Here is a 109,201-nt window from a genome sequence, read left to right on the forward strand (position 1 = left end):
GCCAATGTTGTCCAGAAAGGCCCAATAACTTTCTCTTTGGCACATGTAGTCTTCATAAACCTATAGAAGCAGGACATTTATTATTTTTTAACATTGATGTGTTTGGTAATAACAAAATTAAAGATGTAACATCTATATACCGGTAATATTATTTATATGTCCAACCCACTCCAATAAAATATGGTGTTTTCTACTCATTTCAAAGTGGGCCTTTCTGGACTAGGCCTTTCCGATTCGGGCCTTTCTGGTACTGGGCCTTTTTGATCCTTGGAGATCATCGCGCATAGGGGTGTGCAGAATTCAACTTTGTATTTTTTAACTTTAGACGGCCAAATTATATATACATGCTTGAACCAATAATATTATACATACTAAATTTTAAAATACAAATGTTTACAATGTAAACTATAATTAGGAAATACAAAATTTAATATTCGTTAAAGTACATGATGAACATTGTATGCATGATTGGCATCATGTTACGCCTGTCAGTGGCATTATGTCAGTAAAATTAAAGTTGTAAAACTTTTCGTGAAATTAAATTACAACTTTTCACAAACTGTTTTCCATTCCTTAGAGTCAGCAGATTTACGAATCGATTGATAAACTTTCTAAATCGTTCAGTTAATGGGATAAATTTTAGCCTTTAAAACATGCGGTCGGCCAGCTATAGAGCTTTAAAAGTCGTCTGTACTTGTCGACTGACTGCCATTTTGGGGTCATTGTCATGTTCAAAACATATTTCTTGTAAATTTAAGTTATCCAAATTCTTTTTTAATTTCCTTTATCAATTAAAGTCTCACTTAAAAAGATACTAGAAATAACACGCTCACTGTGAAACTCCTCTTCTGGAAGCGGTTTTTGGTATCTTGTTCACTGGTATATACTAACCGTAATGTTTCAACATTTGTAAATCAAGGGTCGTCCTAAAATAGAATAATTAGAGTTGTTATTTTTTAAAGACGGAATGAGAGAAAATAATACAAAAAGGGTAAATATTTAACATGATCATTTGCTGATAAAGCCTTCTAAGATATCAAGGATGAACATACAAAATTAAAGTCTTGATATACATTTGAAATACACTGTGGGTTGCGTTGAGGCCCACAACGCGTTAACGTCAGTAAGTCTCATTATCCCTTATATGTTATCAATTACATAATTAGTATTTTATTATCATCTTAACTGTATGTCACTTCCTCGATTTAAATCGATAACATTTTACTGTTTTAATTGCTTTCATGACAGATGTAAATATTTGTGTGGTTCAAGTAGCAGGGAACATGACTCTGGTCGATTCCAGTCGGCAGCTTATGCCAGGAGTGCCCATTGTGAGCTTCGATGAATATGGTTTTCCAAAAACCGTTTAATATATATATATATATATATATATATATATATATATATATATATATATATATATATATATATATAAATGACCCCGCCGTAAATTGTCTTACTCGTGTTTTACTTATTGAAGGTTCAGGAATTTTTCATTAATGCTGTTTTCTTACTCTTTTGTCGTCGTGTTGCACCCCATCGTTGTTTATTGTTAAGTTTGTTTTACTCAAATTAGTTTATAGTTCAGTATATGCTAATAGTTGTTTTGGTGCCCATCGTAAAGCATCATTTATAATGCACCCAGAGAATTCAGTGGGTGATTTTCCGTGTCGATGAAGTTTTTCCCCATTCATATTTAATATACTGGCGTTCTGTCAACGTTTCTTGAGCGGTCGTCGTCATGACGCTTGTCATGACATGTTACATTTGTAATGGTCCGCTGTATGCGGTGGATGTGCGTTCATAATTACATTCCGTTATAAACGGAAGAACATTCATACAGGATGTAAACTTGGTTGGTAATACGCAAATTAGCAAAGCCCGGGCTATGTGAGAATAGAGAAGTTAGTGTATATAAAGACCAGTGGACCCCTTCAGGGTCGAGCATGCTTTTCCCTGAAGGGATCTGTCGGTGTTTGTTTCATTGGCTCGCACGTTGCACATTTAAATATACGGGAATCTTTATCAAGTTTTGCTCTGTCAGTATCTTATTTATGTGCATACGTCATTAGCCAAAAAAATATTGACTTGACTTGGCCATCTCAGTGAACTTTCGCCCGCCCCCCCCCCCTCCCACCCCCCACACACCCTAGACCCCACACCCCTTACTAAATAGTACACCAAACTGTCAAAATAAACCATGATATTACGACGGTGCGCGAGAATAGGAGGGAAAAAAGAGAAGAAAAGAATTGATAGACATGCAATAGGCAAAGATCATGTGTATGCCATAGATAAAAGGGAGAGACACCGAAAAGAAAATTCTGCAGTGATACCCCGTTCAGATTGAAAGATTAGCCTCTCCGACTTGTGTGGTGCTGCCAGGGATGAGTCCCAACCGGCACAGTTCAAGACTCTTGGGAAAACTACAATCGTAGAAGACCCCCATTTAAGGGCGTTTGGAGGTTTCATACAAGCCAATGGCTTTCTCCCAGATTCTATACATCATATATGTATGTTGTAAATGTGTATTTGTTATAAAAGGTAGATATTATTTTTAATCAAAGGGCGCTGGGTGGAGAGCTCCCTCTTGAAAAGTAACAACGTGGGAGCCTTAGCCACTGTGGCTGATAGTCCAGTCCCTTTCATTGTAATCTGGGACTGAAATATGATTCGGTGTAGAAATAACTATGGTACCTATAATCTGTTGTGACAAATATTTTATTTACGATGTACCAAGGACCTATAACGGGTTTGTAGGTCCATGGATGTACTCCAGATAAAATTAAATTTAATAATCCTGTTATTTCCTTTTTTCTTGCCTCCAGTTTCCAGTCTACTCAGTGTTAATGAGTTGCCTGATTTTAATATTTCAAGCGTCTGGTTACGGGCATTTCCGGGAAGTTTGAAAATGTTATTTTGAAAATAACTTTTTTATTATTTTAGTTAAAATGCGTAATCAAATCGTTTTTCTCATAGATACTGACATTGATGAATGTTTTGGTAACAGTATTACAAAGCTGTCAAATTCAATATGCTTAACTTGTTTGAGGCTTCTTCATTTTCTGTCATCGCAAAATGAAAAGAAAGGCACAGTAAAAAAGTCGAAGTTACAACATACCCCCATTAAATGGTCATACAAGTTCTTTAACTCAAAGACATGCGCAACAAAGTTGGAATCACATAAACTGTATGACTTAAAACTTAAATATTTTGAAGAATTTGAGAATGAGGTCCAGAGGAGATACGAATCGAGTGGCACTGGCAAGGTGCAGAGTTCGGCAATCAAACCTAGTGATAGTATTCATCTAGCGTTAATGCAGTTGCTAGCTGATTTTCAATGGGAATCTCCGGACCTAACATCGCCTTTGAAAGGAAGGAAGAACAAAAAAGAAGCTCAACTTTCCTATAAATATGCTGTACTTTTCACAAGGTGTCCTAAAACAGCTTCTGAGTTGAAAAGGTTTACTGGGAAGCAAGTACCAGATGCAGATGTTTTCCTGGACACCCTGTTGCCAGGCAGCCTTTACGAGCAATTTTGCAAAGTCAACAAGATTAGCCTTTATTTTGTTGATACTCATCATAAAAATCATATTGTAAGAATTAGTGTTTATCATTGAATAGTAACAATAAAAAATCTTGTAATTAGAACAAATTAAAATTGTTTGAAGAAATCCATATTATACAGAAAATGAGAATTGATTTAAAAGAAATCCTAATATACATGTGCAAATAAATTTTGGTTGCATAGTAGCTAATGTTTCTGATAGGACTGTGCGCTAGTTTTTCATTTAAATAACTTCAATTTACTTCTCGGTTAAATTGCAGCTGTCAGTGGTACAGTGGTCAAAATCAGTACAGGCCCTGCACTGTTGAATTGTTTATCGGATTTGGTCAAAATATAAATTTTACATACCCAATTTTGTAAACATTTAAATAGCCAAGTAATATTGTAACTATTCAAACAAAGTTTTATAATTCTAATTTCGATCACTCGTTACATTTTTTAAAACATTCTTTTGATTTGCTACAATACAATGTGCAATAGATTAAAACATCCAATCCATTTGCTTGGAAATAGTTGCTGCAAACTTAACACTGCATACTCCGGCTTTTCTTAGGAAATCACATATAAATTTATTTCAATTTCAGAATGAAGGGGACTTGAGATCTGTATGCATTATTGAAGATGCCATATCAAAGGCAGGCGGAAATGTTTTACCACTTGATGCCATAGTTCAACATGGTAGTTACAACTTCTGTAGTATTTCAATGCTGCTGGATGACTGTGAAAAGGATGAAGAGGTTGTTATTCTTTCTTTTCATTATGATTACATGTTCTTGATCATTGCTTTTTGACTACAATTCAATTGTTGTAATCATATTCAATATCAAAAGTAGGATAGGATAATATTTACTGATGGCCATGGCAATATCATGTGTGTCTTTAGTGCACTTATATATCGAATGTAGTTAAACAATATTGGTGCATATCATTTTCAATAACAATTCATAGATCTATGTGCATATATGTTCAAATAATACTTCTGGTCAGAAAATCTGGAGATTCATTTTAAATGTTGTTGTTTTTCAACATTTATTTAACTTTGCTTTATTTTTTCCTTTACCATGTTATGCACATGTAACTTCTTGAACAAGGAAACAATATTTTCCAGGAAGAGGTAGCCCAGTTGATGCAGACTTCTGAGACCAGCTGTGTGAGTCTGCTGCCAACCACCTCATTATTGAGTTCATGGATAAACTCTGGGCAAAACAAGAATCTAGTTACTCAAACATCCAACATTGTTCTCATTGATACTGGTATGAATGGAGTTTGCATTGTGCACATTCATGTTCTACATTGTATTTTCGGATGTTTTATTTTATATTTTAAAAAACCTTCTATAGAACTGCACAAAGTCTTTTAGGTGAAATAAAATTGTACCTTATATGCAATATTTCAGGCAACACAGTCATACAGACAGTTACATCATCAATAGAAAGAAGAGATTCAGTCCAAACAGATCACAGGTACTCTAGATTTCTAGAATTATTGAACTAGATGTGACATCAGTTTTTTTTTCTTATATAGTCCTTAGTTCATGTATATTTCTGTGTAATAACATTACATTATAAATCGCTTCATGACTTTAATTTTGATATTTAAAGATCACTTTAATTTTGATATTTAAAGATCATTATATATGATTTTTATAATACAATAATTAATTTGTGTATAATTTACAAAGTTTTATTTGCATAAACATCCAGATGGCCATGGCCTACATGTATGTGGACATATATTATATCCAGTAGTTACAGGTGAACTCATAAACAAAAACAATATTATCAATATTAACTGTCAGTACATCAACAGCAAAAACATCAAGCAATAAAGCAAAATATTTAAAGTAAGTTTGCAATTTTTACTTTCTTTTTACAGTTTTCATACTGACAGGTAATTTAAAAGTTGTGTTTGTTTTTTATCTAATCAAAAGTGAATGAATTTCAGGGCAACTGACCTGTCAGAAGTTGACACATTGTTGGCTGAAACCATTTCTAATTTCAACAGCTCAAACACATTTAAGGTATAAAAGTTTTATTATTTTGTATGAGAGTTGTTGAATATTACACTGTTGCACAAGTAGGTACATGTACGCTGGTGTCGACACTAATGGGATCCCGGATCCCAAATATCAAGGAGGGAACCCTACTTTGCCAAGTCAGTATTCCAGCGCGATCCTTGTTTTTGGGTGTAACTGTTACTTATAATTGATCAAAATACATGATGAAAAATAAAAATATCATTAAAAGTTTAAAAAACAAATGAAAATAAAGTCAACCATCCCAGCCCTCAGCCCTAAAGGCTAAGACAGCAGAGGAAAGATTGTCAACTCTTAGAGAGTATGAGAAGTCAAAAAGAAAGAGTTCCAAGAATCGTGGAAAAAAGACTTTATGTGGCTGGTATACCAGGAATTTGATGAACACATGACTTGCAGAATCTGTATCAAATATGAGCAAACAGAATCTTTTGTAATTGGGTGCTCCAATATGAAGGTTCAAGCCATAAAAAAACATGTTGAATTGGAGGGGCATATGAAAAATACCCTTCAATTTAAGTTTAAAACAAAACCACAAGAAAGTGAGGGATCAAAATCGATCATGATTAAAAACAAAGCTGCGATAAACAAACTGAAATTGATCTTCAGTAATGCTCATTATTTTGCCAAATTTTGGGAGGGATACCTGTTTAAGGGAGGGACCCCAAAAATCAAAAGGAGGAGTCCCTGCGGGATCCCTTCAAAAAAGTTAGTTTAGACCCCTGGTACGTGTATGCTTTAATATGTTGTAGTGAGGAGTGTTTAATAAAGTCAATTTGATTGCCAAATGTATCTTGTCTCTACAATTCCCTGGACTGATATCAACTTGTTTCCCAGGTGTATGGTCTGCTGGAGCATCAAATAGCTGGCTTGTTCCCCCATCAGGGCATCAGTATGTGCCTCACCGCTGCCCCAACCCCCAGCCAGGCACGGGCCCAACCAACTACGGACGGCAAGCTGGAGGCCATTATACATCAGCTAGCCATCAGACAGTGCTCTTTAGTGTGTACCCTCAATATATGATTTTTTCAAATATAAAGTTAAGAAATTATTTAACATTTGCAACACTTCCTTGTTGCTTGAGTTGCTGTGAGGTTGAACTTCTGTGAATTATTTTGATGATATAAAAATTGTGCTGAAAGTTTTCACTCCTACCCAATACCTTATATTCTAAGCATTAACATTATGTTTGAGGTCTTTAAGCAAACTACAATCCTTTGATTTCTCCTTTTGGTAATTTTAACTTCTTATATTGCCACTTTTTGAGATTTTAATATGAAACACATTTCTAAGCTGTATTGTAAATTAAAATAATGCTTTTATTTCAAGATGCATGTGTTATTACAGGTACAGTCACGTTTGTTAAGTTATTAAATTGGTTTTGATCTTAGGTATTAGTGAGCCCCGAGTCAGGTCAGCTGGCCGTCCTAGAGCCTCTCACTGTCCAAACTGCCTGCCTGAGTCTGGTGCCCCAGGGGAGTGCACTGGCCCTAGAGAAACAACTTCTTTCTCAGAGGCTGGCAGTTGTCTCCCCTGACATTGAGCCACATGAAACCAGTGACAGTCTCATTCAGAGGCTTGTAAGCAAAGTGCCAAAAATCATCTCTGGTGAGCAGAACTTTAAACGTAAGATACATATGTGACAATATCTTAAGTATTAATTAGTGTAGTGCAATGGTGAGATATTTGATTCCAAATCAAAGTTTCTTGAAGCAAGTTTATTTCAACTTACTGTAACAGTAAAATTAAGTAGAACCAGTCCTACTTCTCAATATACATGAAAAGTTGACATCACATACATATAACTTATTCATGTGCATGTTTTAGCTCCCGTTGAGTCCCTCCCGGAGACAGGTCGATTTGATGGCAGGCTGCTGGACAGGTGGCAGGTCCCTGGCCCCTCCAAACCCCTCCAATCTCTCATCAACAAACTCAACCAAAGGTGTGCTGAAAAAATTGTGCTACAGTATAAAATATATACTATTTATAGTCAGAAATAACTGTTTCTCAGTGTTTTGGTAAAAATATAAACGCTATGATAATCTATACTTTTAATTTTTTTTAAATCGTTCTGTTGTTGGTCATATGAAAGACTGAAATCAATTGATGTCCTGCAGGCTGTCAGGCCTTGATTTCCTGTCCACAGAGGAGGCTGGGGTGTTGAAGCAGCTGCAGAAACAGTACAAGTTGGAGAAGAGGCCGCCAGCCATGCGGGAAACCCCTGTACCTGCAGATAATGGTAACTTTACACATCTGTCAGGAAGTTGTGTATTAGCATTTTATAAAATATGTATGTTATTAAATAAATACATCTTTCATGCTTTACGATGAAATATGGGGTTTTAACAGTGAAATAACAACAGTGAAAATATCAATTTGATATTTTCACTGCAAAATAAGGAGTGAAAATATCAATTTTCAGAACTACTTTTAAATTCCTTTGTTGTAACATGTACTTGCCTTGGTCAAAACAGAACACTGGACTTCAGTAAATTATGTCAAAAAAGGTTAAAGAAAATAAAGAAATATTTTATAAATTTAAATAAATATATAATTGGAAATTAACAACTTACCGTTTATTACCGGTTATCCCGTTTATCAAACATTTTACTGATCTTTGAAGCTGAATGTTCGAACATTTGCTTTCATTCCAAACAAATTACAGACAAAAACAACTGTTCGAACATAAATAAAATTTTATAGCATCGATCAAATGTATTTTAAACTGTTAACCGTTGTAGTACGTAAAATGAGCTTCCTGGAGAATTCACACAACAATTTACAGATAGATCCGATATTTTTTACCCCACCCACATCTCAAAATGTGTCAACAAACTAGCGTGGCATTTACTCTTCTGGAAAACAAACATTTTAAAGCGAAACAGACTGGTCTCTGACAGTAAGATGACTGTATATTAACTTACTAAAAAACATGCGTATATGCAGTCTTAAACTAAGAAGAATGGTTAAAATCCAATGAGTATCCACATTTGTTTTGCTAACACATTTGACCTTCCAAATTTTCATTCTATAAATAGCGGCGTAGTAATTTGGTTAAAATAAAAAGTGTTTTCATTATTTTTTGGAACATTTGTGCACTAATAATACCTCATTTTTACTGTTCATAAAGCTTTGCAATAAAAAACGAGCGAATATTAAGCTATAAGAATGAATAGCAGAGAACTATTTCTCAGCAAACCGAAAGTAAAAAAGTTGACAGCTATAATTATGCATGAGGGGCGCGCCACGGGTAGCGGCGTAAAGCCCACCCTTTTCAAAAAAGGGGGTAATTCAGAAATAAATAAAAAAAAACAAATAAAACTCCGAAAATAAGCATAAAAGAAACAGAAAATTTGTTTATTTCAGTGTAAGATCGTATTTAATTTCACTCGTGATCATAAAAAAACTACATTTTCACTCGTGGCTTCGCCACTCGTGAAAATATGTTTTTCTATGACACTCGTGAAATAAAATACGATCTTACACTGAAATAAACAAATATCCTCTATTTCTTAAATCTTATCAGAATCATTATGTAAACCTAATCAGCTTACATGTTCATGTATGAAAATTTGATCAGATGCTGTTCATGAGTACCTTGTAAAATGAGTTCAGTCGAAGCAGCAGTGTTGACTCCTTCAAGGTTTGATGTCTTATGTAATAAGCTCAATATACATTTAGGAAGTAATAATTTGTTTCTAGATTCCACTCAGACAGATGTGGACAAATTTGAGCTCCCGTACAAGGGTAAGGCATCTCGAGCGTCACTGAGCCGAGCGGAGATGATTTTGAGCAAGAGTAAAGCAGTGGTGAAGGGACGGGACCAAGAGAGGGCGGAGATGGAGGCAGAGCGCAGGGACAAGCATGAGAGGAAACCGCAACAGGGTCCATGCCCTCTAGCTGGTAAGTATGGATATGGTATTTTATTATTAGTGATTAATATTGATCATCCTGTGTAGCTGTGATTTTTTCTATGAATTTTTTTTCTGCAAACCATTTTCTACAATATAATTCAGAGCCAAAAGTTTAAAATAACAAAAAATATTTTCATGTATGGATGTTCGAAAATCAGTAACTTTGAATTGTGTTGTTATTGTTTGCAGACTTCAGCAGTGTGGAGGAGCTGCAGACCTATCTGACCTCCATGTGTGAGAGAGTCTCGTCAGCAGAGAGCAGCACTATTGACAGCACTGTGCAGACCCTCGTCACAGTCACACTACATTACTTCAAGCAGAATGAACCAGACAATGCTGAGGTCAGTTTATATATTCTTTTGAAAACTTATTATTCCTTGCAGTTTATTTGTTGCGAACCAAAGTAATAATTACTTTAATTAGAAATCTTGATAAGACCATGACTTATTGACATGTGCAATCTTTAATGTTTACTTGCAGGCAAAGTGTAGATCACTGCTAGAAAAGTCATTGCTCCAGTCTGGAACCCAGCTGAGGGAAAAATACAGCGCCAACAACGAACTCTCACAGCAACAGAAATTGGCAGAGTAGGTCCACAAAAAAATATCCCAGAGTATTCTTCAATGCTTAACTGGTATCAGTATATGTAGCATAGTGTAATTTTGAACCATTTCATATTGTGCAATGATAACAATAATTACATGTTGTGCAATTATAAAAGTATGGAAAATCCAAATAGCCAATAATATTGATTAGAGGTTAGAAAATATCCTGTTTGTTAAAACTATCATCGGAATTGGTTTGACGCAGTCTCTGTAAAATGCTGTAACCACACCAATATCAGGTGCTGTCTGCTTGCATAAACCCTAGACATTAAGCAATCAGATCACATCAGGCTTGTTAGGTGATTACATCAGAGATTCAATGACAGAATAATATGAAATGAACAAAGGGGCTGCAAAAGTGTTAAATTAATCTGCTGCCTTTAATTTGTTAGGTTGAATACGGGGCAGACAAACTTTATTGCTTGTGGTAAATGGCTGTTAGAGCTGTAAAAAAGTGCTATGCTTGCCACGAAATTGCTATTGTCTATATTAATGACTCCATTCATAGTTTGATGGATTCATGTATTTGCATTTAAATTCTTGCAATTTCCTACAATAGATATACTTTTTTGTTCCAGGTACAGTGTACAAGTGATGTTGCGGATGGAGATGATGTCCACACTGGAAGGCCAGGACCAGCAGGAGGGAGAGGAGGAGGCCAACGAGGAGGTACAAGAAATTTAGAATACAGGGGGAGTGGTACATAAATACAGGGGTAATGTTAGGTGGAGAAATCATGTCAACACTGGTAGTCAAGGACCGGCAGAAAGAGCGGAGGAGGCACTGGAATACAGTGGTATGGGATGTTGGGGAGATACATGAATAAAGATGGTTGTTGAGGGCAGTGACCATGTCCACACTGGGATTCCAGGACCAGCAGCAGGGGAGGAGTTACTGGAATACAGTGGGATGGGATGTTGAGGAGGTACACGAATACATGGGGTTGTTGGGGGGGGGGAGATCATGTCCACTGGCAGTCCAGGACCAGCTGAAGTGGAGCGGTACATGAATACAGGGGGTTGTTAGGGGAAGAGATCATGTCCACACTGGGAGTCCAGGACCAGCAGAAGTGGAGATGGAAGTTCTAGAATACAGTGGTATGGGATGTTGGGGAGGTACATGAATACAGGAGGTTGTTAGGGGCAGAGATCATGTCCACAATGGGAGTCCAGGATCAGCCGGGTGGGAGAATGTGGTACTGGAATACAGTTGGTTGGGATGCCAGGGAGGTACATGAATACATGGTTGTTGGGGGCAGAGATCATATCCACACTTAAATGCTAGGAGCAGCAGTAGTGAAGGAGGAGGTCAATGAGGAGATAACAATTATACAGAGACTGAGGGAAGGGATGGTGGGATGGTACGAGATAAAGGGGTGGCGGGGAGAATGATAATATCCGCACTTGGAGGCGATGACACGCTGGAGGTGGAGAGGGATGGGAATAAAGGGACAGTGGAGATGTTGAAGAGGTATGTGGTATTGGGGGGAAAGATGATCTACTTTAGGAGGCAAGGACAAGCGGGAGGTAGAGGAAGAGACCAATAAACTGGTAACGGAATACAAGGGGAGGGGATGTTTGGGAGAGACAGGATATTGTGGGCCCCTGTACTGCTGAGGCTACAGGAAAACAATTGAGAGGGCTTTGTTTTAGGAAATTGGTAGGCTTTATAGACATGTTAACCTATGTACAATATAACTATATATATTGCACATTTCTAAGAAAACCAACTTTAAAAATATATAAATATAAAATAATACTAAATAAAATGGTCTTACCCACATAAATAGATTGTTTTTTTATACATATACATGTAATTCTGCTGTATTTCAGGTTGTTGGTCTTCTAAGAACTCTGTCCTTCATGTCTGGGCCAGGCTTTCTGAACAAGTTCATGGAGACAAACCTTGTCAGCAAGTAGGAAAATTTGTATTGTATTTCTGTACATATTGATAACATAAGAAACAATTAAATCTTTAATGAAACCAACAACACAAAACAATTATAATTATGTTAACATTTGACAAAATCAATTTTAATCATGTCATTTGAGGAAAGGTAATTCTATAATTGTATATATTATAATGATGCATTTCAAAGCATCTTTAGTTCAGTTTAATGAATGACATTAAGGCCTTATTGTAATCAGTCTATAGAAGACAGAATAGTAGCCTTTAAGATTGGTTATAACTGGTTTAAAATATTTTATCCTCAGTGATATTCCTATGTTCCAGCTATGTACACAGTCTACCACAGACTCTGGCCAACATTTACGATGAGCTGATGCAGCCCCTGCCTGAAACCCTGGCTGAGGTCCTGTCCCCAGGTGCCAGCAGTGGTGAGGACAGATCAATTCTGGATGCTTCACTGGTCAGTGTGGAGGGAGAGATATCCGGCCCCCCATCCACCAGGCTCCGATCACAGGGCTCTGTTGGCCCACCCTCCAGTCAGCCGGGCAGTAACAGGTCCGGAAATTTTGATGTGTCTGCATTCAGGAACAGGTAATTAGGTCTTAAATTTTGACTAGCTTAAGATGCAAGATTTAGGCTAGGCTTGTGGCATACTTCCTTCTAAACTGTAATAAGTTAATACAATGTATAAATGTGAGACAATACTGTCCTGAATTAATAGGCCTTTTATTCAAGACTTCAATTATTTATAATTTCTATTGCAAAAATACATATATGATGGGTTTATAATGTGTTTAGAGGTGGCAGGAAGCTAGTGCACCACCCCAGTCTGGCAGACTTTGGAGCCAAGAGGCAGATTGTAGTGGAGAAGATGCCGAAACAAAACCATGAAAAGGTAACAATTCTGTGCCATCAAAAACTGTTTATGGTAAACCACAGTTGAACACCGCTATTCCGAACACCGTTTATCCGAAATTATCGCTATTTCGAAATTATTTTTCGGTCCCGATTCTACTCCTTCTTTGTTTAACTAAATTTTTAATCTTTAATCCGAAATCGCTAGTCCGAAATATTGCTAGTCAGAAGTAACATTACGGTCCCAATTAGGTATTTCACACCTATTTATCAATTCTTATTTTGAACTCCATCATGTCATAGTTTTTCATACCATACTCTGAATGAACTCGGGCATCAGCATGAGGTGACAATAGAGCACAATTAGCGCTTGTTAAAGAATGACATTTAGCATGCGTATGTTACAAACATTGATGTCTGAAAATGAGCGATTCATTTGGATGATAAAGTGTGTATATAATTGGAGGTTAACACAACCAGAACATCATTCAAACATGTCTATCTCATCAGATTTGATTGCCGCATTGCTCACAAAACCCGCTACCGAACCATCCTTGCTATGTTCCGAATGTATACATGTGCTGTCAATGTGTGTTAAATATATTACGTTATTTTAATTAAGAAGTATAATAAAGAATTATTTGTCATTTATTTAACACTAAATCAACAAATATTTTTGTATATGAATGATCACTCAAACCAGATGTATCGTATTGCTAACGTGTAACCTATATTGCAAGTTCCACGACTTAGTATACCACATCATCTATAATTTGCGAACGCTGTCATTTTCTGAAAATTGGTAATCCGAAACATCGCTTTTCCGCAATTATTTGGTCCCTACGATTTTGGATTAACGTTGTTCAACTGTATTTGTTTTACATCAAGTTACATTATGGAAGGTAGTACTGCACATGTAGCATTGTCACTAAGATACATAAGTGAACCACACCAGGTGATTTCTAACAGAAAAATTAATCACTTTTTTATCTAAAGTACCTTTTGTTACTTTGTGTATTATTGAATGTTTTTTATTTTGTTTTCTTATAGAGCAGCAAAAGTGCTAAGAGGCAGAAAGATGCCAACAAGAGGTCCCGAGATAAAGGTACCCCTGGTGCCAACAGATCCAGAGATAAAGGTACCATTACCAACAAGCATTTCATTGCTTCATACTGAATTAACTTATTTGTTTTTAAATGTTGTTTATTTCATCCAGAATTCTAATGGACAGAAGTAAAAATGAAAATGTGCTGGTTACATTTATACACTGTACACTGACATCATTGTTGTCCATTTTAAAGTTTTATAGAGAGGATGTTGTACACAATATAGTCAAACAAACTCCAAATAGAATGTATCATATTGTCATAGTAGATTGTTGTCCAAGTCTAGAAATAGCCATTTAAGTTTGTTTTTTATGCCCCCGAAGGTGGGCATATTAAAATCGCACCGTCCGTCCGTCCGTCTGTCCGGCTCTGTAACTTTCCCTTGTATGGACATAGATTAAAATAACTTGCCACATGTGTTCCACATACCAAGACGACGTGTGGCGTGCAAGACTCGTGTCCCTACCTCAAAGGTCAAGGTCACACTTAGTGTTTATTCACAATGGAGTGCTGCATATAAGGACATAGAGTATAGGTTGTCGTGTCCGGGCTGTAACTTTCTCTTGTATGGACAGATTTTAAAATAACTTGCCACATGTGTACCACATACCAAGACGACGTGTCGCGTGCAAGACCCGTGTCCCTACCTCAAAGGTCAAGGTCACACTTAGTGTTTATTCACAATGGAGTGCTGCATACAAGGACATAGGGTATAGGTTGTCGTGTCCGGGCTGTAACTTTCTCTTGTATGGACAGATTTTAAAATAACTTGCCACATGTGTTCCACATACCAAGACGACGTGTCGCCTGCAAGACCCATGTCCCTACCTCAAAGGTCAAGGTCACACTTAGTGTTTATTCACAATGGAGTGCTGCATATAAGGACATAGAGTATAGGTTGTCGTGTCCGGGCTGTAACTTTCCCTTGTATGGACAGATTTAAAATAACTTGCCACAATTGTTCCACATACCAAGACGACTTGTCGCGTGCAAGACCCGTGTCCCTACCTCAAAGGTCAAGGTCACACTTAGTGTTTATTTACAATGGAGTGCTGCATATAAGGACATAGAGTATAGGTTGTCAAGTCCGGGCTGTAACTTTCTCTTGTATGGACAGATTTTAAAATAACTTGCCACATGTGTTCCACATACCAAGACGACGTGTCGCATGCAAGACCCGTGTCCCTACCTCAAAGGTCAAGGTCACACTTAGTGTTTATTCACAATGGAGTGCTGCATACAAGGACATAGGGTATAGGTTGTCGTGTCCGGGCTGTAACTTTCTCTTGTATGGACAGATTTTAAAATAACTTGCTACATGTGTTCCACATACGAAGACGACGTGTTGTGTGCAAGACCCATGTCCCTACCTCTAAGGTGAAAGATACACTATACAAGTGTTTATTCACAAGGGAATTCTGAATATAAGGACATAACAGTGTAGGTTGTCAAGTATGGGTGGTATTTTTTTATGTTCAGAAGCAATTTAAAATAACTTGCCATATGTATTTGACACGTAAAGGCAAGATCAACTTTTCATGTACTGACCTTGTTCGTAGGTCAATGTCACATTCGAGGGCATTCGTCACATACTGTGACAGCTCTTGTTTTTCTACTGTCAGAAGCAAACTTTATATTCCATTTTACAGTTTCCAAAGCGTTGTTTGACAAACCTAAAGGAAGCACAAAACTGGAGAGAAGGCAGTCTGTCGCGGTTATGCAGATAACATGTAAAACTCCAAAGAAAACCCCCAAGAAAACACCAAGAAAGGGACTCAAGAGCCCAAGATGTGTGTTTTCTAAGCTTGCTTTTTTCTCTTTTTTTTCAATTAATGTTCTTAATGAAAATAGTTACTTTGTAACATTGTTGTTTTTATGAACAACTTTAAGTGGACTCAAACGCAAACTACCACTTTTCATCATTCAATAAAATCTTTATTGTAATTTTACATAAACTTTTATGTTGAATAACTTCTTTGAATTGAGTTAACTATTCCCCAATTGTGTTACCCTCTTGTGTATGTTTACAGACCATCAGTCACCACGGCGTAAGCTTGTAGCTGAAACCCCGAACCACAAGCAGGTGTCAAGTGTGTCATTACGTGCCGGAGGACGACAACGCCATGGTAGCAGTACCACTGTGGTCGAGGAATCGCCAGAGAAAGCTTGTGGTAGGTTCTGCATCCACCGCATTGTACTTACATGTATATCTGAAGGTGAAAAATAAGCACAGTTTCATCACTGTAGTGTTATCTGGCCTGTTTTATTATTTGCTTTATTTGTGAATAAAACAGAATATAGAGTATATACTTAACTGAAGGATTTATTAATTTTCAATGAGAATATCATCCCAGTGGGGAAGGCATGCAAATTTCATTTTTTATATGGATGTGTATTGTATTTGATTTTACAGAAACCACATTGAGAGATACTCCAACAAAAAAGAAGAGGGCTAAAGCTCTCCTACGCAGGTCCTTCTACTCTGCCGGACCAGTAAAGAGAACAAAGAATCTCAGTCAGTACTTCCAGCTGGCTGACAAGATAGCTGGCAGACAGAGGCAGAAGTCTGGGCCTCAGTCACTAGCCACAAACAAGCTAAGCAAACTTCTTAGTTTTGACTCTTCGGTAGAATTCAAGTCCCCAGACAAGAACTCTTCCTTCTTGCTATCTCAATTGGTAGCCAGCCCATCCCCGGCTAAAGCCACACCGAGGAAAGTGTTGACTGCCACCCCAAGCAAGCTTCTGTTAGAATCACCTGCTCGTAACACCAGGTCCAGGGGGGCATCACCAGTAGTCAATCTTTTCAAGAGTCCATCCACTAGAACTAGGCATTCATCACCAGAAGGTAGGAGTGAACTCTCCAATCCTGAATGGAAGCAAAGAATTGCAAATTCTGCAACAAATCATCTGCGCAGTCCCAGACGACAGTCACCAAGAGTTCTTGTGCCTGACTCTGACACAAAAGCAGTATCAAAATCTCCACAGAGCACCCCAGTGAAGAGTCCAGCATGTGGTGTTATTATGTTTGGACTTGACTCTCCCAGTCAGAACACCCGACAGAAGTCCTCTCAGACCCCAACAAGGCATTCTGTGCGAGCAGCCCTATTCTCTAGAAGTCCTGCAGTGAACAGAACTCAGTCACCTCATAGGTCAGCTGCCAGCCCCCGGGTCCTGTTTGACAAGACAGAATCTCCCACTAAAATAGCTAGCTGCAATATCAGTTGCCTGCAGAAAGGTTTTGAATCACAAAATTTGTTCAATGTGGTTAAGAAAGGATCTGAAAATTTGATTTCCTCGGGAAACAAAAATAATAAAAGCATGAATTTGCAGAAAACACCCTCTCCAAAGGTTAAAAAGATTACTAAAACCCCGGACTCATTTGACAAGTGGCACAGACGAAAACCACGGTCCACTCAGTGTTCACCTGCTGTTCAAAAATCAAAGCCTGTGTCAATGACAGTTCTGAGCCAGCAAGATCATGGTAAAAACATACTTAGTGAAACTATTTCCCAGAAGGAAATCAAACATGAAACAAGGAAGAAAAGGGCATTAATTGATTCTCCAAGCAAACTTATTCCCTCACCAAGCAAGAATTTAAAAGGGTGTGAAAACATAGAACCCTCATTAGAGGTTATCACACGTAACAAAAGAAGTCTGATGATGTCCCCTGGGAAGTCTACAGAGTCTCCAAGTAAGAGACGTAGGCTTACAACTGATGTACAGAGACTGATCAGAAATGATACCCTGGACTCTCTGGGAAGGGGGAGCCAAGGTTTTGACACATGTGAGAATAATCTTTCCCAGGTGAGCAATACAAGCATGGATTACTTTTCAGCATCAAATGATGAAGTTTTCTTGTCTCAGTCCAGTTCTGCTGGGCTCTCTCCAAATAAGAAAATATCTGCCAAAAGTTATGACAATAATCGAAGTACCAGGTTATTCAGCAAGAACAGTTCTCTCTTGTCAGCATCTCAAGGGATGCCATCTCCAAGAAATAAAGAGCTTCAGAGGCTCTTCAGCGAAGGGACTCTGTACTCTGATGTCTCTGACAATGAACGCTCTGAGTCACCAATCTTCTCAGTTCGTTCAAGGAATAAATCTGGAGGGAAGGCCCTTGTGTCACATGACAGTGATGGTTTTAACACAAATGACATAGTCTGCTCACCGAAAAAAGTAAACATGTCGCCCGGTGCTAAGAAATACTCTCCAAATGTTTCTGCCAAGAGTTTAATGCACCTGATCCAGTCCCCTTTACTGAGGTCAGGGGGAGGAGAGAAAGACAAAGCCAATGGCAGCGGTAATAAAGGGAATGTTGCATTCAAATCACGAAGGTCACTGAAACTGAACAATTGATCATTCGCACAATTATTAAATTTGTTAAAAATTTACAAATCGGTTGTCTTTTTATGTTATATGATACTGATATGTACCATAGCCATAGGCTTTTTCAATGAATAGTGTGATTGTATTCAATTAGTCTTGGGCCAATCCTTTAGAACTCTTAACGTTTAGTTTTGTAACGGCATCATTGTTAATTTTTAAAGGTTGACTAGAGTATACGATGTGCACCTAAATTTAAATAAAACAAGAAAAACTGAGGCAATTGTTCAAATCGTTTTTGAAAACTCATGTGTGTGCCAATGAAGCTTTCTAGGAAGAAAAGAATTAAAAGTGAACAACAATGGTGTTAACAATGTTGTAAAATTGAATGAAGTACTGATCGATTAGCCCGATGTTACATAATTATAATGTTAGTTACGACCTTCTTGAATAGAATTGTTTTAACCTAATTTGTTCAGTCCGAAAGCAGTTTTCTATTTGATGTACATACATGTCCTTACAAAAACAAACTGCAACAACAAAACATTAATTTTCTCATATATATTTTTTATTATGCAATTAATTTATTACTGTGTTGCTGTGCTGTACGATTTTGCAATTATAGATATTTTAAGTTATTGTCTTAAATTTTATTTCTATTTTGAATCAGTTTGTGTTAGAAATATATGTATGCATATTTGTATTGGATGGATAATGTTGAAATTACTATAATAACTCAAATTATGTTTACAACCTCTGAAAGAACATTTTATAAAGTCAAGGTTTGTATATAATGTAATGTTGATGTCTTTATGAAAATAATATTAATTATAATAAAAAAGTTAAACTTATGTTCATGACTTGGGCTGTGTTAGATTGAAACCAAATAAAAGCACGTCAAGTTTTTATGGATTTGAGTACCCCATGTGGCCTCGATTTTACTGTCCTAGAAAAACTTAAAAAGAAGAAAAGAATAAACTACATGTACATTTAAGCTCTTCACACATTGGCTCAAGTTTAGCGTCAATATAAAAACATTTATTGTTTGGCGAGTTTAAGCAAAATGCCAGTAACCACTTCATGTATTGGATTGATACTAAAAACAAGGCTTCCCAGTCATCACATCTAAAGTAATCAAGTTAGACAACTCTAGGTTAAATATATTGCAAATTATTACCTTTGTTTTAGTAATTCTGGTTGTGCGTAAATAGGACAAGTCAGTGCATATCTCGGTAACCACATTGTGTACAGCATTGATACTTTATAACAAGCTTCCCAGCCATCAAAAAGTAATACACAACGATATGTCATAAAATGCAAATTATGGCGGCCCTTCTTTGTCTTAGTAATGAGGTGAATGCGTTCTAGTAAGCTATTTTCACCACGATACTATGTGTTTAATTGAAACTTTAAACTTCACAGTCAAGACACCTACTAATATGGCAATTTTGGTAACTCCTGCATGATTTTATGTAAATTGTGGCCCCTTTTCGACTTGTATGTTCTGGTTAAAGTTTTGCGTGTTTTTTTGTTAAGTCCTGCGTGCAAGCTCACCAACAACTGAACGTTTTTATATTGACATAAAACAAAGCTTCACTTTAAATCTATGTGCTTAAGTAAGCAAGTTTGGTTACTCTATGATTATTTTATGTAAATTATGACCTTGTGTGACTTAGAAATTCTGGTTAAAGTAGTGCTTTCAAGTACCACTAAGTTTATATGTTACGAACTACTTAATGTGTTTTATTGAAATATTAAACAACACTTCGTAGTCGACAGACCTACTAAATTAGGTAAGCTACATAACTGCTTAATTAATGAATGCAAATGGTGACCCTTTTTCAAATGTTTTCGTCGTGCCTATCTTACAAACCGTCGCATGTTATAGTCGAGCAAGTTTCCTCACGGACAGCCCTTGTTAAACTATGATCAACAAGTGGACAGTGAATGGTTTGCGTGATTTGTTATGGTTTATTTTGACAATGCACCCTGAATGCAGTTCTGTATTTGGAACTGTAATTGATTGTGATTTAACCTTGTAATACATAAACAGCTACAGGTTCATACCTCTGTGAGCTTTCTATCTTGTAATTTTCTAAACGATTTCACTAATTTGTCACATTGAAGTTGTTATCTTGCAATCGTTTTGTATTGAAACAATACGGCTTTGTTACGTCTGTAACTAAATGACAAGCATTGTTAAGTATAAAGCTAGCTTCGTTCTTACCAAATACTCTTTTGTGGCATAGCAAAAAAATATTTTTATTCAATTGATAAGCCATGAACTAAACTTGCCCTTGAAAATCTCTTATTTAGTATGGTTTTGAAATTATAATGGATCTTGAACCAAATAATGGTATAATTTTCAATTACAGCATGATAATATTTAAGATCGCATATCTGTTTTGAAGTTCATTAAAATACCTTATTTTAATTTTGCCAGCTTATTTTGGTATCGATTTCACTGTTAATTGTATTTCTACAATGGAATTAAATTAGCCGGCTAAGACGATCGGTTTTCTAATAATGTGTGTTTGCCAAGTAGATTAACATCTAAGCCGCGCACACCAACCGATCTCGTACGCGTAAGGTTGGGAATAGTATCTTGTCAGTATATGTTTCAATTTATCAAACTGGTAAATGGTCATCACTCCATGGTGTCACCATTTTAAGAAATTGAGCGGAAATCGAATAAAGCTAGAACAAAGTCCAGTTACGTTTAGAACGTTGGTGAGCGTTGTGTAGTTGTGGGATTGGTTTTACCAAGGATTACACCACACCGGCACCATTCCGACCACGGGGACACCGGAACATCTCCTGGCGTACAAGTCGAAACTCTCCGATGACCAGTTTGCATCGCTTTTAAAGGTACGTGCACATATGGTTCTTTTTCCGTTATACGGAAACAAAGTATAGCTATAATTTTTGGCGCTATATTATTTTATATTTTGGCTGGTGTTTTCTGATTGTTTTTCAAATAGCTTTCTTCACTTAATAAACTAAAACACAAAATAATCAACCCGTATGTGTACTATAGTGCATTCCAATGTGTTGATTGTTGTAAAAGAACATTTTAACTTGTTAATGTAACAAGTATATTGACAATTCAGTGGAACCGCTCCATTTATTTTCAGTTGTACATGTATTTCTTTCAGTAAAACTGTTTATCATTGTATTTCCTCATTTAAGGCGTACCGTCGTGCTTATGAGGGGCATGTCGGGAAGGGACTCCATGGCGCACACGGGATGATTACATCACAGGAGCCTTCCCCAAGCCCGCCGCATCTGCAGGGGCCCCTGCCAGCCATGCAGCCGCGCAACCGAAATCGTCCCTCCTACGTCCAGAGATGGAAGGTGCTGCGCGACCGGAACAAAAACTTGCCGAAGCTGGACTTCGCTGCAAAGGCGACCGGGGTGACGAAGGTGGGCACCCTTAACTTTCTGTCAAACTGCATGCCATATGCAATATATTTTAGACCTGAGTTATGTTTAGTATTCTCAAAAATATGTTGAACCGTTTCATATATTTATATAAATCGGCTAGGTTGGACAATTATTACGTCAAATACAATAAGACTGCAATATTTGAAGAAAAAAAAAGATCAACAACGGCTCAAGTTCATGATAACTTATGTTCAAATTTAATGTTTTTAAGTCGGTCTACGTGTCAAAATGTATATCATTGTAGCCTTTAGATATTATAGTATTAGCACGATTGTGATATAACAAAATGAAAACTAAGGTGCCTGACCGTTTAACCTGTTAAGTAGTCCAAGTTTAGATCAATTGAAAACAGCATTTATTTTAGACCGTCAGAATATTTGCTTACTGTAACTGCGTTCGATTGGGATTAGCCTTGTTACGCCGTGTTTTGGTAGCGACTAGTGTGGTGGTCACACCCATAACACGTAACACGCTACACATTACAAAGGGTGTGTTGAAATAACACAACACCAGTAATAAAAAAAACTCACACATCATCATCATCATCATCATCGTGCTAACTGATCTTCATCATAATGATGATGATAAAAATAATAACGTTTTCAAAACTACCAAAATATGTTCCATTGCACAATCAATAGTAAATATGTAACCAAAACTCGTCGCTACAATAATACAGAAAAGTTGTCTTAATCAAACCTATATCATATTTGGTAGAAAGGTAGACAACGCGAATAAAATGTCAATGAAACGCTATATTGTAAAAAAACGGTCGTGCCATTGGCGATAATATTTATTGCATTAGCTGAATGAGTATTGCTTGTTGATTACTACTCCGTAAAATAAATTTAAAATGATACATATAAGTTAATGCTGATTGTATTTTTGTTTCTTAATATAAACTGAGATTGGATGTGAAATGGTCTTTCGAGTCACATAAAACTTGTTTGTAATATTTTTTTATTGTTGGTATCATTTTAACATGTCCTTGCTCTACACATTTACGATATCAAATGATACCAAAAAAATATTGGGTCAAAAGTCATCCAAAGTATCGGATGCCTTTAAAAGCAGTTAAGATTCTAAGTCATGGGACCCCAATACTTGAGCGAGTCGGTGTTAAACTCTCCAATATCATTCATATGCCACTTGAAAAATAATCGCAACCTTCTTTAGACTTGCGGTTTGCAACTTATAAATATATTGTACAATATTCAAAATTTAAGTCCTACCAATTCGAAATCACATTTATACCCTACCCACAGAAGATTCAGGGAATGGATCAGCTAGGTCGGTCTTTGACATATGACTCAATGAAGCTGCCGTCCATCTCCACGTGCAGTGTCGTCACTGGCGTCTCCGGCAAGTCTGTACACTCGGATGGCTACCGCAAGCCCAGTGACAGCTGGGACAAAAAATCAACTTTCATGGTAAGGCCTGGGACATGTTCCACCTTTTTAAGTATTTTATTTATGCCTCCACATTCCTTTTTCGCAAAACTGGAATACGGTGGTTTGTTATATACGGCTTGTGCTTAAAAAATACGAAGAAATGGACTTGTCTAGCAGCCTTTTGTAATGTACACAAGTATATAGTCAGACCTTTGTTGCTATCAAAGCTACTTTACGGATAATTGAAATAATTCAATTTATTTCAGAACTCGCATATAGTTTCTATTAAAATTGATACATAGAATGGTAATTGTTACCAAATTAAGGTAACTCGCTGCTCAGAAATCTAGCCGTTTAAGGGGTGTTGAAATCTTGATATGCATAAAAAATAGTATTGTTTTTTTTCTGGATAAAGTGTACTTTCAGAAAAAGCAATATAATTCACTTACCTATGCTTCTGTTTTAGACTATATTATAACAATTAACCAGTAATGAAACAATGCCCCTGTTATGGGGCTCGACTCTACGAACGGCAGTTCATTAGCAGGCTGCTTTACCAACTGAGCTTACATATCAATTCGTTACTCTTACCTTTAACGACAACTGCTGTGTTGTTGTTGTTTTCTGGCCAATTTTGGACCCAACATTGAAGAAAAAAAGGAAAAATAAATATTTTTAGGAATTAAACCCAAGTATATATTATAAGTCTTGTGCGGATGGATCCATGTTTTGTGAGGAAGGATCAGTGATTTTATAAGTATAATATTGAAGAAAAAAATGTTTATTTACTTTCTCAGTCTTATTTATTTCATTGTAGTCAATTTCTACGAAATATCGACAAATTAAGTCAAAACTATGCTTCTTTTCATCCCGATGATTTAAATTGCAATGTTCAACCATTGAAGACTGCAATGATACTAGGTATTTGACACGTGTAATTAGCTCATTTGGTAACATATCTAAGGTTTAGAGTTCGAGCCCCATATCAGGCGCATTTGTTAACAGATTTACTGTTAAAACATGAAAGCTTAGTTGTATTTTGATGAGCTACTCCAACAATTAATCAAAAACTGTGACACTGGAAAGTGAATAATACTGCTTTCAGAGAAAGGCACAGCATATGTCATGAGGAATTATTTAGAATATCATGAACTCTTTTTCAGATGTATGTATTTTTTCGTAAGCAAATATATTTTTGAGAACTATATTTGATTGATGTATACTTTCTTCGAAAATATACCAAATATGATAAAACTTCAAGTAGAATTCTAATATTGAGTAGTAATACCATATTAAGTGCAAATAGTTGTACGCATTATTGAATATGCGATTTTTGGAACACAATCAAGGGAAACCAATCTGTCAAAAACTAAAACTATTTTCCCGCATTAAAAATCATCAATATTTATGATTGTACACAACTATTTGCGCAACTATTAAGAAAAAACAACAACATTTTTTTCTATATTTTGTTGGCTGCTACATAATATAACATGTATATGAAAACTCCCTTACCATGTATATGATCAGATGTTTTGCAGGTGAAAATATATTGTTTTCACTAATTATTTTGTTCTGTATTTACATATTCTGGAAAACACGGGTATTTCACTTCCCTTAAACACGAACATATTGAAATAAAAGCCTTGCAAAACGTTTTTATGACCATCACAGATCAACCACTCTTCCGCAACTAAATTGTTTATTAGCGCATAAGATCTACCTGAAGTTCATAAAAAAATAAAATTGAATATCATTTAGCTCAGCTATGTCTAAAATACTATAATAACAATTTGTGATATAAGAATCAGATGTAAACAGACTTATTATGTTATTATATTTTTCCGGTCGTTCATAGAGACATATCAGTGAAATCAATTTGATATTTTTCACTGTTTTAAATTAAAAACTTTTAATATTTAAGGCCGCTCTCGGTTCCAAATGAAACGTCCGCGCGTTCAGGGTTGGGATACAATTTCAGCGACGTCTTTTCCGAAATGGAAATGACGTTACGTGCGCATAATTGGTGCGTTTTTTCTAAGAAAGTGTAATTAAATTACTAAAGTCTAAGATGGCAATATATTTTACCCCGTGAACACCAAAAGTGAATATTTCACATTTATTCTCCATTTATTTACTCGTTTGTAAACATAGTTGGCCACGTTCGGTAATTATTTTTTCGTCACAGGTTTCCCTGCATTTTGAAAGATGGAGATATAATAGCTCCCATCAGGTAGATATGCCCACCGTGCATGTTGTTTAGTACAGATGGCGTCATGATATACATTATTAAAGTATTTAGTGTATTGCTTACAAAAGTGTTGAGTGCCAAGAGATATGTTTCTAACTTTCTAGCATAAATATAATGAACTACAAAAAGTATGAAAGCGATTTGAATACTTATGTCGTTTTACGCACGGACAATCTGGACTATAATCTAATCAAGCATGTGCCGTGTAGTAAGAATGATATCTGTCTTTTTTATCGACCCTGTCGTAGGAATGAGACCTGTCGTTGTCGAAAGAATGAGACCTGACGTAAACATAAGCCATGTCGTTGTCGTAAGAATGAGACCTGGCGTAAACATAAACGTTAGCATAGACCCTGTCGTAAGAATGCGACCTTTCTTTATCGTAAGAATCAGACCTGTCGTTAACATGAGCACTGTCGTAAGAATAAGACCTGTCGTTAACATGAGCCATGTCGTTGTCGCAAGAATAAGACCTGACGTAGGCATGGGCCCTGTCTTAAGAAAGCGTCCTGTCGTTATCGACGTCAGCATGGACACTCTCGTTAGAATGAGTAGCATGGGGACTGTCGTAAGGATGAGACCTGACGTTAGCATGGGCTGTCGTAAGAATGCGACCTTTCTTTATCGTAAGAATAAGACCTGTCGTTAATATGAGCACTGTCGTAAGAATAAGACCTGACGTGAGCATAGACCCTGTCGTAAGAATGCCACCTTTCTTTATCGTAAGAATAAGACCAGTCGTTAACATGTGCCATGTTGTTGTCGCAAGAATGAGACCTGACGTTAGCATGGGCCCTGTCTCAAGAAAGCGACCTGACGTTATCGTAAGAATTAGACCTGACGTCAGCATGGGTACTGTCGTAAGAATGAGAACTGACGTTAGCATGGGCACTGTCGCATGAATGAGACCTGACGTTAGTATAGACACTGTCGTAAGAATGAGACCTAACGTTAGCATGGGCACTGTCGTAAGAATGATACCTGACGTTAGAATGGGCACTGTCGTAAGAATGAGACCTGACGTTAGCATGGACACTGTCGAACGAATGAGACATGACGTCAGCATGGGCACTGTCGCATGAATGAGACCTGTCGTTAGCATGGGAACTGTCGTCAGCATGGGTACTGTCGTACGAATGAGACCTGACGTTAGAATGGGCACTGTCGTAAGAATGAGACCTGACGTTAGCATGGACACTGTTGCATGAATGAGACCTGTCGTTAGCATGGGAACTGTCGTAAGAATGAGACCTGACGTAAGCATGGTCACTGTCGCATGAATGAGACCTGACGTTAGCATGGGAACTGTCGTACGAATGAGACCTGACGTTAGCATGGGCACTGTCGCATGAATGAGACCTGTCGTTAGCATGGGGGCTGTCATAAGAATGAGACATGACGTTAGTATGGACACTGTCGAAAGAATGAGACCTGACATCAGCATGGGCAATGTCGTAAGAATGAGACCTGACGTTAGCACGGACACTGTCGTAAGAATGAGACCTGACGTTAGCATGGGTACTGTCGTAAGAATGAGACCTGACGTTAGAATGGGCATTGTCGTACGAATGAGACCTGACGTTAGAATGTGCACTGTCGTAAGAATGAGACCTGACGTTAGCATGGGCACTGTCGTAAGAATAAGACCTGACGTCAGCATGGACACTGTCGTACGAATTAGACCGGACGTTACCACGGACACTGTCGTTAGAATGATACCTGACGTTAGCACGGACACTGTCGTAAGAATGAGACATGACGTTAGCATGGACACTGTCGTACGAATGAGACCTGACGTAAGCATGGACACTGTCATATGATTGAGACCTGACGTTAGCATGGACACTGTCGTAAGAATGAGACTTGACGTTAGCATTGACACTGTCGTACGAATGAGACCTGACGTTAGCATGGGCACTGTCGTGAGAATAAGACCACACGTTAGCTTGGGAACTGTCGTACGAACGAGACCTGGCGTCAGCATTGACACTGTCGTACGGATGAGACCTAACGTTAGCATTGACACTGTCGTACGAATGAGACCTGACGTTAGCATAGACCCTGTCGTACGAATAAGACCTGACGTTAGCATGGACACTGTCGTAAGAATGAGACCTGACGTCAGCATGGACACTGTCGTAAGAATGAGACCTGACGTCAGCATGGACACTGCCGTATGAATGAGACCTGACGTTAGCATGGATACTGTCGTACGAATGAGACCTGACGTTAGCATAGACCCTGTCGTACGAATAAGACCTGACGTTAGCATGGACACTGTCGTAAGAATGAGACCTGACGTCAGCATGGACACTGCCGTATGAATGAGACCTGACGTTAGCATGGGCACTGTCGTACGAATGATACCTGACGTAAGCATGGACACTATCGTAAGAATGAGACCTTTCTTTATCGTAAGAATAAGACCTGTCGTTAATATGAGCACTGTCGTAAGAATAAGACCTGACGTGAGCATAGACCCTGTCGTAAGAATGCCACCTTTCTTTATCGTAAGAATAAGACCAGTCGTTAACATGTGCCATGTTGTTGTCGCAAGAATGAGACCTGACGTTAGCATGGGCCCTGTCTCAAGAAAGCGACCTGACGTTATCGTAAGAATTAGACCTGACGTCAGCATGGGTACTGTCGTAAGAATGAGAACTGACGTTAGCATGGGCACTGTCGCATGAATGAGACCTGACGTTAGTATAGACACTGTCGTAAGAATGAGACCTAACGTTAGCATGGGCACTGTCGTAAGAATGATACCTGACGTTAGAATGGGCACTGTCGTAAGAATGAGACCTGACGTTAGCATGGACACTGTCGAACGAATGAGACATGACGTCAGCATGGGCACTGTCGCATGAATGAGACCTGTCGTTAGCATGGGAACTGTCGTCAGCATGGGTACTGTCGTACGAATGAGACCTGACGTTAGAATGGGCACTGTCGTAAGAATGAGACCTGACGTTAGCATGGACACTGTTGCATGAATGAGACCTGTCGTTAGCATGGGAACTGTCGTAAGAATGAGACCTGACGTAAGCATGGTCACTGTCGCATGAATGAGACCTGACGTTAGCATGGGAACTGTCGTACGAATGAGACCTGACGTTAGCATGGGCACTGTCGCATGAATGAGACCTGTCGTTAGCATGGGGGCTGTCATAAGAATGAGACATGACGTTAGTATGGACACTGTCGAAAGAATGAGACCTGACATCAGCATGGGCAATGTCGTAAGAATGAGACCTGACGTTAGCACGGACACTGTCGTAAGAATGAGACCTGACGTTAGCATGGGTACTGTCGTAAGAATGAGACCTGACGTTAGAATGGGCATTGTCGTACGAATGAGACCTGACGTTAGAATGTGCACTGTCGTAAGAATGAGACCTGACGTTAGCATGGGCACTGTCGTAAGAATAAGACCTGACGTCAGCATGGACACTGTCGTACGAATTAGACCGGACGTTACCACGGACACTGTCGTTAGAATGATACCTGACGTTAGCACGGACACTGTCGTAAGAATGAGACATGACGTTAGCATGGACACTGTCGTACGAATGAGACCTGACGTAAGCATGGACACTGTCATATGATTGAGACCTGACGTTAGCATGGACACTGTCGTAAGAATGAGACTTGACGTTAGCATTGACACTGTCGTACGAATGAGACCTTACTTTAGCATGGGCACTGTCGTGAGAATAAGACCACACGTTAGCTTGGGAACTGTCGTACGAACGAGACCTGGCGTCAGCATTGACACTGTCGTACGGATGAGACCTAACGTTAGCATTGACACTGTCGTACGAATGAGACCTGACGTTAGCATAGACCCTGTCGTACGAATAAGACCTGACGTTAGCATGGACACTGTCGTAAGAATGAGACCTGACGTCAGCATGGACACTGTCGTAAGAATGAGACCTGACGTCAGCATGGACACTGCCGTATGAATGAGACCTGACGTTAGCATGGATACTGTCGTACGAATAAGACCTGACGTTAGCATGGACACTGTCGTAAGAATGAGACCTGACGTTAGCATGGACACTGTCGTAAGAATGAGACCTGACGTCAGCATGGACACTGCCGTATGAATGAGACCTGACGTTAGCATGGGCACTGTCGTACGAATGATACCTGACGTAAGCATGGACACTATCGTAAGAATGAGACCTGGCGTTAGCATGTTAAATGAAATCCTTGATCCTACAAAATTTTGATATCATGCCCCATTATTGAATCTGAATATGCAAAATGAAAGTGCATCTTTGAAGCATGAGTCATGCTAGCTAGCAGAAAGAGAACTTATCTATATAAGTATGTGTAAAAAGAAATATCATGGCGCTGTCAAAGTCCAAAAGGTAGATGTATCAGCGGTGCTGGGTTTTGTTGAAATAATAGTACATGTACATGTTTGTAGTAAAAACTTCATACCATATACATGTATAATAACTTACACTATAAGCTATTATTAAGTGTAAATTATTATATATCTAGCGTCCATCTCATCTCCAGTAATTTTAACGTTTCAAAAGTAATACAAGTGTATTCGACTGTTTGTTGTGTATAAAAATTACTGCATAAAGTCATGACCCTACCCCGATCAGTTAGTCGTAGTCTTCGCATTATATGTAACCTCTATCCTATCTTTAACTTATGACTTTTGGGACTACTTTTTAGCTCGACTTTTCGAAGAATAGGTGGGCTATACTACTCGCCCCAGCGTCAGCGTCAGCGTCCTGTTAAAGTTTTAGGGCAAGCTGGGATTTTCACTTATAAGTCCAATACCCTACATTCAACTGACTTAATACTTCACGCTGTTGTTCAGGGCCATCACATGATGAGGTTAGATAACTCCATATTATTCTTTACATAGATGATGGCCCCTGATTGACTATGGAACTTAGGTTAAAGTTTTAGGGCAATTTGGAATATTTATTAATAACTTCTATATCCTTTGTTCAATTGACTTAATACTTCACCCAGTTGTTCAGGACCATCACACAATGAGGTTACATAACTCCATATTATCCTAAATACAAGTTATGGCCCCTGATTGACTTAGGTTAAAGTTTTAGGGCAAGTTGGGATTTTCACTTAAAACTCCAATACCATTCATTTAATTGACTAAATACTTCACACAGATGTTCAGAGCCATCATATGATGAGGTTAGATAACTCCATATTATCTTTTATACAAATTATGGCCCCTGATTGACTATGGAACTTAGGTTAAAGTTTTAGGACAGGTTGGGATATTGTTTAATAACTTCTATACCCTTCATTCAATTGACTTAATACTTCACACAATTGTTCAGGACCATCACCCAATGAGGTTACATAACTCCGTATCCTTAATACAAGTTATGACCCCTGATTGACTTAGGTTAAAGTTTTAGGCAAGTAAAAGGTAAGGGCAAGTTGGGATTTTAATAAAAAAAACTTCTATACCGCTCATTAAATGCACTAAATAAAATTCAAAATTATTTACGACCATCTTACAACAAGAAACATAACTCCGTTTTAAGCCTAAATACAAATTATGGCCCTTGATTTTTTTTCTTTAATTTCCTTTGAAAGGCATATTTGTATATTCTTAACCACATTTTCATAATGGGAAATCAAGTTATTTGTATGACTTGCGTCATTGTTTTGGCAGGCTGGTGGCAGGGCGCATCAAAGTCACCTTATGTATCGAATAATTTTAGTTAGGTTTGACATAAAGAGACCAAACTTGGTATTATTACATCGTTATTGTATTCTAAGTCAAAGCGGCGTAGTCGAGCGCGCTGTCTTACGACGGCTCTTGTAGGGAGTATTTAGCACACTGCATTATCACTTTGTTTTGGTGTTATAGAAGTTCTGCATGTTTTGATTTTAAGAGTAAAAAACTAGAAATTATAACTTACGCCTAAAATGATTGCAAGGAATGCGCGGTGATGGAACTTGGTAAAATCACTCGAACAATGAGATGGAATGCGCAGACATGGAACTTGGTAACATCACACAAACAATGAGCTGGAACGCACGGTAATGAAACTTTATAAAATCACACGAACAATAAGCTGGAATGCACGATGATGGAACTTGGTAATATCACATGAACAAGAAGAATAACATTTTCGGAGGCTTGCAAGAGAAGTCGTATCGATGTAAATTTTAAATATACAAGTCTTAACAATGTGAAATAAAAGTATGTGTAGAAACAGTTTGTCATTTTTAGGAATGTACATAGTTAATTATGACAAATATTTGCACTTTTACATGTCAATGATTTTGCAGTTCAAGGTTTTTTTGTAATAAAATGAGATGTCTTTGGAGTATTACAATTTTGAGATATTTTACTACAACTGTTAATAGCTTAACATGATAAATTCACAATAATACTATACATGTAAGAAGAGTAATATTAATAATCAAGTAATGGAAAGTAGATGTATGCATGAAATGATTTCAGGACTTGGCCAGCGGCTCGTACCCGGATCTGACGTCACGTTCTGAACTTCCTGAACTCATTAATACTTCAAAAGAAGCGCAGACGGAGGCGAGCGTTACAGCCGATGAGAAAAAAACTGACACACATGCACACAGATATGAGAACATTACGTACAAGAAACAGTTGTTAATGCGTCGACGGACGAAATTCTCTGAGAACGATGTTCAGAAACGCAAGGAGAAAGCAATACTTGCTCAGGCCGAGGACCACTTAAAACAGACTATTGAGAAGGAACTTTCCTTTGTGAAAAACAAACAAGCGTTAGTTAAACGACAACTCAGGAGAAAAGAACATAAAAGTGAGTTTCAATTATTACAGCAATCTGGCATATACCAGATAGACCTCAGTAATGTCCGGAACGAGATACCTCCGGTAACTCACGTGCCACACCCTCCGCGCGGGCAGAGCACGAGCGCGCGTAGCTACCGCGGCAAGCAACATGAACTTCTTGCTAGGGAGAGTGGGCTGAGGGACAGCGCTTCCGGTAACATAAAGGGACGGGTGTCACGGCAAAAATGGCGCGATAACTGCGACTGTCTGCGTTGTAGCATGATTCGCAGACAGTATCACGAAGGGGATTTGGATGCGTACAAAAACTGGGGCACCTATCCGTGTATGAAATTAGGAAAATTTAGGCCTGAAAGTGACTATGATAGTGACTAGGTTTTTTCCTAGTGTTTTAGAGCATTTCATCTTTCGATATCCCTGAATGGTGCTATTCACAGCGTTTGGCGTTGTTTACGTGTTACGTGTTTACAACCAATGTCTTTTATATTCGGCACGCATTGCTGAAATTCTGGAAATCAATAAGCCATGCAGTTGTTCAGCTTTGGTCTAAAGAGTCAAGACTTGAAATGTTTAACTTGCTATAAACTCTCGTACAATCCTACCGTTCTGATAAGACTAATAAGGGCATTAAATGAGTATGTCTTTATCTTTTTTTTGCAAATTCCACGAGTTTTAATTTATCGTCCTTTTCGACGCTGGTTTCTTATGTTAGCTTAGCTGTTCAGTAACTACCATGCGGATAAATTAAAACTCTGTTCACTTATACCACACGTTAGTTATTGAACGTTGTCCTTGACAACAGGGTACAAAACCGTCACCCATTACCCTCGTGATTGAAATGAAAGCGCTCGTGTATAATTTTAATAAATCGGATAGTGTGAGCGTGACTATTACTTATATGCATACGTTCGAACTCGTTAGACGTACTGTTTCTATGCTTTCATCTTCAATTTGGTAACACGAAAAAATAGATCATGTGCGCGCAAAATAAGACTTAAACTCATATGGAAATATTGTAGACCGCACCGTTGGAAGTACATTGTGAATGACTTTATTGAGATGAGTATCATATTTGGTGTATTTTCAGCGCATGCTGACGGCATCCCCAAGTCCCCGTCATCCTCCACTGTTGTCACGGACACCGTCACGTGCACGCCTGATGACGTCACTCTGTCGTCCCCGCGCACGCTCTCCAAATCTTCTCCCTCGCACGTGGAATCTAACCTGCCCTCTGTTACATCGGAACTAGCTATCACCATTTAACCATTGACATAATTATACGCTAACAAGTTATTAACTGTTGAACCTTTAACATGTGTGAATGTGACACCTTAACAATGAATCTGTGAATAAAATAGCATGCAGACTATTTTCCTTCTTTTCGACTATATACATTTTTCTGAAGGAGAATGTAATGAATTTCAGTGCAGTTACTCTTATGGAATGTCATCAATACATTTACATATTAATTTATATCCGTTAAATTTTCATATATAACAAGGGCTTTTTTAAAAAAACTACTACTATATATTTCTTGTGTTAAATTTGCTAGTAATATGTTAATTATTTATCATCTTATTTATATTATAAGTGCTTTATCATAAGAGCTTTTATTTTATATTATAAGAGCTTTTATTCAACATTGATACCTCTTGCATTACATTTCCTAGCATTATGTTATTTCTCATTATCGTATTACACAATAAACGTTTTCACCATGAACGTCTTGCCAGTTCTTGTATCAATGCATATAAAAACAACTCAAGCCTATGGTGCCAGTTTCCTGCGGGCGTTCTCAATGTTGTCGCGAAGTTTCTGGTTCTGCGCCTCCCGTTGCACATTCTTTTGCCGGACTTCTGCCACCTGCTTCCGGAGACGGGTCAGCTGAGCGCAGTTTCGCTTCTGACATAGGACAATAAAGAGTTTAGAGTTTATTTCAGAATATAATAGGCAATACGCCCGTGCGTACACAGTCAATAAAATACGTTTATGTTTATAACATAGATAAATAAATGGTCAATAGTAACGTTACGTTCTCTCGTACCTTTGAGTTACAACAGCAGTAAAAAGTGAAGTAGAATACTTCTTGTTGTACGTTGACTTGACTAAACGTACTACATAAGTTGTGTATTGTTGTTTTATGTTGAATGCTGATATCAACGTCTTAAATTAAATGAAGCTTAATTATCTGCTTATTAATTGAACTTTAGAAGCAAATCCTGTTACCTCCAATACTTTCATCGTCTGGGCTGCCTGCTTCTGTTTGTTTTTCTCCTCCGAAATCTATATGAAAAATAAACTAAATACTAAGCACCCGTCTTATCACGGAATGTATCGTGCGATCACCAGAGGACATGAACGCTTGTTGCTCAAGGAGCATAACTCAAAAGGTATTATAGCCAGAGCGATGTTTTGAGGGTTGCCAACTTTATATACTGTCTACGCATTATCGTCCCAGGTAACTGTCAACACATTTTTGGACGCCAACGGCCACGACAACGCCACATATGCCGACTGCCACACCAAGCCTTCGACAATACAAAGTATTTGATTGAATGAAGTGATCTTAACGGCTCAACGGGTTACCGTTGTTTTTCCACTCATGAACACAAAATTACTATTTAGATAAAGTTATTTGCATGCATTATGAGTAACAATAAATGTGGACAAAGAAATTGAGCTACACTCTGCAGAAAGTGGTTGGTCTCGGTGCCGGTGTCCCGCAGCTGGTGTTTTAGTGTTTCCGTCTCTGCGCGTAGCTCCATGGCGACTGCGCTTGACATCACTCGCTCCGTCTCCTCCGCGTCGTTCTCAAGACTCGTCTCTGTGTAATATTGATCGTAAAATGGTTGCAAACCCTAGTCCTCAGTAAAAGGGAAATACAGAGGCATCTTCAAATACCCATACAGTAAACAATCTACCTTCCTTGAGAGTAAGGGTTGTTGCAAACTACAATTAAAACGTACTTTGTGCTCTCAACTCTTCTATGGTTTTCTTGACTTCTTGCAGCTCCTTGTGGTCTTCGGAGGTGGTTTTCTCGAACTCCTCCACGTGACGCGCGTGCTCCTCCATCTGCTCGCACCGATCCCGCAACCGCCTAACGGGATAACGAATAGACAAGTAATTTTGAATCATTAATACATTAACCATGTAGGTGCCAATAATCAAAGCTAGTCATTTTACAAAAAATGGCAGCTTAGTCTGACTTCTTTAATACACCGTACCTTATTTCCGAGTCTGAGAGCGCGTCGGCAATCGTTATATTCAGTTGTTGCTGCGCCTTCTCCTCAACTAGCTTCCGGATTTCTGAAATGCATGATGACATCGCCTGCATGGACCCTGTGCCTTCTTAATTGAAGCATATATCAATAAACATTATAAACATTGTATTGCCTGATACATATGAAGGCAGGGAAGCAAAATTATAATTTACCCATGCCATAAATAAACTTTGTAAAACGAAAGGAGCAAATGAACTTTGGTGAATATTGCATAACCTTGAGACAGAATGCATAAAGCAACTTAACATTAAGTCGATCAGAAGACTACCTTCGTCCAGCTGTTTCACTCTCTTCGCCGTGTCTTTTATCCATTCCTCTTTCATGAATATTTTGTTCCTGGCACAGGCAACATCGAATTCCAAATCGGCATTGCGACTTTCCACTGTCGAATGTTTGTACATATTTTTTGTGGAGTTTGTGCACACAATTATGATACTTCAGAGTAGCCCGTAAACATTCAAAGTAGCCAATGTTCATATATTATTAGTATTCATAATATTTAGTATTCATAGTAAATATATTAAAGTGGTGTCTTTTGTTGAGACAAAACACATTAAAAACATAAACGTGCAATCAAACAAACAAAATGCACAAACTTAACATGCATTGAAGAAAGGTTTAAGGCCTTACCTTCTGCTATCTTACTCTGTATGGTATAGATATATATTGAATAAACTTAAAGAAATGAACTGACCAATTGACTGCTACAGCAATCTAAATTATAAACTAGATTCATTGTAATTACATGTAATTATGAAGAGAATGTAACACTGTTAAAAAAATCACCCACCTTCATTGCTTCAAAGAACGCCCTCTGACGGCCAATCTCGTCACTTTGGAGACGCTGCATAGAGAAGACTTCGGAGAAGACGCCTGGCAAATCACTCACCGCCTGCTCTGCCAACCGAGACTCCATTTGCAGCACGCCGACCATATCTGCACATGTGGAGTGGGAAGGTGAAATCCCAAGTATTGACTTTGTTAATGTCAGAACTGTTCAATTTTGAGTTTTCATCCATTTGCTTACGAAACAATAAAATTAAGTAACTAAAATTATCCTTTGGAAAGTGGGTATACAGAACTTAACTTGCCATATAAGCACTGTTCGTTAAAATTATAGATCTTTAAGGTATATAAAATAACACCTTACCAGCGGTACGAATATGAGCATTGGTCTGTTGCTTTTGTTCTTGAGGTGGAATTGGCAAAGCCTGGCGCTTTGGACGCGGAGGACTGAACGTAAGGTGTAATTAATAATATAAAGCTCGCCAATTTACTAAAGTGACTATATTAACTTTCTAGTCTATTAAGAGTTACTCTTTCATTTTTGTGACAAATTGAAACAAAAAAATAAATTCATACGAATACAATTGAACCCCAAGTATAATGTCGTACCCAGCGTTACTGTAGCCTGCACTTAGTAAGAAATGGATACGCTCTTACATTACTTAATAAATGTTTCAAAGAACTGCAGTCTTAATGGATGATAATTAATTGTCGACTCAAAATATAACTTATTCCTGGTCCTAAATCCGGCCACTTTTTAACGTTTTTCCTTTAATTTCTTTCTTTATTTACTACTGATTGCAGGAACGATGACGGCTTCATGGTGCCTTACTTATATCCAGATCCAAAGAAAAAACTACTAAAACACACTAAAAACACATTAAGAAGCCTGGTAATTTAAAGCACCTTTTCTTTCCACAGTACCAGAGGACTGAGCACTTAAAAAATGTGTATTTAAAAAAAACAAAGGAGTAAAAAAAAGAATTAAAAACCATACAGGTTGTAATTCTATCATAATAATAAAAAATTAAGCTATCCAGTCTCCGCAAGTCCGCATAGACAAAATCAGTTTAAGGTGTTTGTTCTGATACCAAACACTGATTTAATGAAAAGTGTATGAATACCTTCGATTGCAACCCTTTAGACGGCACCCCAAATTTCGGAATCATGTATTATTAGTTTAATTAGTTCATCGAATAATTCTATTTTCTGACAAGTTGTTATTGTAATGAATTCATTTAGATATTTTTTTAATTCAAATATTACCTTCTTTGCCTGTCCAGATAGTGTAATTGAGGCTTGCAAAAATGAGCCGGTGGTAGTAAAGACAATTCCTAGATACGCATTTTATTTATAATATCTATAACAATGTTGTCATAGTAAATGTAACTGTCTAAAATTCTGCCATCTCGAAATATGAATACCTTAGTTTTACCTTTATTTCAGCTTAGTTTCCATCTATTGCAGTATTCATATCGCCAGCGTACATCAGTCAGAAGAAATTAAATAATGGTGTATCAATCCCTTTAGGGTCTTGAATTGTATTGTATTGAACTTACTTGTATTGAACACATTTTAAGTCATTGATGTACATTCAAAGAAGAAAAGGCGATAGGCATTAACCTTGACGTACGCATAAACCGCACAAAATAAGTTTGTTTGTTTTTAATTATAGTAATATGATTAATCCACCCATGCAAGGCAAAGATATACAGTACGCATTTTGTTGGCTCTCAGAAATCCTGCTTGCGATTCCATTAAACGGGGTTTATGTTTAAACTTTTGGGCTACTGAGCTTGTTCCTGTAGTTGTTCACAAAAGTTTGTATATATATGTATGTGATAGTACACTGCCCATTGTAAGAGACTTTTATTAATTAAACTTGTAAAATAATTACCTAAAACGCTTGAAAATGTTATTCCCCTGATATTGATAACTTCGTTAACAATCCCTTTTTTGTATTCTGTAAAGTTAATTTCTTTCTTCCGAACAAATTTCTTAAAATAAAAGTTTCCCTTCGCGTGAATATCTATCGTTTCTTGCATTTAAAGTTTCATTAAGAGCTCGTCTGAATAAATGCATACATACAGTACCAGTACCTATTATATTTTCTAATTCAGAAGAAAATGTATTCAAACTGTTTCCACTATCATCACTACATCTACAATTGTCAATATCGTTTTTACAGCATCCATTTGTTTATGCAAGACAAGTTTTTCTGTCTTATCCATGATGGAGTTTTAATAATAGAAATAAGGATGTTGAAGAGGTCTTAAAAGGATGGCCGGAATTGAGTTATCAGCGGGTTTCAGGACGAGGTACAAGTATCGACCATTAAGACTCCATTTCAGTACGATGGCTTCAAATGACGACCCTTTTATACTGATTTGTGTCAAGATCGACTCATTTCTGAGTGAGATAAAATGGAATATCAGGAGTCTAATCAAATATAATTACATAATTACTATAACTACTTGCGTTTCCTATCACATTATGCCTAAGTACGAAAACAATGCATTATGGGTTTTAGTTAAAGTATAAAGATAATGCATCCGAATCGTGTCTTCCGGTTTACTATTCACAGTTATGTATTCATACTGTTAGTTTCAGAGGCATATATTAATTGACTATGTGTAAAATTTATACATCATAAACACAAATATTCTTATATGAAGCACTTTACAAATAATTCCTTAATTTAAAATGCTTCAAACCACGGAACCTTTGAATAGCCAAATCCATCGTCTGATTAGGTAGCACTCAACAATGTTTAACTATACTCACAGTATAGATCTACATCATATGGTTGGTAATCGCATTGGTAAGTTGGGGGAAACTCACACGTAAGAGCTATCAATGGATGTGATAAATTCCCCAACACGCCGGGAGTTGTGTATGTTCCTTAATTGAATTTCCTATGTCTGTGAGAAGGCATCATTTTAGTTAAAGATTTTAAGTTCGACTTCACATATAAATATTATTATAAAGGACTTTATATGATGTTATATCTGTGAAATAAGGCGTGAAATTTTCTTTTTTTAGTTTTTATAGGATAGCAAGTTTTGATTGAGTTGACTGTTAGGTTGACTGATGCTGTACTAATAGCAGAACACCGATGGGTCATATATTGACTATTTAGTATAACATTCAATAGTATTTGTTCAATCAGTGCAAGGATAGTGAAGAGTAAAATACAATACAAAAAAACATGTGGAGTTTTTGAGAGAAGGGACACATAATCAAAAGGCTATAGCTCTAAAAAACACTATACACAAAATAATGTTTCTCATGCAAAGCACTTCTTCACAACACAGTTATGTATTAATACAACAAAATCACACGGAGTTATTGAAAGAAGAAAAAAAAGGTAAAAGAATAATCGAAGGGAAATTACTCTAAAAATACCATAGATTAAATAGTGTTCTCCTTGAACAGCACTTCACCTCAACACACTTAATATGTGTATGATTTTTGAAGACAATACCTCAAAATCATATGGAGTTAATTTAAGGAGAAAAGTAGGCTTGTCCCAATGTCCTTTGAAAGATGAACGGACGGGGCAAGGTACTTCCTATATATATAGCAAATCATTTTGTCATATGAAATACGTACTAAATTATAAACTATATTGCGTGAAACACAAACATTCATTCAATGGTTGACGATAAATGAACAAAACCAACGTTTGTTCGACAAGTCTTTAAATATTCAAACTATTTGAAATAAATAACATTGAGGAAAGACAATATTTCAACTGTATAATAAAACATTCCCGAGAATCGAAACGCATTTACTACAACTGAAATGCAATGAGATCACTATTCAGAATCCGTCCATCTTCCGTCGCTTGTCGTAGTGCAGGTACTGATACGTAGGAGCAGCTTTAGGCCCCTGTGACTCGATGACAGGCTTCATGTCGTCTCTGAAGTCCGCCGACCTCGCCACTCCACCTGCTGACCCTGGCTTAGGTTTCCCACTCGCCGCATGATGGCTATCTTCTCGGGAGACCTCGAGGTTGTCATAGTGGCCACCGACCTGAATAAAGGTTATTAAAGAAGTTTTACCACTTACATGTACTATTTATGTACGTGAGTTACTTTTAGAGATTTTGATTTTAGCGATGTAAACATTTTTTCTTTAAATAACACCAATCCATGGAAGCCGAATTCTTAAAAAGGTGTTAACAAAACTCTTGACAAATTGTTATTCATTTTTTGGGTATGTTGTTTTTATCTGATATTTATATAATTAAGTTACGTTTTAATTTCTTACATCGATTTGTTGTTTTTGTGCCTATAAGTACTTGAACAAACCTTGAGCAGATCCTTGTAGTCGTACTCGCGGACGTCCGGAATAAGAAGAATGGCGGCGGTGATGTTGACCGTGATGGCGAACACTGTTAGGCCGAACGACCAGCTCGGGTAGTGGTACTGTGGTACTTGGGTAACCCATACCGCCATACCGTTGACACCAAAGGTCGCTAAAACGGGGTACACTTATTAATAAATATGACATGCAGAGGCCGTAAGGCCGAAAGGCCAGCTCGGGTAATGTGGCTCATATATAACCCATAACACCGTCTCGGACATGCCAAGGACCGCTGGCTGAAACAAGGTACATTTGACAGGTTATACTCGTGTCGTATATTATATTTTCCAAAGTAGATAAGAAATACGACAATCTTTAGTCCGAACGTCAGGATCGGGTAATAACTCAAGTCGCCATCCCGGGGATACCAAGGGCCGATTGATCAGGGTATATTACTATCGTAATACGCAAGCTTCAATTAACTTGATTTCTTAAAGAAAGTTTATCAGCACATTAGTATATACAAAATATATAAATATGAACGAGTACCTGCGAGGAAGAGCATGGACATGACAGCGATGGCCATTCCCCGAGTGCGGGACCGGATTGAGCCCACGTAGAAAATCAGACACACCATACACACGAGTATCATGATCAGCACGAGAGACTCGAACACGCGAACAACCGTTACTTTAGCTGGACAAATATAATAATGACATATCATCCTTTCGTGACCACTGTGGGCGGAGTTTCGTAAGAAAGACTGGAGTCATGCGTATAAAGCACGAATTACCCCCCACACCCCCACCCCGACGATAATTTTCTTGATAAACGCGAAAATTATAAGAAAGAAATCATGCTTTACCACATAAAATAAAGTAATGAATAAGGCAAATGAAATTATAAAGATTGATTCTTATCTTTCGTGCATTCATGTAGTATGAAAAGATGCATAACTCCATTTAAATCATATCTGCATAATCTCGCTATTTCATTTACACGGGACTAACCGTCCCTGGTAGCGTTGAGTATAAAAGACTCGACACCTGGACGATGAAAATGATTCCCCATGAAGTCAAGTCTATGTGCCTTGATACAGGAGTGTGCTTTGCCGTGGACAACATGCGAACAAAATTTCATTTCAGGCACCATCATGTATGACACAATACCTAGACGATTTTTTTTATTTGATTTAAGCAATGAAATCCATAAAAAATATACAACTTAAGTGAATCTTATGAACATACATCATTGACTTCATTCACTCTATTGGTCAGTTATTAATAACAAGTAATCCAGTTAGCTACATCGTTCTTAGATCCAACGAAGACCAACATTGAATACCAGCCCAGACCTTAAAATGCTATAATTTGTTTCAATACGTTTGTGACATTTGGTCCAATCTCACACAAATCACCAAATTACTTACTGTTGTTGTAAGTAGAGGGAAAGTCTGAGTCTGAGCACGGGTAATTGTGTCCACCTGAACAGTTCGTCATCTTCCACAGACCGATGCCAAAGTTCAGTTTGTCCCTAACTGTGTACCTGTTACATATATACGTATGTGAGATGGGAATTTGTCTCATTTAACATAAACGATTTAAGCTGACATTGCCAGTTGATGACATCCTGCTGGATACGAGCAAATGTAAACTACATACGAGATATCGTTAACAACGCGGCAATATTAATAAGTGATATATACTTATACCAAGAAACATGTAAGCTTCCTTCTCTGCGATTTTACTAGCAATCAAAGTAGCCATACAAGTAAAACATCGCGTAGGCGTACCTAGCCATCCAGTAGTTGGTGCCATATCCGCTGGCGTGAAGCCCCATAGACGCCACGACCATCACAGCCGCCACTTTCGCCCACGTGGACGCTAAACCGCAAAATGGCATCTTAAACCCAAGCCACTAGTTTTGGCGATATCCGACTAACAAATGGTTTAATGTTAACGAAGTACAAAACACATACATTGACTTACTAAGTCAAAGACCCGCTCCTATTTAAGTAGTGCGCTCTCATTTTGTGAATTCAATTTCAAATCGGTCCAACACTTCATTGGTTTCCATTGTCTTTCAAAGAACCGAACAATGTATATTATCTTCGCATTTCAATAAAATAAATCTATACTAAATGTGCCAGGTTACTGAACCCGCGATATCGCTTATTCTCGTGTTCGATGAGAATGAAGGCTTGCACTACATGCAAATATTTGTATAATAACTAATAAAACGTTCTAAACAGGTAAATGTATTAGAATATTTTAATTTAAATGACTGACATATAAAAAGATGCATATTTTTGAAATCTCATAAATCACGCGGAGATTTTTAAAATTATTTAATTCAGTGTAACATATATATGAACATTCTCATTTTATGATAATAAAATATATTATGAACGCTAAATATATTGTCATTGTTACAAACTTGATGTTTTAGCAGTTCTATAGATCCCGTCCACTGTTGAATACCAACGGCTGACCTGTAACTCTCCATTTGTCACTGAGTTAATGTTATGGCTCAGTCGTGGATGGACGCTGGATCGAATCTATGCAACTTGCAGTATTGGTAGTGTGGACATTGATGATATTATCACATTGTCACATAATTCTACCCTGAAATTCACACAAACACGCACACACCCACGCACAGACACACAATCTAGATCAGATGGCGATTGACTTTCATTGCTGAGCAAAGCATTTTCGCAATTTCGTCCTAAAACGATCACTATCTTCATAGCAAAGCTTTTCGCAAGTTTGTAACTCAAGCGGATTCAACTTAGGATCGAATTCCGGTAACCAGATCGGGATGATATTCTCGGAGTTCAAGAGTCCTAGGCTGTTGCATAAGGCCATATGTACGCACATTTCCCACCATTTGCTCGTGATGGCTTCATTTGACAACAACACAAACACGACTCTGCTCATCTTAATACCCTCTGTTGCGCATGCCAGAAAGGTTTTCCCTGGATGCGACTCGTACATCGAAAATTTGTCAGAAGTTAAGCGATTGATGATCTCTCGGGCATACCGGGCATCATTTTCATCATCTTCGTGGTATATGATATGGAAATCAACCGACATGCTTTCCTGTCAAAAGGAACAAGAAAACGTTTTAAATGCTTTTATCTTTTGATAGTTTGTGTTTTACAAATACATTTTATTTTCATGCTTCCGCGTTCACGATTGCAATTACATGATCGACGCCGTGGCCATCCTTTTTACATACATGTACTCCAAAATTCTCATGATAAAATAGTATGGCCTTCAAATGACATTTGCAAAACACCAGCCATCGACATACATACTAATTTACTAAAGCCTCTTCACGAACCATGAATGATAGAAAATATACTGAAATTTGCAGTTGCATGCATATTCATTTTAAAATTAGTTCTTCATTATTAAATTATCTTGTTTTATATACATGAACAGGTTTCATTAAAAACAGGAATAAAAACCCATTTTAGTATATTATTTATTTATTTTTAAGTTTTAGAAATAACATGATTCTTAAATAATTTGAAAGAAAGTCGTTTTGTTTAAGTTCTGGAACATCCTTATTTGGTATGTAAAGGCAAATTTCTCTGATCTGGGATCTTTGGTAAATTAAGGTTAAAATTTAAAGTTAACTTAAACTAAAACTTCACCAATGCAAGAACATTTCTTAAATTTTTAATTTTATTTATTTTTTCTGTAACCCTTTAATTGTTGGATTATTCTTAGTGATGGGGGATTTAAATAGTGCTTATAAAGATTATTCGGAGTGTTGTATGATTTCATGTGGATTAAATCCTTTTGGACATTATTCTTTATTCCATGCTTTTAAATGTTCATAGAACCTTTATAAAACTGTTAGTAAATACAGTTCAGTACTGTACAGTGTATGAAAGAAGAAGAAGAAATAAAATGTATTGTTGTTTTAATTTGTTGCTGGTTCTTTGTTCTTTGTTGTGTTTGTTCATTGTGCAGCGGTCCTACATAGGTTCATCTTTCATTGATGTGATAGTGACTGTGAGTGCGAGTAGTTTTTTCACATGTTTCACTGTGCTTATTTCATTATGACACAATAATTAACTTCATCTGAAATCAACTAATATCGTTTGTAAAGTCCAAATACAAAATATACATTGCTTTTAATCAATTATGCATATGCATGTTGTTATTTTATAAACAGACTAGCCTTAGTTGATCAGAAAGTAAAACCGAAAGTAGAAACACGACATTACAGTTTTGGTTTTGCCACTGACATACAAAAAGCATACTGTATAGGTCCGTGGTTTTGTACTTTTCCCACCAAGCTAATATTTTTTATCCGAAATGAAACCTTCATTTATTTCTAGAAATAACTATAATACTAAGATTACAAATAGTTTTACCTGACAATCGCTTTATTCTCTGTTCACGACACAACTGTCTTCTTTCCGTTAATTTATCTTTTTGGTAAATTGTAGTCCGGGTGTGATAGACGCTAGCCATTAATAGCGTCCGCTGAGATGATTGAAATTTCGGAAGAAAATGTTAAACTTATTCAAAAATATTTAAATGGCATTGTACAGTTTTTGTATATCAATAGATGGATTTTAGATGCATACGTTTCGGTAATCAGCTTATTTAAAATAATAATAAGACACCGTAGAAAAATCATATGTAATGTATTTTCGCGAGATGAAGGAATTGCGATATCCAGGTTACAGATCACTATTCATTATCTAGTGAATTGACCGATTTGTACAATAAAGATCACTCATTTCTAGTATTTCACGACTCCCAAAACGATATATGCTGTGAAAGTTTCACTTGTTAACTGAACATTATACAACTCGGCCTAAAAGCGTATTAGGGGGTAGTCTAAAATAGACGTGTTATACGGGATTCTTTCAATCCCTAACTTCTAAACGAGTTTGTGCAAAAAACAGGGGTGTTTTGAAAAATATTGAAATTGTATTAAGCTAAGGCCTAAAAAAAAAAAAACATTTAGTTCGGGTTACCCGACCCTACCTACGGAATAGGCACCGACCCTACCGTTTTTATAGTCAGTTTGAAAAAAAAATGAAAAATGAAAAAAAAAAAAAAAAAAAAAATCTCGTTTTTTTTAAATTGCTTTTTAATATTAAGTTTAAACCTTAAATGCTTATACAGAAGATAGCTTTAACACCATTCTCCAATGATGAAAATTATTTTCTTATATAAAACCTTATAAAAAAAATAAATAAAAAAAATAAAAAGCCTACCTACCCTACCTATTTTTTTTAAGGATGTAACCCTAACCAAACAATTTTTTTTTTTAGGCCTTAGATATATATGGTTTTAAGGTTTATATTCATATTTTACCATGTAATTGAGAAGTTATTTTGAACAAAACAAGCATTTAATGCATTAAAACACATTATTTACCTTTCCAATAAAACGAAAGTTGACTGACACAGACAACAATTATGCCAAGTGGAACAACTGGACCCAATCGTAATAACTCGGCCGCCTCCGACAAGTTTCGAGATAGACCTCGTTAATACAAACGTAACAACTCGGCCATGGCTGAAATGTTCAAATTATTTTAAAACTGTGCCCTGAAGCCTTGCAGGTGCCCTTCATGTATATATCGATATGTTTTGACAGCAAGAACTGAAAAAAACACGTCAAACTCATAATTATTTGTAGGATATGACATTTTTTTTTATGGGACTGATATAAAATAACGTAATCTGGTAATATTTCTTGTTTTTATGATATTTTTTAGATGCTAAATGCTTTAACCCGGAATCCTGATCAGAATAACTACCTACTTTTGATACTAAACAATTTGTACGTGAAGGATTTGCCATATCAAAAATCGTAAAAAAAATCCGTAAACATACAATTATTTGGACTAATTAGGGGGTAGTCCACCTAAATGGCCGTCAACGAGTATTTTGAGGATTTTTTTACTATGGCAGACTTGTCACATCCACCATCCCAGCAGAAAGAAGCCAATGGTCCTTGCGCAGAGAATTCTCGCGGCCACGATTTTGAAATTATCTCCTTTATAAATTCAAATTTCTACGAAAATATTATTGCCTACTATTAAACACATATTTATTTATGTCATTATGCCAAAAAACATGTTCATATATCATAAACAGTTACATGTGTCACTTGTTTATCAAGTATCCCGATATCTGTAAATCTGGGACAAATCTGACAGGTTGTGTACATGTATAAAAGGGTATGCATGACCCAGAATATATTTATGTGAAAATAACGACTCTAATGACAAATTCAATCCAGTTTAAATCACTGTTGGGTATATATAGAACAATTTTGTCATTATTATTCAACATAGATGCATAATATTACTTTATATTCTTTTGCCAGGTGATAAATGGTAGAGAGTTGTAGCGTTATAGGGATACATAAGAAATGTCAAAATAATAAAAAAAGTATCCCTGATCGCTCATTATTGTAGCTAAATTGGGGGAGGAGTATAGTGTGTGTGCTAGAACCAGCTGCCCGGTTAGCCCAGTTGGTCAGAGCTCCGTGTAAGTGTTACAGCGGTCGCGGGTTCGAGCCACACAACGGGCGCACTTTTAAAGTTAACTTTAATAAGAAGAATAAAATTGGTTAAATGTAGCCAATATGCAATCGATAAAATTACGCAAGTTGTGTAAAACAATGGGGTGAAAATGTGAAATAAAAAAGTAGATTGAGTAGATGATACTAGATTCACGGCTTGGAAACTTTCCTCTATGTCTATATAGATTATTTTGAATGAATGTGAGAGGCGAGATTTTATCTGATATCCGATTAAACTGGAAATTAACCGAGATCACTGATTATCTCCCCCCCCCCCCCCCCCACAACAACATGATGTACAGACTGCTCTAATTGCTATGTTCATGTGGGTATTAAAACAATGACCCCTTGTATTGCAACAAAACTAATACACACTCAACCTTGTTGGTCCTGGTGGCATTTTATAACCCTTTATTATTATTGATATTTCATTGATTCAATATATATATCATAAAATATAAAGCTTTTATTTTCTTTCAGGACTTTTACTTTAAAAATCATTGGGATAGACTACCAAGCCAATGGCAACAGTCACTGGAAATTTTGGAACCTGAGGAATTAGCAGAGCTGTTGACTGCAGGACCAATATGTAGAAGGTAAATTTTACAATATTGTCTGTTTTCCCTCCCGACATATGAATGTTTTTCAATTGTCATGACACCAAACCACCTTGATATAAATATTCAAAACTGATAAAACAATGCCAAGATGTACTAGTCATGTATGACCCTGGACAAACTAATTCACCCTGACTTTATTTCAATATATATTAAACAAATAGTATTGGCTATGTAGTTAACATCTGTGCAGTTAAAAAATACCGGTACTTTTTTAATACTGCTAATGGCTAATAAAAAGTTGTTGTCAAACTTAAGGTATTTTCTAATGAACAGCATCATGGTTCTAACTTTCCCCTTTTTGTGGATGATTAAAAATGCTTTTTAGAAAAATATGAAGAAATGAGTTTGAAGCTATTTCAACCTTGAGTAAAAAAAGTTGGTGAAATATTATTTAGGTGATGAAGTTGTGCACCTAGGGTTTGTTTCCTGCTGCACTTAGTAAAACCAGAGTTATAGTTGTTAAATTAGCAAAAATTGGCATTTCTGGATTTCCGTCGATCAAAACTCCAAAGCTATTTCACATAGTCATGCAACGTGGGGGAATGTTGTTCAGGTGATGAAGTTGTGCACCCGAGTTTTTTCTGCTGCACATAGTACAACCAGAGGTATGGCCCTTGAATTAGCAAAAATTGTTTTTAATTTTCTATTTCTGTATTATGTTTCAGACAGACACTGCCCTTGTCACTGTTGTGTTTTAGAGCCTGTTGTCAAAACTTTGCATTGAACAGAAATGTCCAAGATACTAAAAGTGTTTGTCAACAAATCAGAGGTATTTGTATTTTGCTTTGGAAGCAATTAATTCACATTATGCCATGCATAAACGCAGTGTAATCATGCTCAGAAGGAAACTTACAAATCCTTTAATGTCAAACTCTAGCCGGTTTCCATCTCAGGGTGGAAAGCAAGGGTGGTAACATAAATGATGGATGCCATAAACATTGTTTCACTCTCCTAAAAGTTGCTAGGGGCAAAGAGGCAGTCCATCTTGACTAAGTATTTCTTTATCGCCGCTAACGATTAGCCATGCATGTGAAAGCTTTCTGCCTTTATTAATTTCATCATTATTCTACATTTAAATTTAGTATGACATTTACCATGGTAATGATTTATTTGTCATTTGCTTCAAATATGTCAACTTAAAGACCTATATGTTTAAAATAACTTTCAGGAAAATATTCACCTCTCAGAGAAGATGAGCTCACACCAAGTGCTGTGCTACATCCAACAGGTAAGCATGTATAGTTTAATCTTTATATACAAAAATATAATTCTAGACATTGTTTACAATTTGCAAGGACTTTTTTAGCGAATTTTGTAATTTGGTGAATTGTGCAAGGATTTGAAACTTAGGGCAATCATGACTATCTAAATGTTTGCAAACATTTGGAGTGATTCATTTTCAATTTTGCATAAGCGCATCACTTGGGACTCTCATATTTCGCAACCATGGGTCCTGAGCAAAAATATAAGAGTCCCAAGTGTTATTTAGTTACATATTACTTTACAAAATGTCACAAGGATGGACTTATTTGTTAATAATCGGTCCTCAGGATGCCCAGAACAATGAATCACTGCATTAGTAAATTAATAAATCTATTAAGCTAGGTTTTAGATTTGGGACCTGATAGATTAGCAATCTGCAGTAACTGATTAAAACAATGTAGATATTAGGACACTGCAATACAAGCTGAATATACATGTAGATACAATGAATCTAATGTGAAACTTAATGCTTATGTAAAATAAGCCAACATAAGACATGCAAAACCATTAACACAGGCAATACCTGTACTTTGCTCTTGTTTCAGATTTTTTTTCATTGAAATATACATATGCATATATATAATATACATGATGTCTTTGTGAGTCAAATTGGAAATTAAATATTTTGAAGCATAAGGAATTTTAAAGCATAACATATTCTAGTTGTTTACTTTTGTTTCAGAGAGTGGCGGCCAGTTGCATGCCTACTTCAGGAAGCATGTGAAACCAAAGAAACAGCATGAAATAACTAATCTTGGCAAGGTGAGGCTTGACAATATTTCAAATTCCTAGCCATCATTGTTTCCTCTTTATTACCTGCCAGAAGTGTCAGAGTTATACTTGAGACCTCGGCCATTAAGTCAAAGCCCAGTGTTATGCAGTATTGTGCGTAGAAAATATTGCTGTCCTGTTCAATTCCTTAAAGTTAAATCCAAACCCATAAAAAACAATTTAATTAAAAATTGAAAGTTTAAACCATGATTTTGTAAGAATCAATAAAGATGTAAATAAAATTATATGTTATATTGCATGTTGTACATGTAATGTATAAATGCTATTTCACATTCAATTGTAGGTAATTTATGAATTGTCGCGAGAGATCGGGTGTGACCATGTGGTTGATGTGGGCTCAGGGCTGGGACATCTCGCCCGACTGCTGGCATTTGGGTTCGGGCTCAATGTCACGTCAGTGGAGGCTGCGGACACTCATGCACCAAAGGCCACCAAATATGACCGGTTTGTATGTTACATAAGTTTGGTACAATATGAAACTAGTTGTTACATCTGTATTCATCTGACAGAATACTTCATGAAATGGACCCATTTTATTTGAAATGTCATGATATTAGATGCATGTTATGTCTTCAGGGAAATTGATAGGGAGATGAAGAAAAAGATGGAGGTAATGTATACTCTGGAAACTCTTTAAATTTAAATATAATTTACTGGGAAAATGAAATAAAGTCTTGAAAAGAAATTGTTGATCTATTTAAATTGCCACTTTTAATTAGTACCTATAATTATCTACCATTCAACTGTGCATTCACTTTAATCGATTATCTTCTTATTGTTTGCTAATTGTATCACAGCTAACAGGCAGTGTTGCTCCTATGCCTCACCATGTGACCAGCATGATCTACCCCCATATGGGCACTCAACAGTTCATGCAAGTCTTGGCTGGGCCTAGCAAGGAGTGGAACCAAAGCACTATTACAAGCCTCACAGGGTCAATTCTTGAAAGTACATGTAACTCAGCAGAGAAATCATCAACATTCATGCAAGGGGTTCAAGCTGAATCAGATAAGACAGAAAAACAATGTGTTCAAAATAGTGATACTGATAGGATGATGGGTAAATCAGGAGATCAAGCTAACAAAAGACACAGTGGTGAAGACTTTGAGTGTGAGATAAATACCAAAACTTTGAAATCAAAACACCAAGTGATATGTTATCCAGAAATATCAACTCAAAATCAAAACATTGACCAAATATGCTCATATGAACATTCACACAACAGAAGCTCAGAGCAAATGTCAAAGGAAGCAGATGAGAATTCTGACTGTAAAGATGAGGAAAATGTCATTATAAATCAAAATGAGAAATCAAGCGTCAAAGACTGTGAGCAGCAGGCCCAGTCATCACTCGGAAACAATGGAGAGAAAGCAAGGTTTATCCTGACTGGCCTTCATGCATGTGGGGATCTCACAGCCACATTTCTCAGGTTCTATGTCAATTGTGAAGCTGCTGTGGGACTCGCCTCTGTTGGATGCTGCTACATGAAACTCTCTGACAGCAGGTATTCAACAAATACAATGCACATTAAAATGATTTATTTAATTTCCTGATTGATCAATTGTTTTCATTCACGTATGAACCACAACTCTGAAATCTTGATTGTAGTGTTTATATTTACATTCATTTTTTTGCAAATTTTGTCAGCAATAATCCTATTACAATGCTGAAAGATAAAGTTTCCATGACAATTGAATGAAGCATCAAATTTGTTATTTTGGATCAAGTTAAATATTCACAATGTGCAGATGCTGTCCAACTTCCCAATGTGGTTCTATGGACTTGGATGTTTTAAAACTTGGGATGTCATTGAATATCTGGATAATAATTTTGGATAAAAATTGCAGTATCTTGATTAAAAGAAAGTTGATGTATAGATTTTTGTGCTGACTGTTTCAGCACCAGAGCCAATGATCTGGGTTATCCAATGAGTGAGTATGTGGCTAGTCTACCTGACCACCAGCAGTCCTATGCTTCCAGGGAATTGGCCTGCCATTTTGCAGACACCTACTACAATAGACTGAAAGGTATTCCCTAATAAACATAACTTATGAATTTGTTGCGTTTCAAAAGGATTGAAAATTAATGTAGCAAAATATAAAGAAACTAGGGATGCAAACGAATATTCGAATATTCGAATATTCGATCGAACGTTTAATATTCGAATGTCAAAATTGGTATTCGAATATTCGATGCTTTTTGTTTGGTAAATATAATAATAAACCTTTTTCCTACATCTGTGCTGTTGTATATATTAGCATGTCTTGTTTTTACAACGATTGGCCTCTAATTGCCAGAGGCGTGACGTGATGACACTATACCGGTACACGCGTCATATGTTAATTAGGGACACATAGTTGTAGACTATAAACAGTACCCGTAATTTTACAAAAACTGGCTATAAGACAAGTGGCATCAAACAACTTTCAATCATTTCGGTAAATTCTAATGACCATTATTGGATAATAAACGGAATCGGCAACCAAAGTGGTGTCATTGCTGTCAATTAAGCTGTGCAGTATTGCTCAAATCGCCGTAATGATATGGATGACATGTGCTAGTTATATGCTGTTTTCCATGTTTCGATATAACATTCGTGCTTTGAAATGTAACTGTATAGAATAGCAATTTAGGTCATTGTTATACAATAGATGGGTCAATATTCAGGGTTATTTTCGTTTTATTATTTATCTGATTTCCGAGTAGGTTTGGTGTTTTCATAGTTATATTTAGTAGATGTCAATCCCAGAACGAGGCCGCTCGTCCTACAGAACGACCCGTTGGTGCATCATGACATTCAACCAGGCATTTACGATCTTCGCCTTTTTCAGTGGCTATTGCTTTTGTTCGATATTTTTGTAAATGGGGAATTTCATTGCCAATGTTTGGAAAAATCCGGGTCCTTCGCGGATACCGGCTACAACGAAGAAGGGTTAAAATGCCCCGGCTATTACTAAAGCAAACAATAAAAGTTGTTTAATACAATTCTTATACATTCATATTGGTAATCGAATATTCGAATATTCGATCGAAAGAATTAACGAATATTCGAATATCAATTTTGCCATTCGTTTGCATCCCTAAAAGAAACAGATTGGATAATTGGCTATACATGTTTAAACTTCTTTGAAGGAATAGTGAAATGTTTCTGAAAGCCTTATGCATTTTGGGTGTTTTCATCTGTACTTCAGAGTGTAATTGTTATAAGATTTGAAATAATGTTCAACATTTTTATTTTAGTGGTTTAAAGTGAAACTTGTCCGACAGTGAATATTTGTTCTTACATTTAGCCAACTCCCCACACCTGATGATCCACAGTTACCGTGCAGCTCTAGAGTGGCTGGCCAATCAACTGAGTCCCGGCTTCCTAAGGACTGCTGTACAGATACCAGCAAAGAAAACTAACAACATGGACTTTAACAGGTGAACTTTACATTATACCTGAAAAAAGTTAACTGTGCCTGATTAGAAATTGTCCTCAATGATCCACATTGCAGAAAATCATTGGAGCCACAATTTATGCATTGAAAATTCGCAAATGGGTCTTCATTATGGTGCCAATGAGTTGAAAATGGAGGTAAACAGTGAGTATGTTCCGCGGGTTTTTCCTTTTCAGATGCTTTTATGCCTTTTTGTGATTCTTCTGCATAGTTTTTTAGATTTTTTTCTAATGTTTTGCTGGGCTTCGGTTTTTTACTGTGAACTATATTTGGTGTAAAATTTCCAAATAAACTTAGTTTGGAAGATATTTTACAATTTGTTATAAGGGCTATTCCAGTTAAACATATGTCCCACCCCAGGACGGCAAAATAAAGAAATTCTGTAGGGGGTAGGTCTTTTTCTTAATTTGCTACTGTAGGGGGTGGTGATAAGTCCAATTTCGCTTCTATAGGGGGGCGTCATTTTCTTTTTTGCTTCTGACCGTATCTGCTCATTTATATTCACTGCCCGATGGTGAAATACCGGTTTTTTTATCCATATAACAAATTTTACCGAACGTCGTGTACAGAATTGGTTTGGATACAAATTTTCGCGATATTACGAGTCGGTTCCGCGGTACCGGAAATCAGAAGAAGTTGCGTCCCTTGACAACAAGATGGCGGAGGCGCCAGAATTTGTAAAGTCGTGGTCGAAGACCAACCTACAAAATTGGCTAGAAACCAATAGTTGCGCCGCATGTGTGGATACGTTTCGTGGTAAGTATACCAAATTGCAGTGTTCGACACTAACGGGGTCCCGGGATCCCGAGGACACCAGTTTTTCAGGAGGGACACCTGAACTTCAAAGTCCGGTATTCCGTCAGGACACTTAAAGTTCTGACTGATAAACGCTAAATATCAATAAATAAGTAGCATTTAATTAATTTATTACCTAAATTCGGGCTCCCTAAATTTCTTGACAGCACATGTCAAAACAATATTATTAATTATCATTATCGGACTCATCAAAGCGAAAGTATAGCTGACTATTTGACTATAGTTACGTCATGAATCTATAAATAAACAGGTCATTTCACAGGCGCATGCAGGTTAACGCTTCCGTTTTGTTGTTTACATTTTAAACAAGGTCAGAGCTGACAGAGGTTTATTATCGGTAAAATACTTATGTGGAATTGTTTTGCTTATGTGTCAGAACCGCCCAAAAAGATGCCAACTCTGATGATACCTTTTATATAATATGATGCGACCTTTGAGTATTTACAGTAACATTTACGACACAAAAGAACTGCATCCTACATTCAGCATTCTTTGTTAATTGGCATTCAACTTATCAATATTCTTTGTTAATTTTAAAGACATATATTTTATGCCTTGATAAAAAATAATAGAAATAAAATGTGCAGGGTTTTATTCATTAATTCAATAAATTTATAAAATTTTATGACTTTTTGGCGCGAAAATTAACATGTATACACAATTTTTGGTCGTCTGCTCTTCCAGTATGCACTACGACTGTTGGGCAGTCTGATTGATTTATCAACAGCTCTACTAAATATTGATTGGAGTTTTCACAAGCCAGATGTAATATTCCTACAGTACAGTTTCTTAATGAAAAGCACCGACATTTGACAAGACCCTGAACCATGATGTATTTTATGCGTATTTTCCAAAAATCTAAAAATAGTAACAACAAAAAAGTTTTTGTTTACATTGTATCCATCTCTGTTTTTGACTGAAAACAAAAGGGACTTAGACATTCTCCCGCTTTTGAACCCAATCTACCAACTTAGAGACCAAAATATACCTCACTGCCATTCAGTGCTACTAACCTGTCATTACATGCTGCTGAAAACATGTATACTAATTATGGTGGTTTATACTTGCATTACAAATTGAAAAGTAAAAGGATGTTGAATTTAATATTAAAACAGGCTCAACAATGAAAAAATGTAAAAAGTGGAAGGGACTCCTAATTTCAGGAAGGGACACCTGATTTCAAATGTTGGTGTCCCTTCGGGATCCCTTGGAAAAATGGTTAGTGTCGACCCCTGAAATTGACAACAGTTGTCTAGAATTTTATTAGAAATCATAATTTGTATGTATTGCGTAAATGTTATAAATCCGAATGTTTCGTCCCCTTAACATTTCGACCACAAGTTATTTTTAGGTTGTATATAATTACATGGGTGAAAGTTTCAGCCTCATGTGGCTTAATATGCACTTATAGCAACATATGAAGAAACAAGAGAACCGTGGTGTGTAGGTTATAGTCCATATAATGGAAAATAACCAAATTTATTAATGGAAAATAACCAAATTTATTACAAGCAAAGCCCAGTAATAAGTTTTGTTATTTTCCATTACATGAGCTGTAACCGACTTATAGTTCACCCTAGTTTCTAAGCCAATCATAGAACAAGGCCGTATACAGCGTGCCCATTGGCTGCTCGAAGTTCATTTGGCGCGCGCCATGTCTGTTGACCTAGTTATAATAATTAACTTATTGGGTGCAGATGTGATCTTATATGAAACCTATTCGAGCAAAGATTTGAAAATCTCTGGGTGATGATTGGCTTAGAAACTAGGGTGAGCTATAAGGTCCTATATAGCTCACCTGATCAAAGAGTTACAAAAGAGTAATTGCAAATAATCTTTGCATATAGACGTATAAAAAAATAAACTTCTCAAGGGGGTCCGAATTTGCTCAGAAAATATTCTAAAGGGGGTTCTTTTCTCATCAAATAAACTTCTGAAGGGGGATGGTCCATTTTGAAAGTGCCTTCCTGGGGTGGGACATATGTTTTACTGGAATAGCCCTAAGATAGATGACCACTTAAATTGTATGTTATCACCTGCAAAATACACGTTCATAAGGTAATCTAAAACTGATACTGGATTTAATCAACTGTTGGATAAATATTACTAGAAAATATTTGAACCCTTATTAAGTAAGTGATAACGTTCTTGCATAGTATATCTTCAGTTTTGTATGTTATCCTCCCTTGCCAAGATAGGCAGATATATGAATTCAATGATGAAGTCTTGCTTTCAGCTATGTTAGGCTAGGACTGGAGAAGCTGTGTATACCCACGTCGGACCTCACAGACGAGATGTTGGAGACAGCTAAAAAGATGAATGGCCACTGGAAGGATGTGGTGGCCTTCTACACAATACGCTTGGCACTCGCTCCTGTAGTGGAGAGCTTAGTTCTTCTGGACAGAATGATGTTTTTGTATGAGAAAGGTCAATATTGTGTGCTACATATAACCAACATAAATATTTCTTTGCAATACAGTGATCACTTCGGGTTTTTTCATCAGAAGCATTATTGTACCAAGGAAAGTGCTGTTGAAAATCTTTCTTAAGTATGAAATTGATCTTTGGGTTCAATAATAAAATTGCCAACTGATTATCTGATTTTCAAATACAACAGAAGTGGTGTACTGGGAGTCAAACCTAGAACATCTCTGTTAGCACTTAAACACTATTTGTATACACCAATTCACCCTATAACGTATTGAGATAGATTTTCTTATAATTAGTTTGGCATTTGGTCTTGTATCACACAGTCAATGACCTGGGACATGAGGCCAGTTTCTAAGCAATGTGGTACCCTATGATATATAATTATATTTTGTAAATAATAATAGCACATGGTTGCAGTACCAATGCTAATCAAACTAAAAAACCTCAACAAATAGTTATAATCACTTTGCTGACTTCTCAATTGTTTATTTGTTTCAGGCAACAGAAGTGTCATTGCTCCTATTTTTGATCCAAGCCTGTCTCCAAGAAACTTTGTTCTGTTATCATGGAAACAACATCATGAATGACACTGTACCACAAACAGATTTTGATATTGATATTTTTTTCACTAGACCACCGAGTAGTTTGCTTCAAAATTGTATGTTTTATTAAAACTATTTTGGAAAGTATCATTCAATGATTTGAAGTTATTTTGTTTTCAGATATATTTACAAACATTACTGTTTTATTTTGATATTATCATACTATTTCTTGTATATTATACATAAACAAATGTTAGTCAAGATGATTACTTCTTGTTCACTTATTAGTTTAACTATTAAATAGGTAAGGAGGTGATCAGGAGCTGTAGCTAGTTCCATATATCTCAAGTACATGTAATTTAAATGGAAGTTATGGCTCATTTAAGATGAAGACAATTTGGTTAAAACATCTTGTGAAGCCACTAGAAAGCACACAATATAACCATTGGGATGAAAGTCAAAATGACCATCACAATTCACATATTATCTCAGCAACCACCGAAGCCTATGACTGTCAAGGCTATAATTGCAAATGAAGTATGCGATTACTAAAGATGACAATGATGGTTGTGGTGGTGATGCTTATGGTGGTGGTGAAGATTATTATGATGAAGCACAAATTGGAAGGTTAATTTTGACACACAATAAAATATTAAAGACAAAAAACAACATTTAAGTAATGTATTAGTGTTTTAAAATCATTCACACGGATTAATAGGAGTTATGGTGCAGAAATCTTGATTGATAAGTACTTGTACCAAGTTATTTCCATGTCTCATTTGGTAATGGTTGGAGTTAAGAGCGCATCATCTGACCTATGTTTGGCCATGACCTTGAACTTCAATGAAGGCAATAAATTGACAAATTATGAAGCAGAGAATGGACATTTCACCCCTTAGTGTGGCCTTGACCTGGAAGGTATGTTGCTAGAACATGCCCTTTGCACATTAACTTGATGTTTTGAACATTCATTTCTCGAGTCATTTTAAAAACAATCTAGGTATTAAGGTCTATTGAAGAGACCACTAAATGGTGACAGACAGATCCACAAAGAAACAACTTTAAAAACACATTTCCATCAAGGCTAGTTAAGTGTTAGGGTTATATAACTGCTGATCCATATATTCTACACCCCATGCATGATGGCAAGCTGTTGTAACAAGTTCATGTTAGCAACATCTTACTTTTGCTCAAGTGTTTAAGCCTTTATCAAGGATCTGCTCTACACATATTGAAGTGTATAGATGAAACCCAGGCTACATGTTCAGTGTGTATACCACGTGGTAAATTACATCATAGATGCTAATTAGGAAGGCAAAATTTTGCTTTGAATGAAGACTGTAAACAAAGATAAGTTGACAATTTCTTCACCATTTTAAATGAAACAGCGCAAAAATGCTGCTTATGGAGGCCTGTCTTTGGCCTTTTCCCAAGTTTGTTTGAGAGTTTTTTTTTCTTTAAAAACCTCGACAAACCTTTTCACAAAACTGCTGCCTGATGGATCACTGTCAGTAAATTATTTTGGAAACTTGTCACCTTAAACTCGGGTAATACAATGAAGATGGGGCTTTTTAAGTGGCGTAGACTGCCCTTTGTTTCATTTAAAATGGTGAAAAAAGAAGAAGTTATCTTTCTTTCAAGTCCCATTCGAAGCAAAATGTTGCCTTTCAACGCAGCATTTTTCACGTAATTGATTACTTGGTATACACACACTGATGTTCTATTGAAATTCATGAAGCCTAAATGCAGACCCATGTTGGAAACAGGCCTGCTCAAGGTCCAAGTCGCAATACTTGGTCGCGTGTTTAGTATAAATATCAAGTCATCTCCGTATTTATATCCTACACCCAAGGGCTGTATATTGATGAACTTGTGCATATATTTGCTCATCAGGGTAAAATGCAGAAAATAGGTCTGCCTCGTGGTGTACGTCACAGTACTAGGTCAATGGTTGAGACTTGCATTTTGTGTCCGATCTGTATCTACTCCGACATCAATTAAAGGATTGTATTGCCACTTGGGTAACCTACTACACATTGAAACTGCACTGGCTCAAGGCCATGCCAATTTGGTAAGAATCGGCTTGCACCTAGGTTTTGAGCTCTGTAAGCCAAAAAAACAAACATTTTGGGCAGGCTAAAATAAACTGAATAAATTTCTGATGATTCTTGAAAAATGTGTTTGCTGAAGTGCAGCTATTTAAATCTGCAATGCATATGTCTCAGGCCTGCCATATATTGATTTTCCTTGCAGAATAAATTAACACAATCATAGTTTATCATAGAAAAAATTTGTTTGTTGTATATATATGCTGAATAAAAAATGTTAAGCACTGAAAGTGAAAACTGATTTGGTGTGAAGATTCTAATGAAAACATAACCAACAAACTATATTGTTTAATATATGTGTTTTTATGGGGTTTTCTTCTCTGAAACATCTGGCCCTAATATCAAAAAATACTCCAGTCCAATCCCAATCCCAAACTCACACTCAAATTATTTTATCAGATAACATTTCAAGTGATTAAAATTCGTATTTGTTTTTACACCTTTAAAAAAAGCATTTTCTAAGAGAGTATGTTGATTAAAGTCTTTGGTCCAAATACCAAAGAAAAAATGTTCTACAGCACAAAATGAAATGGAGGGCATTTCTATGTTTTTTAACAATTACTCAAGTACATTTTTGAATCTAGAATCGGTAATAATAAATATTGACAAATGCTTTCATTAACTTATTGTATGAGGAAATATATTATAAATGCCAAGATTTTGAATCATAATTTGTTTTTATGTAGGAAATGGAGTTGAGACTGAAATTGAGATATGACTTTAGTATTTTTTGTTATTGGGGCTGGAAATGATACATTGTCTATTATCTGAGAGAAGTTTTTATATTCTGTTTTTGAGATTTTAAAGATACACTCTTACTCCCAAATAAGATTAAACACATTTAATACAATTGTTTTGATATACCAAAAAGGATGAACAAATGTCGAACACAATGATGCTTATGAGGGATACCAAATTTAATTTAAAAGAAATCATATGTGCAGAAAACACGGTATTGCTACCATATGAGACCATAGTAGATCACAGTAATTTTTTTTAGCATTCACCAATCATTTAATATTTTTGCGTATTCAGCTATAAAAGACACCGATATAATATTGTTAAAAGTAATTGTTATTTTCCATAAATGCATTATTTAGTAAGTAGTTGAAGGTGTATCACTCAAAATGTGTGTTTGTTTTAGATGTGTATGTAATGATTTTGAATAAGAGTGTCAATTTAATGAAACTTAGGGCCATGTATCATGTGTGCCGCTGCTGATACAGATAACAAAAGTTATTCTTCAACAAAGTTTATATTTAACCATGATGACATTGTCAATGAACACAGTATTTACAGAATGGTGATTGTGTATTATACATCATCTTGTTCTGCTACAGAAAAAAAATCAGCAATGTTTGGACATATAGCTTATAATGTCACACTCCTTAATAATCAAAGAAATTAAAATGAAAATAAAACATTACATATTTAAAATTTACTTTTGACAAAATAATGATGTTTTACAAATTATGCAACATGAACAAATTCATCAGGTCAACGAAGATGGCATCTTAACCAGTCAAACAAAGTTTAAAAATACTTTTAAAATTCTTTTGGGCCCTTAACATAAATCACATAATGAGAATGACATTAGCTGCAAGCATCTACAACACATATGAGAGAAACTTGGATATAACTAACACATATCTGAAGCATCTCAGTACCTATTATATGGCCTTCTCTGTCGAGGAGAGAAAAAAGGTCTTTTTCCTCTGAAATCTGAACTTCCCCTAAAATTATCTCTAGGTCTCCCAAAGTCCTGAAACTGTGGCCGTGGAGTGAAATTTCTTGGCCTGAAACTATCTTGTTCAAGCCGAGGTCTTGGATGCCAAGGCCTCTGACCATTATTATCCTGCCACTGAGGACCTCTGTTAAAGTTGTCTCTATGATAATCACCATGTGGTCGGTCCTGAGGCGACTCATGCCAATCATTCCCCTCATACTCCTGATCATTATTCCCCCACTTGTCACCACTGTCTGCCTCTTGTTCATTTCCCCATTGACCTTCAGGTTCCTGTTTCTCCTCCCACTGGACAGAGTCAGGCTCAGGGACAGGCCGATTCCAGCCCGGATTTTCACTTTGCTCCCAAGTTTCACTTGCAATCTCACCAAACCCTTGCTCTGGATCATAACCATTGTCATTATCAATGTCCATGTCGTCCGACCCTGCTGAAGTAGGACGACCACTGTTACCAATCACTCCTATTGTGCTTATAGCCTCACATGCAGAGGCACCTGTTTCTACAGTGTTAATGCTGGTTAGAGTTCTGGTTAAAGGTGGTGGTGGTAGGTTTGCTGATGAACTTGATTTTTGTTTTAGAATGTTTATGAATTCATTCTGTGTATCTGTATTTCGTGTAGAAGCTGGATTAATTCCTGTTGGTGGCTTTTTAAGAATACCAGCAGGTTTCATTTCAGCTCCTTTCGAAGCATGGCGGCTGTTTTCATCTATTAAAGTCACTTCTTTCAGAGATGAAGCTCTACTGTTTCTAAGTATACTCTTTGGAGCCATAGTATGACTTGTAGCTGGAGGTGGTTCCTCATACTCATTTTCCTCCTCTTCTTCTTCTTCATCATCAAAGTCCTGGGGCTGATCCCAGGGATGCTGATATCGGGAATCTTGATTTTCATTTGTATTTGCAGGCACCCAGTTATGCGGTTGCTGAAAGTCCTGGCCCTGATTCTGACCCCAGCTTGGTCTCTGACCTGCTGAGATCGGGTTATAAGCTGGCCCTCCTGGGGGAGGGAGGGGCTCTTGCTGCCAAGAAGGGGTCACAGCAGCACTAGTGGAGGGAGGGGGTGGGGGAGGGTTAACAAAGTTCCCAGGAAAGCTGGGAGGTAAGGGATGTCCTAAGTTGGGTAAAGGTGGGTTTGGAGGACCCCCTGGCGGTGGTTCCCATGAATTGCCCCCAGGAGGTGGAGGAGGAAATCTCTGATGGGGCTGCACAGGCAGTCCCCCAGGGAGAGGAGGGCGATGTTGAACAGTGGTTACATCAGGCCGTGGAGGAGCGTTTCGAAATGGAAAAACAGGGTTAAACCCTTGACTTAGTTCTTTAGACACAAGAGTAGTTGTTGCAGTGATTGGAGAAGTCACTGATTCTGTAGAATAGACGGAGGGCGGGGCTGAAGAGATTATTGCAGATGAAAATGGTACAGCACTTGACATAGGGGGGAAAGGATTAGCCATACTTGGTATTGGGGGAGGTGACACAAATGGTTGAGAACCAGGCCGTAAACCTGGGGGTGGCATTGAGAAATCCTGGGAGGGAGGAGGAAATTGCCGAGGGGGAAGCAGCTGAGGTTGAGGAGGGGGAACAGGCGGTTGCTGTACAGGGAGGGGAGGGGCTTGTGTCTTCATCTGCATCATAATCGGTGGCGAGGAAGGGTCCTGCTGGGGAAGTGGAGGCTGTTGAGTGTGACCAGGCTTCCAGCCAGACCAAGGTGTGTTCTGTTCCTCCATCATGGGGGGTTCTGAGGGTGGTGGAGACTTCGGCTCAGGAGGCCTCTCCTCTATTCTGCCTTCACCATGGGTATCTCTGTGAGCTTCTTTCTTGCTCTGATACTGATTTTTCACAGTGTTTGTAAGCAATGATAATGTCTGAAGAAAATTTGAACTGCTGCTTGAAGAGGCATTGCTGGTTTTTGTAAGCAACTGACTTAGAAAATCAATGGGATTTGCTTTAGTCTTTCCATCTGATGGCTTTTCCGGTCTGGGTGGGGATTTTTCCTCTGGTTCATCCATGACTGGGGTAGACGAGCCTGCATCATCAGCTTCAATAGGCTCTGGGATGGTCAGCTGTGTGGGTGTGTAGACATTCTGTCTAGAGTGTTTGTATGTCTCTGGCTGGCTGGGTTGGGCAGGGTTCACTCCCATGGGGAATGGCGCCAGAGGGGGCTGGCTGAAGTCTTTCATAGGCGGTGGAGTGTCAGGTACCATCCCACTACTGCCCCGTGCCAGGTTGGGGAGCATGTGTGCTATCCTCGACTCCAGAATGTTGCTGCCTGAAATCAGATATAAAGAAAATATTTTTAATATATATCAATATATAAATTAAATATTTTTTGTCAAGGATGTCTTTTATATTGCTGCATGAACATTTTCAGTAAAAAATATTCAGATACCTTAAATTGTTTACCTTTTAGTAATTTTACATATATATATCAAACACCACCCCTGAAGTTGGCAAATAAAACTGCGCTGTCTGTGTGTGCATATACCTTTTCAGAGTTTTTTCATGTAATTTGTAACGCATGGCCAATTTTTATATAACGTGGCACAGATGTTGCAATAACAAGACACAGATGTTCAGCACTTAAAAAGACCTTGATCTGCCATGTGCAAGACTACTTTATCAAGTAGGTTTGATAGTATGGAACACAACTTTCAATGCAATACATTATGTATTTGCTGAGATATTGACTTTATATCGTAACATGCAAAACAGTAACCAGAATTTTTATACTAATAATAATGGGCCATAATTATAGAGTTACCTGACTTGGCTATATAGTTTGAATGGTTAAGTACTGTTGTATAAAGTCTCAATGCAATACATCAAGTAGCTGCTGAAATATTAACCTATGTGTGCTTATATGCAAAACCTTAACCAGAAAGTTAAACAATAAAGGCCAAAAATTAGCATAATATTCAAAATAGTGTATCATAACATCATTTATTCAGTAGGTTTGATAGTTGGGAACATATATCTCAAGTTTCAATGCAATACATGATGTATTTGCTGAGATAATGACTTAAAGATGCTTACATGCAAAACCTTAACCAAAGTGTGACGCTACCGTTATGGTGAGTAGTATAGCTCTCCCTATTCTTCGAATAGTCAAGCTTAAAACTGCAACTCTTTATATTACATAGCTTTTTGTACCTTGAAATGTCTGTGTAGGAGGTGGTACACCTTGGGTGACCGGGACGTCATTGGGAACTGAAAATACATCATCAGCATAAAAACACAGAAGTTGTAGCCATGTTTTGCTGACTTTAAATGTAAAGACAGAAATATATATTGCCAAATGCTCTTGAATCCAAATGTGCATTATCAAAAATAACTCTTAATCTAAACTAGGCTGAATTTATTTTACAGAGAACAAAGGTAGATAAAGCAGCTATGCGGACATTAGTGATGTTCCGATGATCGATTATAATCGAAAATCGATTGGTTGGGCCTGAAATCGGCGACAATCGATAGTATTTGGTTATAATCGATTATCGAAAAAAAAAAAATTAAATAAATAATAATAAAAAAATGAAAAATAGTAAGTGTTCAGATGTTATCTTGAACAAAATGGCTGATGAAAGCCACAATGAGCAAGAAAATGAACTATTTTTTATACAACAACACTTAATAACTTCAATCATAGACATATAATGATTAAGAGTTTAATACTGTACATGAATAAAACTACAACGCGGGTACTATCTAGTATTTTAAAAACCGATTGTACTATCGATAATCGGTTACTTGAGTGGAACCGATCATCGATAGTAAAATTGCAACCGATTCCCAACACTAGCGGACATAGAGAAAACCAAACTTAATTAATAATTAGAATTCATAAATAAAATAAAAATCCCTTAAAACAAAATTCATATAAATTAATTTAGTATTAACAAACACTTAATCAATGATTAATTTTGGAACAGTTTATTTTCAAATACAATAATTATATTGATGAAGTTTTAAGGAAAACTAAAGTTTGGTAAAGCTAAATACTATTCAATGTTGAGATGGTAGGGATTTCAATTGCAGCAGGATAAAGCATCATTAATGTTAATTCAAACTTTAAAATAAAATTCAAATACACACATGCAGTATACATTTTGCTCTATTTGCTTACAATTTATAGGTTTTTGGTAAAACGTTCTGTCAATATGATGAATTATTGTAACCAATCCCTCATGATAATATCTAAAACCATTAAGATGTATAAAATTAGAAGCCACTCATGTAATTTCTTTTTTCTCCAGTTATTATTTTAAGAAGCTGACAAGTAACTGAAAATATTTCAAAAAGTACAGCCATTCAGTGGAGGAGTGTCAGTGAGCTGGCCCATGATATGTGTGAACAATTAACCAGCGTACAAAAATCCTTGTTTTTATCTGAACAGTTTTTTTGCTTTAATTTGCAACAACAGCGCATAGCTAGTAAAGCACTTTTAAGTTTACTTTGATTGATGTGAACAACACATATATCCAACAATTGTCTGCCATCTATTTTCTATAAAAATTGATTATTAGGCCCCCATTTCTCAAAACTTCTCAAGTCTCTTATATCAGGATTTACCTACGCTCACCATTTTTTCTCTCTATAATTTGCATACTCTTTACTCAGAGTTTTAACACTTAACACTTAAATAGGATAATCTTTAAAATAATCACAATAACCAATTTTCGTTATAAAAATTAAATTTAAGTAGTATGTACTTTTGCTTATTGAAAAAGCTTCCTAAGCCTGTTAAAATTAAGAAGATTCGGAAATTAGGGCCCTAACAACACCACCATATATTGTTTTACAGAGCTACAAATTAATATACACTGTTGAATATACAGGTTTTCCAGCACAAACAAAAGTGAAACAAAATAGGAGCTTTTTTGAAATCAATTTAAATTAGTAAGTCAAAGAATTTTCATGATAAAAAGTAATAAAATTTACATCAATTTGTGATCATTTTTTAACAATCTCAACATGCATTTTTCAATTATATTTTTTATATAAAAAAAAAAAAATCATGATCGCGGTTTAAAGTTGAAGATAATTTTATATCCAACAGGCAAGTTCAGGTCGGCATATACACACCATTCTATCTTCACAAGGTAATTTGCACAAAAAACAGCTTTAATACAAGAAACCTAATCAATAAATCTTCATTGTTTTTTACTTACAAAGTAGGCAATACAGGAATTATCCACAAAGGCTTTTTTTTTAAATCGGACAAGTAGGAATGCTGGAAGGTCTGTGCTAAAATGTGACACATGTGAGACTGAGAGTTTCCTGACACACTAACACTCCAACACCGTACGAGAAAGTGGACAAAAGGAATGTTGCAAAAGGAAAGCTAGCAATGCAAGTGCCTGCATACTACAAACTTATGTACAGTTACACAGGAAATCTAGCAACAAGTACCTTTACTGCCCATTACTATATTGGTTAAACTTGAAATTGGTTGTGAGATTGACTTAACCATCGCAGTATAAGCCCGTCCTGATGCTAGTGGCTCAGGGCCTACAAGAAAAGGAGGTTTTAAAAAGGTGCTTTAAATTCAAAAACAGTCAGAAGTCTTTATATGTTAAAACTGTTTGTTAAACTATTTTAAGGTCCATGTAAGTCATAGCTGCTTTTCTAACCTTACTCTGTAGATAACACATATGGGTTTGGTGCAAAACCGGACAACATCAAATAAAAAAAAAGAAACAGAAATGGAAGTTCAATTCAGCAGTAAACCCATAAGACTTATGATAGGTTAAAAGAGCATTAAAGGACCTGTATGTGAGTTATAAAAGGTTGTTTTAAACAGAGCATTTCTTTTGAAAGAAAAAGAACATATCTTAACATGTCATGAGATACTTTTAACAGTTTTAATATATGCTTATTGCACCCAATGGTAACACACAAAGGTAAATACCCACCTGTCCGAGCCTGATCTGTGTCATCACACAGGTCCATGTCCACCGTCTCATTGTCATCAATGTTCAGATCAAGGCCCTCCTGTGGGGGCGTATTTCCGGGGGAAGGAGCGTCCACCGTGGGTGAGGGCATGGGGCTAGGCGACGCAGGGATGATCTTCTTCATGTCATCTACACGATTCTTCATATTTGTCACCCGAGCCCCAAAATTTTTGTATGCCTGGAGAAATTGAAATACTCACAAGTAATTATTGGCTCAAAGAATTTCCACATGACTGTGTTCTCTTAACCCTTAATAAACTGTTCTTTTGATACTTATCTGTACTTACCTGTACATCACATATTTTATGCACACATGAGGGGAAATCAGCAAATTACAATCTACCATAAGTTTCCTTGTTTTTGATACCATTCGAAATTTTCTATGGAAATTCTAATGGATTATTTGAAGTAGGAAAACTCACCGTGGCAACAATGTTGGCCTCCCGGAACTGTTCAGAGTAGAAGTCCTCTGCACCCTCACAGAAGCCGAGCACCTTCTTGCGATGTTTGATCTCCTTTTCTAGCAGAGAGACATAGTCCTCAATCTTCACACACGACTCCTCAAACTGACGGCAAAACTCATTCCCGTGGGACCGGTCTGAATACAGAGGATCTTTTATTTGACTGTGTTCTAAAGGCAAATAAGTAACAAGAGTGCCGCTGGGCAAAATCCAAAACTAGTTTTTATCACAACCTAAGTTATGGGCCTAGTAATGTGTGTATTGCCTCTGGCAAAAAGTTTCAATTCAATGCTTTTACAGTTTAAGTGGCTAAGTAAGTGACACCAACAATGCCAGCAAAGCTATAACAATACCTAGAATTGTTCTCCAAAGAACAGACATGCTTATCAAATTGCTCAATCAAAGAACAATCCTTTACATACATAGTTGAATATGCAACTCAAATAAATCATTAAAAACTAGAGTTGTCACAGGAGTGATGAATACCACTGAATTCTACCTGGACAAAGGATTGGTAAATTATTTTGATGAAATGAGGCAGCAACTCCGAAGTTTTTGTACACTACATATCCACTTCTTTTGCTTAACCAATAATGAATGTGTGTTGTTTAATTAAAATCCATTGAATAATTTAAACGTTACACTCCTAACAAGAAAATGCAACAAAGGGCAATAACTCTGTAGTACGCTGAAAAAGAGTTATGGTTCCTGTGCACTGCACTTCCTATCTTGTGCTTTACCATGGTATTAAGTTTAACTAAATTCCATCCAGTAGTTTTCAAGTTATGCTCCAGACAAGAAAAAGGACAAAGAGCAATTTCTTTGTAGTTAGATTAAATAGGGTTATGGTTCTTGCACTCTGCACTTCCTTTCATTGTGCTTTATCATCATTCAAAAGTTTGAGTAGTTTTCAAGTTATGCTCCGTACAAAGGTGCAGACCTGACGCGAGTGCGACACTGCAAGCGGGCTCGACAAAATGGATACAAATTTAAGCTACAGATGTATGTCTACAGATGTATACGTTTTTGTTCATAATTTTCATTGTGATCTGTCCTTTTGCTTTATATATAAGTACCTTTCAGTTGTTTGATGGCTTCGATATTTGTGGCATCAATCCTGAGGGAGGCAAGTTGCTTTGCTTTACTTGTAACATCTATCTCCATCTTTCTCAAATGTGTCATTTCCTCTAATAACGCTGGAGGCTATCATATAAAGAACAGGTTTTTTTTTATATTAGCTGTCATGAACTAGTTTCAAACCATGGAATAACATTCAAGTGCAAAACACTTACCATGGTGTATAATTTTCAAACTTGAAAATCATTAGTGTTGTGAAGCTTAATATAAGTAAGTGAAATGATTTAGGTCATCAAAGTAGAAAGTCCTTTATAAGAACCAGGGGTCGACACTAACCATTTTTCCAAGGGATCCCGAAGGGACACCAACATTTGAAATCAGGTGTCCCTTCCTGAAATTAGGAGTCCCTTCCATTTTTTACATTTTTTTCATTACTTAACCTGTTTTAATAATAAATCTAACATGCACATACAGTTTCATTTAAACACCATATTATACATGTTTTCAACAGCATGTAATGACAAGTTAATAGTACAGTGTCAGACATATGAACCTCTGGCGATGGCAAGAGGAAGATATGGGTCTCTAGTCAGTAGATTGGGTTCAAAAGCGGTAGAATGTCGAAGTCCCTTTTGTTTTCAGTCAAAAACAAAGATGGATATAATGTAAACAAAATCTTGATGGTTGGTACTATTTTTAGATTTTCGTAAAATACGCATTAAATAAGTCATGGTTCAAGGTCATATGTCAGTGCTTTTGATTAAGAAACAGTTGGACTATTACACCTGGCTTGTGAAAACTCAAGTTTATATTAAGTAGAGCTGCTGATCAATCAATCAGACTGCCCAACAGGTGTAGTGCATACTGGAAGAGCAGACGACCGAAAAATTGTGTATGTTAATTTTTTGCGCCAAAATGTCGTAAAATTTTATACATCGATTGCATTAATAAAACTTTGGGAATTTTATTTCTATGTTGTTTTGATCAAAGCATAAAACAAAAAATGTTGAATAGTATGATTCCGGTATTTGTGCCGTAAATGTTAGTGTAATAACTCGAAGGTCGCATCATTAAGTCATCAAGGTTAGTATTACTGTTGGCATCTTTTTTGGGCGGATCTGACACATAAGCAAACTAATTCAACATAATTATTGTACCGATAATAACAGTCTGTCACCTCTGACCTTGTTGATAATGTAAACAACAAAACGAAAGTGTTAACCCGCATGCGCACTGTGAAATGACCTGTTTATTTATAGATTCATGACGTAACTATAGTCAAAAAGTCAGCCACACTTTCCCTTTAGTGTGTGCAACGTATTAATAATACTATCATTTTTTGCATGCACTTTTAAGAAATTTAGGGGGACCTTAATTTATATAATAAATAAAAGAAACGCTATTTATTTATTGATGTTTAGCTTTTATCGGTCAAAATTTAAGTGTCCCGACGGAATACCGGACTTTGAAGTTCAGGTGTCCCTCCCGAAAAATTGGTGTCCTCGGGATCCCGGGACCCCGTTAGTGTCGAACACTGAGAACACAAAATTAAGGTTGTTTTATTCAGCAGCTTTCCAAATAATTAAATTAAAAGATGTGGAGATATAGGGAAAAAAAAACTTGGTGTAAATAATTATCACCACAAATAAAATAAATCATACCTTGAAATCTGCCATTGAAACTGTATGGTCCTCGATCACTGGTTCTTCTGTTGGCACAGCCACAGGGCTGTCAGTGGGGATAGGCTTGTCCACCTCCTCAACACGGTGGGCCTTGGAGCTTGGTCTGTATGCTGGAGAGGCCTGAGCTGGGGTGCTCCGGGCACTTGAACTTTTACTCGAATTACCACCTAAAAATGTTTGATGTACCATTTCACTGCAGTTATAATACATGTAGAACTATGTGGATTTAAAACATTCACTCCCAGCATGTCCAAAGAACTGAAAAATGATTTTTCTTTTATACTAAAAAAACATCTTGAATTTGTACGCAACCAGTATACCAATCCTCAATTCAAGCTACAGTCACAATAAAGCTGGACCCAACAAGGACCGGATCAGTCCAGAATGAAATTGAGTTGACAGTCCCTCGACAGTCTCAAAGCATCAGACTAGCCCAGATTCATGACATCACGACAACATATGAACATTGAGCGAACATGGAGCCAACATGGATTTCAGGGTACCAATACTGCAGCACCACGGACCGTCTCAGATCAACTAGCGTCAACAGGGATGACAATGAAAAATATTACACTTGATTTAAACAATAGTGATACAGTAAAGTTTGCAGTTGTTGTGCAGCCTAAATTACCATCAAGAATTCCTCGTAGTTCACTGACAAATTTCTGATCATAGGTTTTCCTGTCTTCCCAGATCTTAAACACTCTGCCAACATTTGGTTTGATGGAGTCATACTCCCTGAAAGAAATGCAACATTTCAGTTACAAATAATTTCCTTGTGTTGAATTATCAAATACCAAAAATAACATTATCAGTTTTATTACAGTAACTGTAAAATTTAAACTTTTACTTTGTTTGATCTTCTAATACTTAGTTCAATTTACCTTATGGCTTGCACTGCATCTCTTAAATTAACCTTGAAATTTTCCAAATAGTACAAGGCCTTTTTCTTCTTTGCATGTTGCACAACATCGTTACACAAATAGAACAATGTAAGTTTGTGCTTAACTTCACCTGCAATAAAACAAACAAAGACATTCACATATCTTTATGTTAACAAGGCTACACCAATTAAGTAAATAATTGTTTTACTGATTTTGGAAGAACAAAAAAATCAATCCCATCATTTAGTTTTAAGACAGGTGCGCAAAAGCAAATAGCTTTCCAAAATAATTAATATTCAGTATGAAAAAAATATGTTGAACAATTATCACCTTTGAGTGCAATTTTAATCTTAAATAATGATGTTTCAAGGCAATAACATCATGAAGTACTTCTAAAACATTTTTTTGTGATCTGATGCAACATAATTCATGAGTAAGCCTATTTTGGGCATTTCAGTCCTACAGTACACTCCACGCGGAACTACCACTTTCCTCGGTGACTCGGAGGTGTTTTTAATTTATCGCGGATTTCCGCCGAGTACGCAACCTTTTTCCTCGCTAAATTTCGCCGAGTTGCACTGAGTTAATCGTTTTCTATGGAGGGTTTTATTGCCGGTAACGCCGGTGATCGAATCGATTTATTGACCTAATCGCGGAACTCTGCGTGTTGTGCATAGCTACTACAGAACATTGCTTCTGTTAAAACAGTATTGAATAATTAGATAATTAATTTTTCAAAGTACAGTAAGTTTCTTTTTAAAAACAATTATCGAAAATTTCCATATCAATTTTCATCAGCATCATCTAACAACTGTTGTTTTTCACATTATGTAATTGAAAGATATACCATAGCGTGCATTTGTGTTTGTTATTGTCATCTTTCTCTTACTATATTAGGTGTTGAGAACTTAAATTAGATTGGAGTAATGAAGGTGTTGAGAACTATGTAAGTGTGAATATTTTTCGGTCTTTTTTTTCCTAATTTGCATTTTACCCGACTTATTAATTTATCCGTACTTATCAATGGTTCTAAACTTATTTATAACGCATATAAGTGTAAATCCTTCATCAAGTTAATTAAAATCCCATTAAACACCATTTTATACATGCATTGAAATGAATAACACATTCTATCGGCTTTAGATCAAACAGTCACTCTGTGTGACGTCACATAACTCACAGTTTTACCCACGAGGATCTCATGGAGAGCATGTATATTGTTATGCAAGATTAATGTGTCTGAGTGGTGTTTTCAAATGTAACTGGAGTATTGCATTTCCAACTTTAATTCATCACATTAATTAGTTACCTATATCATTGAATGTGTTGACTTTTATTGATGATTCAATAAGTATAACTGTACATAATTGCTTCATACAGTCAATAAGTGTGGTATAAGTTTTAAAGTTTATTGGCAGATTGTTTTACAAAAATATCATGTCTTTGTTTTTTTAATCCCTGGATTGCCCTTGTTGTTTATTTAATCCTCCAATAAATATTTCACACTTTCTCTTTCTACATGCAATACATAGTTTAAGATGGGTATTTACTAATTAACTTGTCACAGTGGTGTACTATACGGTTAGGTAATCTAGCCAGGATAAAAGATGAAAATCAATAATCTTCGTCTGTGAAACTTGGTTAAGTGTGAAAGTTACGATTGATGTCCTTTGGGTGTCCGAAAATTAGGTACGCGAAATAAATTATTTTTATAAACAATTACGGGTGTAGCAAAAATTATCAAATAAATTAAACAAAATTAGAAACAGTGGGAGATTCTTATCGGTTTTCCTCCGAGTTTCGCGGTGTTTTTACCTCCGAGTAACGCGGCGATTGTAATTATACTGTCAATTGGATGTCGTGTCCGCGATGACCAAAATCCGCCGAGGAAAACGGAAAGTGGTAGTTCCGCGTGGAGTGTACTGTATACTAAAATATGTCTTTTATTAAAACTGTTTATTTTATTTCAATCGATATCATACATGTGATATTTCTCCAAAAAATTTCAACCCTCCAAAAAATAAACAAAGCAATATCTCTGCATGCCATATTTCTCATAGGCTCTACAGAGGATTTTGATCAAACCACAACCAGGAGGATATTGATATTTATTGCTTTTTCTGCAGGCATTTTTTTCATGCATTATCTACTTTTAAAAGCATTTCATTCAAAATAGCATTTCTATTTAAATGTAAAGCACTGTAGTTAATATTTTACAAAAAAACTTTTGTCTACAAATTCCAACATCAGACTCATTCAGAGGGATGGATCCCCAAAAGGGAGAACAGGGGACGGGTTGAAATTCTGGGTGATTCCCCAACCAAAGCCTGGAGATATCGCATGTATGCTGTATGGTTAGTCTAAAATAATAGACGTGTTATACGGGATTCTTCCAATTCCTAACATCTAAACGGGAATGTGCAAAAAATGGGGGTGTTTTAAAAATATTGAAATTGTTTTAAGTGAAGTATTTTATGCTTGAAATTGTTCATAAAGAGTTATATGTGTAACCCGGTGCTAATTTGCTAATATTTTACCATGTAAGTGAAATGTTATTTTGCACTAAACAAGCATTTAATGCGTAAAAACAAGTTGTTTACCTTTCCAATAAAAGGAAAGTTGACTGACAGAGACAATCATTTATGCGAAGGGGAACAACTCGATACAATCGTAATAACTCTGCCTCTTGAATGCCGAAGCAAAACAGAACAATTTCTTCAGTTATGAGTAGGTCATACAACATGAAACAAAATACCACAAATTTATTCCCTTCTTGCGGGTATTCTTAATCAAATAGCGGTAAATCTTTGATAAATGATTTTTGAATTTTGTTAATCACTTACACTTTTTTAAAACTTTAAGCCAAGTATCAACGATCTTCTGGTGGTGAGCTTTGTTGTGCATTATCCACAGTGACATAGCCTGGACACTTTCCTGTGTACTGTTAAATGACATCATCTTTTTCTCTATCAATTCCCCTGATAACTTCTTCCCTTTTTTAGCATCCGCCATTTTGCAACTATCTACGTATAAATTGTCAAAGGTATCTTCAAAATACAGGAACAGATGCCTTATCTGCAAAGTTATACCATGATAAAAAAAAAACAATGTATGATTTGCAAAGTTAGTGGCGGCAATCTGACGTCTTAAATGAACGATTTCATGTCAAAACCGTTCAAAGTTTCGGATTCCTCACGCTTGTCAGCCATTTTCAAGCCCCGCAGTAACTTTGGAGAACTTAAATTATTTATTTACGACATGTTTCCTATATATACAATATTATGGCTGAAAATGTATTTAACAATAATCTCAAATAAAATCATATTTTTATTGTGACTCTGAACAATTTTGCCAATTAGAGGTTAATCTCTCTTCGCCGCTAACCGGAAATGACCCCTGAGATTGACCTGAATGTTGATTGACAATCAACGTGCAAAACACATCGACCGATATTTTCTGATGAATGAAAATACTGCCGCTCGGATGTCTCGTCTTTATTGGGTGGAATTACTGCGTGTAGGAGGAGTTATACTTGCGTAATGTTACTACAATTCTATAAACATGTGTCTGAATTACAAGTGCAACTCATTTGTTGTTAAAGTGAAACGAAAACGTTTGAAATTGAAAATAAGACGTTGTGTTCAAGCGTAGAGTAGTAGTAATTTTCAAATCCAGACTTCGTGAAGATGTGGAAGAAGTGTATATCACAGCTGTAGTGTCTGAGCCCTTATGTCAACCCATGACAACATAAAATGACAGTTGGAACTAGACATGTGTCACCACTCAAAGTGATTTTAATTTAAAACTTATGAAAATGGCAAAACTGAAACATAACAATGGATATAATTTTTTGGCTGGAGCAATATTTGGTCTCTGTTTTGGCTTTATTATATCCACATGGTGTCGTAATAAATTTATTCCATGTTCTCCTTCGTTTTCTAAATCTGGATGCTGTCCTCGAAAATTACAACCAGCATTTGAAACAGATCAACAGTCCATTACAGAAACAAACAAAGTCATTCCGAATAATGTATACATTGAAGAGGAGGATGAAAAAGGTTTTCTCTTTGTTGGAATAATGACTGCCAAAAAGTATTTGGATTCCAGGGTTGTAGCAGCTTATAAAACATGGGCCAGATCAATTAACGGAAAAGTTATATTTTTCTCAAGTGAAGGATCTCATTCTACACATGATATACCCATAGTCAGCTTAAAAAATGTTGATGACTCATACCCACCACAGAAAAAGTCATTTTCAATGCTTAAATACATGAGTGACCATTACCTTAACAAGTATGAATGGTTCATGAGGGCAGATGACGACGTATTTATAAAAGGTGAAATACTTGAACAGTTTCTGAGGTCTGTGAATAGTTCTAGACCGCAATTTATTGGCCAAGCTGGGGTTGGAACAAAAGAAGAAATAGGACTACTGAGTCTCGGAAGTACTGACAACTATTGTATGGGTGGAACAGGGATGGTCTTCAGTAGAGAAACACTTCGGCTTCTAGCTCCTCATTTAAAGTACTGTGTCAACAACTTATACACAACACATGAAGATGTTGAGATTGGACGGTGTGTTAGAAAATTTGCCGGAATCCCATGTACTTGGTCATATGAGGTAAAAATAATTGGTATAATTTTTATATTTCTCTCATGTCTTTCATGTTAAAAATATTGGCAAATTATAGTGCTTTTTTCAGGTTTATTGTATGACCATTTGTTAAATTTGTGTACAAGATTATATTATTTCCTGGCTGATAAAAAAACAAAATTTATCAAATAAGCAGTGAGAAAGTGCTACAATACAGTTCATGAATTCATATTTTGTTTAAGAAGCAGTAGCAGTAGTGCAATTAATTAATATTTAATTATGAGTACTTTTTGATCAATTGATAAAGATGGGGTTTAAGATTAGGAGTTATATAACTCTGAGGCACCCTGTTCTTTTTATGTTTGCACCCTTCTACCATCAGTGAGACCAGCATGTGCACCTACATGTATCTGCCTTCATGGATTGAATGCTTAAGATAATTAAAGTATTCTTTAGTTTTTTTAAAGGGACTGTACTCCGTATGATAAAACAGCAAAAAAAATAATGGCGAAAACTGACATAAACTTTGTATCCATGTGTACAATTCATTAGAACTTACTAACTGAAGTACCACATAGTTTACAATTAATTTATTTTTTGCATTTTTTTCCTAGTAGAGTTCATTCCTTATGCTTGATTGGCTAGTCGCTGTTATCACGTGATATGACCATGTTAGGTATATAGCTTAAATATTCCAATTATTTAGAGTAAGCATTCGTAGCACAGTGGATACAGCACTGGACTGCAAGTTTGGTGACACCGGTTCGAACCGGGTCTCTGACTCAAATTTATTTTTACATTTTGGTATGTTTTTTTACAATTATGATATCAGAGAGTAAAATATTTTATTAAATAATTGTCCTGAGATTCGTTACAGAAAAAAAACTTTTTTTGGTGCCAATCTGGTGTACAGTCCCTTTAAAAGCTTATTTTATGATTATTTATCAAACTTAATTATATTAAGCAGTTTAAACCTCAAACTGCTTCATTTAAACACAATGCCTAACACTTTGTCAAATTCATAATATTTTAAGTTATTTTCTCCTTAAGCACCCAGGGGTCACAGGTCCTCTTCTTTAGCACCCTGTCCTTTTTTAAACCTTAGCTTAATATGTGCTGAAAACATGGGCTTGAAGTGACTGAACAAAGTTACCTTGCCATCAGTATATTTATTTGAGAATTATTAGAGATTAACTCAAAATGTCTAAGAACCAAAATAAATCTTATTGCAATTTATATCACATAATTAAAGCAATTAAGTAAGGTCCATATTTTTTCTTTTCGTTTCTTGTCCATCATGTTAGCCTCATGGATTAGTGCCACTGTAATCAATTAAGCATTATAATTAGATTAGTTACTTTAATAAATAAGATCTTTCAAGTACTTGTACAAGGTAGTCATGGTGCAAATAATACCACCATAAGTGTATTAGTTCTCAAGATATAGTTGCTTTTTGCAAACCTTTAGTTTTAAGATGTTAAAAAGTAGTAGTTGCAAATATATTTTACTGATGCAGAGTTCTTTCCAGTAGCTGCTGAGTCTGATGTCTTTTTTAACAGTGAGAACATATTGTGAATAGGTAAATACTTAGTGGGAGTGAGCCATTCTAAGTCATTAACATTTTACATAATATATTCTGATTGACTTAGATTATACAAGTTTTTTTGTAGAGGGGAACCAAATTATGACACCAGATGTCATTTCTGTTAGCTTGTGAAACTGAAGTTCTTAACGATTAAGTATGCACATACTTGAAGATTGTTAGGAGATTAATTTCATTGGCTGGAAATGTACGTTGTAATCTAAGTAATATTTGTTCATTAGTGTGTAAAATTTTAATGAATAAGAACAGGGCAAGCAAAGTGAGAGAGCCCTTTTTAGTTGATTCTTTTCTACCCAATATATTTTCTCACTGCTTAGATAATAACTTGTTTTCTGCAGGAGGGAACTAAACTATGACGTCATGTCTGTTAAGCTGTAAAGCTGGAAATTATAACAATTAAATTGCAGGGCAATAGTTGATTTAACTGGCTGTAAATGTACTATGGTTATGATCTTAGAACATGTACCTTTAGCACTTTTTATGAAATAGTCAGAACACACATTGTAAAATCTATGATTCAAGTACAGAGAGTGAAGTCTTCTTATTCATTAAGAATTTACAGAATATGTTCATGCTGGCTTATTTTATAGCATATGATGACTTTATGTCTGTTAAATTCTTAACGCTAAAGAGTGATACTTAGGCCAATAGACAATTTCATTGGTTGGAAAAGTAAGTTGTAGTCTAATAGAAAGATAATGGGTTTTCTTGGGCTTAGGAGAAAGGCAGTTGCCATCTTTTCTGACATGGAAAATAGTTTGGCTTGGCACGCATTTTGATTTTCAGGTTTGGGTAAAATAAGCTCTTTCACTCAGGTTTAGATCATTTAGTCGGTGATTACCTGTTGATAAACTGAAAATATTTTAATTTGGTTCATGAAAAAGTGACAGCAGATTTGTATACAGTTTGTATCTGTATCCATTTGCAGTCTCTTGTTGAATATTTTAAGGTCATCCCGTTCACTTCCATATATGTTAACAATAGTGTTAGACTTATGGTATCCACTTTTCGTATGAATGCAGCTATTATAGTCTTTGTTTTTGTCCTCTGTTCATTCTAGAATTAAGCTTATAAGGAGAGGTCATGGGGGTAACATCAAGTGTTTGGTTTCACGTATCACTTAAAGTTCATCATGTAGATTGTTAACATTGTCCAGTGTCCTATGAAATTGTGAGATGCAGCCCTATTTACATATGTACCAACCACAACTATAAAAATACTTAATTATACATTAAGTAACCTTTTTGATACTTATTTGAAAAGCAGACTCAGGCAGAATCTAAAACAAACTTTCCTCAAAGAAATAAAAACTTATCAACTGTCTTATTGCATTTTTATTCCATCAAGCAGAATAAAAGACGGATGATGTCGGAGTGAAAGTAATATTTCATGTCTTTTAAAGCAAGAATTGTAATTACAGCAGACTGAAGGAATTACAAACCATTCTTTTAATTTGGCTTCCGACATTAAAGTGTGAAAAAAAGTCATTAAAACTTCATGTGAGCAACCATTTTTAATTACTGCATAATGAAATAATGTTTTATTTAACATAAGACATATGTTACCAACTTAATATCTTGAATAATGAAACAAAATTAAATGAGATCGCACAATATAGGTTAATGTAAAAAAAAATCATGTTTAAGCCATTTGACTAAAATGATCAAAACCCCATAAGTGTATCAATTGTGTATAGAAAAAAATATTATGGATCTGGCCATGTAGCTTTAAAAGTGATAAAAACATTTTTTAAAGGCTTTCAAAAAAATAGTAAGTATAAAACTGAGATTAAAATGTATTTCACTGTGTCATGATGATGCAATATTTTTTGGCTGAGGCATGAGTGAAAATATTTTATTTTTTTACGGATGAAATAAACTACGATCTTATTCCAAAACACAACAAATTTCCGTTTCATAAATGCTATAATTTAAGATAAAAAAAATCAATATAATTTGCGTTATTTTGAAAATTGTGAGAGAAACAAATGTTGTTATGACATTTTGGTGACAACATTTCAAACCGTTTTAAGCGGACATAGTTGAAGCTTCCTAACTTTCATTCAGCAGTACGAGGAGCAGTGAAAATAACATGATATTCCAACTAAAAGCATAATGGAACCATGCTAAAACTCTAAATAATTATCCATTATTGGAACAAATAAAAAAATCAAAGCCATGTTTGGGGCAAATTTCAAGAGCTGTTTCAACCATAGTCTTGTTGAACTGTTTGTTTTAAGTAAAGCCACTTGATTAACATAAAAACAATTATTGTTTGTGTCAGGATGTTCAACTGTGAAAAAAAAGTTTTCTTAAAAAAAGATACTTTTAATAGCATCTATTTGATGCACTCAGGTAGAGTTTTGATATTAATGCATATCTGATAGTGAACAATGGGTTCAATTTCTTCATTAACTGAACACATAAATCTTAAGTTACACTAATTTGTTGGCAAATATTTTTTTATTTCCTGCACCCAGTTTTTTATGCTGATAAATAAAGTTTATTTCTCACCCTCTGTCTGCACCTTTGCTTCAGTTGTAAAATATGTCTAGTAATTTAACTGGTAATAAAGAGGCTATAAACTGTTTGATCTTTGAAATAGATCGAGGTGGCGTGATTCAGGTTAGTAGAATAAACACTGACTTTTCTGTCCTGTAGGTCGATGTGTGCTGGCTGGAGGAAATTGTTCTTTTTTCTACTTAATTGTGCTTTTAAAACATCTCTAGAAAATCCAGGGTGTGGTACTGATGAATGCAAGAAGGCACAGAACTTCAGCATCTTTATATTTAAAGTAGACAATCAGTTTATATCAAGCTTTATGCAGTTGTTAATTAGCAGTTGCTGGAATAGAATTATTTTATACACCTCCTTACATGTTCATTTGCATGTCACAGTTGTCTGGTGAAATCACGATGTTAGCACAGCTTTTTTGTTGCCGGCATAATTTTTATATTTAACCAAGTGATCTTCTTGCCTTGTAAAATGTTTTCTATCCCAACAGTATAATTATATCTTAATTATCTTACTTGATGCCACTTTTAAGTACAACATTTCCCATCCTTTTAGTTATGTGCTGGTTGTGGGAACTGCAGTGTGAATTGATATGTGTACAGTACTGTAGGGCAGAATCCTTCACATTAAAGATGCACTCCTACTCCCAAATAAGATGTACCACAATAAATAGAATTGTTTTAATTTACCAAAAATGATAAATAAATATCGAAAACAATGGTTCATATGAAGGATACCGTGTTTAATTTGAAAGAGAGGTGCAGTATTTTCACCTTATGAGACGATAGTTTATCACTGTAAATCTCACATTTTAGTCATTTAATATTTGTGCATTTTTAGCTATTGAATACAAGGTAAAAGCTTGTTATCAGTAATTAAAAGATTCCATTAACATTATTTAGTAAGTAGTTGAAGTGACTTGCTCAGTTTTCCCAGTAATGCATCTGAAAAAGCTTATTTTATCAAAATTTTACTCTATTATATCAAAATTGCTGAAAAAAATACTGTTATAGCATAAAAGAGTTTTTTGGTTTTAGTGGGGTTCGAACCCACGCTGGTAAAGTCAAGAAAAAAGTAGAAAACGTTCGGCTAGCCCACACGCAACACCACAGCCGTAATTAATTTAATTGAAAATTGTGGGCTTTAATGACAATTTTTGAGAAAATATCAACATTTGCTGAAGGGTTCCAGCTTTTGGTATTTTTGTTTTAACCAATATTTATGATTTGCCACACTTTATTTTGTAATTAAATACAAGTGTCACTTTAATTGTATGTTCTTGCCACCTTTTCTCATCTGTTTTTTTATCCCATAAAAGTGAGACAAAATTCCCAATTTTTTGAAGAGTATATAATAATGATGTCATCTTCCCCTAAATGGTCAGAAAACCTCTGCCAGGCATAACGTCTCATAGGAGAGGAGGGAAAGCTGCATGCTTTATCTTACTGCAATCTGAAACAAAACATTGACATCATCTTTCTTTGAAACAAGATTAGTTATTCTGTCAGAATTTTCTCATGTGAAGGTTTAATTGTTTCTCAACCTATGCTGTAAGATTTCATCTTAAGATGTATTTCAAAATACCACCTAGAGAACAATATGCCTCCACTGCATTAATGTTTTTGCAGAGTTTGCTTCATAATTTTAGGGATTATAAAGAACAGTTTCTGATAGTAACTTGCAAAATAAATTAGCTTTTAACTTATTTAATATAACCAACTGTTGCTTTATGTGTATATTAAAGTTCATTTGGACGATCTATAGAAAACGAAGCGAGCGCAGCCATGCTGCATATATGTTCTTAAGCAAAGAAATTCAGGAGCATAAAAATTTAACTTGACAATTTAAGTGTAAATGTAATATGTTTAAAAAAAAAGGTCTAACTACAGATTGTCAATTGCTTCTGAACAATAGCCTTTTGACTCCAGCTATAGAGATGACCTAGACATGTTTGACTACTTTTTTACACCACATATCAACAACTACAAAATCAGTGTAATAAAATACCTTGTGTTTTTTCTGATTAACACGGTTTTATTTTGAAGTTTGTGTTTTGCAGGAGCTATGCACATTTTACTTATTCTGTATTTGAACTGTTAAACTAATGGAGAGATTAAATATAGTCACATGATCAGCCTGGACAGTGGTCAAACAAATGGACATGGATTAGATTCAGTAAGTTCTTCTGTGAAAAAAGTAGGTACTGAAGGTTTAATGGTCTTATAAAGCATAACTGTAGTTCTACAGGATTGTCTGCTTTTTGTAATGAAAACAATTCTCTATCATGCAAGGTGTGCCAGGCGAAAGTCTTGAAGTGAAATGAGAGAAACAGAGGAGTCATTAATTTGTTTGAGGAAGCAAATGCACTTTATACAGCCTGTTTTCACAGGTTTTCAAGCCTTGTACAGCAGACTTGTCTGCAAGCGAATGTTGTTTAGTGCATTCATGAATGGGTCTTTCTTCAGAGCTAGAAGATTAATTTTAAGGCAAAAATCATTTATTTGCTTTGCTATTTGCACAGGTGTTATAATATAGTAGTTCTGGTAGACATTAAGAAAATGCAAGCGTAGATAATGGTTGATCCCTATCAACAATGACCGAGATCTACCATGTAGGTCAGGGGATAACAAATAGAACCTGAGTCATCGGCAAGGGTGTCAGGCTGACAGAATGTAATGATGATAAATTCTAAAATACACAAGGTAAGCAGTTTTCTGCCAGCAAAGTAAGCAGTTTTGTGTGGTGTTGACTAGATCCATGCCTAGAGATGCTTAAAAGGTCTGCTCTGTCATTCCATTTACATGGACTCATACCAGTATTTATGACTTCTACTAAGATGCAGCAGACATTGCTTTAAAGATTACTTCTTAACGCAAATAGTTTAAAATGGCTTCTTGCTGAAACACAATCATTGTCAGGAAGGAACTTCTACCAAAAAAGTTTCACAAATTTCTGCAAAATCAATGAATTCGAGACTAAAGTTGCAGAATTTATTTGTTATCCCCGAAAGGAAATGCTTTCCGGGAGGATTCTTCCAGAATCAATTTTCTCAGAATGATGATAGATGGGAGCAATGCATGTTTCATGAAAGGCATTCATGCAAGATAAATTTTATTCCTTAACTTATTAAATATTCATGATAAATTCACCTGAATGGCTTTCTTTTTGTTAATATACAATAGCTTTGTGGAGTCGAAATCATCAAAAACTCCATAGTTTATGAAAAACAAAGAGTTTGTTTAGAAAATAATGTTTTAAAGTTGTTAAAGTTAAAGAGATGAATGTAAGACTTCAGAAAGGCTTGTAAATAATATTAATCTTTAGTATTCATAATGATAAATGTGTCATGATGATTGTTTATCAAAGCTTTGGTTGATTCAGTTTAACTCCACATTTACATTGCTAAACTCCTGTTTTATTTTCCTAACAATAATGGGGAAGTGAAAGTTTCTATGTGACTGGCAGCTGTTGTTCATTGTTTGTTGTTCTCCACTGTTTTCCACTGGTCAGTGAGTACACATCTGGGAGCTTGTACCAGTAACCTGAAACTGTAATAGAATGATAATGATCTGACAGTCTAGAGGCTAATGACCAGCTACTGTGGGAGCTCACCCCACATGAACCCTAAACATAGACTGGCTTCACTAAATACAACAGTTTACTGTACCCAGGCTTAAAATTTTACCATTTCATTTTGTAAACACATTCATTTAATTTTAACTAAGCTCTAGCCAGTCTTCAGATCAGCTCAGATGTAGACACAGCCATTTTGATTCATATCTAATTCAAACAATAATGAAGAGAGTGTCCAGATTCTCTAGAAAGGAAAGCTACTGAATATCTATTTGACCAGGCTTGGCTTATCAGCTTTGTTCTGTTGTTCTGTTCTGTGATCTCAACTGTTCTCACTTGACCCCACTGGCTAGTGTGTGGTTGTGTGAATTTTTATTTAGGACAAGACACACATCAGTATCTAAGGTGAAGGCTTTATCAGTTCCTAATTGTAAAAGATAAACATTTTAATTTATCAGTCTGTATTATTGCGGTCATTACCATCTAAAAATGTTAAACAGCTTGACTTCTTTTTCTTGTTTTGTTTTGGTGCAAGTCCAGGATGAGAGAATGTCTGGCAATGAATTCTTGTTAAGACAGGAGACAGGTGTTTGGTTTTTGTATTGCATCATTTGATGTATGTAACATAAGCTTTTATTTATGATGCTTTAAGGTCGGAATTACTTGCTAAGCCTTTCTCCTTAGATTGGTTTCTAATGTAATCAACTTTTTTATGTAACAGTTTTTCATATTATGATGTAATTTCTGGCAATTGAAATGGTAATTTAGTTATAGTTATACCTGTATTAAAGTGAAGCTCTTAGATATATTAATACTAAGGCGTAAAAAACAAAACATATTTTTTTTTTAGATTTACCAACCTAACCTAAAAATTGTCCCTGACCCTAGATGTTTTTTCTTCTGTCTCAAAAATAATATGTTGGCGGTTTTTTTTTTCAGAAAAAACTCTTGGTTTTTTTTCTTTAACTTATTTACCTTATATAATCAGTAATCAACAAGGGCAACAATAACATCGGCAGCACTTACTTTGGCTTTGGGAGTGTAAACAATGGTGATGAGAAGGGTAATCAAAGCGCTTAAAGCGTTGAATGGCTTTCGGCCTGCAACATTTTGTGAGTATAGTCATGTAATTGTAAAACATATGTATTAACATAAACATCTAAAGATAGTATATGCTCACACATAATTTCCTTCGCAAAACCTTTTATGTTTAATGTTGATTTTCAATAAGATCATGAAGTATTAGTCACTTGAAATGTGGAATATGTCAAATAGTTACTTATATGGTATGGAGTAATACTCAAAATCATATAAAACCTTATCTGGAGCTTTTGTTTCATAAACAATGCACTGCCATGGATAAAGCATTAAGGAATTTTTAGTCAAATCTACTCTACACTTCAAACTTGACTTGAGGCGTATTTAATTTACTAACAGGGTATGCAGGCTTAACTAAATGCATCCCTACAAAATTCATTGGACATTTTAATTAGGTTTATGTTTAAGACTTCTTTCTACAAGGCCAAATACCTCTGGGTCGAATCACCCACACACTATTTCTTCCCTGTATGCTTTATGTACATGTATCTTAATAATGCCCTCAACATATGTCACTTGTGGACAAAATGAACAGATTTATATCAGTTTTGTTTTTAAATATGCATATGCATTATGCTACATGCTCAAGATATTGGACTGAAATAACTGAGACAAACTTAGAAATATTCACATACTTTCCGTTTCATTCGGCATTACATGACTATGACAAAAATTGTAGCAGGGTGATAGCCTGTCAACGCTTTACGCGGTTTGATTTGAATTGTAAAAGTGTATAATATTCATTGAGTAAATGGTTAAAAGGTTGTTAGTATGTACTTACACAAGAGAATGGTTTTATGCGACAAACATTTTACAAACACAATTAAAAACTAACAATCTCAATAAAAATGTCAAGTAATAGCCGATTTAGGCAATTTAAAACGAAGAAATTATACTTATGAAAAAACTGATTGCAGGATAAAATGAAGTATCATAATTCCATTTAAAACATTATGGTTTGATATCTTACGCCTAATTAGCATTTTATGGCATCATAATATGATCCATATTTTTCCATCTTTTAACGACTTCTCAGAGTTTATTTCCGGGGAATAAACCTGTCTGAATGCGATGACCCATATTCTATTCTTAACTACATTGTACATGTTGATATTATCGGTCCCCGGCCGAAGCAAAATCTAAACACAGGTATACAATACATGTATTTATTGGATTCAGTATGCGTTCATTTTGCAACTATTTGCGGATTCTGCTTTTCTATATTGCGTTCTGTAACCTGCCGATATCAAAATATATAACAATTGCGTTATATTACGAAAAACTCAGCGTTTCCAAACCATATTTACCGCATAACATTGACTGAAGACTCATTACGGCGCTACTTTTAGCAAGCTGATCAATATGCAGAACGCTAGGGTTGATACGCCCGTGTGCGCATTAATTCGCTAAAAGTTAAAAATGTTATGTCGATCTGCCGATGCAATTTCCGAGATACGGTTATAAAAGACTGCAGGCCTAGTGGCCTACAGCCTAAAAACTATGACGAGAGTGGTAAATAGCAGCAATGGAAGTGGTAGTATATAATACTGGGTAGGATGAGAATAATAATAATAACATATTATTATAATTATTATTATTGTTATTATTATCATTATTATTATGTCATTTGAACTTACTCAGTCATGTTACCAATTGTAATTTAACCTTTCTGCCATCACCGGCAAGTGAAATAACTGAGTTTGGTTCAATTTTAACCACTCAGTCTTTTCTGTGTTTATTCTTTTTTTAAATAATTATTGAGGGTGACCCTGTACCTTGTGTACTCCGACATTCATGAATTGTTCGGTAAATAGCTGAATAGGCAAAATTCATTGTTTTTACATTTTATCTTTTTGTTGTTGAGAAATTCACTAGCAAATAGTTGTGAGCTTCATTAAAATCACTCGCAATATCACTTTTGAACATTTTGAAAGAATGCCGAGAAGTCCAAATTTTAACCCTGAAATTGGAAATCAACAAGATCGTTTGCTTAAAATCTAGATCATTATGAAAATTGATCTGTCATTTAGCTATATTAGTGTCTAAAAAATTGTGTCCATTTGTTGTTTCTTGAAATCGCTCATGATATATGGTAAGATTCATCTACAGTGTCCAGTTTGTCTACATGGAAACTAGGCCATTGGTATCATGTTCATCTTGATAACCGATTAACTTTGGACAGAAAACAATAAAGTATGATACCAGACAGAGAAACAGGTCATGCATGTGGCATGATGTGGGCTGAGAACTGTTTTTCAAACATCAGATATACATGTAGAACCAAATCCTATCGGTGTGAAAAACCTCAAGTTAGGATAAACATCACTCATTAAAATAGTATTCTCTCTTGATGCCGATTTTAGCCACATTTCATTGAAACACCTGCTTAAAAAGTAGTACCGACTGAGAACGTTTTGACAATGTAATGATTGAGTTTCAGTCATTAGCAAATCATTAGTAACTCAATAGAATTACATCTATATTACATCAATACAGAAGACAGACATGGTTAGTGACATTCAATATTTTGGGGTTTGCATGCAGTAACTTCAATCTTGACTTGGTAAAATAATGTTATATACTTGTGTTCCAAATGGAAACTTACTCAAAGCCAATTTTATTTAATTGACAGCAGCTGTATTAGTGCATTGTACATTTACATGTTTTAATAGTAATATGTGGAGGCAGGCTGCTTAGCTTTCATGAATTCATTCGTATTATATATTATATGAACATGTACTTTGATTTAATATCATAAAAATCAAAGAACAAAATTTGTAGTACAAAGATGGGTTAAGGAATAAATATATATACTTTATAGCCCGGAATTCACATAACTGGGTTTTCCCATGCTGGTACAAATAAAAGGTGAATTTCGAGCTATATTGAAATTCATGTAACAGTCCCATGACTTGATTGTTTCCAAAGTAAAATGTGTACATTAAAATGGTATAATTTTGTCTGTACCGGAGGATTAGCTTGGGAAAACCAGAATATCTATAATAGACTCAATTGTTTTAGACTGAGTAAATAATCTAACAGTACATCAATCTAACAGTACATCACTCTAACATTTAACAGTATTTTTTGTTGTGATAAATGAGATGTGGTCAGAGCTACAGACTTTATATATTGAAAGTGTATTGCACATCCTTATGTAATTTCGTAAAGTGTAATGTACACCTTGATTTCATTCAATGAAGTGTAAGGGCTGATTGTAAAAGTCTTCTGGAACATGTATTTTGCATGCATGATAGGCTTGATCCTAAAAGCAAAACTGAATCGATTAACACCTGACTGCGATTCCTTCCCTTTGCCCGATAGAACACAATGCTCGTCAAAGGAAATCACTGCGTAGGAGTTGAAGTGATTCTATACAAGTTTAGCGGTGTCTTCGATTTGGTCGCTGGTTGTACTAGTGTACAGAAGCTATGCATTTTCTTGGAAATAAATTATGGCATTGTGTACCAAATTCCAGTTCTATCAGTTCCTGTCATCAGCAATGTAGCAACATTCTTTCTTCAACGATTAAACTTCACACTAAAATACTCACAAAGATGGGCTTTCTGACACAGAGATTATTACAGACAATATGTTGCCAGAAAACAAAGATGTAATTGCCAGGTTACAAAAAAGTCTGTAGGTGAGCATTCCTGTTTCAAAAATATACATCACTACCTATGTACTGCTAATTTGAAAAAAATGAGGCCAGTGAAAAAGTACACACTGTACATGACGTCTTGAATGGTAGACATATATAACTGATTTTTAGATTGCATTCTTTCTTGTTTGAAATCTTGTTGAAAGTATATTGGCAAAAAAAGAAAACAATAGCAGTCTAAATGCTTATAAAAAATGATAATTGTATTACTACTAGCAAATGTTACAGGACAGCTTATGTGAAATTATTTTTTTAAACTTCATTTTACCAGTGCCATGCACACATGGGGAACACTGCCTCAATGTCCTATGGAATCAAAGCGCTTAAAGCGTTGAATGGCTTTCGGCCTGCAACATTTTGTGAGTAAAGTCATGTAATTTTAAAACATATGTATCAACATAAACATCTAAAGATTGTATATGCTCGCTCATAATTTCCTTCGCAAAAACTTTTATGTTTAATGTTGATTCTCAATAAGATCATGAAGTATAAGTTACTTGAAATGTGGAATACGCCAAATAGTTACTTATAAGATATGGAGTTATACTCAAAATCATATAAAACCTTATCTGGAGCTTTTGTTTCATAAACAATGCACTGCCACGAATAAAGCATTAAGTAATTTTTAGTCAAGTCTACTCTACACTTCAAACTTGACTTGAGGCGTATTTAATTTACTAACAGGGTATGCAGGCTTTACCAAATGCATCCCAACAAAATGCATTGGACATATTAATTAGGTTTATGTTAAGGCTTCTTTCTACAACGCCTAATACCTCTGGATCGAATCACCCACATACTATTTCTTCCCTGTATGCTTTATGTACATGTATCTTAACCCATAAGCTGCTGATGGCGATTTTAAAGGCTTTGTGTAACTCGGCGCCTGGTCAGGTTCCAAGCTGTTTGACACTCAGTCAATATATCCCCAAAGTTTTAAGTAAATTGAAAGAAATTTGGAATAAACCAGACAACATTTTTGAGCAGACGACAATTTACCCAGCATGCAAAGGGTTAATAATGCCCTCAACATATGTCACTCGTGGACAAAATGAACAGATTAATAAGTTTTGTTTTCAAATATGCATTATGCTACATGCTCAAGATATTGGACCGAAACTTTCCGTTTCATTCAGCATTACATGACAATGACAAAAATTGTAGCAGGTCGATAGCCTGTCAACGCTTTACGCAGTTTGATTTGAATTGTAAAAGTGTATAATATTCATTTAGTAAATGTTTTAAAAGTTGTTAGTATGTACTTACACAAGAGAATGGTTTTATGCGACACACATATAAAAACACAGTTACTTTTAGCAAGCTGATCAATATGCAGAACGCAGTCCGTAGCAATTAGAGCAGATCGCTTACTAGGTATTTTCGATGTTAATGTAAATTAGGTCGTTGACCCACGCAGTTCTAACAGCGCTAGGGTTGATACGCCCGTGCGTGCATTAATTCGCTAAAAGTTAAAAATGTTATGTCGATCTGCCAATGCTATTTCCGAGATACGGTTATAAAAGTCTGCAGGCCTAGCAGCCTACAGCCTAAAAACAGATAAAACTGCCCTTGTTACATCTTCAATATAACTGGAGTACAATGTAGGTTATAGAGGTCAATACTAACAAGATTGTACTTAAATGTATATTTTAAGAAGTTGTAAATAGTTGTATGAAATTTAAGATGCAGTGTTCAATGGGAGAGCCAACAGTAATTAAAACGAAGTGCTCGGGGTGTGTAAATAGTGAATGGTTTGTAAGACAGTCCGGGTGTAAGGTGTCAAAAGTCATGTCCCTGTATAGACAGGGTAATGAGGGTTGAGCCGCTACCAGTCACCGCTAGATTGGGTTACAGGCATTGTTATAATGGGAGATAATGAATCTTCACATCCATAACTGTCACCTTCATTCTCATAAAGGGGGAAGCATCCTCTGATGCATTATTCTTTGAATGTGAAAAATGTGGTTGCAGACAATACAGTTATAAACATTCATAAAATGTTGACATTTATTGGCAGTGTCATAATACAGAAAGTGATGCCACAGTAGAGAACAATTCAACGTAGCTAGTTGTGAGACCATGACTCAGGCTGTACTCTATGTTTTTGCAGGTGCATGTGTCTATTTCATTTCGAACATTTGAGTAACACTTCATTTATGTAACATTTTTATGTTACATTGATTGCCAAGTAGGTTTTCAGTTTAAGCTCACCTGAGCGTAAAAGGCTGTAGCCTGACCTATTATGATGGCCCTGTGTCTGTGTATGGTCCTTCAATGGTTGTCTTGTTTTTCTGCTATTGCATGGGAACACATGATTCTATCAGCTACTGTTCTAATCAATTCACGGAACTAGGTTCAGTTCATATGGGGTCATGTTGTGATAAATCTACATTATGTTAGTAGGTCAAATTAATAAAAAACTGGTGTGAACATCATAGCATCTTTATTTTCATTAACTAATGATATTATCTATCCTAAGTTCATTTAAGGGTCATGTTGGGTCCAAAAGTGAGTTACTTGGTCAAATATATTTATATGTCAGATATTGATGTAAAGTTCTTTCAATTTTTTCCTTTCACATTCAAAGATTTTGTACATAGGTGAGCAATAATATATGCAAATCATGGCCCTCTTGTTTTCATTAATTTATGGCAAATGGTGTATTTTTTTATGGATAAAAATTTATTTCTCTTAACTGTATTGGATTCTGTTATCAAGATGCTTGTAGAAGAAATCAGATGCTGCAAATATAAACACTGCAGTAAATATTTAATGCTGCACAACAGATGTAGTCTACACACCCTGTTTTCAATTTTCAAATGTGTCTGCATGGCCATGAAGACAATTATGAAGGCAAGATTTAAAAAACAAAACAATGTCTGACATATTGATAAGTTCCGCTGACAATTTTTGGATCTCACATCTCACAGTTTTTGTTTTAGTTAATATGCATGCATGTAATATGACAATTTCCATTATGATATATTTGTTGATTGAGAAGTTAACCCATAGAAGTAATATTATTAAAGAGAACTTATTGAATGGCACATATGTGAGAGCTAAACATACAGAAGATCTTACATTTCATTTAATAATAAAAAATGACCACTGTTTCTATGACATTGATGTGATTTGTTTTCTCTTTTCAGATGCAGAAGCTGTTTTACCAGAACTTCAAGGAGTACAAGGGATCGTTTGTTGATACTCTTCTCGACAAGGAGGTACAAACAGCCATCACCATGCACCCAATCAAGGAGCCCATATACCAGTTCCGCATCAACAACCATTTCTCTTCCACGCGCATACAGCAACTCAGACAAAAGCAACTTGAGCTGCATAGAGCGATCAGTGAAATGAACCAGGTGCTTAATGAAAATTCACCTTTTGACAAGTATGGCCTAAAACCGTCTGTGAACAGCTTCATACCAAATAAAGCAAGTGAGGTTATCGGTTGGGAGTTTGTAAATTCTAAGACTGTCTCATCTCATTTGAATGTGAATCCACGTAAAGGTTTGACCTCTTACAGAAAGGATACAATGGATGACATTGTTTCAGAGACCATGGACATCATCAACAGAAACTCTCGTCAAAGGGGAAGAAGCATTGATTTTAAAGAAGTCTTGTACGGCTATTCAAGTATAGATCCTTTGAATGGCCCAAACTATATTTTAGATATCTTACTGACTTACAGAAAACACAAAGGTAAAAATGTCAATGTTCCTGTAAGAAGACATGCATATTTGCACCAGTCATTCCTGAAAACACAAATCACAGAATCCCCATTGACTTCTGAACCAGATGATTCAAATAGTCAGATCTCGCCACACATTTTCAGGGCTTTGAGAGGCCCCTTGCAGAACACACATTTAGATAAACTGCATGAAACTATACACTTTATTCTCCCACTTGCTGGCAAGGTGCGGGAATTTGAACGATTTATGAATATTTATGAGCAGATATGTTTGTCTAGAAAAGAAAATGCTCAAATGCATATTGTTTTGTTTACCAAAAATAGTTCCCCTGAGGAAGTAGAGGAGATATTGAACATTGCTGGGAAATACCAGAAGAAATACCGGAGTGATTTGATTGAGGTGATAGAAGCAGACGGGGACTTTGCACGGGCCAGAGCTCTTGACCTTGGGGCCAAACAGTGTGCAATGGATGACCTTCTGTTCTGTGTTGATGTTGACATTCTTCTAACAAGGGAGGCTTTAACAAGAATACGTCTCAATACCATACAAAGTACTCAGATCTACTATCCAATAGTATTCAGTCAGTATGACCCAAGTGTTATATGTGAAGGTCTGTGTAAGATTGGCATGACAAACTTCACTGCCAAGGTTGGCTACTGGAGACAGTTTGGCTACGGAATAGCTGCCATGTATAGGAGTGACCTTGAGAAAGTCGGAGGCTACGACATTAGTATACAGGGCTGGGGTAAAGAGGATGTTGACCTCTTTGAAAAGTTTGTCATGAGCAACTTGACAATATTCCGAGCTGTAGATACAGGAATGATTCATGCATTCCATCCTGTAACTTGTGACATAAACCTAGAGCCATCTCAGTTTCAGATGTGCGTTGGGTCAAAGGCGACCATTTTAGCATCTCAATACCAGCTGGCGGAGATGGTTCTTGGCATGAAGGAAGTACTCAATAGAAATATGGATACCAAAGTATGACCAAAGTCTTCCATTTAGTGATAATTGTAATTTGTTTTGTTTGTTATCAATATTTGTGTGTCTGTGTATGCTTTGCTTTAACATTTACTTCTTTTAAACATTGCTTGGATGTTTTACTTACATACTTAAATTTCTAGATAATTTTCAAAAAAATTGGATTATTAACAAGTTAATTCAATGATTTGTACTGCCATAAATTCCATAACTTTCATTGAATTCTGTCAAATAAATCAGACATAATTCAGGCTATGAAAGAAAAGGTGAAAAGCAAATGACAAGATTATACAGAGGAAACTAATGACAAAATGTGGCAGAAAATGACTTGTGTCTGTATGAAAGTGTTACATACAGATCATAATTAAGTTGTATGTCTGTATTCGTTACTTACTACAAAACTTTGTCTATTTATTGTATAGGTAAATGATAATGTACAAACACGAAGACTATACATTGTATTTTATGGCATTATATTCTCCACAATGTGATGTTGTTATACACTGTACTTGTTTGTTCTTCACTACAGTTGAGATTCATTTAGTTTTTTGCCATTTGTCCAATTTCATGTGAGCATTTATGACTGCGTACATGTTTTAATATGTTGCAATACTTGTGGAGGAAATCTCGAGACAAAATAGTATTATAACGCATAATTTTAACAATGTGCAAAGCATCATCTATTTTTCCTTGTCACCAGGTCATGATGTCTGTGTTAAAATGTCCATTTAAAATTCACGTCTATGTAAATTTGTTGGATGGTTAAGCCAATTATCATCATTTGTGTGACTGCATGACATTTGTTACAGCATCGGCTTTAAAAGCTATGTAATGTTTTGATGTGACTTCCACAGCATGCAATCAGATTTTTATGCATTTTTCATTGGTAATGTCTCCAAGCTGTTGCATATGTTTTCATTATTATTTTAATGGGCTTTTTTTTTAATTCAAAGAGAGGTAACTCAAACATCAATGCCTCAAAGACAATTAGGCTTCTAGTTCTTGAGCACCTGCCAGATGTAGTGCAATATTAGTGCTAATGAATCAATGATATATGATTATTTCTGTTTTGTATGTTTACAGACAATAGCATAATTGTGATTATATTATTTCTCCTAATATAATATTTTCTCTGTTCTCTTGCCAGTTATTTCAGTTGCCAAATTGTTTGTGTACACTATATTAGCTTGCAATGAAACAATTTAACCCACTTGACAGTGGTCTGCTCTGTTGTAGCCTAGTATTTTTTGTTGCATTTTATATAAAGTCTGTTGTTCTGACATAAAAGCCATTATTATTCTTTGATGTTCTTGTTGTGGCTGGTTACTAGACTATCTCTTGATGTCATTTTTAGCTCAACTTTTCAAAGAGTAAGGAGAGCTTTACTACTGACCATAGGGTCGCCAACGCCAACACACCTTGATTAAGGTTTTGCATGTGAGCACCGTGAAATCTTTATCTCAGCAAAGGCATCATTTATTGCATTGAAACTTTAGGTTTGTTTGCCCAACTATCCAACCCACTTAATTAATGAAGTTAGAAAACACTAATTTGAATATAATGCAAACAATGGGCCTTTTTTATTAGAAATTCTGGTTACAGTGTTGCATGTAAGCACACATAGGTTAATATCTCAGCAACTACTTGATGTATTTCATTGAGACTTTATACAACTGTAATCAACCATCCAACATACTTGAATAACTAAGTTAGATTACTGTATTTTGCAAATGATGGCCTTTATAGTTCAATTTTAGAAAATCATGGTAAGGTTTTGCATGTGTCCACATTTAAGGTAGTATCTCAGCTAAAACATCGTGTATTGCATTGAAACTTTAAACAAGTGCTCCAAACCATTGAATCTTCTTAAAACATCAAGTAAGATCATTCTATCTTGCATATAATGCAATATTTGCCCCATTATTATTTGACTTAATTCTGGTGTTTAAGGTGTTGCATTTTACATTGTTGTACTAAAACTTTGCAATTCTTAACTTAAAAGTGTCTGAAAAGCTATTGTCTCTGTGACAACTTGTTAGTACATATCCTTTACGCCACTCTAATTTATTATTTTTGTTGAACAGAATTTGATATCAACAAAATGTTTTTGTTAGAATTTTTCTTTAATTTTAAACAGGAGTCATTAAAAGTGATTTTTTCCCCTCTTATTCCTATGTTTTAAAAGATACAACTTAGCACTTGTTTGTACAAATGTCAACACATGTTCATCTCTCAAACTGACTCTCTTTTTAACCAGGTTTTCAACAAAAACTAGGTTATGAGAATGGGGATGTTGTTGGGCATGCAGGCAGGCTTCAAACATTGGTTTCTGCCCAATAACCAAAGCTACCATTGATGGATAGTAATGAAAGTTGGTGTGTAGGTAGCTTATGTGAAGAGCTAGCTTGAGATTACTTTGGAGGGAATGTGGTCAAGGTTTATGTTACTAAAACTAGAAAAATGGTTTCCATGCAATAACTTATGAAATGATGGATAGTTAGGAAAGTTTGTGTGAAGAGCTAGCTAGCTTGGGATTGCTTTTGAGGGGTTGTGGTCAAGGTCAAGGTCACTGTAACTTAAAATAGAAAAATAGTTTCAGCCCATTATTTCAGTTACAGTAATGAAAAAGGGTGTGTAGGTAGCTTTTATGAAGAGCTAGCTAGGGATTTCTTTTGAGGGGTTGGGGTCATGGTCAGTGTTACTAAAACAGAAAAAGGCTTTCCGCTTTCCAACTTTAGTTAGAATTGATGGAAACCTAACACATAAAATACTTAACTAGAGTACAGTTACGTTTATATTTGATAAATGTAACGATAAAGGCTGATACTTTTTCAGAACTCGTACAATAAATTGATTGGCCATAATTTCTGTTTGCCCATATTAAAAACCTGGTTTTGTCGCATAGTGACACTTGTTATTTATACTTTATTGGTAAAAAAGAAGATAAAACTGATGAACGCTAAAATCATTTGTCGTGGCCTTTGTGTTCAATCAAAAGCATAAATTAGAAGTAAATTTTGTCCTATGGCCATCAATTGTTATTGACATTTTTATGGTGAGGTAAAATCGTAAATACTTTTTATAGAAATTGTTCCTTAACAAAAAAAAAGTTTAATAATGACCATCAGTGAATAGTTCTTTCATATAATAAAAAAGATTACCAAATGAAACTTTAAGGAAATGTAAAGATATTATAAACCATTTAAATATTTTTACATAAGACATAACAAATGCAGACATCTGTCTTCCTGATATATTGATGTAAACGATGCACCAGTCCTCTACTGTCAACATACATTTATAATATGAGTGAAACAGATGAAACTCTTTTCATTTATGTTAGAAATGGACAGTTATGTCAACAGACTTATCTTTTATACACTATATATTCATATTTCTAACTCATGTACTTTCTGAACAAGTGGCATATGTTTTTTATGTTATAATCTTAATTATTTGTAACTGCTTTTTTCCCAGAATTTTTATTTTCTAGTCATAAAGCTTTTCATAATGTTGTTTTAGCCTGAATTTCTTTATGCAAGTAACAATTCTTTACTTTGAAATAGTTGGAACATATTTGGTCAAATCTGAATGATTAAGAAGGTTGGAGCAAGCTAAGGCAGTAAGTCTTCCTTATTCATTAAGATTTTACCTACCATGTTGTAAATGTCTTAGATTGTAACCCATTTTCAGCAGACAGGGAACTTAATTATGATGTCATGTATGTTAAGTTGTTAAACTACAAATCTTTAGGATTATGCTTGTTGAAGGCTAATAAGCAATTTTATTGGCTGGAAGGTCGGTTATTATCTAACGTTGTGTTAGTATAGGTGTGTTGATTTTAAAGCTTTATTTGATGGTGACTGACTGGGTGTGATTTTAACATATTTATTTTTATCTATGTATTTTACAGAATAATTATCACTTGTTGTTATAAAGCTTTACAATTGAGGATTAATGTAAGGTATGACATAACATACAGCTGTCTTTGTCTGCATGTTTTTTTGCTCAGTTTTAAACCCAATGTTGATTAAGCCAAAGATAAGTCTGTGTATAATGACACAGTTCTATTTCACCACTAAGTAGTAGCGTTTGAAGTGGTTGAACACAATTTGAAGTAGAGTCATTTTAATTGTTCAGATTGGCCTATTCTTATACAGTTAGTGTAATGTTTAGGCCCATGTAACTCCAAATGTAATTTTTGTTGAATATGCTGTTTCCTTCGGCAAATAGGTACCGGTATATGAATATTTCAGTACATGTTTGTGATTCTTTTGAAGGGATAAATGTTTCACCCTAATTTAGAAAGTATGAGGGATATTTATTAATTTATAGATGTTATTATAGGTTTAAATAACAAGAATAGTGTAAATACATTTTATGATGAAATATCGTAGTTTTAAATGCTTATTTTGATGATAAACATGTAATGTACTATATGTCTGGCAAACCAATCAAAATATTACCCGTTTAATGAATTCACATATAATTGATGTAAAACTATTTTACGTGTTGTGACCAATTTCAGGTCATTAGGCCATGAATGTTTTTTGTCTGATTTTCCTTTTCTTCCCATAGATGTTTTTAATAAACTAGACGTTTTATGCAAGGAATCATTTTGAACTAAAACAATGCAACAGAGAGTACTCAACAATAAACTTCTATATGATATTTAATACAGTCACATAATTTTCATAATATACTACGTTTGCATATAACTATGTTTTTATTACACAATTTTTAATAGGTTGTATCACTTTTATCCATAATACTTTAAAATTCATAATTATGCATGAGTCTATATCATTTTCGTTTTTATCTACTTATGAAGGCTGAACGCTGAAACGTTTAAATAAAAAAAATTTTTTTTTAAAAACAACAACATGTCTATGTGATTTTTAGCTGGTGCAATGGTGCAGTGTCCTTGCGTCTATAAACAATGGCCTGTGAACCCGATCATGTTGAACAGTAGTTAGATACTCATGAGAGCTCTGTTCCTTTTGAAAACCAGCCAGATCTGCCCATATATGACTGGATTATTGCCCTTGAAATGCATTTTTTAGGGAGACAACTTTGTTCAGAGAGTTGTTTATTATTGTAGTGTAGTCTCCCTTTGAAACATGGTTACATGTAGAGCATAGCCCTCATGGGCCTCTTGTTTTATTTTTTTATAATGATATAAAGTTTTGTTTCAAATAAAGACTGCTAAAGTGTATTAGAAGGTTCCTTCTTTGTTGGTGCTGGATGCATGCATGTATGTATTTTGAGGTCTAGAAGTCCCAAGTTTCACACTATTTTCTGTGATCCTGTAATGCTCCCTATCAACTTTTGTATCTATGCAACAAAATGTTTGTCACAAAATGGTATAGTATTTTATTATCTTAAAATAATGTTATACAGAAATGCCTCTTATATTTATTTTATTTTAAAATGACCCTGTGCATACATTTTATGACTAGATGACTTGTGAAAGATCAAAAATAGTTTAGACTTACTGCCTAATTGCAAGTCATTTATTTTATTTTTGTTCTGCTGTTCAAGGCACCAAAATGTACCCTAATATTCTTAAGGCTATTTGGGCCTATGATAAACTTTATTGAAATGAAAGGAATGAACATTTCATATGACTTGTGATGTTTTAATTATGTCATACTCATTAAATTATGTTTTATCATAGTGTACATTGTTATTATTAAAAGGCAAACTGTGTTTCTTCTCTTTTTTTCTTTTATGTTTATTGATACATGTATCAGAATGACTTTTTTAATGTACCCGGTAATTGAATTTTGAACTGAATTTTGAACGTCAGAAAAACATATATGAAAGAATAAAAATAATATTTTATTTAGAAAGAATTGAACGAAATTCAAAAAAATGATTTATGTTTTAAAAACTGCAATTTGTCACATGTCCCAACGTCTTCTGATGTCTTGAAAGGTTTAATACATTTGGTCTGTATGTTTTTAAGAACTTGAATCATTCATAATGAAATGGAAAATCATTTTTTTAAATGCTCTATCAAGCAAGAGGAATGCCTGCTTAATGGCAACATGTGAAGGATTGAATGAATTTGCAGTGATTATAAATTGTTGCACATGAAAGTTTTATAAAGACAAACATTTCAAACTCTGAACTGTGGTCAAAGTTTTGAAGAGACTGTTGGCGGAGATCTTGACCTTTGATCAACTGACACCACGCCCGAAATTAGGGTAATGCTAGTTAAAAGCAACCTTCCATAGTGTCATAGTCAAGACACCTGTTCTCAAATTATTTTATGTAAGTCACTTTTAACCTACTGAACTTAAAGAATATTGGTGATAAGCTCGTCAAAGACACTATATCATTTAAAGTGTAGTGGTCCGCAGTAAAATGGTTCTCTTGTTACTGTGGAGAAACAGTTTTCATAAGAAAGTTGGCTGTGACCTTCATTATTCTGATCTCAAAATCAGTAGGGGTCATCTGCTTGAATATCAACCTACCACTGAAGTTTCATTGTTCTTGGTCAATTTGGTCACCAGTTACGTAGTAAGTGGCCGAAGTTTCTCAAAGGCTGTAGAACTTGACCTTTGATCTACTGACCTAAAAATAAAAGGGTCATCTACTGGACAATGTCGATAAAACACTAGTGTTTCATGATCCTAGATAAAACCATTCTTGAGTTATTGTGGAGGAGTGTTGACCTTTGACCTTCTAATCTCAATATCAATAGGTTCATCTACTCGTCAAGGGCGACCTACCACTAAAGTTCCATCAGCATAACTAAAATCATTTTCAGATTTGTCATAGGAAATATTTCCAAAGGCTGTTGACTATGATTTAGACCTACTGGACTGTAACCAATAGAGGTAATCCACTAGTCGTGGGCAACCTACCACTGAAAATTCATGGCCCTAGGTCTAACTGTTCTTAAGTTAAAGTGTGGACAAAGTTTTTGCTAGACCTACTGACCTCAAAACAATATGGGTCATTTATTATTCAATGGCAACCTACCATTATTTTGCATACAAAGCTTTCCTAAGACTGTTGGCTGTGACTTTGACCTCAAAAACAATATGGGTCATTAGCCGGTCAAGAGCATCCTACCACCTATATCTCATAGTCTTAAATCAAACAGATTTCAAGGTATTGAGCGAACAAATTTTATTAAGACAGTTGGCCTTACTTTGACCTACTGAGCTCGAAAACAATACAGGTCATCAGCCAGTCAAGGGATAACGACCACTGATATGTCACGGTCATAAGTCAAACCGTTTTCAAGTTATTTACAGGACAAAGCTTTTATAATACCGGTACTGTTGTAATTGACCTTTGACTGACTGAACTCACAAACAATATGGATTATCAGCTGGTCAAGGGCAATCTATCACTAAAGTTTAATTGTCATATGTAAAATGATTACCGGTTTCTTGAATTATTGTGGATACAGTTTGATATGACAGTTGACTGTAACTGTGAGCTACTCATCATAAAAACTATCGGGGCCATCAACTGGTCAGTGGCAACCAGTTACTGAAGTTGTGTTGTCCTAGGTTAAATTGGTTCTTTAGTTATTTTTGGACTAGGCCTGGTCTACAGAACGTCCGCCATACCATCCGACAGACCGACATTTTGCTAACCTTTATGCCACTTTTTTCAAAAAAGGTCTACTTTCAAAAGTTCAAGTAACCTAATGAACATGAATATTTAAATGTAAACAACCTACGCTCCAATATAAACAAATTCTGCCAAAAGATTGTAAATATGTTTTATAAACCCTTCTGTGACCATCTGTCAATGTGGCAAAGTGCTTATAGGCCCCGCCTGCAGACCGATATGGCCCAAGTTCGCTCCTTGCTGCTGGCGAAATAATTAAAAAAAATATTTTGCATATTTTTATGAAACTCTTTTCAAGTTAAAACTTACAACATTGATATTGTTTGCTTTTCATTTTTTTCAGATATTGTTTTATACCTGATTACATCAAAATTGCAGCTAATGTGTTTTTAATAAGCAAGTATAAATTTTAATGTGGTTCTGCCCTTCCCAAAGAGTACTAGTAATAGATGGGATTGCCAGCGTTGTCCAGGTGTATTCTGACATGCACATCTGTATGAAGGTATTCAATTTATTTCCAAACGCTGTTCTTTAAAGACATCACTATTAAACAGGTCAGTGACAAATATTGAAGGACTGTAGTTATTACAAAACCTCTGCGGGTGTGACAAAGTAAGATTACAACTGCTAGTATTTCGGAAAAGATAGTGATGGCAGTTGTCATAGTTAATAACACTTGTCATTTAATGGACAATAGTTGCTGACAACGGTAGACGTCGAGATTAGAAATGCCATATTTAGTCACTCAATGCAATCCGAAGTTGCTATAGAGAGTTGATAAATTGAAACAATTATGACAAAATTTTCAACTATTTACTCTTGCACCAAGCATAGCAAAACGACCTATGACAATTACTGTTAATAGTGTCAAATATAGTTTGCTGGTTAGAAAGATCTATGTATAGTGCGAATGAACAATTTATACATGTCTTGCTGACGTCGGTATATATATCCGAGGATTGCGAGGACATTGATATAAGAGTTCTTAAGTTGGCCAGTCGACGGCGCGGTGAGAGTTCCTTCAGTAAAGTAGTCCTGTACGTTGATAGTGAATCATTGCCGCCATGGGTAGATAGCTATGAACAGCCAGAAAATTGTTAAGACGAAGGCCGCTAGCCCGCTACAGCTTCAGGTGGTCCGGGTAGGCCATTCTAAGGAGACAAATGACGACACTGCATACCGCCACCAGCTGGACCACATACACCATCGAGCTGAAATAGGTCAAGGATACCTTTTTACTACGTGCAATGCATGTTATAAACGAATACACTCATCTGCTAGTAATATTTGAACATAGAAACAGCGAAATAGCAAACTGTTTTAATAATACTTATCAACATACGTTTACAAAGCGTCTATCACTAAAGTTTAATGGTCCTTAGTAAAACGGTTCTCTTGTTTTTGTGGTTAAACAGTTTCCATAAGAAAGTTGGCTGTGACCTTCATTATTCTTATCTCAAAATCAGTTTTTCATCAGAATATTGGTCGTGACCATGACCTTCGACCTTCTGGTGTCAATATATCAATAGGGGTCATCTACTTCGTGACGAGAACCTACCACTGTGGTTTCATTGATCTAGGTCAAACCAGTCTCGAGTTAGTGCGTGGCTAGGATTTTAACAAAGACTGTTGAACTTGACCTTTGACCTACTGACCTAAATATAAAAGGGATCATCTACTGGACAATGTCAACGGAACACTAATGTTTTAGTATCGTAGGTAACACCGTTTTCGATTAATTATGGGGACAATATTTCTTAGGAGTGTTGACCTTCAATTTACTGACCTCATCTTCAATAGGGATTTTCTCCTAGTCAAGTGCAGCTTACCACAATATAGTTCCATCTGCCTCGGTCAAATCGTTTTCAGTTAATTGTGTAGGAAAATATTTTCTAAGATTATTGACTGGACTATAACCAATAGGGGTAATTTACTAGTCAAGGGCAACCTACCACTTAAAGTTCATGGGCCTAGGTCAAACTGTTCTCAGGTTATAGTGCGGACAAAGTTTTTGTAAAACCAAATGACCTCAAAGCAATATGGGTCATCTATTATTTAATGGCAACCTACCACTAAAGTTTCATTGTCCTAGGCCAAACCGTTCTTGGGGTTTTGTGTATACAAAGCTTTCCTAAGACTGGCTGTGACTTTGACCTACTGACCTCAAAACAATATGGGTCATCAGCAACTCATCATCTTCCATTCATAGGTCACACCGTTCTAAAGTTGTTGTACGCACACATTTTCAAGAAACTGTTGGTCGTTACTTTAACCGTTATGAGTTAAAAACTTAAAATCACATGTAGACGCCTATCACCTATATCCGTGCCCAGTGTCTAGGTCATCGAGGTAAAAGTCTTCAGGATCACGGGCGTCTGCCTTATCCTCGTCACCTTGGTAACTCGGCTCCATTGATCGCCCACTTGCGGCTCCTGCAAGGGAGAATAGTATCCCTTGACCTCGACAATAGTCACACTGGATAACCTGCGCTATAGTTGCCTGGGAACTATCCCGCAACCCTTATTGTGTAAATAAACGATATGAGTACAATAAAACAGTTGTATTCTTTCCAGCACTGCAAGCACATGTTAAAATGTATAAATGATCCAACTTTGATACTGCCCAAGGAATCCGTAAATTACTTTACTAAAGCAAAGCAGGTGGGCCAAAGTTCGCTGGCAACTTTAACGCCAAGTCTCCAGTACCATGGTGTAGAAGTCAACTTATATCTATATAGACCCTTATAAAAACGCTTGTATTTTTTTCTTGATTTACAATCAATTAAAACAGTTCACGATAATAACAGATGTAGAGTTGCTTTTGCAAACTTTAAATATGTATGCGCCGATATTTTTTGCATTAACAGGTTTAGGAGGACGGCTCGCTGTCCTCATTTGATTTTTTTGTGAGCATCAACATGAACAAAAGCGAGTCAAATACATTACATTGCACTAATTTGACAATAAGTAACCACAGTTAGTATTGTTTCATGCTACTCTCCTAACCTTTTCATATGTTCTACAAGTGTATAAGCTACGCCCCATTGCAACGTGATATCCCGGCCCTAGTTTTGTTCGCGTTTTAGTTTTGATTGTAAAGAGTACAGCTTGATCATCGAGTACAACTTTCATAGCCAGTGATTTTTTTATTCGATATTTATGCATTTTTGCTAAAGATAATTCAGAATCGATAGCAACGCATATACACGGAATATGTACATGTATCTACTCACTACGACAATCAGCATTGAACGAGTATGTTCTGAGAGATCTGAAAGTACTCACCTATTTCTGTATTCAACGGGAACAGAATGAAGAAAAAGATGCGTAATGCCATTGTATCTTACACTAGTATATACTTAGTCCATCACCTTTAAATCACCAATCGAGTCATTGAAATAAGATCTTAGTCTTTTTCAGCTTTGAATGTTAAACGTCGTATGTATAGAAGACTTCAAGTTTGTAGTCGGGATTCCATTATTCGTTGATCATTATTGAATACAAAATATTTATGTATTGTAAAGTATTTGTAATTGGAGAACAAGAATGCAATTATGTTGTATTAAATACCTGAAACTTAGTTTGTCTATATATAGACATGTTTAAGTATATAAGTCACAAAAGATAAGATATGTCCATAGGCATAGTGGTGGATCCGTAGTCAAGTAGATTGACTATCGATCCTGGGGTCGCAGGTTCGATTCCCCGACGCATCACTAAAAATACTAATCGTCTTCCGAAAGGGACGTTAAAAGTGGGTCCCGTGTGACAGTGCTATACACTTGTGCACGTTAAAGAACCAGGGTAGCTCTAACCAGGTTACATTCTGTCTGTGCACTTTGCTCCTACAACCCAAAATGACTAACAATTTAAATGGGCCCGATGGACAAGGCCCGAGTGCGAGTATATTTAAGCTTGCACACCACCTTATGTCCATAAGCATGGAGAGTTGTACAGTAAACACACCCGTGACAATTTAAATGATTCCGATAGATATACATTTCTCCCACCTAAGTAGATCCAATAATTATTATCTTGCCCACGGGCAAAGATAAAATGCCCGTATGGAACTCCTTTTTAATGGTCGCCACATTATAACTTCCTCCATTGTTAAAGAATGTCGTCTGTAGTATCATGGAAACCTTGTCTTGTGGCAATTTTAAGAACGTTTATTAATTATTTCTCGCTTCAAATGTCACCATAAAACAGTTTTCACGCACATTTCAAGAAATAATGCTTCACTTCCTTAGAACTATTTAAAGACCGATTTGACTATTAACATAATCCGAATCACTGCGCGCATATCCATGACAACCACGAATCATCGCATATCCATACGCAAGTATTTTCAATAAGCACAAAAGAGTCTCAGCAAAAAAATACACTTTTACTTAATTTTGTTTAACTGAGGTGGGAGAAAAAGCATCTAGCTACCATTGCCGCTCGATCGTGTAAGAGGTGTGTTCCCACTTTCCCAACCGCTAATTATTCCTATAGAAAATGAGGTTGGGGTCGGGGAGATGTATTGTTTCTTATAACAATAGTGTTAATAAGTGACAATTGGCTAAAATTGCTATACTGTGCTGAAAAAGATGCGTTTTTAGTTTTGAGAACAGAACAGAACAGACAGTTTATTAGACTTATACAATAGTATATCGTCTTAATACATAATAGTATACACAAATCAATGCCACGTGTCTAAACATTATAATTTTCAAAAGAAATAATTTCTTGACTTCAAACAGTAAAACTAATATTTATGAATAATAAATAGATTATAGATCAAAATAACTAATTAAATAAATTCATTCAATCAAACCTTATATGTATGAGTAATAAATAGTATATAGATCATTTTTTAACATAGGCAGTGAGGACAAAAAACTGCATAAAGTTAAGTCACAATGTTAATTAATGTATTTCTAATAACAAATGCCTCTTTCATATATTTACAAACATTTATAACCTCCAACCTATCAGTTGAAGTAAGCATATTATGGAACTTATATACAGATGGATTAACATAATACAAACGTTTAATGTACTTTTTTCGTAATTGAGTATAACAACGACAAATGCAAATAAAGTGGTATTCATCTTCTATATCGTTAGTATTACAACATAAGCAATAACGCTCATTGCGAGGTAAATTAATACGAGCATACCTTCCTGTCTGAATTCTTAAAGGGTGTACAGAAACCCTTAATCTAACAAAATACAATCGTAGAGTTCTAGGTACAATATCTAGATAATGCTCATAATCTAAAGTGGGTTTAAACACTCTATACATATCTAAAACTGGACTATTACTAGCAGTTACACACCATTCTTGGTTGAATGTATTTACGATTCTACTTTTAAATTCACTAATGAATGTATTTACATGTATCGCATTGGGATTATCAAACACATATGCAAAACCATAATTATTTAACAAAGTTTTCACATTTGAAACCCAGGTATAACCCTTATTATTGTAATCATCAAGTGCATGATTATACATAGACTTCAGAATAATATTATTGCTATTAACAATTTTAAACCAGTACTTTATAATGCGTACATATCTATTAATATATAGAGGATATCTTCCTAGTTCGCCATATACAGCAGCATTACATGTATTAAATTTCACTTGTAACAATCGTTTACAAAATTTCAAATGGATGCGTTCTATTTCTTTGGATTTACTAAAACCCCATACTTCGGATGCATAATTAAGTATAGAACCAACAAAGGCATCAAATAATTGACAAAATATTTTAGGTTTAAGATCAAATTGCTTGCATTTATATAACAATGTGTTCATAGCCTTGAGGGCTTTTCCAACTAAATGTTGTTGGTTCAATACAAAAGTACCAGTATAGTTAATAACAGTACCTAAATAATTAAAATTATCTACAACCTCAATGTTATGGCCATTATAAGTCCATGTCTCATTTTGACGTGTTCTACCCCGCTTACGGAATACCATAATCTTTGTTTTAATTGTGTTTACTTTTAGTCCCCATGCATTGCAATATAAATTAAGGTTGTCTAAATGTTCTTGTAATTCCTCTGGTGTTTTGCCTAAAATGGCCATATCATCTGCAAAGAGTAATAAAATTAACACAATATCATCAATATTTAAACCTGAATAAACAGACGCAGTGTTATTCAGTAGGTAAAATTCCAAGTCCTCTACGAATAGAGAAAACAATATTGGGGACATTACCTCCCCTTGACGCAAGCCAACAGCATAACTGAAATAGTCTGAATAAGAAGTACATGATTTCACACATGATTTAACATTTTCATACATATCCTTTACTATTCTAAGCAGTTTACCTTTAATACCAGATTTGTACATTTTTAACCATAGTGCATTGCGATAAATACTATCAAAACATTTCAACATATCAACGTACACAACGTATAAACGTTTATTTTCATTTAAATAGTTTTCTACAACGGACGTCAATATATATATGGCGTCAACAGTAGAACAACCTTTCCGAAATCAGAGGTGTAGTCTGGAACATAATCAATATCATCATATACAGTGTTTACATTATCATGTACAATAAAATCACATTTATTACCAACCCTGCTATTTAAATCGCCAGCAATATATACCTTGCCAATTTCAGAAAAATATGTTATATCATTTTCTAGAATATCGAATAGATCAACATTTATAGTATTATATACAGGAGAGTCAGCTCCCCAAATATAGCTTGCACATATATACACATCTTCTTCAGTATGAAAGAAATTATGGTCTAGTTTTAGCCAAATAATAGAATCATAATGGTTTCTGACAATTTGAATACCGTTTTCTAAATGCTCCTTAAAATAAACTAAAACACCACCGCTCCTTCTACGAGCGTTTCGATGTTGAAATTTTCTATAATAATGTTTTGAAATATAACCATTTAGATCAATGTTACTAGATGAGTTTGTCCATGTTTCATATAAAATACAAATATCATGTGAACTAATAATATCAATAAAATCAGAAGAACTCTTTTTACAATCAGTGAGTCCATGTACGTTCCATGATAAAACCGAAACCTCACCGCCTTCGTGACCCTACGCACGTACTGCGGTTCCGTCGACGTAGAGGGTGTCGTAGGCCAGGTACGCGCGCTTCCCCTGCCGCCTCGCCTCCTTCATCTTCGGAACTAGTACTCTCCTCTTCTGAATTACATCCGGCGGAAACTGTTCGAAAACACGAAACACGGTCCCATCCAGCTGTTTCCACGATTTCCTAACCATTTCTCTGTCCTTGAAAAAAGTGAACTTGGCCACAATGTTCCTGATCTTCCCCGTCACCGGCGCGCCTGGTGACCGATGCACCCGCTCAAACCGGATGCTCTCGGCCATCTCGCGGGCGATCTTGAAGGCGTCCTGTAGATGTTGGCGTAGCTTCCTCTCCGTGGCTTCCGCCGTCTCACTCCTGCTGGTGTTATCCTCGGGCACCCCAGTGAACACTAAGTTATTTCTCATAGATTGTGACTGTATATATGAAACGTCGTCACGTAGGGTGTTTCTCTCCTTCTCGAGTCGCTGCATCCTCTCCGCTACTTCCGCCGCGTGTATGTCCGCCCCGTCCACTTTGTCCTCCAGACGCGTCACCCGCTCGTCCACCTTCACCCGATCATCAAGGGCTAGCCAAAGTTTTGTAACTTCCTTCTCAAAATTAACCATCCTTTTCTCGATCGATTCAATGGCCCCCACCTTTTTCTCAACAGTTTCTAGCCTACCACTCATAGATGTTAATAATATCATTAGATCCCGGTCGGTAGGTTCTGGGTTGTTTTCCGCCATGGTAAAGAGTTCCTCACTTGCAGTTCGCACAAAAAACACTACTGTCCAAGTTATCCTCCGCATATAATACAGAATTAGTCCTGCTAAGTACTTCACTTACTGGAAGTTCACTGTAATCCGAGCCCCCGGACGGGCCTCTTTGTTTACATATTTTCCGACTGTTGATTTCATTGTCACTACTATTTCTATCTTTCCTCTTCTTATTTTTCGATTTAGTCATTATATCATTTTACACATGTATCATAACACCTTTACTCATTAAATCCGTGTTCCAAAATTGTTTTAAATACTTGAAATTAATTAATTTTCCATTCTGCTTTCCTGTTCGTAACCAATCCCGCCTAATTTATCACGTGACCTTGAGAAAGTTGGTCTTAGATTTCATAAAATAATACAAATATAGAGATGATTTTTAGTTGCAATTTATAAAAGTTCATATAACTCAACATGCAAGAATGGACTGTCCTATGAAGAAAACTGTAGAATAACGAAGCACACAGCTAGGGAGTAAATGATGAATATGCACATATATAAAACTTATGTGTTCAACACTACTAATAAGTACATACAATAACAAAGAATTGATATAAATTCATGGATATATAATTACACAGCACCCAAAAGAGAGAACTATATATTCTTCAATAACACATTTTTAATAGTATAATTAAAAAGCACATATTAAGATATGTATAATCTATGTATTGATTGATATGAAATTAAAACATATATTAACTCATAATACAACACTTTTATTCACACACATTTACTAAATAGGAAGCAGCATCAAAACATGTCATTATATCTATATCACCTGTTTGCAGCTGGTGCTAAAGACTATTGAGCCTTTGCTTCAGCTCACGGTAGTTCGCCATTAGCATGCTAGAAAATCCTGGCCTCATTAGCAGCCTGCTCTTTCTGGACAATGTCTACCAGAGTGTATACATAAGGGTGGCAGTGGCGCAGTTAGTTATTAATTTTAAAGGGGAATGCTGTGTTCACGGGTGAAATTCTGAATGAGAGTGAAGAATCTGGTGTACATTGTCTGTTGTTTATTGTTATGTAAATAATTATTGTTTTTATAGATATGCATTGCAAACAAATGACAAACTTTTAGTTATGTTATACAATAAGTATGCGTTTCAATCAGAG

The 109,201-nt window shown here is 35.8% G+C and overlaps 7 protein-coding genes across 11 annotated transcripts; 4 read left to right on the forward strand and 3 right to left on the reverse strand.

Moving 5' to 3' along the window:
* The first annotated feature begins 2,898 nt into the window (after positions 1 to 2,898).
* Positions 2,899 to 19,159, forward strand: LOC128229275 (treslin-like). The gene is made up of 20 exons (XM_052941102.1): positions 2,899 to 3,596; positions 4,153 to 4,305; positions 4,677 to 4,821; positions 4,965 to 5,031; positions 5,513 to 5,588; positions 6,438 to 6,602; positions 6,992 to 7,208; positions 7,428 to 7,542; positions 7,718 to 7,839; positions 9,303 to 9,503; positions 9,704 to 9,855; positions 9,995 to 10,101; positions 10,698 to 10,788; positions 11,952 to 12,034; positions 12,352 to 12,618; positions 12,826 to 12,922; positions 13,933 to 14,020; positions 15,638 to 15,778; positions 16,019 to 16,159; positions 16,402 to 19,159. The coding sequence occupies exons 1-20, from the start codon at positions 2,952 to 2,954 to the stop codon at positions 18,339 to 18,341; spliced, it is 5,013 nt and encodes a 1,670-aa protein (XP_052797062.1). The 5' UTR covers positions 2,899 to 2,951; the 3' UTR covers positions 18,342 to 19,159.
* A 1,558-nt stretch (positions 19,160 to 20,717) lies between these two features.
* Positions 20,718 to 33,765, forward strand: LOC128227470 (uncharacterized). 3 transcript variants are annotated; one of them, XM_052938042.1, is made up of 6 exons: positions 20,718 to 21,176; positions 21,498 to 21,731; positions 23,021 to 23,182; positions 25,332 to 25,376; positions 31,870 to 32,206; positions 33,284 to 33,765. In XM_052938042.1, exons 2-6 carry the CDS (start codon positions 21,555 to 21,557, stop codon positions 33,457 to 33,459), a joined length of 897 nt encoding a protein of 298 aa, XP_052794002.1. In that variant the 5' UTR covers positions 20,718 to 21,176; positions 21,498 to 21,554; the 3' UTR covers positions 33,460 to 33,765. The 3 variants fall into 3 exon arrangements, with proteins under 3 accessions (XP_052794002.1, XP_052794001.1, XP_052794003.1); XM_052938041.1 differs by having other exon boundaries at positions 20,720 to 21,176; positions 23,018 to 23,182; positions 33,284 to 33,748; XM_052938043.1 differs by lacking the exon at positions 25,332 to 25,376 and having other exon boundaries at positions 20,721 to 21,176; positions 23,018 to 23,182; positions 33,284 to 33,738.
* Positions 33,766 to 33,877: 112 nt separating this feature from the next.
* On the reverse strand, positions 33,878 to 39,408 carry LOC128227468 (early endosome antigen 1-like). Of its 2 annotated transcripts, XM_052938039.1 has the most exons (10): positions 38,986 to 39,408; positions 36,628 to 36,710; positions 36,268 to 36,413; positions 36,108 to 36,123; positions 35,746 to 35,859; positions 35,421 to 35,502; positions 35,163 to 35,293; positions 34,881 to 35,020; positions 34,423 to 34,479; positions 33,878 to 34,098 (listed from the first exon to the last, which is right to left on the reverse strand). In XM_052938039.1, the coding sequence occupies exons 1-10, from the start codon at positions 39,003 to 39,005 to the stop codon at positions 33,964 to 33,966; spliced, it is 924 nt and encodes a 307-aa protein (XP_052793999.1). In that variant the 5' UTR covers positions 39,006 to 39,408; the 3' UTR covers positions 33,878 to 33,963. The 2 variants fall into 2 exon arrangements, with proteins under 2 accessions (XP_052793999.1, XP_052794000.1); XM_052938040.1 differs by lacking the exon at positions 34,881 to 35,020.
* Positions 39,409 to 39,540: 132 nt separating this feature from the next.
* On the reverse strand, positions 39,541 to 45,028 carry LOC128227471 (uncharacterized). The gene is made up of 6 exons (XM_052938045.1): positions 44,962 to 45,028; positions 42,364 to 43,672; positions 42,001 to 42,116; positions 41,121 to 41,267; positions 40,577 to 40,743; positions 39,541 to 40,298 (listed from the first exon to the last, which is right to left on the reverse strand). The coding sequence occupies exons 2-6, from the start codon at positions 42,471 to 42,473 to the stop codon at positions 40,086 to 40,088; spliced, it is 753 nt and encodes a 250-aa protein (XP_052794005.1). The 5' UTR covers positions 42,474 to 43,672; positions 44,962 to 45,028; the 3' UTR covers positions 39,541 to 40,085.
* A 33-nt stretch (positions 45,029 to 45,061) lies between these two features.
* Positions 45,062 to 57,303, forward strand: LOC128227467 (methyltransferase-like protein 25B). Its single transcript, XM_052938038.1, has 12 exons — positions 45,062 to 45,183; positions 47,615 to 47,730; positions 48,420 to 48,523; positions 48,923 to 48,982; positions 49,700 to 49,779; positions 50,093 to 50,253; positions 50,386 to 50,419; positions 50,607 to 51,313; positions 51,709 to 51,836; positions 53,100 to 53,232; positions 56,302 to 56,492; positions 56,994 to 57,303. Exons 1-12 carry the CDS (start codon positions 45,079 to 45,081, stop codon positions 57,080 to 57,082), a joined length of 1,908 nt encoding a protein of 635 aa, XP_052793998.1. The 5' UTR covers positions 45,062 to 45,078; the 3' UTR covers positions 57,083 to 57,303.
* A 2,853-nt stretch (positions 57,304 to 60,156) lies between these two features.
* Positions 60,157 to 74,148, reverse strand: LOC128227463 (regulation of nuclear pre-mRNA domain-containing protein 2-like). Of its 2 annotated transcripts, XM_052938034.1 has the most exons (10): positions 73,777 to 74,148; positions 70,934 to 71,063; positions 70,681 to 70,787; positions 70,029 to 70,216; positions 68,367 to 68,493; positions 67,252 to 67,427; positions 66,791 to 67,007; positions 66,288 to 66,386; positions 64,032 to 64,088; positions 60,157 to 63,150 (listed from the first exon to the last, which is right to left on the reverse strand). In XM_052938034.1, the coding sequence occupies exons 1-10, from the start codon at positions 73,943 to 73,945 to the stop codon at positions 60,806 to 60,808; spliced, it is 3,615 nt and encodes a 1,204-aa protein (XP_052793994.1). In that variant the 5' UTR covers positions 73,946 to 74,148; the 3' UTR covers positions 60,157 to 60,805. The 2 variants fall into 2 exon arrangements, with proteins under 2 accessions (XP_052793994.1, XP_052793995.1); XM_052938035.1 differs by lacking the exon at positions 66,288 to 66,386 and having other exon boundaries at positions 60,160 to 63,150.
* A 210-nt stretch (positions 74,149 to 74,358) lies between these two features.
* Positions 74,359 to 98,357, forward strand: LOC128227466 (chondroitin sulfate synthase 1-like). The gene is made up of 2 exons (XM_052938037.1): positions 74,359 to 75,554; positions 91,125 to 98,357. Exons 1-2 carry the CDS (start codon positions 74,742 to 74,744, stop codon positions 92,652 to 92,654), a joined length of 2,343 nt encoding a protein of 780 aa, XP_052793997.1. The 5' UTR covers positions 74,359 to 74,741; the 3' UTR covers positions 92,655 to 98,357.
* Positions 98,358 to 109,201: the final 10,844 nt, after the last annotated feature.

Source organism: Mya arenaria, chromosome 3 (assembly GCF_026914265.1).
Source record: "Mya arenaria isolate MELC-2E11 chromosome 3, ASM2691426v1".
In the NCBI taxonomy this organism is placed as follows: domain Eukaryota; kingdom Metazoa; phylum Mollusca; class Bivalvia; order Myida; family Myidae; genus Mya; species Mya arenaria.

Coding starts and splice junctions, on each gene's coding strand:
- LOC128227471 (XM_052938045.1), bottom strand. CDS start 42,473: ATGCCATTTTGCGGTTTAGCGTCCACGTGGGCGAAAGTGGCGGCTGTG. Junction 42,117..42,363: donor ACCAACTACTGGATGGCTAG/GTACGCCTACGC, acceptor TATATGTAACAG/GTACACAGTTAGGGACAAAC. Junction 40,744..41,120: donor GTCCATGCTCTTCCTCGCAG/GTACTCGTTCAT, acceptor ACCCCGTTTTAG/CGACCTTTGGTGTCAACGGT.
- LOC128227466 (XM_052938037.1), top strand. CDS start 74,742: ATGAAAATGGCAAAACTGAAACATAACAATGGATATAATTTTTTGGCT. Junction 75,555..91,124: donor CATGTACTTGGTCATATGAG/GTAAAAATAATT, acceptor TTCTCTTTTCAG/ATGCAGAAGCTGTTTTACCA.
- LOC128227467 (XM_052938038.1), top strand. CDS start 45,079: ATGATTGAAATTTCGGAAGAAAATGTTAAACTTATTCAAAAATATTTA. Junction 48,983..49,699: donor TGCTGTGCTACATCCAACAG/GTAAGCATGTAT, acceptor CTTTTGTTTCAG/AGAGTGGCGGCCAGTTGCAT. Junction 49,780..50,092: donor AAATAACTAATCTTGGCAAG/GTGAGGCTTGAC, acceptor ATTCAATTGTAG/GTAATTTATGAATTGTCGCG.
- LOC128227470 (XM_052938041.1), top strand. CDS start 21,555: ATGATTACATCACAGGAGCCTTCCCCAAGCCCGCCGCATCTGCAGGGG. Junction 23,183..25,331: donor ACAAAAAATCAACTTTCATG/GTAAGGCCTGGG, acceptor TTTTCGTCACAG/GTTTCCCTGCATTTTGAAAG. Junction 32,207..33,283: donor CAGGAGAAAAGAACATAAAA/GTGAGTTTCAAT, acceptor GTGTATTTTCAG/CGCATGCTGACGGCATCCCC.
- LOC128229275 (XM_052941102.1), top strand. CDS start 2,952: ATGCGTAATCAAATCGTTTTTCTCATAGATACTGACATTGATGAATGT. Junction 10,789..11,951: donor AGGAGGAGGCCAACGAGGAG/GTACAAGAAATT, acceptor GCTGTATTTCAG/GTTGTTGGTCTTCTAAGAAC. Junction 16,160..16,401: donor ATCGCCAGAGAAAGCTTGTG/GTAGGTTCTGCA, acceptor TTGATTTTACAG/AAACCACATTGAGAGATACT.
- LOC128227468 (XM_052938039.1), bottom strand. CDS start 39,005: ATGGATTTGGCTATTCAAAG. Junction 35,294..35,420: donor CTCTCAGACTCGGAAATAAG/GTACGGTGTATT, acceptor TTATCCCGTTAG/GCGGTTGCGGGATCGGTGCG. Junction 34,099..34,422: donor AGACGATGAAAGTATTGGAG/GTAACAGGATTT, acceptor GTCCTATGTCAG/AAGCGAAACTGCGCTCAGCT.
- LOC128227463 (XM_052938034.1), bottom strand. CDS start 73,945: ATGGCGGATGCTAAAAAAGGGAAGAAGTTATCAGGGGAATTGATAGAG. Junction 68,494..70,028: donor TTTCAATGGCAGATTTCAAG/GTATGATTTATT, acceptor TTTATATGATAG/CCTCCAGCGTTATTAGAGGA. Junction 67,428..68,366: donor AGCCATCAAACAACTGAAAG/GTACTTATATAT, acceptor CTCTGTATTCAG/ACCGGTCCCACGGGAATGAG.